Below are 144,179 nucleotides of genomic sequence, written 5' to 3'. Positions count from 1 at the left end.
AAGGTAGGTTTAGGTGGCAGGCCTCTTAAATAAAGATGCCTTATTTGGGACAAATGGTTGAACTCTTCAGAAGTGAATCCAAGTGAATATAGAATTGCATCCTTTGTTTTGGTTATGTATTCACATGAAATTTACTCACCTACCTAGTACTCTCCTATTATTGTGAGATCCCCTACTATGAAAACTCATCATGCAACTCCATAACAAATCTATATGCAAGTAAGAAACAAAGTATATCAAGTTCAATATCATGTTTATGTAAATGCAAGGGTTTGTGATAACACATTACATGGGAAATAATGACTTTGTTGCAAGGAAGGCATGACTCATACATGCTAAAGAAAAAGATACAAATTAACCAAACAATAATTATCTTAACAAGAATCCACTCTAAAACATGTCTGAGTTTGATTAGCAAAGAATAATTTTAGGACTTCACAAGGTAACATTGTGTCAATGCTTCACTTTATATTTTTGTATATATATATATATATATATATATATATATATATATATATATATATATATATATATAATCCATAAACATTGATCAACAGAGCCTATAATGCAGAGTGGATTAACGTAGAATCAAAGGGATGTGTAAGGTTACCTTATTTGGGCCAAGCATCTCGACGTAATCTTGTTACCCATAGATTGATGTTACAGACTGTATTTGCTAACAGGGGTCGAGGATGGCGAAAAGTGATAAGTATGAGAGATGTGGCAAGTGTGGCACAAGACTTTATTTATAACTAGACATTAACGAATCTTGCTCACAAACTTTGTTTGTTTTCTAGGCATGATGGGCCGCAAAGGGTGGTAAGTATGAGAACAATGAGGGTGCTATGCTAAAGAAATTTGTTTTCCCATAAATGGAAATACCAAAAAAATTACAATGCTTAACACAAATGTGTATAGGGTAACGAAGAGCGCCATGCTATAGCAGTTGGGCATGCCTCATTATCCCATTTAAAATAAGTCAACGAAGTTTTATTTATGGAGGCGTTTACACAGTAAATAGTGAAGGATTGAGTATGCATAACCCCTTTATTCAAACAACTACAGGCATGTTTAAAAAAGAACATGTTCATAACATAGATTGACAATGCAGACAATGGGAAGAGTGCTCACATGATTGCACAAAATGAGACTAAAAATAATTGAATTAGGTCAACCATTCATGAATAGACCTCATATTGTATGTCAACATAGGTGATGCCAAAGTATTTGATGCAAGCTAATGAGTAGTAAAACTGGGTGACATGTACCTATAAAATTTCATGGAAATGAATGAGGAATAGTTAACAACTTGGTGGCAGAGTGACGGGTTGTCATTGTATCATGGTTTGGACAATTACCATTCACATTTTTATGAGTAAAACTTATAAATGAAGATGTTGACTTGCATCGGCGAAAACCCACCATTTTATTTTTGCATTAAGGGTAGATTGCGCCTGGAGTTTAACATAATATAGTCTATGATTCAAAAATTCATCTAGGTAGTCCTTTGAGGCATTGTTGAGTAATTGTAGTGATGGGCGTGGCGCAAATTGTATAAGAGAGGGGTGAAAATATTGTGCTTGTTAATGTTGGAGGAAAAAAACAATAATAATAAGCCTTTTAGCAAGCATGCAAAGGCATAAAACATGAACATAGGATATGTGGAAAGGAAAGATGGCAGAAGGGGGTTAATCCCATAGATTAACAATAAATAGAACTAAAATAGTGAACATACTAGTTGGTATTGATGTGAAATTTCCATACCTCAACCCCAAACACTTATATGGAAAAATTATTCAATTGAAATTGTTTTTTGTGCTAACCCATGTTTCTCTAGAGGTGCCTCGTGCTTCTTTGGTTGGTTCTTGGAATGAAAATGGAAACTTCAAACTAATTATTTCCTTGAGTTGATGTAATGGCTTGAAGCCCAACTCTTTTCTCAGCGGCACGTTGTTCATAACTTGGTGAACAAACATTGCATTAAAGTCTAATACCATCAAACCTAACATATGTTGAGATTGGTTGTTGGAGTTAAGTTCTTAATCGATGTACTAACCATATAGGCATATTATATGGCAATATTAGTGCCTTGTTTGGAGTGTTAACCCCTTAGGAAGATGGATAAGGCAACAACAAATATATATGAACCAATGATATATACCAATGCATGATAACTTTGTTTCATCTTCACAACAATCATGAGGAGATAGTGTTAAATGCAACTTTAAACCATAATCTGAGCAAAATTACATATGTACATTAAATCTTCCATATCACAATCCATTTTAATATTATTGTAGACTACAACCATGCATTAACCTATGACAGGTGGTTAATTTTTCTTATCACATGCGGGGTATGGATATCACATGAATGGAATATATGTGGGATGTCAAAAATGGTATTTAAAATAGATTTAGAATCATATGGTATGCGCCAAGGTTGATATGCAATATGTTCACTTATAATGTGGTTGGGATTTGGCTTAATTTTGGCATAACTTAGCATGTGATGTGCCATGGTCAGGGTTAGGCTGATAAATATTGATATAGAACAAATTCTAACGGTAGGGTAGGTTAATAGACCATACCTTTTATTTTCACCATTTAAAAGAAACCAAAGCGCCATAATTTATATCTTTGGAAAGTAAGATGAAGGTCCTTTTAAATCAATACAAACTTTGTACATGGGAAGACAATTGATTAGCCAACACTTATAAGAACCACTTTTAAATCACTTTATTATTGCATCATCAAGTACTTATGTCAATATTCATTTATCAATTGTTCTTGGTGAAGTATACAATGATGTCATTTTTACACAAATACCATAAAAAGTTTTCTAATGAATATGTGTCCTTGTCTCTCAAACATCCTTCATGTAGACATGCTTTTGAAAAGAAGTGATTGTAGAATTGTCATGATGTGCAAAATAATCAGAAGCACCCTTATTCCAACGTTTGAAAATATGGAACCGAATAATGTAGAAAAATGCTTATTGCATTCATGGGGGGACCCCACCTACCATCTAATTAAAGTTTTATTGTTTTGTTTTGATCCCTTATTTTTAGGAGAGAGATATCATGTACTCACAATGGCTTGTGTTCTGTGTATGTAGGTGTGTCAACGCCTAGTTTTCCAATTTTTGTTGCTATATTTTTGTTATACTTGTAAGTTCACATACCCCTGATATGCGGTCGACCAATGATATTTATAATCTTGAGGGACAAGTGAGTTAAAGGTATCTTCGCAAATTGCTTCTATCCTTCCTCTGACATATATATTCCATTTGTACTTAGAAATGTGTGATGAATTACTGACATTCTTAATATCATTTACCCATAAATTCCTCGTTTCCCTATATAATTACCAGTTGTTACTCTCTCCCTTGACTTCTGTTGGGTGGGACTAGACAATAAATTGAAACTTAGTAGATTAAGCTTGTTGTTTATGGGCGATGGTGGCAACAAACCTTGAAGTTTTAAACCCATACGTCCATTTAATTTGAAGATTGCTCGAAAGATTGTCAACATGACACATTGTCTGTAGGCAATCAATAGTGCCGAGTAGGATCAAATATTTTTATATATAAATTAAATACAAGCCCCCTCAACCCCCCAAAAAATAACCTCTTATATTTAATATATAAAAAGTTCATAACTAACATGATGAGATGGTGGTGACTAAATAGCTTCTAATAAATTTACACTTTCATAACCTAGAGGTTTGAAAACTTCTTTACTATGTTAAAATGTTTAGTATTTATCACCTATAAAAAGGTGGAATATCACATACACTTATGAGGTTATGAGGTTTGTACTTATAAAAAGGGTTAATACCATTTACACTTATGAGCTAGTGTGTAATTACTTATTTCCAAATGATGATGCCATTTAAATTGTTAAACAATAACTTTCATTTTCTGTTAGGCCCCTATACTGCTAGTGTAACCCTTTATTGTTATTATTACATCCCCCTTATTATATTGTTGTACCCATGTAGTCCCCATATTGTTATTATTGTGCCCCATAGAAGCCCACTATTGTTATTATTGTGCCCTTACATTATTATTGTTATGTTGGCTTTGATTATATTATGACCCCTTAGACTCCTATATATAGAAAAGAGGTCTTGTCATTTGCATCATCCAAGAATTGTTCATTTGTGTAAAGTAAAGGAGGTTGCCCCCTCAAAGAGGCTAAATTCTAAGGCGTTGAATTAGATGATGCCATTTAAATTATTAAACAATAACTTTCATTTTCTGTTAAGCCCCTATACTACTAGTGTAACCCCTTATTGTTATTAGTACAACCCCCTTATTATATTGTTGTACCCATGTAATACCCATATTGTTATTATTGTGCCCCATAGAAGCCAACTATTGTTATTATTGTGTCCTTACATTATTATTGTTATGTCGGCTCTGATTATATTATGACCCCTTAGACTCTTATATATAGAAAGGAGGTCTTGTCATTCGCATCATCCAAGAATTTTTCATTTGTGTAATGTAAAGGAGGTTGCCCCCTTGAAGAGTTTGAATTCTAACAGCTATGAAATCGATCAATTTCAGAGTATCTCATCAAGTGGAAGAACGTACCCACTGAAGATTCCACATGAGAGGACAAGAATTTTATACAAGAGCATCAAGAACTACTCAAGCATTGAGGACAACACTTTTTGAAGGAGAGGGGCATGTTAGGCCCCTATACTACTAGTGTAACCCCTTATTCTTATTAGTACAACCCCCTTATTATATTGTTGTACCCATGTAGTCCCCATATTTTTATTAGTGTGCCCCATAGAAGCCCACTATTGTTATTATTATTCCCTTACATTATTCTTGTTATGTCGACTCTGACTATATTATGACCCCTTAGACTAGTAGTATAGGGACCTAACATGCCCCTCTCCTTCAAAAAGTGTGGATGAACTTGCATTGAACCTCAAGTCCAAATTTCAGAGTTTGTCTCGCTATATTTTCATAGATATGATCTGAGTAAGTTAGGGTTTTTGCAACATCCCGTATTTCATCTAAAACAGGTCATCGTGGAATTTTCACTATCACTCTTTCACTATGACGTTTCAAAAGATCAAAAAAACAACAGGTAGATCAACATCGCAGTGAAAAAAGTTTTGATGTAGGTGATTGGGTATTTTTACGGCTACATCTCAAGCAAGCTATTTATGAGAAGGAAATGTTGGCAATACTACATGCACTTAAGAAATGGAAACCTTACCCAATGGGAAGACACTTCAAGGTAAAAATGGATCATGATAGTCTTAAATAATTTTTAGAACAAATATTATCTTTAGAAGAACAAAAAAAATGGGTCACAAATATGTTGGGTTATGACTTTGACATCATCTACAGAAAAGGGAAGAAAATTTTTGTTGTAGATGCACTCTCAAGAAAGGATGAGGATGTGGAAGCATTGTTTTGTGATATTTCTATTATCCAACCATATTGAATAAACGAAGCAAGGGATGAATGAAAGAAGGACAAAGAAGTGTGGCCACTCATTCAAAAGTTGCAGAATATCCCAATTCAAACAATATTGCCAAAACTTGAAGAGAAAGGAAAAATCATATTGGAACCTGGAGCAGTCACAGAAAAAAGAACTTGAAAGCTACGAAATCGATCAATTTCAGAGTATCTCATCAAGTGGAAGAACTTACCCATTGAAGATTCCACATGGGAGGACAAGAATTTTATACATAAGCTTCAAGAACTACTCAAGTGTTGAGGACAACAATTTTTGAAGGAGAGGCGCATGTTAGGCCCCTATACTACTAGTGTAACCCCTTATTGTTATTAGTACAACCCCCTTATTATATCGTTGTACCCATGTAGTCCCCATATTGTTATTATTGTGCCCCATAGAAGCCCATTATTGTTATTATTGTGCCCTTACATTATTATTGTTATGTCGGCTCTCATTATATTATGACCCCTTAGACTAGTAGTATAGGGACATAACATGCCCCTCTCCTTCAAAAAGTGTGGATGAACTCGCACTGAACCTAAAGTCCAAATTTTAGAGCTTATCTCACTATATTTTTGGAGATATGATCTAAGGAAGTTAGGGTTTTTTCAAGATCCCAAATTTTTGTTGCAGATGCACTCTCAAGAAAGGATGAGGATGTGGAATCATTGCTTTCTGCTATTTCTATTATCTAACCAGATTGGATAAACGAAACAAGGGATGAATGGAAGAAGAACAAAGAAGTGTGGCTACTCATTCAAAAGTTTCAGAATATCCCAATTCAAACAATATTGCCAGAACTTGAAGAGGAAGGTAAAATCATATTGGAACCTAGAGTAGTCACAGAAAAAAGAACCGGATAGCTACGAAATCGATCAATTTCAGAGTATCTCATCAAGTGGAAGAACGTACCTGGTGAAGATTCCACATGGGAGGACAATAATTTTATACATAAGCATGAAGAACTACTCAAGCGTTGAGGACAACACTTTTTGAAGGAGAGGGGCATGTTAGGCCCCTATACTACTAGTGTAACCCCTTAGTGATTGGGTATTTTTATAGCTACATCTCAAGCAAGCTATTTATAAGAAGGAAATGTTGGCAATACTACATGCACTTAAGAAATGGCAACCTTACCCAATGGGAAGACACTTCAAGGTAAAAATGGATCATGATAATCTTAAATACTTTTTAGAACAAATATTATCTTTAGAAGAATAGAAAAAATGGAAATATGTCGGGTTATGACTTTGACATCATCTACAGAAAAGGGAAGAAAATTTTTGTTGCAGATGCACTCTCAAGAAAGGATGAGGACATGGAAGAATTGTTTTGTGCTATTTCTATTATCCAACTAGATTGGATAAACGAAGCAATGGATGAATGGAAGAAGGACAAAGAAGTGTGGCCACTCATTCAAAAGTTGCAGAATATCCCAATTCAAACAATATTGCCAAAACTTGAAGAGGAAGGAAAAATCATATTGGAACCTGGAGCAGTCACAGAAAAAAGAACTCGACAGCTACAAAATCGATCAATTTCAGAGTATCTCATCAAGTGGAAGAACTTACCCACTGAAGATTCCACATGGGAGGACAATACTTTTATACAAAAGCATCAAGAACTACTCAAGCGTTGAGGACAACACTTTTTGAAGGAGAGGGGCATGTTAGGCCCCTATACTACTAGTGTAACCCATTATTGTTATTAGTACAACCCCCTTATTATATTGTTGTACCCATGTAGTCCCCATATTGTTAGTATTGTGCCCCATACAAGCCCACTATTGTTATTATTGTGCCCTTACATTATTATTGTTATGTCGGTTCTGATTATATTATGACCCCTTAGACTCCTATATATAGAAAGGAGGTCTTGTCATTTGTATCATCCAAGAATTGTTCATTTGTGTAATGTAAAGTAGGTTGCCCCCTCGAAGAGGTTGAATTCTAAGACGCTGATCTATCTTTTCTATCTTTTTGTGAGTTGGTTTCATAACATTTTCATGTATTTGCAAATTACCCTCGGTTGTCTTTCTAGCATATTAAATTCTCACCCTTGTTTAAAAAAAACATTAAATTGATATCATAACCATATTTGTCTTATAACCATTATATGTTTAATTTAATACATTGTCACTAACATTAATTATTTATCCCATTATGTTTACAATATTAACCAAGTCTCTAAATTAATTAAGTGTGATACCATTTAATTAACTTAAGCACTTATTAATTACCATTGTTGTAATAATTGTTTAAATAACTAATCCTCAATTATATATCCCCATTACTACACCTTAGTAATTGAAATTAAGGATAATTAATGGTATTAGTTAATAAAAATAGTAATTTATAAGTCAACATAATATATATACATATATATATATATATATATAAGAAAAGAAAACAACATTAAGATATATATGTATAATGTTTTTTTGATAGATTCCTTGCTTTGCATCATGTTATGTATATAAATTGGACTCCTTCTCAACTCTCTTGTTAGAATTAAAACCAACCCAAGCTTCTACAACATTCTCAATTATCACTAGCAAAACCTTCATCGTTTAATCTCTCTCCTTTCTATTGGATAGATTGGGATCTATTTTAGCAGAATTCCAAATAATAAGATTAAAATTGAAATAATCAGCGTAAAGTAGAACTAAAAAAAATCTGCTAAAAAAAGAAAGAAGGATCAAAATATTTTTAAAAACGCCCTATCTAAACTGGACGATTAGCCAATGAAATTGGAGGGTTAGCCAACATGTAGCCTTGCATGACGCCCACGTGCCCTCCCTCCCTTAATCTCAAATGCAAGACTTGGACAAAAACTCTCCCCACTAGGCACTTCAGTTAGTTTCTCATTTTTTTTTCATTCCAGTTTTGTGGTTCACTTTGCACATATAAAATGGAACATGGCCATGGTTGTGGCTTCAATAACCATAGATCTACCCAAAAGGAGTCAACTAGCAAAGGTTTATAGTGAGGAGGTCACCTTACAATAGCTTTCAAGCTCATTTCTCTTAAATCACTACACTTTCTACTTGTAATAGACATCATTATCCTTCTCCCCCTTAATCCCTCATCTCAACGTCCTACTCATGGTTTAAGGTTTTTTCTTCCTCAATACAAATGGAATGGTCTTGGCTCCTTGGTTAGTTGACCCTTCATTCATCTCACTTCACTTCCTTTGCAAGATAGGCACTCTCTGTTTTGTTAAAGACTATGTTAGCAAAACACCTGGATAGTGGGCTCTTGACTCCTGTAGTGCTTGCCTTGAAAAACCAAATTGATAGAGCACCTACATAGTGTATTCAACCTCCTAAAATGAATGATACATTGCAGTGAGGAGGGGCACATTACAATAGCCAACAAGCTCACTCATCTTAAATCACTACACTTTCTACTCTTAATGGACATTATCATCCTTTCTCCCCTTAATTCCTCAGCTTAGCTCAACGGTCTTGCTCATGGTTTAAGGTTGGTGCTTCCACAATACAAACAACATGGTCTTGGACCCCTAGTTGGCTGACCCTTCACTTATCTCACTTCACTTCCTTTATAGACCATGTACTCTCTATTTTATTAAATACTTTTTCAGCAAGACACCTGGATAGTGGGCTCTTCACTCCTGCAATGTTTTCCTTCAAAAACACAGTTGACAAAGCACCCTCATAGTGTATTCAACCTCCTGAAACTTAGCCTTTGGTGAATCATTGTATTTGATTATGGTTTGATACACATATATGCATAATTGTTTATGCATATTTGGTTTATGAGATATGACATTCTTTGTTGTGTTTTAGACTAATGACTGGTCCTCTATATTCAGGAATGAGTGAAGATACTTTCCCTCATTTACTAGATATATTTTAATTTTTCCTACATTTTTCATGGGCTAGAATTATTATGTGTGTGAAAGAAGATAGTATGTCCAAATGTGATTCTCATGTTTTTACTTAGCAATAATTGGAGAGGAATTTATACCTATGAGATAAACTTTTAATTTCTGGGAACAAGATTTTTTAATTCCATTAATGAAAATATCTATGTGCATATTTCAATGTCTATAGGCTTGTGTGGTAATTCCCCTGCTCAAAAAATCCGACTAAGTCTGAAACTGGTCGAACTAAGGCATGTGTGTAGGTAAGACATGTGCATAGCTAAAGTTTGTGGGAAAGCAAGGCATGTGTGGAGCTAAAGTCTGCCTTTTAACCCCACCTTGTGTAAAGCAACAGAACATGTCCTATTATCTCTACACATGCTTTACTTCTGCGCATACTTTACTTCCCCACAAACTCTATCTCTGCACATGCCTTGCTTCCACACATGTCTTACATCCACACATATCTTACTTCCACCAATTTTAGACCTAGTAATATCGTTGAACTTGGGAGACTTATCACACAGGCCTATAGACATTAATATACACACATACATATTTCCGCGAATGAAATCAATAAATCTTGTTTCATAATTCTATTATGGATCAAACTTATATATGATGATATAAAGTTTTTAACAATTTCCCAATCTTAAATGACCCAAATTGTCAAAAATTCGATGTTGAATTTTTGGGAAAAGAAAGAATTCAAAGTTGAATTCTTAATGCCACTTAGCTGTAAACTACTTGTTTCCATATATAATTACCAATCCTTACTCTCTTGCATGTTACTTTTGTTGGGAAAGACAGGTTAACAAACAAAAACTTCATAGATTAAGGACATTGTTTATGAGAGAGCTCAAAGATTTAAAACCATCTCGTCCGTTTTCATGCAATCAATAGTGTAGAGTGGCAGACCCTACGAGAAGTTACAAGTGTGAAAGAAGTGGCTGTGTGGAACAAGAGGTGTGCATATTCGGGGATGTCTTTGAAATAAAGGAGGGGGTATGTGAAGGAGATGGTTTTCCTTAAAGCTAGTTGTATATGAAATACCATCATTGATAATAAGCGCACCAAGGATTAAGAAAATACATTGTAAAAAATAAGTAGTTGTGGGGAACAAGAGATGTGCGCAGTTGGGGATGTCTTCGAAATAAAGGATGTGCAGAAAAGGGGGTATGTATGGGAGATGGTTTTCCTTAAAGAGAGTTGTCTACGCAATACCATCATTGATAGTAAATGCACCAAGGATTAAGAAAATACACTAATAAAAAAAACATAATTGACAAAGAAAATTGTAGTATTGAATCCTTTGATTCATATTAAAGTTGCTTATGTAATATTTTGTCACTACTAGGTTCATTATGGTTGTATGATGTAGTAGTAATCTTTGATCTTGTGCATCATGGCATATTTAAAACTAGGTTTTATGAAAATCATTTAAAAAACAAAATCTCAGTGGAAAGAGTCCATTTGTGAAAAATTATCAATAGTATGAAGCAAATCATTTTTTTTCCATTGAAATATAAACCTCTATAGATCCGAACATGCCAAGAGTGCCAAAGAATTGATCAACTTTCTAAGAGGCTCGCATATAGCAGGGGAGACAAGTTCGTGTTGATAAATATACATAAAACCTGAGAAATTGGTTGAGATAAAAGAACTCAATAGGCCTTACTAATTCATGTGCATTAACAATATAAATATCCACAACCTATCCTCTCTTTTCTTTGACTCTGACTAGAACCCATATATTCATATTTCTCTTCATTTCTACTAAAAAAATAGAAACCAAAATTGTCTTTTTACAATTATTGTAAATTGTCATCATCTTTATCTAAAAGTTTTCAAATTTAATTAAAGACAAATTCATCATGTAGGTAGTTCAAAATTTTAATGGAAATATTGTACTAATAATCCTTTGATTTATGAATTTGTTAAAATATTTTCACAAATAAAACATCAACTTATTCATAACTACTACTATTACTGTGCAACAAACTTGGGAATTTGAAACAAGATACCAAGAGAAATGAACACTAAAATTCGTAATCTAATGATTCTACTTTTCATATCTTTATACAATCGAAATCATATACAACCGAAATCTATCAAATTACAATTAAAACCAATGAACATATAACCAAAATAGGTCCAAAAAGTAAAACAATTAGAGAATAACCTAAAATTCAGGCATTCTAGGGTATGACTATTGAAACTTTATAAAAACTTATAAGATCAAGTAATGATACATCCAAAAAGAACAAAGAACAATCTGAAATAGAGGCCCCTGAATATGGTAATTGGCCAAAGTACGACTATCTTGCAGATGCTACATCACAAACATCAACCTTTGCTAGTAAGAAGGGATTCTCTCATTGTCTTGATTGTAGCATTCACATTATTAATGGTATCCAATATCTCCACATCCAAAGTGACGGTTTTACCTATAAGGGTATTTATAAAGATCTGCATGCATTTCCTTCTAAATATTATAGTTGGCCAAGGTCCTCTAACCATCCTTTAGCCTCTTATTAATGAACATAAGTATATCTACTGATTTTACTCTTCATATCCATGCACAACAAAAATCAATCAAGTTACGCTTAAAACCAATGATATACAACCAAAATAGGTCCAAAAATAAAAAACAATTAGGCAATTACCTAAAATTTAGGAATTCTAGGGCACCATAGAGAACGAGATTTAAATTTGACAAGTAGAATTTAACACAATAAGTTTGTCTTATCGTTTCCATGCTACATAACGCCATTTTCAAGATTTGGAGTAAATGATTTTCTTCAAATCACCTAGGAACAATACTTCATGGTGTTGTTCTTCATTCTACAACTAATTCTAATCACTATGTTTAATTTTGAAAGGTATAATAACCACCTTCATGTGTTATTTCTTGTACATATGAGTCCATGTAAGTTTGCACTATTATGTACGAGAAACAACATAAGAAGGATCACTATTGTTCTTAATGCCACTTACTCGTAAATTCCTTATTTCTGTATAATTCCCAGTTATTACTCTCTTAGTTGTGACTATTGTTGGGTACAACAACTTAATAAACACAAACTTAATATATTAATATTGTCGTTTATAGTAGATGGTGGAAATAAACCTTGAAGTTTTCAGACCATCTCATCCACTTAATTCATAGATTAATTCAGTGTTAACACCCTAGATGTTAGTACCATTGAATGATAAGGAAAGTTAATGAGGCAAGATAAATATTGTACCTCGTAATCCTGTGATCATGACAAGTGGCATATAACCAACCAATAGCGTGGAGTGGGAGAAGGTGTGAGGATTGACAAGTGCCAAAGAAATCATTGTACAAAACAAGAATTGTATGCAGAGTTAGCGATGTATGTGGAATAAAAGAGTTTTGAAGAGAGGGTATGTGCGAGAGAACCTATGTACTGAGGGAATGCATGTTTGGAGCAACCAACACAAAATTTATTCCACACACATGAAATTTGGCTAAGAAGAAAAACACTTACGAGAACAATTTTGAGAGTCAAGATGCACAAGGTGGGGCCAAAAGGAAATATTTCTTTTATAATTGTGTTGGGAAAGTGGCCCACGTATTTGAACTTGGATATAAATGATAAATAATAAAGTTGTGGTGAATTAATTAAGAAGAAGATGTAATAAATTATTATTTATCTTCTTTGCTACTGTACTGTGGCTCGGGCCTGAAGTGAAGTGTCCTTTACGCTCTGCCACTTTCTAACTAAATAAATAGTATTGCAAATAAACAATGAAATTTTATCATAAATATTCTTAAATGGCTAGAATACATTTTTTTCTAATTAAATTTTGATCTTCACTCTCAAGACTGAAGTGAAGTGCCCTTACTAACAACGTAAATCCAATTGAATTCAAGTTTTTTAAATCAAATTTTGGTTTGAACTTGCCAGGAAATGGGGAATAATTTTAAGTATCATCAACATTTTATTATGGTTAAAAATTATGTATGATGATATAATGTTTTCCAAATTTTTCCCAATCTTGAAATGACCCAAATTTTAAAAAATTCAATGTTCAATTCTTCGACAAAAAAATAATTCAAAGTTGAATTCCCATTACCATTTACTTGTAAATTCCGCATTTCCCTATATAATTGTCAGTTTTTACTCCCGCATGTGACTTTCGCTGGGCAGAACAAGCTAATAAAGAAAAACTGTTATGAAACCAGCTCACAAAAATATAGAAAAGATAGATAAACGCCTTAAAAAAAAGCCTCTTCGAGGGGGAAACCTCCTTTACATTACACAAATGAATAATTCTTGGATGATACAAATGACAAGATCTCATTTCTATATATAGGAGTCTAAGGGGTCATAATATAATCAGATCCGACATAACAATAATAATGTAAGGGCGCAATAATAACAATAGTGGGCTTCTTTGGGGCACAATAATAACAATATGGGGACTACATGGGCACAAAAATATAATAAGGGGGTTTTACTAATAACAATAAGGGGTTACACTAGTAGTATAGGGACCTAACATGACCCTCTCCTTCAAAAAGTGTTGTCCTCAATGCTTGAGTAGTTCTTGATGTTTCTGTATAAAATTATTGTCCTCCCATGTGGAATCTTCAGCGGGTAAGTTCTTCAACTCGATGAGATACTCTGAAATTGATCAATTTTGTAGCTATCGAGTTCTTGTTTCTATGACTGCTCCACGTTCCAATATGATTTTTCCTTCCTCGTCAAGTTCTAGAATATTGTTTGAACTAGGATCTTCTGCAACTTTTGAATGAGTGGCCACACTTCTTCGTCCTTCTTCCATTCATCCCTTGCTTCGTTTATCCAATCTAGTTGGATAATAGAAATAGCACAAAACAATGCTTCCACATCCTCATCCTTTCTTGAGAGTGCATCTGCAACAAAATTTTGCTTCCCTTTTTTATTTTCTTCTAAAGATAATATTTGTTCTAAAAAGTATTTAAGAGTATTATGATCCATTTTTACCTTGAAGTGTCTTTCCATTAGGTAAGGTTGCCATTTATTAAGTGCATGTAGTATTACCAACATTTCCTTCTCATAAATAGCTTGCTTGAGATGTAGCCGTAAAAATACCCAATCACCTACATCAAAACTTCTTTCACTGCGATGTTGATCTTCTTGTCGTTTCATTCAATTATGCACCAATGTGGCGTTATCCTTTAAAAGTTGGAGAACCTGTTGTTGATGATCGATGTGATCTTTCATTTCTTGAATATTTTTCTTCTTGATATGTCCTTCTATCTTGAGAGTTTGAGTGGTGATTTCTTCCAATGCATTTCAAGATATGGTCGGATTCATTTCTTGATGCTCGATGTGATCTTTCACTTCTTGAAATTTTTTCTTTTTGATATGTCCTTCTATCTTGAATCACTACACTTTCTACTTGTAATAGACATCGTTATCCTTCTCCCCCTTAATTCCTCATCTCAATTCACGTCCTGCTCATGGTTCAAGGATTTTTCTTCCACAATACAAATGGAATGGTCTTGGCTCCTTGGTTAGTTGACCTTCGTTCATCTCACTTCACTTCCTTTGCAGAATAGGTACTCTCTGTTTTGTTAAAGACTATGTTAGCAAAACACCTGGATAGTGGGCTCTTGACTCCTGTAGTGGTTTCCTTGAAAAACCAAATTGACAGAGCACCTACATAGTGTATTCAACCTCCTGAAATGAATGATACATTGCAATAAGGAGGGGCACATTACAATATCCAACAATCTCACTCATCTTAAATCACTACACTTTCTACTCTTAATGGACATTATCATCCTTTCTCCCCTTAATTCCTCAACTTAGCTCAAGGTCTTGCTCATGGTTTAAGGTTTGTGCTTCCACAATACAAACAACATGGTCTTGGATCCTTAGTCAGTTGACCCTTCACTCATCTCACTTCACTTCCTTTATAGACCATGTACTCTCTATTTTGTTAAATACTTTTTCAACAAGACACCTGGATAGTGGGCTCTTCACTCCTGCAATGTTTTCCTTGAAAAACCCAGTTGACAAAGCACCCTCATAGTGTATTCAACCTCCTGAAACTTAGCCTTTGGTGAATCATTGTATTTGATTATGGTTTGATACACATATATGCATAATTATTTATGCATATTTGGTTTATAAGCTATGACATTCTTTGTTGTGTTTTAGACTGATGACTGGTCCTCTATATTCATGAATGAGTGAAGACACTTTCCCTCATTTAATAGATATATTTTATTTTTTCCTACATTTTTGGTGGGCTACGGTTATTATGTGTGTGAAAGAAGATAGTATGTCCAAATGTGATTCTCATGTTTTTACTTGGCAATAATTGGAGAGGAATTTATACCTACGAGATAAACTTATAATTTCTAGGAACAAGATTTTTTAATTCCATTAATGATAATATCTATGTGCATATTTCAATGTCTATCAGCCTGTGTGGTAATTTCCCCCGCTCAAAAAAATTTGACTAAGTCTAAAACTGGTGGAACTAAGGCATGTGCGTAGGTAAGACATGTGCATACCTAAAGTTTGTGTGAAAGCAAGGCATGTGTGGAGCTAAAGTCTGCCTTTTGGCCCCACCTTTTGTAAAGAAATAGAACATGTCCTATTACCTCTACACATGCTTTACTTTTGCGCATACTTTACTTCCCCACAAACTTTACCTCCGCACATGCCTTGCTTCCGCACAAGTTTTAGCTCTGCACATGCCTTACATCCGCACATATCTTACTTCCACCAATTTTAGACCTAGTAATGTCGTTGAACTTGGGAGACTTATCACACAGGCCTATAGACATTAATATACACACATACATATTTTCACGAATGAAATTAATATACCTTGTTTCATGATTTTAATATGGATCAAACTTATATATGATGATATAATGTTTTTAAAAAATTTCCAAATCTTAAATGACCCAAATTGTCAAAAATTCGATGTTGAATTTTTGGGAAAAGAAAGAAGTCAAAGTTGAATTCTTAATGCCACTTAGCTGTAAACTACTCGTTTCCATATATAATTACCAATCGTTACTCTCTTGCGTGTTACTTTTGTTGGGAAAGACAAGTTAACAAACAAAAACTTAATAAATTAAGGACGTTGTTTATGAGAGAACTCAAAGATTTAAAACCATCTCGCCTGTTTGCATGCAATCATTAGTGTAGAGTGGCAGACCCTATGAGAAGTTACAAGTGTGAAAGAAGTGGTTGTGTGGAACAAGAGGTGTGCATAGTCGGGGATGTCTTCGAAATAAAGGAGGGGGAATGTGAAGGAGATGGTTTTCCTTAAAGCTAGTTGTATATGAAATACCATCATTGATAATAAGTGCACCAAGTATTAAGAAAATACACTATAAAAAATAAGTAGTTGTGGGGAACAAGAGATGTGTGCAGTTGGGGATGTCTTCGAAATAAAGGATGTGCAAAAAAGGAGGTATGTGTGGGATATGGTTTTCCTTAAAGCTAGTTGTCTATGCAATACTATCATTGATAGTAAATGCACCAAGGATTGAGAAAATACACTATTAAGAAAAAACATAGTTGACAAAAAAAATTGTAGCATTGAATCCTTTGGTTCATATTAAAGTTGCTTATGTAATATTTTGTCACTACTAGGTTCATTATGGTTGTATGATGTAGTGGTAATCTTTGATCTTGTGCATCATGGCATATTTAAAACTAGGTTTTATGAAAATCATTTGAAAAACAAAATCTCAGCGGAAAGAGTCCATTCGTGAAAAATTATCAATAGTATGAAGCAAATCAATTTTTTTCCATTGAAATATAAACCTCTATAGATCCGAACATGCCAACAGTGCCAAAGAATTGATCAACTTTCTAAGAGGCTCGCATATAGCAGGGGAGACAAGTTCGTGTTGATAAATATACATAAAACCTGAGAAATTGGTTGAGATAAAAGAACTCAATAGGCCTTACTAATTCATGTGCATTAACAATATTAATATCCACAACCTATCCTCTCTTTTCTTTGACTCTGACTAGAACCCATATATTCATATTTCTCTTCATTTCTACTAACAAAATAGAAATCAAAATTGTCTTTTTACAATTATTGTAAATTGTCGTCATATTTATCTAAAAGTTTTCAAATTTAATCAAATATAAATTCATCATGTAGGTAGTTCAAAAGTTTAATGGAAATATTGTACTAATAATCCTCTTATTTATGAATTTGTTAAAATATTTTCACAAATAAAACATCAACTTATTCACAACTGCTACTATTATCGTGCAACAAACTTGGGAATTTGAAACAAGATACCAAGAGCAATGAACACTAAAATCGTAATCTAACAATTCTACTTTTCATATATATATACAATCGAAATCATATACAACCGAAATCAATCAAATTACAATTAAAACCAATGAACATATAACCAAAATAGGTCTAAAATGTAAAACAATTAGAGAATAACCTAAAATTCAAGCATTCTAGGGTATGACTATTGAAACTTTATAAAAACTTATAAGATCAAGTAATGATACATCCCAAAAAGAACAAAGGACAATCTAAAATAGAGGCCCCTCAATATGGTAATTGGCCAAAGAACGACCATCTTGCAGCTGCTACGTCACAAACATCAAGCTTTGCTAGTAAGAAGGGTTTCTCTCCTTGTCTTGATTGTAGCATTCGCATTATCAATGGTATCCAATATCTCCACATCTAAAGTGGCAGTTTTACCTATAAGGGTATTTATAAAGATCTGCATGCCTTTCCTTCTAAATATTATAGTTAGCCAAGGTCCTCCAACCATCCTTTAGCCTCTTATTAATGAACATAAGTATATCTACTAATTTTACTTTTCATATCCATGTACAACAAAAATAAATCAAATTATGCTTAAAACCAATGAATATACAACCAAAATAGGTCCAAAAATTAAAAACAATTAGGCAATTACCTAAAATTTAGGAATTCCAGGGCACCGTAAAGAACCAAATTTAAATTTGACAAGTAGACTTTAACACAATAAGTTTTTCTTATCATTTCCATGCTACATAATGCATTTGCAAGATTTGGAGTAAATTATTTTCTTCAAATCACCTAGGAACAATACTTCATGGTGTTGTTCTTCATTCTACAACTAATTCTAATCACTACGTTTAATTTTGAAAGGTATAATAACCACCTTCATGTGTTATTTCTTGTACATATGAGTCCAAGTAAGTTTGGATTGTTATGTACGAGAAACAACATAAGAAGGATCACTATTGTTCTTAATGCCACTTACTCGTAAATTCCTTATTTATGTATAATTACCAGTTATTACTCTCTTAGTTGTGACTTTTGTTGGTACAACAATTTAATAGATACAAACTTAATATATTAACATTGTTGTTTATAGTAGATGATGGAAATAAACCTTTGAAGTTTTCAAACCATCTCATCCACTTAATTCATAGATTGATTCAGTGTTAACACCCTAGATGTTAGTACCATTGAATGATAAGGAAAGTTAATGAGGCGAGATAAATATTGTACCTCGTAATCTTGTGATCATGACAAGTGGCATATAACCAATCAATAGCGTGGAGTGGGAGAAGGTGTGAGAATTGACAAGTGCCAAAGAAATCGTTGTACAAAACAAGAATTGTGTGTGGAGTTGGCGATGTATGTGGAATAAAAGAGTTTTGAAGAGAGGGTATGTGTGAGAGAACCTGTGTACTGAGGGAATGTGTGTTTGGAGCAACCAACACAAAATTTCTTCCACACACATGAAATTTGGCTAAGTAGAAAAACACTTACGAGAACAATTTCGAGAGTCAAGATGCACAAGGTGGGGCCAAAAGGAAATATTTCTTTTATAATTGTGTTGGGAAAGTGGCCCAAGTATTTGAACTTGGATATAAATGATAAATAATAAAGTTGTGGCAAATTAATTAAGAAGATGTAATAAATTATTATTTATCTTCTTTGGTACTGTACTGTGACTCGGGCCTGAAGTGAAGTGTCCCTTACGCTCTGCCACTTTCTAACAAAATAAATAGTATTGCAAATAAACAATGAAATTATATCATAAATATTCTTAAATGGCTAGAATACATTTTTTTTCTAATTAAATTTTGATCTTCACTCTCAAGACGGAAGTGAAGTGCCCTTACTAACAACGTAAATCCAATTGAATTCAAGTTTTTTAATTAAAATTTGGTTTGAACTTGCAAGGATTTATTATGGGTAAAAATTATGTATGATGATATAATGTTTTCCAATTTTTTCCCAATCTTGAAATGACCCAAATTTTAAAAAAATCAATGTTCAATTCTTTGCCAAAAAAAAGAATTCAAAGTTGAATTCCCAATGGCATTTAGTTGTAAATTCCACATTTCCCTATATAATTGCCAGCTGTTACTCTCGTGTGTGACTTTCGTTGGGCAGAACAAGCTAATAAAAAGAAACTGTTATGAAACCATCTCACAAAAATATAGAAAAGATAGATAAATGCTTTCAAAATAAGCCTCTTCGAGGGGGCAACTTCCTTTACATTACACAAATGAATAATTCTTAGATGATACAAATGACAAGTCCTCCTTTCTATATATAGGAGTCTAAGGGTTCATAAAATAATCAGATCCGACATAACAATAATAATGTGAGGGCACAATAATAACAATAGTGGGCTTCTATGGGGCACAATAATAACAATACGGGCACTACATGGGCACAGCAATATAATAAGGCAGTTTTATTAATAACAATAAGGGGTTACAATAGTAGTATAGGGACCTAACATGCCCCTCTCCTTCAAAAAGTGTTGTCCTCAATGCTTGAGTAGTTCTTGATGCTTTTGTATTAAATTCTTGTCCTCCCATGTGGAGTCTTCAATGGGTAAGTTCTTTCACTTGATGAGATACTCTGAAATTGATCGATTTCATAGCTGTCAGGTTCTTGTTTCTGTGACTGATCTAGGTTTCAATATGATTTTTCCTTCCTCGTCAATTTCTGGAAATATTGTTTGAACTAGGGTCTTCTGCAACTTTTGAATGAGTGACCACAGTTCTTCGTCCTTCTTCACTCATCCCTTGCTTCGTTTATCCAATCTAGTTGGATAATAGAAATATCACAAAACAATGCTTCCACATCCTCATCCTTTCTTGAGAGTGCATCTGCAACAAAATTTTGCTTCCCTTTTTTGTACATGATTTCAAAGTCATAATCCAACATATTTGTGATCCATTTTTTATTTTCTTCTAAATATAATCTTTGTTCTAAAAAGTATTTAAGACTATCATGATCCATTTTTACCTTGAAGTGTCTTCCCATTAGGTAAGGTCGCCATTTCTTAAGTGCATGTAGTATTACCAACATTTCCTTCTCATAAATAGCTTTCTTGAGATGTAGCCGCAAAAATACCCAATCACCTACATCAAAACTTCTTTCACTGCGATGTTGATCTACTTGTTGTTTCATTCGATTCTGCACCAAAGTGGCGTTATCCTTCAAAAGTTGGAGAACCTGTTGTTGATGCTCGATGTGATATTTCATTGCTTGAATATTTTTCTTCTTGATGTTTCCTTCTATCTTGAGAGTTTGAGGAGTGGTAATCTCTTCCAATGCATTACAAGATATGGTCAGATTCATTTCTTGATGCTCGATGTGATCTTTCACTTCTTGAAAAATTTTCTTCTTGATAGTTTGAGGATTGGTAATTACAGACAAATTAATATAAGATATGGTCATATTCATTTCTTCTTTCTCGATATAATCTTTCACTTCTTGAACATTTTTCTTCTTGATATGTCCTTCTATCTTAAGAGTTTGAGGAGTGGTAATTCTTGCCAATGCTTTACAAGATATGGTCGGATTCATTTCTTCTTTCTCTGGGGTTGGTTCCTGGTGTATATCCTCTTCTTTTGATGTTTCTTGATCCTTTTCTTCCTTCTCTTCATAATCTATTTAAAATAATTTCTTCTTAGCACACTTATGACCTTTAGTGTATTTTCTATCACAATTGTAACAAAGCCCTTTTTCTCTTTTTTCTTCCAATTGTTGTGGTGTAAACCTTGTAAGTTGTGGAAGGCTAGGAGAAAAAACACTTCCATAATTATAGTCATGAGTGATGGGATTCCTTGTTTCCATAATTTCGCTTTCAATTTTTCTTGCCAACCTGAATGCCTTCTCCAATGAATCAAGTTCCCAAAGACGAACCTCATGATGAATGTTATCCTTTAAAGTTCCTATGAAGACATCAATCCTTTGCTTCTTTGGAATATCATTTACCCTTATATTCAATTTTTGAGAGTCCTCAATGTGCTCTTCCATTGAACCCTTTTGTTTGAGATTTATCAATTGGCTAAATAAGGTGTTACTCTTTGTATCCTCATAATGTGCTATCATTTCTTCTGTGAAAATTGACCAAGTGACAAATTCTTTATGAGAACAAAGCCGTTTGTACCATAAAAATTGATTAGGTTCTAAATATAAAGATGCAACATGTACCTTTTGTAACAGTTGCACCTCATGTAGATCAAAATATTGCTCCATCTGTAGTATCCAATTTAACAAATCCTTGCCATCAAACTTCCTCATATCGCTTTTTCTTGATTTCAGGAGATCGATCTTGAAACGACTATAACTCTATAATTTCATATCTCCAAGTTCAGAAATTGCGTCCTGCAGTAGTCTTGCGAGTCTTCTTTCTAACCTCACAAGTCTGATCAAGATTGGATTCTGCAAGGAAGAGTTATGTAAAATCTCCCATGATGGCCTGATTATAGACTGGTTCAGTAGAGAGTACTTGTACAAAGTTCCATGTGTCACTATTTTAACATTAGGACCTAAAACCGATACACAAAAAACTTTAGTCCGTCCTCTTTCTGTAACTCACGAAATTTCAATTTGATTCTCAAAGAGAACATTATGACGATTTTCCCAAGGTCTCTGTTTGGGATGTAATTCGAGAGTCTGCAGAAACCTTAAATGTCTTGGACTGTATCTTCCAAAATATAGCGAAACAAGATCTGAAATTTGGGCCCGAGCTTGACCAAGTTTGCGACTCAAATGGGTTTTAATTTCAGAGTTTGAAACTTCGTAGAAAAACAATTATAGCGAAAATTCCATGATGACCTGTTTGAGATGGAATTCTGGATCCTGCAAAAACCCTAACTTCCTGAGATCATATCTCTGAAAATATAGTGAGACAAGATCTGAAATTCAGACCCAAGGTACAAAGAGATTTCTTCTCAAATGGATTTTTTTGTTAGCTTCTGAAACTTCGTAGAAAAGAAATTAGAGAGAAAATTCCATGATGACCTGTTTGGAGCATTGAAACCCTAGAATCCAAAGCTCTGATACCAAATGTTATGAAACCAGCTCACAAAAAGATAGAAAAGATAGATAAATGCCTTCAAAATAAGCCTCTTCGAGGGGGCAACCTCCTTTACATTACACAAATGAATAATTCTTGGATGATACACATGACAAGACCTCCTTTCTATATATAGTAGTCTAAGGGGTCATAATATAATCAGAGACGACATAACAATAATAATGTAAGGGCACAATAATAACAATAGTGGGATTTTATGGGGCACAATAAAAAAAGTATGGGGACTACATGGGCACAACAATATAATAAGGGGGTTGCACTAATAACAATAAGGGGTTACTATCGGGTTGTGTTATATTCTTTCCATGACTAGCCGACCTAGTTAACCGAGGGGTTAGAGGGGTGGCAGAGCCCTCCCTTCATTGCGCTGATTGAGCAGTGGGGGGGTGGCAGCCCCCCCTATCCAGGGGGTTTGAGGGGGGCGGGTAGCCCCCCTCTACAGTGTCTAAGGTAGCACCCCGAGGATTTTTTTTTGGACCCTATATTAGGTTGGGTGGACCTACCTATGGTTTTGTGCATGGTTTTCACACGTGGTTTTGGGTGCGATGGTTTTCGGTCCATGATATTGGATGCTTCAGCATGTATATATATGTATTATAAAATTGAAAGGAATATAATGAAAAATCAATTTGGTAGTCCCACTTTTTGGATCTAGGGGAAAATCTATGTGTATATGTGTTTTATGTGTTATGCTCTCGCATTGTTTATTTTCTGTGTTTTAGAATTCGTATGCAGGTAATTTTTGCATGGGGTTAAAACCTACATTTGGTATCAAAGCCATTTTGGCTTCAAGGGGATGCCTTTGTTGCTGAGGGGTTTCACTCGAGCTTGTGGTAGACCTTGCTCACTGGGAGATCTGTGGGATCGATTCCGGTGGCGAAAGAAGATAGCGAGCAGTGGAAAGATAGAGATCGATAAATTTAATGGTCAGAGTTTTGAGTTATGGAGACTCAAGATGGAGGATATGTTGGTAGATAAATATAAGTGGATCGCGGTAGATCCAGGTATGTAACCAACGAGAGTGCCTAATGAAGAATGGAAGAAGTTGGATAAGAAGGCAAAGAGCACAATACGATTGTGTGTCTCAAGTTCAGTATTGCTGAATGTACCAAGGGAAGCTACGGCTAAGGCCTTGTGGTTCAAGTTAGGGACTTTGCACCAATCTAAGTCTCTGGTGAATAAACTGTTCCTACGAAAAAAGCTGTATAACCTGAGGATGAAAGATGGAGACTCGGTGACAGAGCATCTGAATGCATTTAATATTGTGGTTAGTCACTTATTATCTGTTGATATTAAAATTTCAGATGAAGATAAGTGCATCAGTTTGTTGTGTTCTCTACCAGATTCATGGGATAGTCTTGTTATTGCAATAGGTAGTAATGCAACTGCCTTGCAGTTTGATGAAATAGTCTCATCCTTGCTGAAGGAGGAGATGAGATGAAAAAATATGGAGAGCCAGAATGGTGATATCTTTTTTGTACGAGGAAGGTCCCAAAACATAAACAAAAATAAGTCATCGAGTGGGCGATCTAAATCTAGAGGGAGATCTAAATATCCAGGAAAAACTATAAAGGTGTGCTATAAATTCGGAAAGGAAGGGCACTAAAAAAGGAACTATAAATCTAAAGCTCCTGACAAAGGAAATGGATCTAATGATGCTCCTTCTGTATAAGCGAAAAACACCTTAGATGATGGCTTCTTCAAGTACACATGTAGATCATGAGGCGTGGTTGATTGACTCAGGTGCATCCTTTCACTTCACTCCCCATAGAGAGTGGTTTTGCGAGTATGAGAAATATGATGGTGGTGATGTCTTCTTGGGGGATGACAGGAAGGCTAGAATCGTTGGTTGCAGAAAAGTCAAGTTGAAGTTGCAAGGTGGAAGGATGAGAACACTTCCAGGTGTTCTACATATTCCTACATTAGCCAAAAATCTGATTTTTGTAAGCAAGCTGGATGATGCAAGTGTAAAAACAATGTTCGAGAAAGATACCTGCAAGATGGTTCAAGGAGCGCTGGTATTGATGCGCGGAGTTCGGATTGGAACTTTGTACAAGCTGCAAGGTAACATTGTTATTGATGGGTGCAACAATTTTGTGGTTCCTTAAAGTGGAGCAAAAAATCTAGTGGTCTCTAGAGAAAAGACCATGCTATGGCATCAAAAGGTTGAACATATTGGAGAGAAGGGCCTTCAAATACTTCATGGTAAAGGTATGGTAGAAGGTATGATTAATGGCTCTTTGGATTTTGATTTCTATGAAAATTGTGTATATCGGAAGCAGAATCAGGTGAGTTTCCCCTCTGGTGGTAAGAGGGCGAAACAGATATTAGAGCTTGTGCACAATGATGTGTTTGGACCTATGAAGGTTCCATCACTGGGTAAGTCTGTGTACTATGTATCATTTATAGATGACTTCTCAAGGAACACATGGATATATTTCCTCAAGAAGAAATCTGAAGTCTTAACAGGTTTAAAGAATTTAAGGCTCTGGTGGAAACCCAGACATAGAAGAAGATAAAGGTGTTGAGGACAGATAACAGTGGAGAGTTTTGCAGCAAGGAATTTGAAGAATTCTATAAGAAGTGTGGTATAGCACGACAGAAGACTACTCCATACACACCTGAGCAAATTGGAGTTGCAGAAAGAATGAACAAGACGTTGATGGAAAGGGTAAGAAGCATGCTCAGTGATGCTGGGTTAGGACAGGAATTTTGGGCAGAGGCGATGGAGACAACAAGTCACCTGGTCAACAGATTACCTTCATCGGCGTTGGACTGGTAAGAAACCCTCTCTTTCACATCTAAGGGTATTTGGATGCGATGCATATGTACATGTTCCAAAGGAGAAAAGAACCAAGTTGGATAGTAAATCTGAAAAAGTGCATCCTTATTGGGTATAAGGATGGTTTAAAGGGTTATAAGCTTTGGAACCCAGTAACAAGGAAGGTTGTGTACAACCGAGATGTGGTGTTCAAAGAGGTGAAAGTTGTTATTAAACATGAAGTCCCATCAAAGGAACCTAAAAATATAGAGTTTGAGCTAAAGGAGGAAGAATCAAACTCTATAATAGAAGAGGAATCAGAAGATGAAAAGCCACAAAATTTGATTGTGAGAAGATCAGTTTGAGAAAGAAGGCAGCCATAAAGGTATAGTCCATCTGCTTTCTATTTAGATTTTGCTTTATCTATTACTGATGATGATCCCATACTAATGAAGGAAGCAGTAGATTTAGAGGATGAAAAACTCTGGAAAGTGGCCATGGTTGATGTAATGGCATCTTTGCACAAAAATGAGGCTTGGGATCTGGTGGAGTTGCCGGCTGGAAGGAAACCCATTGGCAGCAAATGGGTGTTCAAGAAGAAGGCAAATGCAGAAGGAAAGGTGGAGAAATACAAAGCTCGGTTGGTAGCAAAAGGTTATTCCCAGGTGCCGAGAATTTATTTTTGTGATATTTTTTCTCCTGTTGCCAAGGTAACTTCTATTAGATTACTTTTATTTGTTGATGTTGCTTTTGATTTTGAGGTAGAACAGATGGATGTGAAGACATTGTTTCTCCATGGGGATCTGGAAGAGGAGATCTACATGAAGCAACCTTAAGGCTTTGCAGTGAAGGGTAATAAAGAACTGGTATGAAAGTTAATGAAATCTCTCTATGGGCTAAAACAGTCACCAAGGATGTGGTATCAGAAATTTGATACATTTATATGGGGACTTGGCTTCACTAAAAGCAAAGCAGATCATTGTGTGTATTTTAAATTAATTGGTGACTGTGTTATTTATCAAGGCTTATATGTCGATGACATGTTGCTAGTTGGAAATGACAAAGAAATTATCCAGGATTTGAAGACCCAATTGTCCTCCAAATTTGACATGAAAGATCTTGGTGCTGCAAACTATATTTTGGGCATGGAAATTAAAAGAGATTGGGAAAAGAGGAAGCTCTGGTTAAACCAAAGGAAGTATGTTGAGACAATATTGCAGAGGTTTAATATGCAGGATAGTAAACCGGTGAAGGTTCCTATTCCGGTAGGTGTAAAGTTATCTGTTGAACAGTGTCCCAAGACACAAGAAGAGGAAGAGAACATGTCCCGTGTTCCATAGGCAAGTGTAGTCGGTAGCCTGATGTATGCGTTGCTCTGTACTAGACCAGACATTGCACATCTAGTGGGGGTGTTGAGCAGGTTTATGTCAAAACCAGGGAAGGAGCATTGGACAATAGTGACGCGGGTTTTCAGGTATTTGCATGGCACTAGTGATTATGGTTTGTGCTACCAAGGAAGACCGGGATTTGACAGAGTTTTGTATATTCGTGGCTTTGTTGATGCAGACTGGGCTGGAGATCTGGAGGTGCAGTCAGTTGGATGAGTAAGAAACAATCTGTAGTGGCACTATCAACTACAGAGGCATAATACATGGCAGCCACTCATGCAAGCAAGGAAGCAGTTTGGTTGCATAGATTGTGTTCAAGTATGGGGTTAGTACAGGGAGCTATAAGGATAGACTGTGATAGCCAAAGTGAAATTTTCTTGACAAAGAACCTTGCTTATCATTCAAAGACAAAGCACATTGATGTTCAATATCAATTTGTGAAGGATATGATAGAATACAAAAAGGTGTTGCTAGTAAAGGTGGACACTTTGAAGAATATTGCAGATGCATTGAAAAAATCTGTGAGCTGTGAGAAGTTCTCTTGGTGTAGAGAAACAATGGGCATTGCAGGTCTGGATAAATGACTAAGCTCTCTTGTGACCCCCTGTGGAAAGAAAACAACAAGTGGGAGAATGTTAGGTTGTGTTATATTCTTTCCACGACTAGCCGAATTAGTTAACCAGGGGGTTAGAGGGGGGGCGGAGCCCCCCCTTCGTTGCGCCGATTGCACAGTGGGGGGGCAGCAGCCCCCCCCTGTCCAAGGGGTTTGAGGGGGTAGCCCCCATCTATGGGGTCCGAGGCAGTGCCCCGAGGAATTTTTTTTTTTTGGACCCTATATTAGGTTGGGTAGACCTATCTATGGTTTTTTGCATGGTTTTCACACATGGTTTTGGGCGCGATGGTTTTTGGTCCATGGTATTGGATGCTTCGGCATGTATATATATGTATTGTAGCATTGAAAGGAATATAATGAAAAATCAATCTGGTAGTCCTGGTTTTGGGATCCAAGGGAAAAGCTCTGTGTATATGTGTTTTATGTGTTATGCTCTCACATTGTTTATTTTCTGTGTTTTAGAATTCATATGCAAGTAATTTTTGTACGGGGTTAAAACCTACAGTTACACTAGTAGTATAGGGACCTAATAGATTAATGCCATCATTTAAGAGAGATGGTGGCAATAAACATTGAAATTTTAAAAGCATCTTGTCCATTTAATTCAGATTTTGTTTCACTTTTAACACCCTTGATATCAATACCATTCAATGACAGAAAAAGTTAATGAGGCAAGATAATATCATGCCTTAAAATCTTGTGATCATGACAAGTGATGTGCAGGCAATCAATAGTGCGAACTGATAAAACATGTGAGAATTGACAAATGCAGACGAAGTAGTTGTGCAAAACATGTATCACAAGTTGAGGATGTGTGCACTATAAAGGACGTGTATAAGAGTGGGTATTTGTGGGAGAATAGTTGCGCAGAGACAATGTGTGTGCGGAGCAATGAACACAAACTTTCTTCCGCACACATGAAATTTGGCTAAGTATAAAAATACTTAAGAGAGCAATTTCGAGAGCCAACAAGCATAAGGTGGAGACAAAATGAAATATTTAATTTATAATCATGTTGAGAAAGCAACCCAAGTATTTAGACTTGATGTTAAATGAAAATAATAAAGTTGTGTCGAATAAATTAAGAAGTAACAAATGATTTATTTTCTCCTTACCAAAAAAAGAAAAATGATGCTTTAGAGAATATATAACAAATTAGGTAAATTTCTAGCTAGCTCATTGTATTATGTAGTCTTTGTTTGTGCAATGTGATTTTTTGCATTGGTTTACTCTTCTGTCAAATTTTTAATAAAGGTTAGTCGTGAAAATACCTTTCGGGTGAAATTTCAGTTATTTTTCGTTCATTTTGAAGTGGCTAAATAATTGTGGAAATCTAGTCTCTTTAGTGGGCATCTGCATATATAAAAGGGTAAGTATCATTTGACTTCGTTTGCAATATCGCAGAAGCATATATATCTATCTATCTATATATATATATATATATATATATATATATATATATATATATGACTTGATTTGGTCTTATGCCTAATATATTGGATGACGTTAACGCATATTATGACTTTGATACATGCAAGACAAACATAGAGGCAAAAATAGTAAATTCATTTAAAATTTACATTAATTATTTAATTGGAAGAATTTATTAAATTTAATATATTCCACTCAAAAAGAATTCCAATGATCTTTATACAAAAATTAAGCATAAAGTCAGTAATGACAGTCTCCCTCATTTAGAAATGTGTATAGGCTTGAGTTATAAGTCTTCTTGATTGAAAAACCTTACTAACTCTAAAACTTGTGGAAGTAATGGATGTGTGGAGGTAAGACATGTGTAGAGTTAAAGACTGTGAAAGAAAGGCATTTGCGATGCTAAAATTTGTCCAGAAGTAACATACGTGTCGACGTAAAGCATGTGTGGAGCTAAAGTCTGTGCAAAAGTAATGCATGTGCGGATGTAAAGCATGTGCAGAGCTAAAAGGGTAAATTTCACTTCTTTGCACAAGGTGGGACCAAAATGGAAATATTCAATTTACAATCGTGTTGGAAAAGAGACCCAACTCTTTAGACTTAGGTATAAATGTTAAATAATAAAGTTGTGATGAATAAATTAAGAAAATGTAATAGATAATTTATTTATCTTCTTTGAAATTTAATCATCATTAAAATCAATACTACACATGGAACACACATGTGAGATCCAAAACTCTTATTGAACCTTTATATTCATATTAATCAACAACAAACAATTAGACATAATATATGAGTTGAGAGCAAGACTTGGAAAAATCATGCTCAATTAATACTTATGGCCAACACCACAGACTTAGAATATATAACATAGGACAAACTATATTCGAACAAATTAATTAGATAACAAAACAACATATTAGGATTCCCACCAACGCACTAGAACTAGAGTTGAATATAGACTTCAGAACCCTTAATTTATGACGATCAACCTTTTTATCGTGAAGATTGCTTAGATCCGACACTGAGAATCTTTTGGTAGCTCAACCTACCAGCTCACCCACTATGTTGTTCTCACACGTTCCCTCCTCAACTGTCTACCACTCCATTCCAAGAAATGCCTGCAAAGCAAAAGTTGTAAAACATAGTTTCAAATATTCCATGATGTCCGAGATCAAAGTAAATGATAAACTTGGATGTAAATGATAAGTAATAAAGTTGTGATGAATAAGTTAAGAAGACATAATAAATGATTATTTACCTTTGGAGGGAAGGCATGTATGGAAGAGAAGGAATGCACAAAAGGGACAAAAGTGAAGGCATGTATGGATAATTAATGAAAAAAGTAAATGTATTCATCCAAAGGGGGACCGGGATTAGGCTTCCATGAACTGTAATATAATAAGGTACCTAGAACAAAAATGAGTTCATAGTGGTAGTTTATGATGAAATGAAACAAAAAATCTGCACAAAGAGAAGAAAAACAGATTACTAGCAACAAAGTGTGCAAAGTGAAAAATAAAAAAACAAAATCACGTTTATTTCTTTTATTATTATTATGATGGTTAAGTGCATAATTTAAGTGAACCTACATTTATATATGAAATTATGTCAAAAAAAAATGGTATCAACAATGATATTGTCCATTGAAATTGTAAAAGTCCCAATGATTGAGAACCCACATAATCACTTTGTGCAATAAAGCATGTTACATACTGGACGCTCCATTGTCCATTGTTTTAATAATTTGTTTACACTAATTGCAAAATGGCTTGTGGGGGGGGGGGTGGCGCAAAACATATCAATTGCCTTGAACACTCCAGTAATCTACAATAGTATGTTTGTTGATAGACATATATTTTTGTTAAATTTATGGTGGATAAAGAATCTAAAAAAGCAAAGCAGGGGAAGGATCAAATAATTGGAAAAAACAAATAAAAGAAAGTTATAAAAAGTTAAAACATAATTAAAAACTTGTCTGGACATTTATTCTTGCAAGAGTTTGTAAATAAGATTTTATTGATTCATCATTAAGTGTCCCAAAGAAACTCGATAGACATGTATGTATACTATATGACACTTTTGGGCCACTTTCAACCATGTTTTTGAATAGAAGCATGATTGTATTTCCGCTTGCTATATCTTTTTAAATTCTATGCATTTTTTTTACTACTCAGCCAAATGGACTTGGTAAAAAATGAAGGGAAAATGCAATTAGTTGCAACAAAGAGAGCATGGAAGTATGAATGATTTTAAGAAGAAATGAAAAAAGAGAGGGAAGAACAAACATGTAAAAAGCAAAAGAAAAAGAAAAAGAAAAATGCAAAAACTCTAGAGAATACCGTGGATCTTCTCAAGTCACAAAGCCTCAATACAGGGAAGTTTCACCATCCCAAGGACAAAAACCTGACTATTACTGTGAAACCTGATCAATAATCCATAAAGATCAGCTAGACATTTCACCTGAACTTCTAACTAAAATGCATAGATCTCACAGAAAAGACGTTTTAGAGAACAAAAAATTATATTCTAAAACAACTAAAAAAGTCAAATTAGCAAGCTATGATCTTGGGCATCATGGAATATTCGAAACTAGGTTTTATGAATATCATTTAAAAAGACAAAATCTCAATGGAAAGAGTCCCTTGGTGGAAAATTATCAACAATATGAAGCAAATAATTTTTTTTTCCACTGAATTATAAACCTCTACAAATTCAAACATGTCAAGGATGCCAAACAAATGATCAACTTGCGAAGAGGCTCACATATAATAGGGGAGACAAATTCATGTTGATAAATATACACAAAACCTGGAAAATTAGTTGAGGTAAAAGAAATCAACAGACCTTACTAATTCCAATGCATTAACAATATTAACATCCACAACCTCTCCTCTCTTTTCTTTGACTTTGACCACGAACCCATATATTTATATATCTCTTCCTTTCTACTAACAAAATAGAAAAAAGAATTGTCGTTTTACAACTATTGTAAATTGACATCATCATTATGTAAGAGATACAAAATTTAATCAAAGGCAAATTCATCATGTCGGTAGTTCATAAGTTTACAACTCTTACTATTAACCTACAACAAACTTGGGGATTTGAGACAAGATACTAAGAAAAATGAATACTAAAATTCATAATCTAAGCAAAATAGGTCCAAAAAGTAAAACTATTAAACAATTACTTAAAATTTAGGAATTCCAAGTTTTGACCACTAAAACTTTACAAAAAACTACAACATCAACTAATGATACATCTCAAAAAGAACAAAGAACATTCTCAAACATTTCCAAAATAATAGAACAATGATAATTTCCATCTTTGAACTCCATCAACATTCACGTGAATACAAAGAATTAGAATAAGCAATTCAAATTTTTATACCGACTAACTCTTAATATTAAATAAAAACATGAGAGTCGTGTTCTAATATCTAGTTCAATAGTCTTGCATTGTGTACCAATTTTTGAATGCAAATGAGTAAATTTGAATAATGGTTATGTTTTGATATACATATAAATAGAATTACTACATGTTTTTAACACTACTTTTTTTTCCAAAGGAAATATCTAGGCAGATACACCAAAAGGGATCACATCTTGCCTGTTTATTAGCAAAGCCTAACCTCGAGGGCGTCGAGGAGAATTCACCCAGTGACCTCCCATTAGCAAGGTGCTTTAGCAACGAGAACTCGATCAATTGAGCTAACCCTCAGAGCTTACATGTTTTTAATTCTACATATGCATGACTTAAGTAGATTAGTGAGATATGTTTCAATTACACAATCATAGTTTAAAAAAATTTAAGTCCTTATATATATTTTCCATATTTGACATGCAATATATTTAATAAATGACCTTGTTTCTACAGATGGAACAATGAGAAACATGCCAGCTCGCAAAACATATAATGCAACAATTAGCAATGAATATGTTTATCTAAATGTGTTCCACTTACGCCCAAACTGACAGTAAGGCTTAAACATAGTAAACTTGTCTCATCAACTCATGTTTTAACTCTGTATCAGAATGCACATTTCATTTGCCAAATTGAAACGGGCTTTAACACAGTGAGTTTGTCTAGTTAGGTTCATGGTACATAATGACATTTACATGATTTCAAGCAAATGTTTTTCTTCAAATCACCTAGGAACAATACGTCATGTTATTGCTCTCCATTTTACAAGCAATGTTAATCACTTCGTTTAAATTTGAAAGGTACTATAACCATCCTCTTGTGTTATTTCCAATACATAGCAGTCCATGTAAGCTTGAATGGCTTCAAGCAATTACGAAAATGTTGCTTACATTTGGAATTGGAAAACAAAAATACCTATGAATTTCCAAGAAAGAATAACTGAACATTGAAATTACATGTTCCACCAAATTTGAGAATAAGCATAGGAAGACATGCTTCTAAACACAAAGGACTTAGACATTACCCTCTCTATAGAGAGTCAACATGCCCAATACCCATCACCAACTTGTGGGAATGTGTAGACTAACAAAGTTTGCAAAGCATACCTAATCCACTATACAGAGTTTGCATATAACCTCATATCACTTAATATAGACATGCAAAGTTTTTTGAGTGATACACTCTTGAGTCTTAACATAACCACATGCAGAGGTTTAGAATATCTACCAATCTGATAATCAAATCTGATAAACCTGATACCCTTTCCAGAGTAGATCTTTGCACCATTGAAACAACAAATTTATGTCTTGCAAATATTGGAGGGAGACAGAATAAAGAAAAAGAATTAGATAAATAGGCATGATCCATGAGATCACAACATCGTTTGTGTATAAAGATGATATAAATATTGGATGAAAGAGAAAAAGTTCCTCAAATTTTCACAAATGACAAAATCATGTGATAAGTCTAAAAAAAGGTACATCAAAAAAAATGGCAATGTAGGAATGCCAAAGGCATTTCCTAAAAAGGATAGGGAAAAATCTAGACTCATAGAAAAGCAAATAACAAAGGGAAAAAACATAGACAAGACAATAGTACACTACAACTCTTGAAATTATATTATCTTAAAGTGGATGAAAATAGGGCCAAAAAACATACCACATAATGTTTTTAGAAACAACGAGGGCCAAACATTAAAAATCATCAGCAAAACCCCAATAAAGCCTTCATAAATCAACATTTTTTACTATAAACCCCTAAACATAGTGTTCTCCCACCATAAAACACTATGATAACGGGAAACTTACTTCATGAGCATGCCAGTTGAATAGATTTCTCTACTCCTATAACTTTATCCACATCTCAGATATACCTAAAAATCATCACAATGCAATTTAGTTGTCAAAGCGCACACTAGCGAGAACAAAAGAGACATCATATAAAAACTAAAATTATATACGACATAAAGAAATGAACAATATGAAATTCTACTAGAAAATGATTTAAAATGTATGGCTCAAACACAGGTAATGCCAACAACTTGGGAGGAAGAGTTAGAAGATATGATAAATGCTTGAAAGAAAAAAACAAAATACTTATACAAAGAAACAAGAAAACCCTACACACCCTAACAACTTTGATGGGTGCAGAGTCAATATTCAATACCATTAATCAATCCAGAGATTATATATTATTCTTAAAATTTTATTTTATTTACAAAAGTACCAAAACCTAAGAAAAGTAAATAAATCAAAAACTCTCTCCAAAACTCTAATTTGTCTTCCTAATTTGATGAGTGTTTGATCAATATTCAACGCAGAATTGTGTTATTATTAAAATTATTTCATTTAAAAAAAAACATGAAAGCTTAAAAAAAAAAAACTCTCCAAAACCCTAATTTATCTTCAGAATTTGATAGAGCCATCTATCAACATAAAAATGATATATAATTTAAATTTTTTTACTAATTTGTTACTTTTAAAAACTGTAAAAACTATTTTTAAATTAAAAAATATATCTAATAAAAATATCCTATAAAACATTTGAAAACATTACAATTGAACATAAAACAAAAGTGAAAACCTATCCATATATGACATGCACATATTAATGTTATTATGAAATATGCAGAATCCTTAAATATTTACAGGAATGAAGAACATATTTTAATTGGCAGGAATCTGTTAACTGAAATCAAGCGCTGATACACCTTTAAGGTCTACAACGAAATGCTTATCCTCCTTACTTAATGTTGTTGTGAAATATGTAGAATCCTTAAATATTTACAGGATTCAAGAACATATTTTAATTGCCAGGAATCTGTTAATTTAAATCAAGTGCTGATACACCTGTAAGGTCTACAACGAAATGCTTATCCTGTGTAAACTGGTGTAGGAATGAGCTGAATTCCACTACGCAAGTCTCGCAGAGTACAATGTTTAGAACTGGGCGTGGAGCTGGAGGACAAAATCTGGGTTGGGTGGCGAGGAAGAGGTCGCTTGAAGATAGTTCGGTTTTGAACAAAAATAGTAAAGGAGAGGTCAGTGCTGAAGGTAGGTGGTTTTCCCATTTTCTTCACTGAACATCTCTGCTTCAATACACGGCGCCATACTTCGCTTTGCAGAAATTGAATTAAAGGTCTCTGCTTGTGCTGAGAACTTGGACAATGTTAATCTTGATTCTGATATTACCAGAGAGTTTTGAGCTGTGCTGAAAATGGGGTTCTATCCATTTTTTGCATTTGCGTGGTTATCTGATGCAGAGGATTAGAATATTTTGGTTAGTTTAGGTGACATTCAGCCTATTATTTACTATGCAAGATTAAGAGAGATATAGTTCAGCCTCGTTCCATCGTAAGAGCACGGATTCCATTATCATGAACCCAATCCAATAAAATTGCCTATTTCACAACTAGAGGAGTGCGTTTGATTCGTGGAGTTGAATGCTGTTATGTGGGAATTGGACCTATTGCTGTCAAGGAGGCGGCGGCACACTGCTTGGATTTTGCCAAGATACTGAACCCACTTTGTTTTGGTAGTACTAAATAGTCTAAATATCAAGTGGACTGCGAGTAAAATACTGAAAATTTTTAAATGGAATTTCGTCTATTTTCTCCGGTAGTTTTCATTCTGTTTGCGAGAGACTGGATGGAAATTATTTGTGTTTTTCTCTATATTGATGTTGCAGAAATATAATGGGAACTGCTGTTGTTGCAAGCTGTAACCTGGTTGGTGCATTCAAGGGGCTCTCAATCTCATCTGGCTCTTCCTCATCTTCCTATCTGAAAGGGGATTTGAAACTTGTTACAGTAGGTCAGATATCCACAATTTCATTTTCCTTGAAGGCCCCTTTGATAATTGAAGCTGCTCACAAGAAAGGGTCTGGTAGTACCAAGAACGGACGAGATTCCATAGGTAAGAGGTTAGGTGTAAAAATATATGGAGACCAAGTTGCAAAACCTGGATCAATAATTGTCAGGCAGAGGGGAACCAAGGTGAATGCATGTTGCTTTTACCATATTTGTTTTGATTTGTTTGTATGTACGTGCTTATGTATATATCACCTATATGTATGTGCTTGTATGTATGCATGTATACATCATCTCTCTTATCTTGACTTTACATGCAGAGATTAGCTCCTAGCATTTATTTTAAAATTTTACAATTTGTCTTTCAATTTATTTTCTCCACATATTATCATACTAATATTGTATCTAAAAAATATTGGTATATATGTAAAAATTTAATGACCTGCACCCTTGACCGGTTTACAATTTTGCATATGTTTGTTTAGGGCCAACCCATAAGTTTTGTCATGCTGATATAAAATTCAGATTGCATTAATTGCAAAAATAAAGAGTGTTTCTCTTTTTTTTTCTCTTTCCTAACAGCTGATAATTAAATGCAAGCATTTACAACACATGAGACACTTATTTTTTGGCCAATCTGACCCTGGAAAAACCCCAAGCCTCTTGTGGAAAACCAGTCTTCAAAAGAGGATTTTATTGCTTGAGTAAATAAATACATAAAATACACAATACTTATCTCCCTTTTGCTGTAGCATTAAATGCACACATTCTGGAAATTTGTGCCCACTGAAATATCAGATTTACACAGAAATTTGTGCCCAAAAATTTAGCATTTCTTCTCTGCCCATCTCCCCGAAATTTATGCCCAAAAACAACCTAGAAACAGTGCTCAGATCTGCCTCGAACTGCATGCCCAAAGCTGACTGCACCTCAAATTTCGTGCAGAAAACAGCAGAAATCTCCACTGATTTTCATGCTACCTGTAGCAGCTTCATCCTGGTCATGGATAGATCACCCAGGTTCGGGTCCATAAGCAGTGACAATTGCCCCATGAAGACTCGCTCTCGCTACGGCTCCGGTGGGTTCCCTTAACCAAGCCACTGCCTATAAGTCGCCGACTCATTCTTCAACAGGCACGCGGTCAGAGATCTAATTTTCCTCCAACTGCTTGGGAGCTTACGGTTTCATGTTCTATTTCACTCCCCGACCTGAAATTCGTGCCTCAAATTTCAGTCCAGAACAACACTGGAACTTCCTTGAAATTCATGCCCTAACTGCCTCAAATTTTGTGCTGAATAAATGCTGTTGTCCTCCTTGAAAACCGTGCTGCATCTCCTTGAAACTCACAGTTCTCCTCCTTGGGATTTGAGTCCCCCTCTTATTGCTGCAAATTTCCCACCTCTCCTTGAAGTTTTCTCCACTCTTCTCTTCTCCTCATGCTCTCTCAAATGTGAAGTGAAGAATGAGCTTCCCTTTTCCTCTTTTGTCTCCTTGGAAAAGATTGAATCCCTAAATCTAGGATCCAATGGTTGAGATTTCATCATCAAATCTCAAGATGTGTGGTTGAGATCATTTCTCCCAAATGACCCCCCTCATACATTGACCTCATCACTTAAAAGTCTCCTAGTACTTTTTTAATTTTTCTCATAAAGTGATTTTTCTCCTCACTTTAATATTAGAAAAGTATACTTAGTACTTTTAACAGATAACCACTTTATATTGTACAAGTGACTTTAATATTAGAAAAAGTACATGGTACAAGACTTCTAAGTACCTTTTCCCATATTAATATAACTCATAAATGCCATCAAGACAAAAACCATTAATGTGCTCACTAGGCTAAAGTGGATAAAAGCCTAGTAACACCTCTCCTTGGTACTATTTTCAACACTCCCTCTTACTGAGGAAGGTGTTTCTCACCACTCTCATCATGTTTTTGAAAAAAACATGCTTGTCCCTTGGCAATGATTTGGTGAGAATGTTTGCTACATGTTCATTAGTGGATATATACTCAAGCTTCATTGCCCCTCGCTGAACCTAGTGTCTAATAAAGTGATACTTGATCTCTGTTAGAAAGAAAAAAACACACAAGTGACACTGTTCTTTTTGGACAAATGTCCCTGGAAAAATCCAATGCGGGAAATCCGGTGCAACTATTCTAAGGGTTTATTACAAGGTTGCACGAAACGGGGAAACGGGTATGAGTTTCCAAAACGGGCACGAGTACGAAACGTGACCCCCTCAAATTTTGGAAACGGGGAAACACGAATATATATATATATATATATATATATATATATATATTAGGACATTTAATAAATATGTGCAATCATAAAGCATATATGATACATTCTAATTTATTACATTATGATAAAATTGTCAATTGTCAATGCATAAACTATAAGTCTCTAAATTTACATCACATTTACTCATGAATGATCACATAATGAAAATAGAACTATCCAAAATCAGCCACGAGAAATTTCTAATTTCTTGTCTCGTGCTTGATTGGGAGTCTCCTCCTACATAGTCGAACGACCTTAGTGCTCTTAATTAAATATAAGTTTCATACCCTAGTACCCTACATGCTCTTGATTATTGGGAGTCTCCCCTGCATAGAGGGCTTGGTTCTCTTGATTAAACACAAGTTCCATACCCTAATACATGATAAAATCCAATGGAAACATTGCAATCCCCCCAATCCTGAAATCATGAAAAACAAATAAGTCTGTTGGGTTTTGAGTGAGATCTAAAATAAAACTTTCTCCATATGAAATCCAATGAGGGCGAAACCACTCTCAAAAATCTTGAGTCATTTCATGGTAATGTTAAAAATTTAAGTAAAATAATGAAAATGAAAAATAAAGGAGAATATCACTTTTACTTTAAGAATTTAAAATTACCATGAACTGCATATGCCTCAAACTTCCTTATGAACTGCATATCAACACTAGGGCAAAAGTTCACTTTTATAACTTTAGACAGGCATCTAGAAGCAAAAGGCATTAGAAAAACCTAATTAAAAATTAGAAGACAAATTAGTAAATTTTTTTTTTTTAAAAAGTCAAGTTGCATGTGGAAATGATGTCATACGGCCGAAAAACACGTTTCCGGCCGTCCTGGCCACGTTTCCACCTCGAGAAACATGCCAGTACGTCCAAAAACGCGTTTCTGGGCTGTACCGTACGCGTTTTCGCGTTTTGTTTCCATTTCCGTACAGAAAATCCTCCCCTGCCAGCGTTTCCTGCAACTTAGGTTTATTATTATGTAGTATTTCCTTGAGTACAATTGGGTTCCAAACTAGCTCACCTGACAGAGATACAAAATTCGGCAACCTCTTTTCGGAAACAGGTATTTAGAAAACCTGTCCCACGAAACCCTCTCCAGCGACCCTGAAGCACTGTGTTGGCCCTTCTGGCCTCTGCGTTAGCCCTCTGAGGCACTGCGCAACCTCTAGGACCCTCTGCGTCACTCTAGCTACCCTTTGCATCACTCTAGTTGCCCTCTGTGTGGATGACGCAGTCCCTTTGGTCTCTGCGCTGTCTCTGCTGGGATTTGTGTGGCCTGCTCTGGCTACTGCTCCTCGCTCTCTGCCTCTGCGCTGGTCTCTCGACACTGTCTCTGCCTTTCTGTCCAGTACTCACTGCCTCTCGCTGCTGATCACTGATTCAACTTTGCTTAGCAACCCTGCTCTAACAAAACGAATGACTAATCACTCTGGTGTGTTTTCCAACCGACCCTCAAGCCTCTTCTTATATTTTTCTTGTTGGTCCTTCAACGACCAAGATTAAATCTCTAATCAATGGCTAAGATTAGATTTGACTTGATCCATGACTTTTGGAACCTTCTAACCCAGTTTTATATTAATACCCATTAATATTTTATTTTTCCTAAGTTTAGACTTAGGAACTCTATTAAAAATATTAATTATTTTAATATCTCCCAAATCGGGTACAATCTGTCCAAACCATTTTTGGGTCTTGGAGATCTCATGTGCTTTAGACTCTCCACCAATTTTCATGGCTAGAGCACATCCGATGCTACCCCAAATCAACACTCCCTCTTAGTGAGGACTGTGCTCTAGTAATACTCCTCACTGAGCATCGCTTTGATTATCTGGCACCGGTACTTGTGCTGATGCTAGGTATCCCCGCCCAACATCCTCTGCACTGTTGCATCCAGTACTGCAGCCCATGGCTCTGCCACTGCCACTGTTGCATCCGTACGACAACTCCCTCTGCATCTGTGTTGATGCTGGTCTATCCTCCCAACATTGCATCCCCCTCTCATCATGCTACATCGTGCTACTGTATACTACTACTGCACTGCAACTCAGTAACTAAGAAGTAAGTAACTGATCCACCCAACTTCTGACATCCTTGTCAGGCTATAAACACTCCCGATGCTGAAGCTCCCTCTACCGCTAACAAATGCTCCCTCTACTCACCTTTGCGTTGTTGCACAACTCCTTGCATGTCGCATCGTTGCACACCTCTCTGTGCCATCCTGCACCGTTGCAACACTCCCGTGCTTCTCCCATTGTTACAGCCTGCTAGCCTCGCGCTGCTCGGGGACTCCTGCACTGTAGCACTCTTCGCCGCTTCATCCGCATCCGTCTCTACGACATCCGCCAGTCTTGCTACTCTCTCTTCAGGGTTCTCGTAGCAAGGTATAATCCAAGAGGTTGGGTACCTCAAGGATCTTGCCCCTCATCACCTAAGTCCTCCTGGATACAACTCGATGTCTCTCCACCTCTTCTCTAGAGGTACATGAACACTTATGGCACACAAAACAGACAGGATCCTGGACTTCTAGATGACAAAGTTGGAGGCTCCGTCCAACCTACCCTGATCCCTCAGCCCATTCACGACCATCTCTCTGCTCTTTTGTCGACTCCTCCGTTTCTCTATACTTCCCTCTGGAAGTTCTCCTTTCAACTCCTGCTGAGTCTCTCTACTTCCCGCCTAAAAGTTCTCTGCTAGACTCCCTCTGAGTCCCGATTTCCCTTCTAGAAATCCTCTTGCCAATCGTCAAGTTGCACCTCTCCGATCTTCTGTGCACCCGCAACACTGATCCAGATTCTTTGGCTAGAAATCTGCCTCGGCAACAACTCCCTCTACCTTGGTTTTGCCTTGTTAGGTATTGTTCTGACCACAATACCCCACCAGCTTCGCTCCCGCAAACTGCCCACAGCGTCCTATGCCCCAACAACTAAAGGAATGAGCCTCTAGGTTCTGCGCAATCCCGGCACTGGAAAAAACAGCTCCCTCAGCCTCTGCGTCAACCCTCCTGGTCTCTGCGTGGTTCTGCATGAGCGTCTCTTTGCCCTCCTTAGCCTCTGCACTGGCCTTTTTCTGGCTCGGACTGATGACGCAATCCCTCTGCATCAATCCTTCCTCTGTCGCTTCTACAAGGATCAACTTTCTGTCACTTGGGATAGTTGATTCCGCTGCAAATGCTCTGCTTTGCTGATGCCTTCAACGTTCCTGTGATCTGCAACCACGCTCTGATACCATGTTGAAATTTTCTAAGTCTATCTGTTAGAAAATTAATCTGTATTTTGTTGGGTTATTTCTTCTACTTGTAAATTCTGAACAAGTTATTTAAAACATATAAATAATGAAATAAACACAATACAGTTTCAACATCTACAGATCATCAGCTAAAAGAAAACAAACACACAAGTGACACTGCTATTTTTGGACAAATGTCTCCGGAAAAACCCAATGCGGGAAACCGATGCAACTATTATGAGGGTTTATTATTATGCAGTATTTCCTTGAGTACAATTGAGTTCCAAATTAGCTCACCCGATAGAGATACAAAATCTGGCAACAATGCCGCTCTTAGGAAACAGGTATTCAAAAAACTTGTCCCATGAAACCCTCTCCAGTGACTCTGAAACACTGTGTTGGCCCTTCTGGCCTCTGCGTTAGCCCCAAACCCTTTTGCGTTAGCCCTCTGAGGCACTGCGCAACCTTTGGGACCCTTTGCGTCACTCCAACTGCCCTCTACGTCACTGCAGCTGCCCTCTGCGTGGATGACGCAGTCCCTCTGGCCTCTGCGTTGTCTCTGCTGGGCTCTGCGTGGCCTGCTCTGGCTACTGATCCTCGCTCTCTGCCTTTGCACTGGTCTCTCGGCACTGTCTCTGCCTCTCTGTCCAGTACTCACTGCCCCTCACTGTTGATCATTGATTCGACTTTGCTTAGCAACCTCGCTATAGCAACACGAATGACTAATCACTCTGGTGTGTTCTCCAACCGACCCTGAAGCCTCCTCTTATACTTTTCATGTTGGTCTTTCTACGACCAAGATTAAATCTCTAATCAATTGCTGAGATTAGATTTGGCTTGATCCATGACTTTTGGAACCTTCTAACCCAGTTTTATATTAATACCCATTAATATTTTATTTTTCCTAAGTTTAGACTTAGGAACTCCATTAAAAATATTAATTATTTTAATATCTCCCAAACCGAGTACAATTTGTCCAAACCATTTCTGGGTCTTGGAGATCTGATGTGCTTTAGTCTCTCCACTAATTTTCATGGCTAGAGCACATCCGATGCTACCCAAAATCAACACTCGCTCTTAGCGAGGAATGTGCTCTAGCAATATTCCCATCTCAGCTGCTATAGATATCACTGCTCTAATGGAAGTATAAAGAGAAACCAGTGCAAAGGTCTCCTCATAGTCAATTCCCTCTACCTGTGAGAACCCCTGCGCCACAAATCGAGCTTTGAACTTCTCCACACTGCCATTCGCAACATGTTTGATCTTGTAGAGCCACTTGGAAGTCACCATTGACTTCCCCTCAGGACGTGGCACTAACTCCCAAACGTCATTCTTCATGATAGAGGCATACTCCTCCACCATGGCATCCCTCCAGATTCGCTAACTGGTGGCCTCCTCAAAACTAGTTGGCTTTGTCTCCACAACATTTGCCACAAAGCCACCCAATCTCTTTGATGGTCTGCTCTCCCTCACTAACAACTTGGGTCTCCCCACTGCCTCCTGAACCTCCTTCAGGGTCTCCCAAAGCCATTTTGGCTTTCCCTTCCCTGTAGTAGTCTCCTGTGGTGGACTGGGAAAATTCTCAACTGGTGCCTCTCCTCCTGATGAGGAAGGGTCTGCTATAACCAATGGAGATCCTAGACTCTGAGATACTGTGTTTGATGGGCCTGCACTAGGTGATCCTGAACCAGGGGAAATTGTACTCTGTGAACCTCTCACCCCTGAAGAAGGTGGACCTCCTAATCTTGATGCACCACCTTATGCTCCTGAAACCTGTAGTGTGCTCCCCTGTTGAGAAGTCTACTACTCTACCTGATCAACATCCCGAGACCTCCTCAAAGCCCTCTCCTCCTCAAATCTCACATCCCGCCTCAGAACAATATTCCTTTGTGCAGGAAGACATATACGGCAAGCTCTGTTGGTCTCACTGTAACCCACTCGGATACCCTTCTCTACAGTGGGTTTCAACTTCGTCCTCTTCTCCTTAGGGACGTGAGAATAAGTAAGGCACCCAAATATCTTAATGTGCCCAACTTCTATCTTCTTGCTGGTAGACACCTCCTCAGGAGTCTTGCTTCCCAAGACTTTATGTGGGCTCCTGTTCTGCAAATATACATCAGTGTTACACGCCTCGACCCACAAGAAGAAAGGTAAACTATGATCATCCAACATCGCTCTAGCTGCACCCACAATGGTCTTGTTCTTCCTCTCTGCCACCCCATTCTACTGGGGCTTGTAAGATACAATGTACTCCCTCTTAATGCCAACACTCCCACAAAACTCCTTCATCTCTGTGGAGGTATACTCGCCCCCATTGTCTAATCTCAACACCCTGATTTTCCTCCCTGTTTGGTTCTCCACAAGAGCCTTAAACTCTTGGAACCTCTAGAAGACCTCATCCTTGGTCTTTAGGAAGTAAATCCAAGTCTTACTGGAGTGGTTATCAATGAAAGTCACATAATACTCATATCCACTCAATGGAACATGGGACATGGGACCACATATGTCAGAATGAATCAAATTAAGGATACCTGCAACTTTGTTGTCACTGCTTGGGAAAGGTGTCTTGGTGTACTTTCCCAAAGCACACCCCCTGCACACATCATGATGCTTTGTGCTGAAGTCAGGCAAACCTGTAACCATCTCCCTCAACATCTTGAAAGCTCCATGGTGCAAGTGGGCCATCCTCTTGTGCCATAGCTCACACAACTCACTGCTACTGGTCTGCACTACCATAGCTCTAAGGGGCTGAAACATAAGTCTGTAGAGTCTCCAACTACGAGCTCCAATCACATGAGCAGACTTGATACTGGATCCTCTAGGATATATCAACACTTGTCCCTTTTGGAACAGTACCTCAAACCCCTTGTCTCCAAGCTAGAGACTGATATCAAACCCTTTTTCAACCCTAGAACATAAAGAACATTTGTTACCTTCAGAGGAGGTAATGACTCCCTTTGAAATGAGACTATCCACACTCCTGTCGCTTTGACTTTGGAGTTGTCTCCAAGCACAACCTCCAAGTCTAAATCATCCTCTAAAAGGCTCGTGAAGTGCTCTCCCACTCTAGTCATATGGCAGGATGCTCCACTATCAATGAACCGTGCACATGAAGATGTAACATGAGTGGCTAATTTCACCACCAATACACACTCTGAATCAAATGTAGCCACAAAATCATACACCTTAGTTGAAGCTGCAACTCCCTGTTTCTTCTTACCCTTCTTGTTGGGACACTGTACAACATACTGACCCATCTTTCCACAAACAAAGCATTTCACTTTGCTCATGTCCTTCTCCTTAGCCTTTTGCTTCCCCTTCTCCTGCTTTGCTCCACTAGAAGACCCCTTCTTGGCCTTCTTCTTCTTGCCCTTTGCCGCAAGAGCAACATTCTCCTCTTCACCTCCCCCACCACTCTTGCTGCCCCCTTTTGCACTCCTCCTGGTTTCCTCATAGATGAAATCGTCCCACATCCTCCTCCAACCAGGAAAATTCTCTTCGGCTACCAAGACATGGATAAAACCATCCCACTTCTCCTGGAACCCATCCAAAGCAATCCTAACCAACTGTTCATCTAGAAAAGCCTCTCCATTGGTAGCGAACTCATCCTTCACCTTTGTGATCCTGGTGAGATATGAGGTCACACTGTCGATCTTGGTCATCTTTGTGTTGTGTAACTTTTGTCTCGACACCAACTTCATGTTCACATTAGAACTTTGGTTTAAAGAGACCAAGGACTCTCACATCTGATAGGCAAATCTCATCCCGGACACATGAGGGAATAAATGGTCCTTGATGGCATCTAGAAGGATCCTTTTGCCTTCACGTTCTTCTTGTTGAACTCCACCAACTGAGCTGGATCAATGGGTGGTTGCACAACTGCTTCAACAACATCCCACACTTTAGCGTCCTCTAGTAAAAGCATGATTCTCTCCTTACATGGGCCAAAATTTTCAGACCCTGCCAATCTGTCCTCTACTCTCAACCATGTTGCCATGACCCCACAACCAACAATTTGGAGCAAATCTGTGAGCTAAAACCTTCCTCCCTCTAAACTGCTGAAGTCTTTGGGTTTCTGACAAAGTTTCAAAAGGTTTTGGTTCACTATTAACATAATTTAATGCTTGTTGTCCTCTTTGTCAGTGGTATGAAATTTTTAGATCTGAGCCTTCACCTTGCTCTGATACCATGTAGAAATTTAATGACTTGCTCTCTTGACCCCATTTACAATTTTGCATATGTTTGTTTAGGCCTTGTTATCCATCACTTCGTGGGTGATATCCCAGGAGAAAATTTTCTCCATGATGAACCTCAACCGACAGCCAGCAGCCTCTTGTAGCATCCTACTAGCTCGTTGTGCCATTTCTCTACCACCTGAGCCAACCATGTGATCCCTCACCAACTTGTATTGATCGTATGTTTGAAGGTGGGCCTCCCGAATCTAGATGTATATCTTGTCATTTTGTAATTGAGTATTGGGTTTACTTATCATGGATACTTCTGGGTATGGATAGATGGGGGGATTTGGCGGAAAGGGTGGGCTTAGTTTGTGCTCTTGTTCCCTTGGTCTCTTTTGGATGTTACCCTTAGATCTTAGTCCCATTGGATCTTCTTTATTGACCATTTGGTTCTAGGGTGGTACTACTTGGGAAACCCTGACTTTGGGTGCATGTTCCTGCTCCTTTATCCGCATATATTACTCCTTTTCCACTCACTATACCCCATTCATCATTTCTCCCACTTGGGTCCACATTTCCATTATGGGTCCACATAAGGGCCAACTCCCTATCCCCTTGCCCCCACCTTGGGTCATACCTGGAATGATGCCCCGGAGGTTGAAGCAGCTAAAATAAAAAGAAAAATGCATAATTAGCCACATTTAACAGGAAATTGTACCATAAAACGCAAAAGATGGCCAGGACAAAATAATAAGCACATGGGCAAAAGCCAATACATGAGCTATACCCCAATCCATGGTCATCACCCTGGTTCCATAGACCCTAGATGAGCCTCCTTTATCATTCAAGAACCCATGATTGTCCCAACCTCTGGATGACAATGAACCACCCTACCTAAAAAGGGGTAATCACTGCTATATCTTACACACCATGCTCTTTTCCTTTAAGCCCCAAGTAGTTAATTAAAGAAAATTCATAGAAGGCAAGGCCAGGGCACCTCCTGTACCATGATTGCTCCCACTTACACATTACAAACCTAGGTGTGGGCTTCCCCTTATGTAGCTACCCATATGCCCCAATATGTGGCCCAGGATTGACCCTCTCACTCTCTATTCCATTAAACTTATTTATCACTTGCCACCCCCATTAGAGGGATGTATGTTGGACATACTATCCCTTTTAAGGGATGAAACCACCTAATAAGGTACTTGGTTAACCCCCTTTGGAGCTTGGAGACGCTAGCACATGCCAAATCCCACTACAGAAGGGCATGCCATTATGAAGTGCCCACTTCGTTATCCATGGTTTGTAATTTACTCGATTATTTTAGTGACTGGTTGTACTGGAAGCCTAGGGGACGCGCTAGATCTTATGCAGGATTACAGATGGTTTCCATTTAGGTTTGGTCTCCCTATATGAGATCCTAACACCCAGAGGTCTACATTGGCACATACAGGGTGTGCATAAAGATCTATTGGCTTCCACAACAACAGACAACACTCCACGGATCTTCATCGATGCTCAAATATTACTAGCGATCCACTTTTGGGATGATGGTGATATGCTTGGTACATTATGCCCAACAGCCCCCCACAGGAGCCCCACACTCTTGGCAGGTGTCTCAGGACTTGTATGATCTCATGGCGACATTCATTCCACCACTCGGACCCTTGCAAAGGATCTACAGGCATCTCCGATTCATATGGAGACCCATGGGGTCATTTATGTGCCCTTAGATCCACTGGGAGCACCACAGGTCTACTACTTGGAGAACAAGGCAATAAGGGGCCACCCACTTGTCCATCATATTCTGAGGAATTTATTCCTCAGTATGGCACTTCAGGACATTATTAGGCCTTTGGAGGGCCCCATGACATGTACATATTATTATTTGGCCCCTTGTGAGGCTTTTTTTTCCACTTGTGAGCTAGTTTGGTGGGCTTGTCACTAGTAAGGGTTTATTTGCACATTATTTTATCATTGGGGCTAATGGTGACCCATAGGCTAATTCGAACTCCTTAGGAGAATACATATTGATGTTAGATACATTCATTCAGATCATCACTTGTCTTGGGATCTCTTTAATCATAGAGAAATTCACAGTTTTTCCTTGGAAGATATTTTTTGGAGATGATGAATTTTGACGTATGGCTTTGGGTTATTTTTCTTGTCTTGGAGATTTGTCTTGCAAACGAAATGCTGGTTGGATATTTTCTATAATGTTGTAAGTAAATTTTGACGTTGTTATTCTTGTTGTTGCATACTGCTAAAATTAGGGCTAGTTGCTGCATAATTGAAATGTGGAATTAAGCATGTTTTAGCTAATTTAATGTATGGGTCAATGTTATATGAATGAAATGTCCTAGAGATTATTTGTCTCAATAAGCTTGCATCATTTTCTTTGAAGTATAAATGTTTCAAGGTTTCGTTTTTTTTCTTTCTCTCAACATTGGATGAAGCTGACTTTCCGAGCCTCCTTGATCAAGAAACCAAGTTCTTACTCATCATCATCCTTGAATCCATATCCCCAAGTGAATTAGGCATTGATCCCTCAAAAAGGGTGATCATTTTAACCCTCCTTTACCCTTTTCCCCTTTTTCCCTAGGTCTAGCCTCATTAGGTCACCTAGGGCATCAATTTCCCCGGAATTGACCCAAGGAAAATATTCGATCTCCTACAAGCTACTGTGCTATTGCGTCCCCTTCCTCTCCTCCATGTTTGAGGCAATTCTAACAGTGGAATCTCCGGAATCCCAAGCCCTAGCTCTAGGATCGAATTTTTCCTGGGCATCCCCAAGGCCCTCAACATGATCAATTCAACCTTTTGAAGTAAATATTCTTGTTTGGTCCTTTCCTTTCACCTTGTCCAGGATGGGAACATCATTGGTTGCTACATTCCATCCTTGAACCTAGACTGGGTCCACTTGGTCCCATGTGGTTCCACTTTTCAATAAATATTATTTGTCAAGGACCATTTGGGAATCCAAGTTTCCCAAGGATTATAGGGATTGAGAACCTCGTCTATAAGCCTATTTCTTCTCCCTCAATCCTCCAATCCTGACCCCTTACCCCTGGAGGCCCAAGTCCCTTGCTTTAAAAGCAAGCAAGTTCCATTCTTCACTCCATCCTTGGGTAAGGGTTTTCAGGGCCACTTTCCACCTATCCATTGACATATACTTTACAAGTGATCCCTACACTACTGGGACTCCTCCCATCGGTGAAAGTCTGTAAAGAGCAGGGTGACTTAGTTGTGGTGACAGTGGGCCAAACCTCCACCATTGCCCTTAACCTAGCAGTTGCCCTCTTAGGAACCCCTTTTAGGTCCCCTACTGGTTTGAGTGGTAACAGGCCCAACCCACATGTTTTGTCATGCTGATATAAATTCAAAATGCATTAATTGCAAGCATAAAGAGTGCTTCTATTCTTTTTCTCTTTCCTAACAGCTAATAATTAAAAGCACATTAAATTCAAGCATTCACGACACACGAGACACTTATTTTTTGTCAATTTGACCTTGGAAAAACCCCATGGCCTCTTGGGAAAAACCAATCTTCAAAGGAGGATTTTATTGTTTGAGTAATTATAAATAAGTACATAAAATACTAGTACTTATCTCCCTTTTGTTGTAGCATTAAATGCACACATTCTGGGAATTTGTGCCCACTAAAAAATTAGATTTACACAAAAATTTGTGCCTAGAAATTTAGCATTTCTTCTCTGCCCAACTCCTTGAAATTTGTGCCTAGAAACAACTTAGAAATAGTGCTCAGATCTGCCTCGAACTGCTTGCCCAAAGTTGATTGTACCTCGAATTTCATGCCATAAAACAACATAAATCTTCCTCGATTTTTGTGTTGCCTGTAGCAGACAGAATTTCAAAGTTTGTGCCCTGATTGCCTCGAATTTCATGTTGATTAAATGTTGTTGTCCTCCTTGAAAATCGTGATGCCTCTCCTTGGAACTCGTGCTGCTATATGGTCCTCCTCCTTGGGATTCGATCCCCTCTCTTACGGCTACAATTTATCTTCGTCTCCTTAAAGTTTTCTCCTCTCTTCTCTTCTCCTCATGCTCTCTCAAGTGTGAAGTGAAGAATGAACTTCTCTTTTCCTCTTTTGTCTCCTTGGAAAAGATTGAATCCCTTAACCTAGAATCCAGTGGCTGAGATTTCGTCCTCAAATTTCAAGATGTGTGCTTGAGATCATTTCTCCCAAATGATCCCCTCATACATTGGCCTTATCACTTAAAAATCTCCTAGTACTTTTTTTTTAAAGTTATGTACCATTTTAATTTCTCTCATAAAGTGATTTTTCTCCTCACTTTAATATTATAAAAGTACACTTGGTATTTTTAACATAAAGTCACTTTATAAAGTACAAGTGACTTTAATATTGGAAAAAATACATGGTACAAGACTTTTAAGTACCTTTCCCACCATGACATTAATATAACTCATAAATGTCATCAAGACAAAAACCATTAATATGCTCACTAGGCTAAAAGGGATAAAAGCCTAGTAATACCTCTCCTTGGTACCCTTTTCAATAGTATATTTCCCTATATTTATTATTGGTTAGCATATCTGTTATTTGACAAATATTTGTGCATTGATTGGAGGCTTGACTAAACTACTCGTTGCCAATTAATGTTACCATTGTCAAAAATCACCAACAATACATTCGAGACTTTCAATTGTATTTTACAATTAATTGCAAACCTAAGTTGCACGGTATGGGGAAACAAGAATGTGTATCCGAAACAAAAACGTGCTGGAAACGTGACCCCCCCCCCCCCCCCCCAACGCCCTCAAGGTCGAAGAAGTTAGAACATTTAAATGAGAAACATAAAATAAATTGGACAAGTGATACATCATACATGTAACATAATGCAAGCAATAAACTCCAAAAACAACCTTTATTATGTTGAGAAATCAATGCTAGTAGTAATTAGGGTTTGATTCCTCTTCTTTGATAATTACTTGTGAATTATGTTGGCTTCTTTTACTTCTTTATTATATTATGTTTCATCAAGCAATTACCAATTTATGTGTATATGAAGATCACAAGAACAAGAGACACAAGATGTAGGCAAACAACCAAGGAAAAACCCCTATAAGGGGAAAACCCAGTAAGAACTCTTCCTTCAGTAGATTCAAAGACAAAATGAGATAGTCCAAGACTCTTTTGACCTAGACACGAACTTCCCCCAATCACCAAGTCAGCCATTCCTTCTTCTTCAAGTGATCATCTCCCAGTAGCAATTTCGACCTAGAATTTCAACCCGGCAGCAGCAGAATTTCGGCCTCCCTAGCAACAGAACTTGGACCCTAGCAATAGAACTTCAACCTGCAATAGATTTCAGAATTTCAGCCCCAACAATAGCCCAGTGACTTCGCACGTGTGAGAGAAAGATAGCCCAAAACTTTGACTTTGTCTTCTTCTTCAATCTTCTTCTCTTGTAATTTCACACCTTTTTCTACTTCTCTTTCTTGTGTATTGAACTTGTTGAGTGAGTGAGCAAATTGATCGAACTACTTGTCTATATATAGCCTCTTCTGTGGGTCGAATTGCCCTAATGTAGGCCAACTTCATTGTCATAGGGCCGACTTGGTGTGGAGGTGTCAAATGACCTATTTGACTAAAAAATAATTCTTTTTACATGATACAAAATCCCAAGAAGGGTCTAACAAAATTAACAATGACTCTATTGACTCAATATAAAACCTAGAAGCCTACAATGGAGGCTTTGACCTCTAAACATGATGACCCAAACATGAAACCCATGTTTTAGTAAGTCATTATAAAATTTCTTTTGACAAATAAAATACATTATACAACTATGAAGACCGAACCTAGTTACATTCTTCAACACTCCCTCTCAACTAGGGAGGTATTCATATAAATATATAAGTACTTGGAAGATCTCAAAAACATATGAACTACGAAGAGTTCAGGCACACTTAGTGCCACGGACTAGATACCTGACCAGGGCTATGTATCCGGGTGGGACTAAGATGGACTAAAGTTTTCAGCGAGTCTAGGTACCATCAAGCTTATTAACTAACCATCAACCTAGGGATCTAGGTGCGTATCCAAGGTTAGAGCTCCAAGACCAACGTCACCCTCCCTCTTCAGGATCAGGACATCAAACACACATAGGCCGGCCAAATGTCCTCCCAAGCATCTGCCATTAGATGATTCATCTCTCTTTATCAACCAAACCTGCAATGTCAACCAAACCAAGCATGCTTCTAAAATACTCAAACTTTTGATTTGGAAGAGACTTTGTCAGCACATCAACTACCTGTTCATCTGTTGGAATATACTGTAGCTTTACGACCCCATATTGTACCAAACTTCTAATATAGTGGTACTTGTTGTTGATATGCTTCATCCTTGCATGGAATACAGGGTCTTCAGACATCTTGATGCTGCTTTGATTATCACAATTTATTATAGTAGGATCCAAAGGCTTTCCAAACAAATCTGACAAGAGTTTTCTTAACCAAACAACTTCCTTTCCTACTTCACATGCAACAACATATTCAACTTCGACACTACTTAATGCAACAAGATCTTGTTTTCTACTCATCCATGAGATCATTGCAACTCCCAAACTAAAACATCCACTAGTAGTGCTTCTGCCATCAGTCTCACTGCCACCCCAATCTAAATCTGTGAAACCTGTCAACTTAACTTCCTTTCCATCATATTTTAGGCAATGATGTATAGTGCCATGAAAATATCTAAGAATATGCTTAGCAGCTATCCAATGGTCATGACAAGGCTCCAACTAAAATTGACTAAGAATATTTACAACAAAACATATATCAGGTCTTGTATTTACCAGATACATTAGAGAGCCCACCAACTTACGATAGCTAGTAGGATCGACGAGACTAGAGTCAGAGCTTCTCAACTTCTTGAGATTAGTGATCATGGGAGTAGTCATAGGCTTGGAATCCATCATACCAAATTTCTGTAAAATCTTGATTATGTATTTACCTTGACCCAAATATATTTCTCCAGGTTTCTGCCAAACTTCCAAACCCAAGTAATAGTGCATAAGTCCCAGATCTTTCATTTCGAATTCAGCTGCCAGCATCTTCTTGCATTCTATGCTCCACACTTGTAATAAGCAAATCATCTACATAAAGTGGTATACCTAGCAGTAGGTGCAAAGGTTTCTTCATAGTCTATACCTTCCTTTTGAGAGAAACCCCTTGCAACAAATAGAGCTTTGTATTTATCTGTATGTCCATTGATCACATGTTTGATTTTGTAAATCCGTTTTGAAGTGACATCTGATTTGTCCTTTGGCCTAGGAACAATTTCCTAGACTCCATTCTTCATGATGGATTGATATTCTTCTTGCATCGCCTTCTTCCATTCTTCTTGATGAGCAACTTCTTCAAATGTAGTTGGTTCAGCTTCTATCAATTTTGTCATGTATGTTGCATATCCTGAATATCTTTTTGGTCTTTTGCTTTCTCTAAAAGTTCCTTTAGCAGCTCCATGTCCTTTGACATCTTCAAGAGTAGCTTTCAACCAATTTGGCCTCTTCCTTGTTTCGGGTATGATCATAGGTTGAATTGGTTCACTTGGTCCTTCATCTTCTTCTTCTTGGTTAGGAGTTGTCTCATCATGATGTTTTTCTTCTTCAAATAGTGGTGTATCTTCATCATCAGAATCAATTGGAATATCCTTGGATCTCTTGTAGGCATGATTCTCATCGAATATAACATCCCTGCTTACTTCAATTTGTCTTCCTTCCTTAATGTAGATTTTATATGCCTTTGAAGAAAGACTGTAGCCAACGAAGATCCCTTTGATGCTTGTAGAATCTAGTTTCTTTCGCTTGTCCTTTGGAACATGGATGTATGCGGGACACCTAAGGATTTGAAGATGGTCCACACATGGCTTCTTCCCTATGAATGCTTATTCAATTGTCATATTCTCAAGAATTCTATGAGGACTTCTATTTTGTATATATACTGCTGTCATAGTTGCTTCACCCCATAGAAACTTTGGAAGGTCTTGATCAAATATCATAGTTCGTATGCATTCTTCAATTGTTCTATTTTTCCTTTCTGCAACTCCATTTTGTTCGAGATTATAGGGAATAATGAGCTCCCTCTTAATACCTGCTTCTTTACAATATGCAACCAATTCTTTTGAAGTGTATTCCCCACCATTGTCGGATCTCAAGGTTTTTATCTTTCTTTCGTTTAAGATCTCTAGTTTGGATCTAAACTCCTTGAATTTTCAAATACTTCATCTTTTGTCTTGAGAAGGTGGAGCCATGTCTTTCTAGAGTGATCATCAATGAAAGTCACATAATAAAGATGGCCTCCAAGTGATTTGTTAGACATAGGCCCACACACATTAGAATGAATGAGGTCTAATATTTCGTTAGACCTTGTATCACTGCTTGTGAAGGCTTCCTTATATTCTTTCCCAAAGCACATCCCTTACATACTCCTCCACGATTTTCTTTGATGTTAGGGATGCCATTTACCATTTGATTAAGAGAGGGAATGATCTTCTAATGTATATGCCCATATCTTCTATGCCATAGTTCGATGGGATTGATTTCCATGTGATTTAGAGCTTGAGGAGATGCTGTTATAACTCTATATAGTTTTCCTACACGTACTCCAATAAGTTTTGCTTTTTCAATGCTTGAATCCTTTCACCAAACCAAGACTTTACCATCTACAAAAGCAACCCTATCTCCTTTATCTTCTAAACAAGAAATTGAAGGTAAATTCTTTTTCAAACTTGGAACATAGAGTATATTGTTGAGGTGTAGCTTTGCTCCATTCTCCGACTTCAAAGATGTATATCCAAGTCCCTTGACTGCATAATTGTTATTGTCTCCTAGCTCCATTGCATGAGATGATTGTTCCTTTGACAGAGTATAAAATTGTCAGATTTCTCCTGTCATATGTCTTGATGCTCCAATATCAATGATCCATGCATTGTCATCATCAAGAGTAACTGTAAGTGTAGCCAAGAATCCTTCGCTTTTGATCTTCTTAGATAGGTTGTAGAAGATCCTTCCAATCCAACTTCCTGCAATTCTTATGATATTGAATCCCATCTTCAAGTAACTTGCCATACGGGGAGTATTCTTTCCTTTTAAAACAATGTAAACTTTGAAACGGGACCATAAACTCAAAACGGGAACTCTAGCAAAAAAACTCCGAAAAACATTAAAAACAGTGCTAAAAACGAAAAGTGTGTATACTGGAACGATGATTTTTCTTTTAGGGTCAATTTTGAATATGTTTTAAAAATGGTAGTGAAAACAATTTTTTTGTGCAAAAAACACCCTGAAAATGAAAAGTGTTGACACTGGAACGATGACTTTTTTTTAGGGTCAATTTTCAACATTTTTGAAAAATGCGAGTAAAACTGAGTTTTTATGTGCAAAAATTGTGCAAAAAACACCTTCAAAACGAAAAGCGTTGATGCTGGAATAACACTTTTTTTTTCTAGGGTAAATTTTCAACATTTTGAAATAATGGTGTAGAAGATTTTATCATGACCCTTAAAAACATTAAAATTTCAAAAGAATAATGAAAACATAAAATTAAAAATAAAAACGAAAATAAAAACAATGATAAAAAACAAAACAAAAAAAGTTAAAAAAAATAGCAAAATGTAAATAAAAATATATATTAAAAACAAAACATAAAAAAAAAAATCAATCATAAAAAAAAAGAAGAAGAAGAAAAAGAAATTACAAAATTAAAAAAATTATAAAGAAATAAATAATAAGAAAAACATATTTAAAAAAAAATAGTATTTTTTTCAATCTTGTAAACCATAAAAAAATTGGAAATATATATATATTTAAAAAACTATAAAATTAAGTAAATAAAAATAGGGAATTTTTCAAAAGCATTAACAAAAGAAGAAAAAAAATTAGATTTAAAAAAAGAAGAAAATTAACCAAAAAAAAATTAAAACACTACTAAAATTAAGATTAAAAACATTTAAAAAAAAACCTAAAAAACAAAAATATGCTGAAATTAAAAAAAAAACACACAAAAAACAATTAAAATTTAAAAGAATATACATATTTTTAATTTAAAAAAAAAAAAAAAAACATTTAAAATTTTAAATATATATATATTTTATTTAAAAATAAAGAAAACATTTCAAATTTTATATTAAAAAATTTAAAATCTGGATTTGACATTGATTTAAAATAAAAAAAAATAAAAAAAACATTTAAAATTAAAAAAACTAAATCTATTTTTTATTTTTTATTTTTAAATAACATTTAAAATATTTAAATATATATATATATATATATATATATATTTTACAAATATATATAAAATTGAAAAAAACATTTAATTTTTTTTAAAATACAATTAACATATTTAACAAAATTTATTTTTTATTTAAAAATAAAAACAATTTTATTGGTCCCCCATGGGCGGCGAAGCTGTGTGCACCTTCGCCGCCTAGGGTCGTGCCCCCACAGGCGGTTGAGTGGTGGTTATCCGATTTCAAGAATCGAATAGCCACCCCCACGCACGATCGGGCGGTGGCTAGGCGGTGGTTATCCGATTCCGAGAATCGGATAGCCACCGCCTGGCCGCCCATGGGGGAGCGACCTTGGGTGGCGCCCCCACGGGCAGTCGAGCAGTGGTTGTCCGATTCTCGGAATCGGATAGCCACCGCCCGACCGCCGTGGTTGCGCGGCCCTGGGTAGCGGAGCTGCGTGCATATATGTTTTTAAAATTTTAATCATAAATATATGTTTTTTAAAGTTTTAAATGTTTTTTATTTTTTAAAAATAAAAAATATATGGTTTTTTTTTTAAATGTTATTTAAAAAAAAATACAAAATATATATATATTTTAAAATTTAAAATGTTTTTTGTTTGTTTGTTTGTTTTTTTAATTTGAGTATTATTATTATTTTTTTTTTAATCTTGGTTTTAGTAGTGTTTTAGATTTTTATTGGCTTTTTATTTTATTCTTCTATTTCTTTTTTTAATCCATTTTGTTTTCAATTTTAATATTTTTTTTGTTAATGCTTTTTTAAATTTTTCTATTTTTAATTACTTAATTTTATAGTTTTTAATTTTTTTTTTTTTTTTTTTTTCCAAATTATTTTATGGTTTACGAGATAATTTTTTTTTACATTTTTTATGTTTTTTTTTTTTTTTTTATATATATAAATTTTTATATTTGCTTTTACTATGTTAAAAAAAAATTGACAATTTTTTTTTAAAGTGTAAAAAAATGTAACATTTAAAAAAAAAATCCACTTAATACATTAAAAAAATTTAAAGTGTCAAAAATTGTTAAATTTAGAAAATAATTATTTACATTTTATATTATTTAATTTAAAGTTCTATTTTGAAGGCAACATTCTCGGAGAAGTTGCGGATTACAAATACTTCGGGATTGACTTCAACAAAATTCTAAGCTGGAATGGTTGTAGAAAGAAAAGAATTGGGGGTTGGAAAGCATTTTATGCTTTCCAAAATAAGTGTAGGGAGGCAGAGTTATGGGACTGGAAGACCACTCAAACTCTTTTTGGGCTCCGAGTGATTCCGGTGATTCCCTATGGTTGTGAACTGTGGGCTAGCAGTAACTACGACATGCAGTGGAAACAAATTGAGAAAATTCAGAAGCGTTTGATTACAAACAAATTTAAGATTAAAAGTGCAGTTCCTTATGATTTATTGTTAAGTGAAACAGGGACTGCTCCTATTGAAGCAATTACTATGGTGCGAGTCATAAGGTATTTAAAACAAATTGAGCAAATGGAAGAGGGTAGATGGCCTAAGGTTGTCTTTAATGATAGATTGTGCAAGAGCAAAAAAACTTGGATGCAGCAAAATAACAAATGGTTTAGTAAATGGGGTAATTGCTTGAACGCGTGTCCCATAAACAGCAAAGAGATAAAAGCTTTTGTTATGGAAAAGTTCCACAAACGTACTTGGGATAAGGATCTAGGAAGAAAGAAAAATTACTATATTGAAGTGTTTAATCCCACTCATAATCATCAACCAAAAGCATACATAGAGGCCAATCTCTCCTGGAGAGCCAAATTCTTATTGCTCAGTTAAGGATTAATTCTCATCAACTCCATTGTGAAACAGGGCACTGGAAAAGGCCAAAGGAAGTGTGGGAGGAAAGGGTATGCATTTTTTGTTCTTCCAGAAAAGTGGAAACAGAAAAACATTTCATTTTAGAATGTGAGGCCTTCAAAGACAACAGGGAAAGTTATGCAGATATGCTAGTAGCTAGCTCTTGGGATAATCTATTTAGCGAGGAGTTTTTCGAGAAGCTGAGAGCATTTATTGTGAAGCTTCACAGAAAAGGGCTGAATACATCAAGCAGATGCAGAAGCAATCTGTCCCATAGGCTATCTTTAGCCTCGTGGACGTTAAAATAATTTCTTTCTTTCTTTCTTTCTACATTAGAAAATTTAAAGTAAAAAAAATGGTCTTTTAAAAAAAGGGCTTGATGCAGAATCACCACTTTTTAAAATTAGCATGCAAATCACTAACAGTCTAAAATGTAATGTACATAAAAAAATTTGAAGTGCCAAAAACCAAGCTCTAAAAAAAATATGTGTGTTCTGCATCACCCCTTTTCAAAATCGGGTCACTTTTTTGTTATCTCTACGAAACGGGTAATGGTATCAGTTCCCGTTTCAAAGTTTACATTGTTTTAATTCAACAAAGTGATCGCGAACCTTCTTTGACCTTAGCTCTAATACCATGTTGAGAAATCAATGCTAGTAGTAATTAAGGTTTGATTCCTCTTCTTTGATAATTACTTGTGAATTATGTTGGCTTCTTTTACTTCTTTATTATATTATGTTTCATCAAGCAATTACCAATTTATGTGTATATGAAGATCACAAGAACAAGAGACACAAGATGTAGGCAGACAACTAGGGAAAAACCCCTATAAGGGGAAAACCCAGTCAAAACTCTTCCTTCAGTAGATTCAAAGACAAGATGAGATAGTCCAAGACTCTTTTGACCTAGACACAAACTTCCCTCAATCACCAAGTCAACCCTTCCTTCTTCTTCAAGTGATGATCTCCCGATAGCAACTTCGACCTAGCAGTAGCAAAATTTTGGCCTCCCCAACACTAAAGCTTCGATCTGCAGTAGATTTCAGAATTTCGGCCCCAACAATAGCCTAGTAATTTCACACCTGTCAGAGAATATAACCCAAAACTTCGACTTTGTCTTCTTCTTCAATCTTCTTCCTTCTCTTGGAATTTCGCACCTTTTTCTGTGTCTCTTTCTTGTGCATCGAACTTGTTGAGTGAGTGAGCAAATGGATTGAACTACTTGTCTATATATAGCTTCTTCTATGGGTTGAATTTCCCTAATGTAGGCCAACTTCATCATCATAGGGTCGACTTGGTGTGGAGATGTAAAATGACCTATTTGACTAAAAAATAGTTCTTTTTACATGATACAAAAGTACAAGAAGGGTCTAATAAAATTGACAATGGCTCTATTGACTCAATATAAAACCTAGAAGCCTACAATGGAGGCTTTGACGTATAAACATGATGACCCAAACATGAAACCCATGCTTTAATAAGTCATTATAAAATTTATTTTGACAAATAAAATACATTATACAATTATTAAGACTGAGCCTAGTTACATTCTTCAACATATTATTTATAAATGAGGTTATATTAGTCTCTACATATGAGCCTTAAAGGCGACAATGTTGCATGTATGAACTATGAACAATGGACATAGAAGCTAGTGAAGCCTAAAGGGCCAAGGCTAATAGTCATCATCCTCTTCTTCATAATCATGATGGAAAATAGAAGAAGAGGCACGTTCAACAATGGAATGTGTGTAATATCCCTTCTAATTTTGTTGGTTAAGTTTTATAGAAAATTTAAAGAAATAGACCATGAATATTTACCAGAGACACAATAAATTTGTATGATAGAAGTTGACAATACTTAAATAAATTTTGCATTTGCAAACCCAGAAAATTGGAGAGAGAATAATGCAAAATCCCAACTCATTTATTAGTAAGCATTCTGGAGGAAATTTACATGGATATTGGTTGGAAACTTGATGCAATGACTTCTTGAACCCTTGTTTATAATTTGGCCCTCTTAATATTATTAGCCTTAGAACTCCTGACTGAAGTAATTTGGCCCTCAATTCAGCACCCCTACAATTGGCAATTTTGAATCTCCAAAAATTAGTGGCTTTGACCTCTCAGTAGTTTGCAACTTTTCCTCCAATAATTTGGTAGTATGCTCCCCGAAGCATAGTGAAATTGACCAATCTATTATTTCCAATTTATTCTCCCTAAAAGTGGAACAATTTACCCTCAGATATAGCAAGTTGAACCCCTGTAATTTATCTAGGGTTAACAAAATCGGCCCTCAGAAATGTTGACTTCGGCCTCCCAATAATTTTGCAACTTGTCCCTCTAGAGCACAAGAATAGGTCTATGTATTATTAATAAATTTGCCTCTCTTGAATAAAACACTTTGACCCATAAAATAAGCACCTCAACCTCCTTCAATGGTGATTTGGCCCATGTGACAATTCCTGCAATACACCAATTAATATGGCCCTAGATAAAGATGAGATCCGACCCTGGAAGATAGCTAATTCGACCACACTAGAAAAATACCCAACTCATCTTGAGCTAGCTACGAACTTGACTTCAATTCGATATGCAAATCAACCTCTACAACATAATACATTTGGTCACTGAAGGAAGATAATCTCGTTTAGTGCAAACAATGAATTCTACCCACTGGAAATATGAAATTCAACCTTCCTTCAAGACTGGAATTTGGCCTCCCTAGTTCACTATTCAACACTCTAGTCAACACAATAATTTCAGCTTGTTTAGAGAGTATAATTTCAACCCTGCAAAACAAACAATTCAGCCACAATGATATATGCAATTCGACCCTCTCTGGGAGTAGAAATTCAACTTCTCTGAAATGCAATAATTTGGCCCTTCCAATACTGAGTTTAAAACTCCAAATTATAGCAAACCAATCTTGCCAATCAATATATTTCAATGAGAATTTCGGAGTGATTCCTCCTTCGATCAGCTAAAGTGCTAATGAGAGATTTGAGATGATCTCTCCTTCACTAGTTAGGGTGTATTGTCGCAACACCGAAACTAGAGTTGATCCACCAAAGTAGATCCAAACTTGTTAAAATTGGCAACTAGGGCCAAACTCCATGTGGGTCATCTTATTAATGGCAGTTGATATTTTTCTTGGATCCCTCTCATCGAGAGGTGTAGGATTGATCTAAAGATCATCCGATTCCGATAAGTATTCATGGAGATATGAATTTATTTGTGTTATGGGACAATTCGTCAAGGTCGGCCAACAACCAAATAAACCCCACTTGTGCTCAACGTTTTAGTATAAATAGAGGTGCCTTGAAAGTCATTTGGACACACATCCTCTTGGTGATCTCTTCCTCTCCACTTGTCTTTGGGTTTTGGTGGGAGGAGAGATCTAAAGAGGATATGCTGCCCTAGATCCTAATGCTATCATGGAGGAGGTTTTAACGCAGTGAAGAAAGGGTTCTACGCAGTAAGTCAAGGTGCCCTAGATGCAATTGTAGGGAGGAACACCTAGCCACAATTGAAGGGGATCTAGCCATGCCCTAGCCGCAACAAAAGAGGGTCTAATGCACCCCTATATTCGCAGTTAAAGGAGGCTCCTATACATAGTAAGCTGCAGTCAAGGGGAAGCTATACACTATATAAAGGAGGCTCCACCGAGATCTAGAAGAAGACGCTAATCTGCAGTTAGGAAAGGTCCTAATACGCTTTCCAAGAGATACTAATACACAGTCATAAAGGAGCCCTAATTCACTGTCAAGAGAGCCCTAAATCCGTAGTAATAAAGAAGCCTAAAGCCGCAGTCTATGGAGGCCTAATACGCAACAAAGGAAGAAGGCTTAGCAGCGGATTTGAGGAGCCATAATCTGCAACCATTTTCTGACCCTAGGCCGCAGCAAAAGTGTCTTAAACGCAACAAGAATAATTCTGTTAACAACATGAAAGAAGATTGTTCCTAGGCATGGGTTTAGGCATCATTTTGTCTGCGTTTTCTTCTTGTAGAAGGGCCGAGTTAGAGCAGCTCTAGATCATGTTTGTTGGACGAACAAATATAATGTTTATGCTGCCTAGAAGCTACAAGAAGACTGTGTGTTAGGTTGCAGGCCATAACACCACAGTCAAGGTTTGTTTATGAATGTTTGAGGGCTTATTTATATGCCCAGATCAGTAGTATATCCCAGGAGCTATCCTAGGCTGTTTTGATCACTGTTGGAGGACTGCTTGGTGCCCTAACCAGTCATCATGATGAAAACTGCAAACTATTATTGACTGAGTCCAATTTCATGAAGCAGAGATAGCTAGTGCAACAACATGATGATATGGTGCAGTAGTATGATGTGTGCAGCATGCATTTGGATGTAGCATAATGCAAGCTCATCATGGTGCAACATGAGGAGTGCAGATCAGTGATGAGTGCAACATTGAGTGCAGATCAGTGATGAGTGCAACATTGGGTGCAGATCCATGAGGAAAGCAGCTCAGTGATTGGAGCAACACAGTGACAGGAGCAACAACATGAAGTGCATAACATGGTCATTAGGTCCAGCATTGTGATGATGAGTGCAGCATGGTGCAGTATAGTGAGGTGCTGCATGCATAGTTTTTAAAACCGGAACCGGTGACCGGACCGGTCCACCTAATGAACCGGTTTACCGACCGGAACCGGTCTAACCGGGACTGGTTTGGTCTAAACGAACCGGTTTTAGAAAAATACATTAAATAATTATTTTTTAATGAAAAAAACTATTTTTAAGATTTAAAACCATGATTCCAAGCCAATAGAGACAAAATATGCAAAGATTGCTCATTGATATACCATGTAAAGCCTTAAAGGTGAATATATCAAAATGGCACCGAGTGCAATACATATCATCGACAAAATACATAAGCAATGAGGCTCTAAATGGCCACTAGAGTGCAAAAATAAAGCCTACAAACTATGGGGCCAGTGGCCTACTACAAGACTTCAGTCTAGACTCTACATATACGATAATAGTAATACTATAATAGTGATCAACATTATCACTTGAAGTTGAAACTTCTCATGAGTCTCAGTTATCATGATCAAACTCAGTTGGTTGAGTCTCGACTGCCAAACTGTGTAGCCACAAACTTCTCTATTGGTTCAGTGACTTGAGTCTCAAACTTCTGAAGGTATTCTGCCCTAATATGCCCTATTATTTCATTTGGTGCTCCACATGGCTTTACATGGCCTCCTATCCCAGCCAAGTGTTGCTTGAACCTGTTAATACCCCCTCCTTGAATGGATTTTTGGCAATATTTGCAGATCATTTTGCCATCAATCATATCACAATGAGCCCATGCAGTATCTTCAGCTTTTGGAGGCATGATGACTCCCTGGATGGTAGATCATAGAAGTGAGAAGTTTATAACACAAATAAAAAATTCATGGACAGCAGACTCAAATGAGGAATTATCAAGTGCAAATCCTTACCTGGAAATGCAAACTAGCTCCCTTAGCCTCCTCTTGAAGATGGCAACTCCACTGACAGCTACACACTATCTCCAAAATAGCTCCAACTCCAACTCCAAGATGACTACTTCAGCAAAAACTCCACACTGTCCAAGCTCACAAACAAACTCACAAACACTCACAAACACTCCAAATCAGTTGTGTGAGACAAATAAGAGTGAGAGGGGTCTCTTATAGCAAGTGTGAGGTTGTTTTTGGAGGGAAAATACCTTTCCCTCACCCCCAAAACCCCTAAACCACAAAACCGCTGCACTTTTTGTCATAATTCGGTGGGCTGTCCATAAACCGGCCGGTTTTGACCGGTTAGGGCCAGATTTCGGGCACATGAAGTATCGAACCAGGTTTTTTAGGCCGGTTCGGACCGGCCAGGCCTCTAACCGGCCGGTTAGACTGGTTACCGGTTTTTGTGGCCGGTTTTTAAAACTATGGCTGCATGTGGACGAGATGTAGCACAATGATAGGTGAAGGAGTCACCTTGAAGAATTAATTGAAGCAGCATGTCTTCAATTGATCTCATGTAGAGATGAATCTAGAAAGTCGAGTGTTGACTTCTGTTGTAAATGTACTATATCTCTCTCTCTCTCTGCTGAACTATTGAAGAACATATAAGAAGAATTGATCAAGGGTTTCCCCACATTGGGGTTTGTCCCTGGCTAGCGCCACATCTCGTGTCCTCTTGTCTTGGCTTGTCTTCTCGATTTATGTTTATGTTCTATCTGCAGTTTACTTTAATGCTGATGTGATTGCTAATCTGGAAAAGGTATTGAGCTAACTGTGAAAATTGAAATAAATTGTTCTAAGCATAGAACATACCTAAACTTAACATGGGATTAGAGCTGAGATGAAGATAATGCCCAAGCAAGAGTGAAAGAGCAATCACCGAAGACAGTTGGGAAAGGACAAAAATATCAATGGATTCCCCATCCCTCTTCAAATTCACAAAGGGTGAAGTCGAAGCAGAGAATATTATCAAAATGGCGATGCGGAAGTTTCTGATGACCTACCTAAAGATCACTCCAATGGAAAATCTAGATCTAAGGGTGGAAGGAAAGGCAGATGTCTTGGTTGTAATAAGTTCGGCCATTATGTGAACGAGTGTCCGAGGTAGGGACACATCACTTGATGATGATAACAATCATTCCAGGGACATCTTCAATGATTAGAGGAATGATAGGTAATGCAGGCCATCAAGGAAACGGTTGACTCTTCAGAGAAAGCAAGGAACTCTAGGTATGAAGAATCAAATGTCGTTTCTGATAAGATAAAGAAGCATTATCTTGTATTGGCCCTCTCCTTCAGATTCTTTGGGAATCTGGCTTATTGATTGTAGTGCTTCAAGGCACGCCATCGGATAGAAGGGTGCTCTCTCTAATTTAGCTGAAATGGAAACAGTTGTGGGATTATACTTGGAGCCAATGCCACCTATCCCAAAAAGGATGTAGGAAATGTTACCCCTCAATTAAATGAGGGTAACTTGATTCATTTACATAATCTCTTTTATGTACCTGATCGTAAGAAGAACCTGGTGTCCATTTTGGCAATGGAAGTCAAAGGTTTCAGGGTGGCATTCATCGATGAAAAGGTACGTGTTTAAAAATAAAATTTTCTAAGATGCTTTTGAGTTCAGGGTTGGCAATTTGTATCAAGTTGCAGGATGGTCCATTGAGCGACCATATCAGTTGACACCATCTACTTATGGGCCCCTACCCAATGTGAGTTAGATGGTGACTCAGATGCTTGAATTCAAGAAAAGCATGAAGGTACATGACTGAGATGTACCAAAGAAAAATCTTACATGGGGACCATTCCCCTCATGTAGTAGGTCCACAGGTTTGGAACAACCCGTGGAGTTTGGGATTCATGATCGGGAATCTCATGTATACAGGTGGAAGAAATCCCTCTATGGCTTGAAGCAAAACACCCCGGGCATAGTATGAGAGGATTGATAGCTGTCTAATGAAGCTGAGATTCACTTGGAGTGAAACAGATCCAAACCATTGCTCGAAGGTTGTGGATGCTAGACCTCTCATACCGATACCTTCTAAGGACGACCTATTTCTAATAGCTGTAGACCCTCTCATTTGCAGAAGTAAGAGGGAGTTGGATTCCGGATGTGGAATGGTAAATTGCAAGTCCGTGACCACCTCGAGGATCTTAACTTTCAGAAGTTATATGGTGATGATGCCGAACCAGACTTGGGAAATGCCTCTGAGCTTCATAAACTCATTTGCATTGATGTTCTTGGTGAACTTCTGTCTAGACATATGTTTTGCAGTTGGCATGGTGAGCTCATATTTGATTGAGCCTCACTGGGTTGGTGCCAAGAATCTTCTGAGATATCTTCGTGCACAATCTCTCATGGATTAAGATACACTACCAGAAATATGAAGCTGCATGATTATTCGAATGCTGACTGGGCAAGCAGTGTGGAGGATCACTAGAGCACTTCTCAGTGTTGGTTCTCTTTGGGTTCTGCTTCAATATCATGGATGAGCAGGAAGCAGAAGTCGGTTGCTATAAGCACCACCAAGACCGAATACATAGCTACGAGTATGATCTCGTATGAAGTTGCCTGGTTGTGGAAGCTCTTCAATGAGTTGTTTGTACATATGATGAATACCACCGTGATCCTCTGTGACAACCAGGGGGAGGATTCGATTGTTGAGGAATCTCGTATTCGATGATTGCTCCAACAGATAGACATCAGATACTACCTTATCTAGGATATGGTAAGTCGATGAGCGAGGAGGCTCCATCGCATTGAGACTGATGTACAGGTCACAGACATTTTGTCAAAGCCCTGGGGAAAGGTCAAATATGTGACTTTCCCGAACGACTTGGAGTTGTTGAGAGACCTTCTTATAAGGGTCCTGCATATTGCATGCATTGAGATCTGAGAGCTTTGGGGGGCTTGGGGTACTTACTGGAGAGACATACGACCACAGGGCAACCCTCCCCTGGTCGTGCACTATGTACAGGGTGAAAGGTTCAACCTTCCCCTATGATACCCTGAGGCGACTTTGGGACAGGATGATTCGTTCTCTTGTGAGCCAGGATGATTCGTTCTCCTGTAGGACAAGATGATTAGTTCTCCTGTCGAGGCATCCTACCCATGTAGTCTGGGACTCATGAGAAGTACCTCTCATCTGATCAATGAGCAGGGAAATGGGGTTAGGGACCATAGTAGTACTATCGATGGACGCATCGTTGTATCTACGGTACTCCCTATGCTAGGATGATCTCCAACTGATCTGGGATCAGTATGAGTGGTTTGAGACACTCTCTTGTGATATTGATCTGAGATCAATAAAACTGACTTCGGGTCAGTAAGAGTGATATGACACACTCTCTTCAAATGAAACTAACTTCGGGTCAGTAGAGAATGGTATGAGACATTCTTGATCAATTCTTCTTCTTCATGGTTCAACAGAGAAAAGCAGAATTGAGCAGAGCAGAGCTCAGCAAAGCCCTGTAGAGCAGAGCAGTGTAGGGCATTGATGGTAGAGATAGTACAGTCGGACATATGGATCAGCGGATGGAGTTCTCCCTAGTTGAGAGGAAGTGTTAAAATTGGAAACTAGGGCCAAACTCCATGTGGGTCATCTTATTAATGGCAGTTGATATTTTTCTTGGATTCCTCTCATCGAGAGGTGTAGGATTGTTCTAAATATCATCTGATTCCGATAAGTATTCATGGAGATATGAATTTATTTGTGTTATGGGACACTTTGTCAAGGTCGGCCAGCAACCAAATAAACCCCACTTGTGCTCAACGTTTTAGTATAAATAGAGGTGCCTTGAAAGTCATTTGGACACACATCCTCTTGGTGATCTCTTCCTCTCCACTTGTCTTTGGGTTTTGGTGGGAGGAGAGATCTAAAGAAGATACACTGCCCTAGAGGATGCCCTAGATCCTAACGCTATCATGGAGGAGATTTTAGCGCAGTGAAGAAAGGGTTCTACGCAGTAAGTCAGGGTGCCCTAGACACAGTTGTAGGGAGGAACACCTAGCCGCAATTGAAGGGGATCTAGCCATGCCCTAGCCGTAGCAAAAGAGGGTCTAATGCACCCCTATATTCGCAATTAAAGGAGGCTCCTATACACAGTAAGCCACAATCAAGGGGAAGCTACATACGCTGTATAAAGGAGGCTCAACCGAGATCTAGAAGAAGACCCTAATCTACAGTTAGGAAAGGTCCTAATACGCTGTCCAAGAGATACTAAGAAGCAGTCATAAAGGAGCCCTAATTCACTGTCAAGAGAGCCCTAAATCCGTAGTAATAAAGAAGCCTAAAGCCGCAGTCTATGGAGGCCTAATACGCAGCAAAGGAAGAAGGCTTAGCAATAGATTTGAGTAGCCATAATCTGCAGCCATTTTCTAACCCTAGGCCGCAGCAAAAGTTCATAAACGTAGCAAGAATAATTCTGTTAATAGCATGAAAGAAGGCTGTTCCTAGGCATGGGTTTAGGCATCGTTTTGTCTGCGTTTTCTTCTTGTAGGAGGGTCGAGTTAGAGCAGCTCTAGATCAGGTCTGTTGGAGGAACAAATATAACATTTTCGCTGCCTGGAAGCTACAGGAAGACTGTGTGTTAGGTTGCAGGCCATAACACCACAGTCAAGGTTTGTTTATGAATGTTTGAGGGCTTATTTATATGCCCAAATCGGCGGGATATCCCAGGAGCTGTCCTAGGCTGTTTTGATGACTGTTGGAGGACTACTTGGTGCCCTAACCAGTCATCATGATGACAGCTGCAAACTATTATTGACTGAGTTCAATTTCATGAAGCAGAGACAGCTAGTGCAGCAGCATGATGATATGGTGCAACAACATGACGTGTGCAGCATGCATTTGGATGCAGCGTAGTGCAAGCTCAGCATGGTGCAGCATGAGGAGTGCAGATTAGTGATGAGTGCAGCATTGAGTGCAGATCAGTGATGAGTGCAGCATTGGGTGCAGATCCGTGATGAAAGCAGCTCAGTGATTGGAGCAGCATAGTGACAGGAGCAACAACATGAAGTGCATAGCATGGTCATTAGGTCCAGTACTGTGATGATGAGTGCAGCATGGTGCAGCATGGTGAGGTACTGCATGTGGATGAGATGCAGCACAATGATAGGTGAAGGAGTCACCTTGAAGAATCAGTTGAAGTAGCATGTCTTGAATTGATCTCATGTAGAGATGAATCTAGAAAGTCAAAGTGTTGACTTCTATTGTAAATATACTCTCTCCGTTGAAATATTGAAGAACATATAAGAAGAATTGATTAAGGGTTTCCCCACATTGGGGTTTATCCCTGGCTAGCGCCACATCTTGTGTCCTCTTGTCTTGGCTTGTCTTCTGCGATTTATGTTTATGTTTTATCTGCAGTTTACTTTAATGCTGATGTGATTGCTAATCTGGAAAAGATATTGAGCTAACTGTGAAAATTGAAATAAATTGCTCTAAGCATAGAACATACCTAAACTTAACAAAACTCAAGGTTATAAACCCTTATGCAAAGTTGTAAGAGCCACAAGGAAACAATTCATCAAATATCTTGACATCCCTCGAATGAGCTTCTCCTTTCTTTTTATTGAGATGTCTACTAGAATACCGTTGGTCAATACCGTGGGTTGTTTTAACATTTATCCTCTTTTAATAAAGTGACCTTATGGTTTTCCTTTTTCCTTAGTCACTTTTTAATTAATTATTCCTTGATAGCCACCAGTTATAGACTGTAGCCCAGGGGAATTGGCTAGGCTACTGAGATGGTTTCCAATCCAATGCTCGATAAAAGAAACTTACAATCCTCCCTTCTCGAAATTGCTTGACCCCAAGCGATCCAAACATCAATATCAAGATCCCATGCTAGTCTGTAGGATGCTTCCTTATGCGATTGCTGCATCATCCCATTCCTACCACAATCTACCATACCATAGCGATGTAGGTCCCCAAAATTTCCTGATAAGATTAAAGAGCATAACTTCTTATGATCCCTTACTCCAACATATTCTGCATCATCTCCTTGAACTAAGCATGGATGCTCTCATATCTCCATTACAACGAGAAGTCCTCTTGTGATGAGGCACCAAGTATTAGTGAGATCACCATGCAAAGTACTTATGTGCTGCCATGTGTTGTCACCTGCTCCATCCGATCCAACCTAGAGAGAGCTCCAACCATGTTCCTTGACTCCTAAAGCATCATTGTGGCCTAGATTTCTTCCCTTTTTGCTACCCATGATTGGATCCTATTGGTCCATTTGTTGTTGCATGATTATTCTGAGATTGCATTTAGGAGATGAAATCATGGAAAAGGATCTCACCCATTTAAAATACTAATGGATAATGTGACGATGAACGAGATAACTCCTTGCTCTGTCTACTACCTGATCCTGTTCTGTGTTCGACCTCTAATATTTATCTTTCCTCACTTAATATTTGTTGTTTAATCATATCGCCACACTGCAAGTAGTCTCCTTATTTCTCTTCACACAACATCCCTAACAAAACTACTGCTATCAGTCTTCCAACAAGGTTGAAGCAACTTTGAATCAATTTTCCCATGCTGAGTTGCTTATTGCTCCCTTGGCTTGATACTATGTTTGTCATCATGTGACGAAGCCCTGTACTCCAATGGAATCGTGAGGGGAGGCGTAGGCTTTGTCCTCTAGTCAACCATTCTGAAACTACAATAGATGCCCTGCACTATCAGTCGACTTGCTACCAGATCCATGATCACACTTTTCTGAAGCTTCTGTTGCTCTACTCTAATAAAATTACAGGGAAAATTCCTACTGTTAGGAACTTGAGCTTTAATGCTCCTACCTTTCCTTCTGCCACTGCCTTCATTGCTCAGTCCCACAAGCTCTTGTCCTCTAGTACCCACAGACATCCTGTTCTCATAATATTCCCCCAACAATTGGAATATCCAAACAAGAATCCCTGTAAGAATGTATACTCCTAGTCTCTTGGAAAGAGTTTTTGCCATACTACCTTCTCACCCTTCCAGTTGTGCTCCCCTGCTTGGTCAATCCTTTCCATATGAGGGGATAATCCACTTGGACCCATTACCAAATAGGGAATCTGTCATCCCCAACTAATTGCCTTGTACCCTTGGCTAGAAGTATTCTCCCATAATTTCCCCATTTGATAGGGTACCAACTCATAATCTCCCTCTAATCTAACTATTAGGGACCTTTGTCATAGTAGATGTCAACTACCACTATAACACCTCTGGAGTCCATGACTTCCCAGAAAGTGTCTCTCCCACTAATCATCAACAATCCCTGAAACAAACCACCACGCTGACACTTTACTCTGATTAGGAATGAGGTCTCCAAGTGCAACGAAGAAGGAAGGAATTAAAGCGAGATTTTGGGAATTGTTCTAGGGCTAATTGCATTCACATGTGCGAAGGCAAGAAGGCTATTCTACTGTCATATCAAGCTCTCCTATCGCAGTTATAAAGGAGAAGTGTTTGGGCTAGAAAAGAGTGCCTAAAAGGCCTCTCTTTCAAGCGAGAAATAAGGCGACACAAGCGAAGGAAGAAGAAGGAATCTGACATAGTTTTTGTGAAGGTATCCCTTACACGTGTGAAGAATTAGTGTTGTATTACTGCTGCTCTAAGTCTGCAATCTTCATGAAGAAAAGAAGGCCCAGTTGGGAGGTGACAAGTTTATATTCTTAAGTTAGAAAGGCTCCATCTCAAGCGAAGGAAGAAAAAGGACAAGGATCACCCTAGGGCATAACATCTAGGATTTCTACAGTTGCCGAAAGAAGAAGAACAAAGTGTCGGAAGAAGTAAGACGAAGTGCCAGAAGAGGAAGGACAAAGTGTTGCAAGAGGGAGTGATCTTGAAAGGGCTTGACTTGTGCTTGGAGGATCTTCTTGTCAAGGGTCTAGGGTTTGGCATTGATCAATAGAAGCTTCAATAAGAGAAATTTACAGAAGGGTTTTCCTCTCTAAGGGAGAGAGGTTTTGCCCTGGCAGAGAGCCAACATCTTGTGTTCTTGTTTCTTGTGTTTTGGTAGCAATTTGATGAAGTAAATACGCACACTAATAATAATAAGAAGAATATCAACTAACAAAGATAAATTGGAAAAGTGCTTCACAAATTGTTATTAAGTCTAAAAGAATCCTACTATACATAACTGCCCTTGATTCTTCAACATGGTATCAGAGCTAAGGTGACACATCAAGGAAAGGGCATCTCAAGAACACTCATCAAGGAAGAACATCTCAAGGACAACTACAAGGTTGAAGCATCAAGTCAAGAAGTCTCAATCACATCAAGAACAAGAAAGGACTACAAGAAGACTACAAAGCAAGAGGAGAAGCCTTTTGTATAAAGGCACCTACAAGAAGAGCAAATCAAAGAGGGACCTACATCAAGCTACACCATCTTCAAAAAGGAAAAGCACTACAAGCCAAGTCATCAAGCAAATCTCATCATCAAACAAGTCCATTTGAAGAAAGCAACTTGAAGAACATCAAGATCTAAGGAAGGCAAGCCATCAAGTCTTCAAGAAGAAAGCAAGTCCACTACATCTCAAACTCTATCAAGTAAGTATATGTCCCCTTCTGAATATACCTCAATGTCTTTTTGCAAAGAAAGCAACAAATTGGTTGGGACCACTAACTTCCTTGCATGGAAGAAGAGGACTGATTTACTTCTCAAAGAGAATGAACTTCTAGATCACATCAAAGGGAATATCACTATCCCTGCTAAGGAACAAACTCAAGCCTTAGCCAAGTACAATAAGGATGAGACAAGAGCTCAAAGGATTCTAATAGAATCCATCAAAGACTCTCTCATTCCTTATGTCTCCAAATTTGAAACATCAAAAGAAATCTATGACAAGCTAATAGAGCTATTCTCGGTAAGCACAACTGGAGAAGTGATATCTCTACGAAATGATTTGTACAAGATGAAGATATCAAAGGAAGGAATAGCTCCATACTTCATGAAGATCTCTGAGATGAGGGATCAACTTCAAGAGCTAGGAGAAGTCATGTCTGACAGAGAAATGACAATTGTAGTACTCAATGCTCTACCTGAGGATTGGGGCAACTTCACATCAAGCATATATGCCAAGAAGGAAGCTACCCCACTAAGTGAATTATGGTCTCTACAAAATAGAGGAAATTAGACTCAAAGCAAAAGATGATGTGGGATCAAAGGAGCAAGCATTTGCAACCATGGCCAAGAGAAAGGGAAAATTTGGCAAATTTGGTCCACGAAGAACAAACAATAGAGATATGTCCAAAGTCCAATGCTTTGGATGCCAAGAATATGGACACTACAAAAGGAATTGTCCTAAACTTAAGAGGGACAACAACAACAAAAGAAAAAGGGAAGAAGCTCATATAACTCAAGAGGTGAAAGAAGAAGACAAGAAGCAGAAGAAGGAAGATCCTCCAGATCTCTACTATGACTAAGTCTACTTCTTTACTTAAAATCTTCTTTCAAAGTTTTGAGTAGTATAGGAGCATGTAGAAATAGAACAAAATGCATGGTTAGAAATATCTTCTAGAATGTAGGAGCATGGTGTACATATAGCTCAAAATATTCATGTAGAAGGAGCATACCTATTATAGGACATCATCCATGATAAAAGAATAATTGATCATGATTAAAAAATCATGGAAGGCCTCCATCATCAAAAGGAAGAAACATTTGCAGGATGAGGGTCTTCAAGATCCTATGACAAGAATCTTCAAAAGAAGGTTCATAAATAAGAGCAGATGTATCAATGGGAATTCCATTCATGGAATACAAGGAAGGATGATATGCAGGCAAGAAAAGATGAAGCAAGAAAGGCTACACCAATCAAAAAGGACCATCAAATGAAGCCGAGATGATCAAGGAAAAATCAAGATGAGGTATGTATGCATCAAAGTTTAAGTCATGTCATCATATATGTTATTGAGTCATGGGTATAGTTCTAAAAACATGATCAAGTACAAAAGGATCTCTTTCACTGAAGACATAGTCAAGAGCATGTACTACATCTAATAAAGGTCAACAAAAAGAAATGCTCACATAAGGAGTATAATGTTGTTGACTAGTCCAAGAAGCAAGTGAAGAAGAAATGTTGACTAGTCCAAGAAGTAGGTAATGAAGAAAGTGCTCTCATGAGGAAGTATAAGGTTGTTATCTAAACAATTCAAGAAGAAGCAAATGAAGAAAGAGATCAAGCATGTGAAGAACACCATGGTCATAAAGAATCACTATCTGACAAGATCCATTAAAGACATCTCCCGAAAGAAGGCATGACAACTCTGACAAAGGAAGAAAAAGATCAAAGGACCCTTGACACCTATGAAGGCCTTGGAGATATTAAGGTGCAGATAACTGATTCAACTCTACAAAGATGTCATGATGAAGAAACCATCCAACAAAAGCACTATTTAATGTTGGAACAATGTCAGGATGAAGTCATGAAGGGCTACTAAATCGAAGAATGGGAGCAAGCAGGTACAACTAAGCATCTACGTGATAATTATTTTGAAGCATAAACAAATGACAAAGGAGTAGTCAGATGATGAAAGAACCTGACATACATCAAGAAGGCCACTTTCCACTGTTGATTTGGGGTAGCCTCGGATGTGCTCTAGCCACAAAATTTGGTGCAGAGGTTGGGGCACATGAGATCTCCAATACCCAGAAAGGGTTTGGGAAAATTCTAAACAGATCAGGAGATATTAAAATAATTAATATATTTAATGGAGTCCCTAAGTTTAAACTAGGGAAAATAAAATATTAATGAGTATTAATATGAATCTGTGTTAGAATGGTCCACAAGACATGGATCAAGCCAGATCTAATCTTAGCCGTTGATTAGGGACTTAATCTCAGCCGTTGAATCGTCAACAGGAAAAGTATAAGAGGAGGCTTGAGGGTCACTTGGAGGGTACACCAGATGATCAGTCATTCTATTCTCTAGAGCGGTGTTTGCTAAGAGAGATAGAATCAGTGATCGGGAGAGTAACTGAGGGGCATTGAGTACAGAGAAACAGAGAAGGCAGATATTATGTTAGGAGAGAAGCATAATAGCCAAGGAGGGTGACGCAGAGCCAACAAAGGCTTACGCAGGGCCACGCAAAGGTAGCCAAGTGCTGCGCAGAGCACCAGAGGGGTCAGCGTAGCTGATGCAGAGGCTCCCAGAGTTGACGTAGGGCCTCCTGGGGCTGACACAGGCCAAGAAAGGCTAACGCAGGGCTAGCGTGAGACAAAAAGGGGCTGACGTAGTCCAGATTGGGTAGACGCTGGGGTTGCAGGAGCAGTTTTGTGCTGAGGAGCTGCTGGAAGGGTTTTCCGGGGTTTCAGCCAGGAGATTTCTCTCAAACTGTGAAGTACAGCTGCTAAGGAAATTCTCTGTTGGGTAGGCCAGTTATGGTGCCCAGATTGTATTCTGATATTGCTTAATAAGAAAACCCTCAGATAACTGCATCTGTTTTCCCGCATTGGGTTTTTCCAGGGACATTGGTCCAAAAATAATGGTGTCATGTGGTGTGTTTGTTCTTGTTTCTTTTAGTTGTTGATCTGTAATATGTTGAGCATGCACTGGTGTTTATTTTCAGTGTTTACTTTGTAAATAACTTGTTAAAGAAAAATTAACAAGTAGGTAGGAATAAATCAGAAAAAGTGCATGAAGGGTTTTTAAATCAAGTAAACTTAGAAACTTCAACATGGTATCAGAGCGAGGTTGCAGATCACAGGAGGACTAAAAGACATCAGTCGAGCGGAGCAATAGCAACAGAAAACAACTGTCCCGAGGTGACAGGTGTTGTTTCTAGCAAGGAAGTGTGACATAGAGCCAGCCAGAGCCATGTAGAAGAAGTTGGGAACTGCGCAGAGCCTCAGAGAGGCCAACATTGCTAATGCAGAGAGCCATAGGGCTGATGCAGACCCATATGGGGTGACACAGAGCCAACGTGAGGCAAAGAGGGGTCGACGCAGTTCACAGAGAGGTAGTTGCTAGGGTCTAGAAGGCTGCAAGAATATTGCAGAGTGGAGTTGGCGAGGTACTGTAGTCAAAACAGTACCTGACAGAGCAGGGACAGAGGAGTTGTTACCGAGGGTTTCTAGCCGAGGAACCTGGATCAGTAGTGCAGTTGCACAAGACGATCAGAGTAGGGGGCATCTCGACAAGCGGCAAAAGGATTTCCAGAAGAGAACTTCTAGACGGGAAGTATAGACTCAGAGGAGTCGAGCAGAGAACTTCCAGGAGGGAAGTAGAGGAGTGTCAAGGCACTTCACGGAGTAAGAGACCAGGATAGATTGGATAGAGCATCGAACTTCGCAGTCTAGAAGGCCAGAATCTTATCAGTGCTTGACAGGAATCATGTCAAGAACTTCGCCTTGAAGGTTATAGCTATCCCAGTTGATCCCAATGATAACGACAAGTACGAGGAGGTGATGGCGAGGGCCAAGTGCATTATCCTTGACGGGGTCAAAGATCATGTAGTACCACATATAGCCGAGAAGGAAAGGACAGTTGAGATGTGTTGGGAGGCTCTCAAGAACCTATACCAGCATACTTCTGTGCAGAGAAGAATGTTGCTCGAGAACTAGATGAGGTCGTATCAGATGAAGAAGGGTCAATCAATTGACTCCTTCCTCGGAGGACTGAATGAGATCCGAGATCAATTGACTGCTATAGGAGCGACACCGGATCAAGAGCTTATGGTGAGGATAGTCCTGAATGTTATCTCAGAAGAGTGGGAAGTGTTTTTCCAGAGCATCCTGGGCAGAGGGACTCTCCTGCCTTGGGACAAGATGTGGGCAGCTCTTTGCCAGGAATAGATCAGACGACAGGTAGCAACAGCAAAGGGATCAAGGTCAAGTAGGAGGAGGAGGATGCGACCCTAGCATCTGAGAGAAAGCAGGAGAAGTGGAGGAAGAAAGATCTCTCTAAGATCAAGTCCTTCCACTGTGGGGAGATGGGTCATTATGCGACCCAGTGCCCAAGGAAGAAGAGTAAGGGAGAGTCTTCCGAGACTAAGGCAGCGCCAGCACAGGTAGAGAAGGATATTTTGACAGACAATGATTGTGCCATGAGTGCACACACGCCACTTGAGCAGAAGTGGGGAGACATCAAGCTATAGTCAGGTGGACTACAAGGGATGAGGGGCAGGATCCTCAAGGTACCCAGCCTCTTGGGTTAGACCTTGCTACGGGGGCCCCGACGAGGAGTAGCAAGACTGGCTGAGTGGGTAGAGACGGATGCGGATGGAGCGGTAGAGAGAGCTACAGTGCAGGAGTCCCGAGACATCGCAAAGCTAGCAAGCTGCAACAGTGCGAGAGGCACAGGAGTGTTGCACTAGTGCAGGAAGGCACAGCGAGGTGTGCAACGGTGCGAGATGCAGGGAGTTGCTGCAGCAGTGCAGAGGTCAGAGAGAGGGATCACTTGTCAGCGGCAGAGGGAGCTTCAGCATCAGTGGGTGTTTCTAGCCCAATAGGGAGGTCAATTAGGAGATCAGTTACTTACTTCTTAGTAACTGAGTTGTAGTGTAGCAGTGGGCAACTCGATGCAGCATGATGAGAGGAGGTGCAGTGCGGATGCAGTGCTGGGAGAAAGGACTAGCAACAACACGGATGCAGAGGGAGTTGTTATACAGATGCAGCAGTGGCAGTGGCAGAACCATGGGCAGTAGTACAGGAGGCATCAGTGCAGAGGTTGTTGGGCAGGAAGGCCTAGCATCAGCACAGGTACTGATGCCGGATGATTAGAGTAATACTCAGTAAGGAGTATTGCTAGAGCACAATCCTCACTAAGAGGGAGTGTTGATTTGGGGTAGCATCAGATGTGCTTTAGCCACGAAATTTGGTGGAGAAGTTGGGGCACATGAGATCTTCAATACCTAGAAAGGGTTTGGGCAAATTCTAAACAGATTAGGAGATATTAAAATAATTAATTTTTTTTAATGGAGTCCCTAAGTTTAAGCTCAGGGAAAATAAAATATTAATGAGTATTAATATGAATCTGTGTTAGAGTGGTTCAAAAGACATGGATCAAGCCAAATCTAATCTTAGTCGTTGATTAGGGACTTAATCTCGATCGTTGAATCGTCAACAGGAAAAGTATAAGAGGAGGCTTGAGGGTCACTTGGAGGGTACACCAGATGATCAGTCATTCTATTCTCTATAGCGGGGTTTACTAAGAGAGATATAATCAGTGATCGGGAGAGCAACTAACGGGCATTGAGTACAGAGAAATAGAGAAAGCAAAGATTGTGCTGAAAGAGAAGCGCAGCAGCCAAGGAGGGTGACACACAACTAGCAAAGGCTCACGTAGGGCCATGCAGAGGTAGCCAAGTGCTGCGCAGAGCACCAAAGGGGCTAGCGTAGCTGACGCAGAGGCTCCCAGAGCTGACACAGGGCCTCCTGGGGCTGCACAGGCCAAGAAAGTCTGATGTAGGGCCAGCGTGAGATAGAAAGGGGCTGACGCAGTCTAGATTGGGCAGACACTGGGGTTGCAGGAGCATTTTTGTGCTGAGGAGCTGCCGAAAGGGTTTTCCGAGGTTTCAGCTAGGAGACTTCTCTCAAACTGTGAGGTACAGCTGCTAAGGAAATTCTTTGTTGGGTAGGCCAGTTATGACACTCAAATTGTACTCTGATATTGCTTAATAAGAAAACCCTCAGATAGCTGCACCGGTTTTCCTACATTGGGTTTTTCCGGGGACATTGGTCCAAAAATAATGGTGTCATGTGGTGTGTTTGTTCTTGTTTCTTTTAGTTGCTGATCTGTAATATGTTGAGCATGCACTGGTGTTTATTTTCAGTATTTACTTTGTAAATACTCTGTTAAAGAAAAATTTACAAGTAGGTAGGAATAAATCAGAAAAAGTGCATGAAGGGTTTCTAAATTAAGTAAACTTAGAAACTTAAACACCCACGAAGGAGCAATGCCATGACAGATCAGGAAGGAAAGTGATTGATTGCCTGTGCCCTACCAAGGAGAAGTTCAAATAAAGACTTCATGACATCAAAGAAAAGAAGGAGATCAAGCAACAAAAGGACCCACGAAGAAGTTGTTGATGAATGGACAAGTCCCTAGCTAAGAGGGAGTTATAACAAATTCCCAATTACAAAGGAGCTTGGACAAATTCCTTGTCAGGGGAAACTTTTGCATGTCTTCCTCAATTAAGAGGAAGAGATAGACACAACATTCTTGTCTTCACTTGGGAATAAAGAATGGGAGGATTGGGTAATCATCTGCCATCTGATACTCTTTGAGGATGTGTAGGGCATCCAAGACAAAAGTAGGCAAGAGGACCGATATTCTTTGAGGGCTGGGAATCCAAGACAAGAATAATCCTAGACGGTCATACTGTTAATTTTAGGTACGTTTGATGCTGATAGCAAATTTACTTCAATTTTCCATATTAGCTTAATATTAATTCCAAATTAGCAATGACATTTAGCATGATAGTAAAATGCAGATAGAACATAAACATAAATCGCAAAAGACAAGCCAAGACAAGAGGACACAAGATGTGCTGCTAGCCAAGGACAAACCCTAATGTGGAGAAACCCTTGATCAATTCTTCTTATATGTTCTTCAATAGTTCAGCAAAGAGAGAGAGATAGTACATATACATCAAAAGTCAACCTTTTGACTCATCTCAATAAGAGCAGAGATCTTCTCTAAGAAGATATTATATGAAGTAGTTGATCTGAGCTGAGTTGAAGGCATACTGCTTCCATTGATCCAAGGTGACTCCATCACCATGTTGCACCTCATTGTGCTGCACCTCACTGTGCTACACCCAATCATCATGCTAGACCTCATTACCATGCTGCACACATCATATTGTTGCACCTTATCATCATGTTGCACACATCATACTGCTGCACCATATCATCATGCTACACCTCCTTGTGTTGCATCATCACAATGTACCTTACTGTGCCCATCATGTTGCATCTCATTGCAACATTCATTATCACAGTGCTGCACTTTGATACACTTGTGTTGCACACCCTTGACTGCCCTTAGCAACCCTTGCTATGGTGCTATGGCTTGTGACCTAGCACATAGCAACCCTTGTAGCAAACGTATCCCAGATAGTGTCCAATCATCATTAACGTAGCAACATTTAGCCTATAGAAATGTCAACTCTTGAACTTGTTGCAATTCTGGGACTGGTTAGGTACTAACAACAGTCCCTAACAACCCATAAAAATTGGCCTAGAATTGCTCCTAATGACTGCGGTTGTCCTCCAATGAGATGCTGCCCTCCATGCTACATCATAACAGTCCTCCTTGATATAGCAGACCTCCTAAACAATCCTCCTAATGGACTGCGTCAAGGGCACCTGTAACCTTCTCTTTTCCTGTGGCTAGGGCAGTCATGAGACTGCATATAAGGAACCATTCAGATCCCTTCTCACAACAGTTTAGGGCACATGAAACCCTCCACAAAGTGCGGCCTAGAACAACGTTAAGGTGACTGCATTTAGGTCTGCGTTTAGGTCTCTATCTTGTTTGCGTTCAACTATGTATAGACTACGACTAGGGCATGGTTTACATCAGCTATGGCTCCTCCAAAGCTAGGCTATAACCTTTCCTTTAAGATTATGTTTAGGGCAACGTTAGCCCTTCCTTGATTGCGGATTAGTGCACAACTTAGACAGCGGCTTCAACTCCTAGACTGGATTGCGGTTAGGGCATCATACTTCTATTTAGGACAGGATATATACCCCTTCTTGATTGTGGCTAAAGCATCTCCTTTCCTCCTGCATCTAGGGCTTCATCATCTTAGATTTCTCTTGCCACTAAAACCCAAAACAAGCGGACAGAATCAAGAGTGAAGTGTGTCTAAATGACAATCAAGCCACCGCCTTTTATACTAAAACGTTGAGCACAAGTGGGGGTTATTTGGTTGCTGGCCGACCTTGACGAATTGTCCCATAACACAAATAAATTCATATCTCCATGAATACTTATCAGAATCGGATGATCTTTAGATCAATCCTACACCTCTCGATGAGAGGAATCCAAGAAAAATATCATCTGCCATAAATAAGATGACCCACATGGAGTTTGGCCCTAGTTGCCAATTTTAACACTCCCTCTCAACTAGGGAGAACTCCATCCGTTGATCCATCTACCAGACTGTGCTATCTCTGCCATCAGTGCCCTGCTCTGCTGAACCATGAAGAAGAAGAATTGATCGAGAATGTCTCATACCATTCTCTACTGACCCAAATTCAGTCCCATATGAAGAGAATGTCTCGTACCACTCTTACTGATCCAAAATCAATTCCAACAAAGAGAGTGTATCATACCACTCTTACTGATCCGAAATCAGTTCTAAAAGAGAATGTCTCAATCCACTCATACTGACCCGAAGTTAGTTCCAAAAGAGAGTGTCTCAAACCACTCATACTAACCCGAAGTCAGTTTCATTGATCTCAGATCAATATCATCCTATCATAGGGAGTAGGGTAGTAACACGATGCGTCCATCGGTACTACTATGGTCCCTATCCTCATTTCCCTACTCATTGGCCAGATGAGAGGCACTTCCCATGAGTCCCAGACTGCATGGGTAGGATGTCTCAGCAAGAGAAGGATGAACCACTCATCCTGCCTACATGTCGCAAGGGGTACCCCAGGGGAACGCTGAACCACTCACCCTGTACACAACAAATCACTAGGGGAAGGTTGAACCACTCACCCTATGATTGTGTCTTGACAGGAGAAGGATGAACCACTCATCCTGCCTACATAGAAAACCACTAGGGGAAGGTTAAACCACTCACCCTATGGTTACTCATCGCTCCACATGTACCCCCAAGACCCCTGGAGCTCCCAGAGCTCAATGTCCATATCATATAGGACCCTTAGGAGAGAGTCTCTCCACGACTCCTAGTCGTTCTCAGAAAGTCACAAATTTGACCTTTCCCAGGGGCTTCGACAAAATGTCGACGACCTGCACATCAATCCCAATGCGATGGAGCCTTCTTGCTCATTGATGTACCATATCCCAGATAAGGTGGTACCTGATGTCTATATGCTTTGAGCGATCATAGAATACGAGATTCCTCAACAATTGAATCCCCCTCTGGTTGTCACAGAAGATCACGGTGGTATCCATCATGTGTCCAAATAGCTCACTGAAGAGCTTCCTCAACCAGGCAGTTTCACACGAGGTCATACTCGTAGCTATGTATTCGGTCTCAGCAGTGTTCAAAGCAACTAACTTCTGCTTCCTGCTCATCCAGGATACGTAGGAGAAACCCAAAGAGAAACAACACCCAAAAGTTCTCTTGCAATCCTCCACACTGCCTACCCAGTCAACATTCGAATAATCATGTAGCTTCACATTTCTGGCAGTGTATCTCAATCCATGAGAGATTGTGCCCCAAAGATATCTCAGAAGACTCTTAGCACCAATCTAGTGAGTCTCAACCATATATGATCTCAACATGCTAATTGCAAAACATATATCTGGACAGGAGTTCACCAAGATCATCAATGCTAGTATGAGTTTATGAAACTCCGAGGCATTTCCCAAATCAGGTCCGGTAATACTACCGCATAACTTCTTAAAGTTAAGCTTCATCGAGGTAGTCACGGGCTTGCAATTTACCATTCCAAATCTGGAATCCAACTCCCTCTTACTTTTGCAAATGAAAGGGTCTGCACCTGTCACAAAGAGGTCATCCTCATAAGGTGCCAGTATGATAGGTCTATCATCCACAACCTTCAAGTAATGGTTTGGATCGGCTTCACTCGTAGTGAATCTTAGCTTCATCAGACAACTATCAATCCTCTCATATCAAGCCTGAGGTGTTAGCTTTAAGTCTAGAGAGCTTTCTTCAACTTGCATACATGAGATTCCTGATCATGAATCTCAAACCCCTCAAGTTGTTCCAAACCTGTGGACTTGCTACATGAGGGGAATGGTCCCCTTGTAAGATCTTCCTTCGGTACATCTCGAACATGTACCTCCATGTTCTTCTTGAATTCAGGCATCCCTGTCACCATCTGACTCACATCGGGTAGGGCCTCATAATAAGAAGACCTTTGGTGCTGAGATGTGTCAACTGACATGGTCCCCAATGGACTTCCTGCAACTTGATACAAATTGCCAATCCTGAACTCAAACATCTTGAAAATTCTATTTTAAAACACGTACCTTTCCATTGATGAATGCCACCTTGAAACCTTTGACTTCCACTGCTGAAATTGACACCAGGTTCTTCTTCAGATCAGGTACATAAAGAGCTTCTTGTAAATGAATCGTGTTACCCTCATTCAATTGAGGGGTAACATTCCCTACACCCTTTTTAGGATAGGTGGCATTGACTCCAAGTATAATCCCAGGGTTGTTTCCATCTCTACCAAATTAGAGAGAGCACCCTTCTATTCGATGAAGTGCCTTGAAGCACTACAATCAATAAGCCAGATTCCCAAAGAGTTTGGAGGAGAAGTAGTGGAGAGGGCCAATATAGGATAACACTCTTTTAGCTTATCAGAAACAACATTTGATTCTTCATACCTGGGGTTCCTTGCTTTCTTTGAAGAGTCGCCATTTCCTTGATGACCTGCATTACCTGTCATTCCTCTGATCATTGAAGATGTCCCTCGAATGATTGTTATCATCATTAAGTGATGTGTCCCTACAATTTGGACACTCCTTCGCATAATAGCCGAACTTATTGCAAGCAAGGCATATGCCTTTCCTTCCACCCTTAGATCTGGACTTCGCATTGAAGTGATCTTTAGGTAGGCCATCAGATGCTTCCGCTGCTCTTACTCAGATAATATTCTCTGCTTCGACTTCACCCTTGGTGAATTTGAAGAGGGATGAGGAACCCATTGAGCCTTTTGTCCTTTTCAACTGTCTTCAATGATTTCTCTTTCACTCTTACTTGGGCTTTGTCTTTGTCGTAGCTCTGATACCATGTTAATTTTAGGTATGTTCTATGCTGATAGCAATTTTACTTCAATTTTCCATATTAGCTCAATATCAATTCTAGATTAGCAATCACATTTAGCATGATAGTAAAATGCAGATAGAACATAAACATAAATCGCAGAAGACAAGCCAAGACAAGAGGACACAAGATGTGGTTCTAGCCAGGGACAAACCCCAATGTGGGGAAACCCTTGATCAATTCTTCTTATATGTTTTTCAATAGTTCAACAGAGAGAGAGAGATAGTACATATACATCAGAAGTAAACCTTTTGATTTATCTAAATAAGAGCAGAGATCTTCTCTAAGAAGATAGTATATGAAGTAGCTGATCTAAGTGAGTTGAAGGCATACTGCTTCCATTGATCCATGGTGATTCCATCACCATGCTGCACCTCACTGTGCTACACCCAATCATCATGTTGGACCTCATTAGCATGCTTCACACATCATACTACTGCACCTTATCATCATGCTGCATACATCATACTGCTGCACCATATCATCATGCTGCACCTCCTTGTGTTGCATCATCACATTGTACCTTACTGTGCCCATCATGCTGCATCTCATTACAACATTCATTATCACAGTGTTGCGCTTTGATACACTTGTGTTGTACACTCTTGACTGCCCTTAACAGCCCTTGCTATGGTGCTATGGCCTGCGGCGTAGCACATAGCAACCCTTGTAGCAAACGTATCCCAAATAGTGTCCAATCATCATTAACGCAACAACATTTAGCCTATAGAAATGTCAAATCTTGAACTTGTTGCAATGCTGCAATTCTGGGACTGGTTAGGGTACTAACCACAGTCCCTAACAACCCATCAAAACTGGCCTAGAATTTCTCCTAATGACTGTGGTTGTCCTCCAATGAGATGTTGCCCTCCACGCTGCATCATAACAGTCCTCCTTGATATAGCAAACCTCCTAAACAGTCCTTCTAACAATCCTCCTAATGGACTGTGTCAAGGGCACCTATAACCTTCTCTTTTCCTGTGGCTAGGGCAGTCATGAGACTGCATATAAGGAACCATTCAGATCCCTTCTCACAGCAGTTTAGGGCACATGAAACCCTCCACAAAATGTGGCCTACAACAGCGTCAAGGTGACTACGTTTAGGTCTCTATTTGTCTATCTTGCCTGCGTTCAACTATGTATACACTGCGGCTAGGGCACGTTTTACATCAGCTATGGCTCCTCCAAAGCTGGGCTATAACCTTTCCTTTAAGACAACGTTTAGGGCAGCGTTAGCCCTTCCTTGATTGCAGATTAGTGCACAACTTAGACAACGACTTCAACTCCTAAACTGGACTGTGGTTAGGGCATCATACTTCTATTCAAGACAACATATATACCCCTTCTTGACTGCGGCCAAAACATCTCCTTTCCTCCCGCGTCTAGGGCTTCATCATCTTATATTTCTCTTGCCACTAAAACCCAAAACAAGTGGAGAGAAATCAAGAGTGAGTGTGTCTAAATGATTATCAAGCCACCTCCTTTTATACTAAAACGTTGAGCACAAGTTGGGGTTATTTGGTTGCTAGCCGACCTTGACGAATTGTCCCATAACACAAATAAATTCATATCTCCATGAATACTTATTGGAATCGGATGATCTTTAGATCAATCCTACACCTCTCGATGAGAGGAATCCAAGAAAAATATCAGTTTCCATAAATAAGGTGACCCACATAAAGTTTGGCCCTAGTTGCCAATTTTAGCACATATTCAGTGAACACTCGGGTGGGTATGTACCTTGAGAGACAATGACTAAGGTGTCTATAAGTCATTGGTCTTGCCAACATTGTGCTTTGATCTTATGAGAGATAGAGCTGTTAGTCAAGGCCTTGCTATGAACAATGTTGGTTACTATGATGCTACAACAAATGGATTGCCAATCCGGTTTCTCTTATGTGAATTCTTCAAGATTGAAAAATAGCCAAACACCTTGTAATGATTTATGAATACCTCCCTAGTTAAGAGGGAGTGTTGAAGAAAGTGTAACTAGGTTCGGTCTTCATAAATGTAATTTTGATCTTTGTACTTGTAAAGAAAAAGAAATATTATTTTTGTTATTTATAACAATGAGTTTCTTGCTCATTGATTAGGTCAAGCACATATTTAAGTGCTTCTAGGAAGTCAAAGAGTCAATGTATTTATTAAAGACCCTTATGGGCTTGTTACACTATGTAATAATATGTATTAGAGTCATAAGAAGACCTCCAAGCAAAGTCATAAGCCTCCTCCAAGCATTGACACCATCAAAAGAAGCAATCTGAATTATATAGAGCAAGTCGGCTTCAAGTCTTCATGTCGGCCTCAAGTTGGCCTAAAAGAAGGAGACAAACTCCTATATAAGGAGCCATTCGACCTCCTCAAAGTATTATCATATCATCTCTGAAATCAACGAGAAAGAGGACGAGTAAAGGGTACAAAGAAGTCAAGGAAAGAGGTCTCCAAGTGCAGCGAAGAAGGAAGGAAGTAAAGCGAGTTTTTGGGAACTGTTCTAGGGCTAATTGCAGTCACACGTGCGAAGGAAAGAAGGCTATTATGTTGTCATATCAAGCTCTCCTATTGCAGTCATAAAGGAGAAGTGTTTGGGCTAGAAAAGAGTGCCTATAAGGCCTCTCATTCAAGCGAGAAAAAAGGCTACACAAGCGAAGGAAGAAGAAGGAATCTAACATAGTTTTTGTGAAGGTATCCCCTCACACGTGCGAAGAATTAGGGCTGTATTATTGCTGCTCTAAGTCTGCAATCTTCATGAAGAAAAGAAGGCCCGGTTGGGAGGTGACAAGTTCATCTTCTTAAGTTAGAAAGGCTCCATCTCAAGCGAAGGAAGAAAAAGGACAAGGATCACTCTAGGGCATACCATCTAGGGTTTCTACAGTTGTCGGAAGAAGAAGAACAAAGTGTCGGAAGGAGGAAGATGAAGTGCTGGAAGAGGGAGGACGAAGTGTTGCAAGAGGAAGTGATCTTGAAAGGGCTTGACTTGTGCTTGGAGGATCTTCTTGTCAAGGGTCTAGGGTTTGGCATTGATCAATAGAAGCTTCAATAAGAGAAATTTATGAAAGGGTTTTCCTCTCTAAGAGAGAGAGGTTTTTCCCTGGTAGAGAGCCAACATCTTGTGTTCTTGTTTCTTGTGTTTTGGTAGCAGTTTGATGAAGTAAACACACACACTAATAAGAAGAAGAAGAAGATCAAGCTAACAAAGATAAATTGGAAAAGTGCTTCACAAATTGTTATCAAGTCTAGAAGAATCCTACTATACATAACTGCCCTTGATTCTTCAACACTTATTTGGTTCTTACTTTTGTTGCCATACCTTGTGACCTGCAACCCCATTGAACTTAGTTCTTTTTCAGACAGCTTCTTTTGAACCCTTTTAGGCTATGCTCAATCAATCTTCTTGATAATTCCTGAGGAACAGGTGAAACATCCTGCTCCTTTCTCTAAATAGCTAACACCTCTAATCGCAGCCGCTTGCAAATGGCATCATCTTCACCTAAAATTAAATATAAAATATTTTGCATGCTAGTTTTAACAATGTCATGATGATATTCTTTGATGTTGGTGAAAAATGAATGGAATATTTGAAGAATCAAGCCATTGCATTCTAGATCAAGCATAATGGCACACAATTTGGTTCTTGCCATAATTTCTAAGACCTTGAGCTTCTTACCAAAGGTATGGTTCTTGATATCATGCAAAGCATGAAAACCATTTCCACAATTAGTTGTAGAACACTTCTTAAAATGGCATCATTGTAGGGGAGAACAAGAGCAGTCATTCTTATGATCTCACGGAGGAAAGAAGCAATTGCAAGTCTTACATCCTTAGAAGGGTGTTTCGTAAACTTGTGCTGGATCAAGGCAAGCATTGATGGCTTCAAGGCCCAACTTAATACCCTCTAATTGGATTGGGCTATCTCGGACAAACATGTGTCTAACTCCTCCAATTTAGAGAGGACACCCTTTGTCTTCGTAAACTCATATTTGACCATAGTACAAATAACCAATTTCCCAATTCCTTTTCTTTTGTGAATCCCTCAGTTGTTGGTGTTGAAGAGTAGCATGGACTCCCTTTGAGAAAGATTTGTTGATTTGCTCTGTTCCTTTCTCCATTAAAACATTATTGTCGTTGGCCCAACTTGTGTACTGCTGTACCCATTTAGGTGGAGTGTTGAATGCTTGATAAAACTCCATCGTTACTATCAATCTCATTAGGTTGATAGTATGAGTGAATCGATGGACCGAGATCCCATTACCAACTGGAAAGCCTTAGGCTGGAGAGACGCACAACTTTGATACCAATTTTATACCCCTTTTAATATTATTGGTTAAATTTTCAAAAAAAAAAATCAAAGAAATCTGCCATGAAAATTTCCTAGAAACACAATAAATTTGTACGATAAAAATTGCTAGCACTTAAATAAATCTTGCAATTATAAACCCAGAGAATTGGAGAGAAAACAATGGAAAACCCCAATTCATTTATTAGCAAGCATCATGGAGGAAATTACATGGATATTGGTCAGAAACCCGATGCAATGACTTTTTTTATAATTCGACCCTCTTAATATTTTATCCCTAGAACTCCTGGCTAAAGTAATTCAGCACCCCTGAAACTAGCAATTTTGAACCTCCAAAAATTAGTGGCTTCGATCTCTCAATATTGTGCAACTCGTCCTCCAATAATTTGGTAGTCTACTCTCCAAAGCACAGTGAAATTGACCATTGTATTATTGCCAATTCAACCTCCTTGAAAGCGGAATAATTTAGCCTCAGATATAGCAAGTCGACCCCTTATAATTTATTTAGGGTTACCCAAATCAACCCTCAGAAATGTTGACTTTGACCTCCCAATAATTTTGCTGCTCGTCTCTATGGAGCACAAGAAGAATCAACCTCTTTATTATTTATATATTGGCTCCTCTGGAATAGAACACTTTGATCCATAAAATAAATAGCTTGGCCTCCTTTAATGGTCATTCAGCCCAAGTGACAACTCCTGCAATACACCATTTATTTCGGCCCTAGATGAAGATGAGATTTGGACTTGGAAGATAGCCAATTCAACCACACTAGGAAAATATCCAACTGATACTCAGCTAGCGACGAACTTGGTTTCAATTCAATATGCAACTCAACCTTTGCAACATAATACATTTGGTCACCAAAGGAAGATAATCTCATCCACTGCAAACAATGAATTCGACCCACAAGAAATATGAAACTAGGCCTTCCTTCAAGATTGGAATTTGGCCTCTGCGGTTCACAATTCAATACTTTGGTCAACATACTAATTTTGACTTGTTTGGAGACTATAATTTCGGCCCTGCAAAACAAACAATTCGGCCACAACGATATATGCAATTTAGCCCTCTTTAGGAGTAGAAATTGGCTTCTTTGGAATGCAATAATTCAACCCTTCCAATATTGGGTTTAAAGTCCCAAATTATGGCAAACCAATCTTGCCAATCAATATGCTCTAATGAGAAATCCGCAGTGATTCCTCCTTTGATTAGCTGAAGTGCTAATGAGAGATCTGAGATGGTCTCTCCTTCACTGGGTAGGGTGTATTGTCGCAACACCGAAACCAGAGTAAATCCATCGAAGTAGATCTAAGCTCAAGGTTACAAACCCTTATGCAAAGTTGTAAGAGCCACAAGGAAACAATTCACTAAATATCCAGACATCCCACAAATGAGCTACTCCCTTTTTATTGAGATGGCTATCGAAATACCATGGGTCATTTTTTATTGTTTTAATAAAGTGACTTTATGGTTTTCCTTTTTTCTTAGACAATTTTTAATTAATTATTCTCTGATATTTGGATGCTAGTTATGAAATTTTGCCTAGGGGAATTGGTGAGGCTACTGAGATGGTTTTTGATCTAATGCTCGAAAGAAGGGACATTACAATGTGGATTTGTAGAAGTATTTCCAATTCTATTTAATGCAGCAAGAGAGATGTCCAAGTCATGACATTCAGGATCTATATCCCATTCTTTACAAGGTCCACTTCTATACTTTGGAGTCTTAAGAGATGCGAGGTGAAGGTTAGAATGTACATAAACAAGATCCTCGGCCTTTTGCAAACTCAACCTATTACACTTCATTGAATCTTGAATAAAACCATAGGTGCTCCAATTTCTTTCTTTTGATGAAGTGCTTGCTACCTGTGAAAAAATATGTATGGCAATGCTTTTCAAATGTACACAACTTGCTATATGACAAATCCACTATCAAACTAGACTCATGGTGCTCCTCTCATCCAAAGCTGAAATATCTGAATACTCATCCAAACCAACAACAAAACTAGCGAATTCTTCCTTCACCTCCCTATGTAGATGAGCTGGAAATATTCTCATAAGAGCTCTTTTCACTCCATTTGCCACTTCCCTATCCTTATGTGGTGCCTTTCTCTTCCCATTGCTTTGAGCAATAAGGTCTTCATCATAAAATCTTGGGTTTATGGCATGCGCTAAAGTGTGCAATGGAGTGTTAAACTGGTTCCATCTCTCAACCATGATTTTCTTCATTGTATCCCCAAAATGAGCATCAACAAATAGAAGTTGAGGAGATTTCTGTGCAATAATTTCTATAGTTTTCTCAACCATGGTATCCATACCATCATAAATCTCTCCCAAGAAAGGCTTGTGTGTCAGCATTTCAAAGAACCTTAAATGCAGGGGATGTGAACTTGAAAGCAAGAATTTTATTTGGTCCACCAATCCTCATCGAGACATAATTTGTGCATCGTAACCCCCTGCTCTGAATCTTCCTAACTCCTCTTAGCCCAAAGTTGACTCACCACCATAGAAACTAGTGGTTTCTTTACCTCAACAAGGCAGCTCAACATCATGAAATTTGAGGCATATCTCGTTTAGTAACTTTCAACAACTCTAACCTAGAGTATTCACAAAATATTGCTAGAGACTGGTGGTGGTAGTGATGAATTTAATCATCTCCCTTGCTTGTTCTGTAAGTTCCTTAATCCATGGAACTTTATTTTCAATATCCTCTAAGATCAAATTTAGATTATGGACAATGCAAGGAGTCCAGAAAATGTGATCATATCTGCTCTCAATAATCAACCTTACGACTTTGAAAATTGGTGCATTGTTCGGGATAACTTGAACCACCCTAGCAGGTCTTAGTTGCTCAATAACTTTGAATAATACATCAACAATGAATGGAGCATCCTTTACCTCCCCTAAACAATCTTCAGCCTTCAAAAACATTGCTCCTTTTGTTGAATAGCAATGATATTAATTAATGGCCTACGCCTAGTATCTATCCATCCATCTGAGATAATGCTAACCCCAGAGCTACTCCATGAAGCACAAATAGGTGCCAAAACATCCTCAAGAAGTTCTTTCTCCTTTTTGAGCAGTTTAATTCAGACCTTTTCATAGTTAGGTCCCTTGTACCCTTGAGGAGCTATGTTAATTGCCCTCACCAGGTCTTGCCAATAAGGAGACCAAACGACATTGAAAGGGATACCACAAGCATAGATGGCCCTTGCCACTCTTGAATTAGCTTCCTCTCTCCCTTGAGCATTGATCATTTTAGCTAGTCTACTCTCTTGAATTGATGGGCTCCTAGCAGTTTTTGATGTTGGTTGTTCATGTTGTTGCTGAGTTGCTCTCCTCTTCCTTGCTTCAAGCACAATCCTTGGCTCAATGTTTGGAGCCTGATGAGTAGCATTGACAAGCTGATCATGTCTTTTCTTAAGTCCATCAACCTCTTCTTGCTCAATCTCATACTTCCTCCTTTCTTTTGGGTCAGTTGTCTTTGGGAAAACATCCACACCCTTTCCCTTTTCCTGCAAAAAATGTGCCCTCACTCTTGGGTAAGAGCCCTTGTAAGGTTTTTGACACAGGTTGCATATCCATTCCCATGCACCACCACCTCCCATCTTGGAAACCTTTGTTACGTACTTCCAAAGAGGATAGAAGTCAGTCCTTGTGTTGCTCTTGGCCCCTGTAGCAGTATCACCTTGACCAGAAGCCATTGTTGCTGCAAAAAACATACAAAAACAAATCTTACAATAAATAAAATGAAAAGAAAAAAATAACACATTTATATATTTCTTTAAGGGCCAAGGCTTGGAAAATTCAAAACCCTTAGAAATCTGAAATACATTCTTAGAAAATCTAAAAACTAAATAAACTAAAAAGTGTTATCTTCTTACCATAAGAAGTTTGTTGTAGTTGAAACTGCTCAAAAAAACACCACAAAACAGAATGCAATGATGACTGTAGCTGTCCAAAAACACCACAAAACAGCCAAAAACTATGGTTGTAGCTCCCAAAACACCAAAAGATAGCAACAAGGATGGCTATAGCTGTCCAAAAACACAAAAAATAAACAGTAAGTTAGCAACAAGGATGGCTATAGCTGTCTAAAAACATTACAAAACAGCCAAAAACTATGATTGTAGCTAGGGAAAAGTTGAAAACACTATAAAACAACAAAAACCTATGGATGTAGCTGTCTGAAACACCACAAAATGACAACAGTATGGCCATATCAACCTATTAATGCAAAATCCTCTCTTGCTGACATTGTCCTCAATAAAATCACCCTTGTTGTAATCATCCTTGCTAAATTTCCTTTGCTAAGTGTTCAATTCTCCCTTTGCTCAAGCTTCAAATAGTATGAGGAGAAATAAAAGGGACAGCCGCTTTTATAAGAATTTTTTTATCCCTAGAGGTTTCTAGAAATCTCGAAAAAAAATATTATTAACAACAATTTACTGTATTAAATTAATGTGTAAGTGATTGAAAAACCATTTTGTGGGTCCCAGGCAAAATTAGGGCCTTTATGTCTCAGTTAATGCACTGAAATGCGTTGTACGATACCTGAAACGCGTTTCCATGGGGGTGAAGCATGATTCAACATCACGACATGCGTTTCACCCTAGCAGAACACGTTTCAGGTGTGTTTCTATGCGTTTCAGCGTTCCCATGCTGAAATGCGTGTGGAACATGGGGGTGGTGACGCATTACCTGCAACATAGTTGCAAATCCCCACTGGTCGAAACATGTATACCCATCACAGTTGTTTGCATCCTCAACTGTGACATGAGATGCAGATCTAGGCTTGTTAGGGTAAACATCAAAAGGTCTAATAGATTGGTTTTTAGATTAGGTAAACATAATCTGATAAGCAAATGATGTCAATGGGACAAAACCCTTAAAATGTGCTACTTTAGAGCAAATCGCAATCATTACTATAAAAGTATACCAAACATAATCAGAGTAAACCACATGGATTATCCTTTTGTGGTTGGAACCCTCATATTATTGATTTTCATTGCATTAACTTGTGGTATGTACAGTTTCATGCAGGTAAAAATGTTGGACTTGGTAGAGACTACACTATTTTTTCCTTAATTGATGGCCTTGTGAAGTTTGAGAAATATGGACCGGACAAGAAGAAGGTAATTCTTTTGGGGTATGCCAGTTGGTTGTTGTTGTTCCCATTGAATGAGTGTTGTATAATTATTAATTTCAACACCAAAAAGTAACATTTTCAAGATGTTGCAATTGCAAATAACATGGAATCTTTAACACGTCTTTGTTGTGATTTCCTAGGTGAGTGTTTATCCGTACATACCGCAACCTGAGAATCCAAACAGTTATAGGGCAAAGAGGCGTGAGTTTCACCGCCTCCGGCGTGAGAAGCGCAAAGCTAGAGAAGCTGGCATTTCTTCTCCAGCACTGGTTTTAGCTTCGACAGAATCCCAATTGCCAGCCAAAGAGAAGATAATCTGCTAGATACAAGTGTAAAGTTGGGGTGGGTAAACTTCATGCATGTTTTCATATCTGTTGAAGCAAAACTAAGATCTTACAGAACCAACCTCCCAGTTTCAACACTTTAGCTTCTAACTAGATGCTGTTTGGATGTTTGTTGCCCTGTTTGAGCAATATTCCACCTCATGTTGTGCACTCAGACTCCAAAGATTTATGCTGAGATAATTTAACTGAATATGGAACTGTTCTTGTAAGATTACCAGAGTTGATAACTAAGAACTGTGTGCTTCATGACTTTCTTATGAATGCTTGATTTTATTTGTGAGATGTCACAAATCTATCTCCTTCTGATGTGAGGAGTATCTGGAGCAAAAGGTTATGTAAAATGTTTTTAGAATCTATTCAGAAACGACGTATATGCCCTTCAAAATATATATCAAAAGATGATGATGCAGACAATCTACTAGGCACAAGTATAAAGTTGGGGTTGGTGAACTTTCTTATATATTGAAGCAGACTTGAGACCCTACGGAACTGACCTTCTAGTTTCATCACAAATTTATCCCAAGCCTGATACATTTTAGCAAAATGATTTTTTGGATTTTGAATGGCCTATTTGAAGATTATTCCGTCTCATGTTGTGCACTCAAACTCCAAGTTAGATGCATGTTGATAGTTGAGATGGTTAATTGAATATGGAACTGTTTGCTTAAGATCATCACAGTTGATATGTTAAAATTGGCAACTAGGTCCAAATTCCACCTTAGGACAGCTCACATGACGGAGATGATTATTGCATTGGATTCCTCTTTTCAAGAGGTCCAATTTTGATATAAAGATCATCTCATTTGGACAAGCAGAAGTGGAATTTTGAATTTATTCTCTCTCATGCACAAATTGTCAAGGTCAACCCCAGTCAAATGTAGGTTCAAGAAGCCCAATGGATGTGTCTCCTCACCCCCAACGAATTGTATAAATAGAAGTGACCTCTCTCCTCATTTGGACATCACACCATCACATCATTCTTCTCTCTCTTCTCTTGATTTGTTCATACAACTTGGGTAGCCTCTCTCTCTCCCATGTGTGGCATAGGAGGATGAAAGTTTCAGAAGTGCATGCTGAAATTTCAGAGAAACAGACAAGCATTGACTAGGGCTCATTTGACCATCTTTGACTTCAGTTTTTAGGGCAGAATTTCAATTTTCCTAGGCTGAGTTGTTGGGCACAGAAACCGAGGTGTTTTGGGCAGTTTGACTAGCACTGACCTCAGCATTGACTTCAGATTTGACTGCAGAAAATTACAGCAGTATTTCTCTCTCCTTTGACCGATCTGTTTTGGGCTGACTTTGACTTCCTGTTCAGGCCGAGTTTGACTTGGGTTGACCGAGCTGCATTATGGATGTGTTGCTGCTATTTTGACCAACCTTCACTTTCTGGTTAGGGCTGAAGTTTGACTGCAGATTTGTCAGGGTTGTTTTTGGCAAGAAAATTTGATATTTGTACTCTCTCTCTGTTGAACTATTGAAGAATAATAAGAAGATTTGATCAAAGGATTTTTCCCATATTGGGGTTTTTCCCTAGCATCCGCCGAATCTTGTGTCCTCTTGTCTTGGCTTGTCTTCTGCACTTGTTTTTATGTTCTATCTGCATTCATTGTCAATGTGATTAAGTTAATGTGATTGCTACTAGAAATAATTGGAAATTGTCATTGGGCTGATAAGGAACATTGAAGTAAATTGTGCTAACGCATAGAACATACCGTTGTTATAAAAAATTAACATGGTATCGGAGCTCAGGGGAAGACAAATCCCAAGCAAGAGTGAGGAAAAACAATCACTAAGAGACGTTGTTGGAAGAGATTTGGAACTAGTCCCAATGACGACTACATCTTACTTCAAATCCAAGGACAAGCTTAAGGACAAATCCGACTATCATGCATGGAAGATGTCTCTAGATTTGACTTTGGAAGAAAATGATGCCATGGACTATGTCAAAGGAAGAGTAGTGGAGCCTCCTTCAAATGCATCTACAACTGCACAAAGTACAAGAAAGGCGAGGTTAAAGCTAAGAAAATTATTGTTGATTCTATTCACAAGCCTTTGGTTGCCTATATTTTTGATTTGGAAACATCTAAGGAGATGTATGACAAGCTGGTTGGGATGTTCAAAGTAAATAATGCAAATCAAGTTCTCTTTCTCAAGAACAAGTTGAAAGACACCAAGATGGATAAAAGGAGAATCTATTCAATCCTACTTCATGAGGATTACCGAAATCAAGAATGATCTCCTATCTATTGGAGAAGTCATTGGTGATAAGGAGCTAACTCTTATTGCACTTGGAGGCCTTACAAAAGAATGGGATGTGTTTAACACTACCATCCTCAATAATGACAAGATTCTGGGATTTGATGAATTATTGGCGAGATGCACTCAAGAGGAAATAAGGATGATGGAAAGAGACAAGCCCTCAAATGGAAAAAATCCTACCGCCTTCTCCGCTCATGCTAAGAGGAAGAACAATGCAGGTCCAAGAAGACAAGGTCAAGGGTTCAAGCTAGGATTCAAAGAAGGAAGAAAAGGAATATGTTTCAATTGTAATAGGTTTGGCCACTTTGCTAGAGAGTGTCCTCACAAGAAGAATACTCCAAGAGATGATGACAATAATAACAACTACAAAGGCAATGGCAATCAAAGGAACAACAGGTACAACAACAAAGGAAAGAGGAATGCTCCCGGTGCTCAAAATGGAAATGGTCATCCTCCCAAAAAGTTGAGAAACTCCAAGTATGAAGAAGTTAATGTTGTAGGAAAGAAAAAAGAATATTATCTTATTTCTGCCCTCACCACCGCCTCTCCTCCGGATACATTGGATCATTGGTTGATTGATAGTGGTGCCTCAAGGCACTTCATTGGGTACAAAGAGGCTCTCTCAAACTTGATTGAAAAGAAGACAAATATGAAGATTATACTTGGGGATAATGCCACTTATCCCGTGAAAGGAATTGGGATTGTTACTCTTCACTTAAATCAAGGTCAAATCCTTCATTTACAAGAGGTGTTGTATGTACCTGATCTGAAAAAGAACCTTCTCTCTCTTTCTGCGATGGAAGATAAAGGTTTCAAAGTGATATTCATTGATTGGAAGGTTCGTGTTTGGCAAAGGAACCCAAGAGATGCATTCACTCTTAGATTCAGGGTTGAAGGTCTCTATCAGGTTGGAGAAAGTCCGTTGGGAGCCATGACTTGTGAAACTTCTCTTCAATCTAAATTATGGCACTGAAGATTTGCTCACCTTCATTACAAAGCCTTACTTGATGTAAGGAAGATGGTCACAAGTATGCCCGAATTCAACTTAGATCATGAAGGAGTGTGTCAGGGTTGTGCAACTAGAAAACATACAAGGGGACCATTCCCCTCGAGTCAAAGTCAAACTACCGATATTCTTCAATTGGTCCATTCTGATCTATCAGGTATGTTGCCCGTAACATCTTTGGGTGGATATTTGTAGCGTATTATGGAATTTGTGTGGATGACTTCTCTCACAAAACATGGATCTATTTCTTAAAGAAGAAGGACGAAGTGTTCAAATGGTTTTGCTCTTTCAAAGCCTTGGTCGAGAATTAAACAGGGAAGAAGATCAAAATATTAAGGACCGATAATGGAACCGAATATGAGTCAAATGAATTCAATGACTATTGTAGAGAAGTTGGCATTAAGAGGGAGATCACTACTACATATACTCCTAAACAAAATGGTGTTGCCGAAAGGAAGAATCGAACTATCATAGAAGCCACCCGTGTCATGCTTCATGACCAAGGTCTACCGAATTTCTTATGGGGAGACGCTGCCAACACCACCATGTATGTTCAAAATAGATGCCCACATCAAGCATTGGAGTTCAAGACACCCGAAGAAGTTTTCACGGGTAAGAAACTTGATGTTTCTCATTTTAGAATTTTTGGTTGTCTCATATATTTTCATGTGCTGAAAGAGAAAAGAAACAAGCTAGATGCATCTGGGAAGAAAGGAATGTTTGTGGGCTATAATGAAACTTCGAAGGCATATATAATCTATGTGCCTAGCCAAAGGGAAATGGAAATAAGTTATGATGTCACTTTCGATGAAGATTTTTCCCTTAGGAAAGTCCAAGATCTTCCTATCCCTTGGAAGGACAATGATAATGATAATGCAAGAAAGCAGGATGAACCTCCATCTGATGACCCAATGACCGATGTGGAAGGTCCGATGGATCCCATTGATCCACCTCCTAGTGAGCTTTCTACTTCAAGAAAAAGATCGTTGTGGCTCAAAGATACTCTTGAAGATGCTGAGAAACACATTGCACCGAGGGGTACATTTTGTGAAAGCAAGAAGTCGAACAGGTATCAAGTGTACTTAGCTGCCATGAGTACCATTGTACAATTTGAGCCTTGTACATTTGAAGAAGCTGTGAAACACCAAATTTGGAAGGATGCGATGAACGAGGAATATGTGTCAATCATGAAGAATGATGTCTGGGATGTGGTTCTAGACCCAAGGACAAGTCACTGGTCACTTCAAAATGGCTCTACAAGATCAAACATGGAACTAATGGGAGTGTTGAAAAGTTCAAGGCTAGATTCGTTGCTCGAGGCTTCTCTCAAAAGGAAAGAGTTGAAATGATGAGATATTTGCATCGGTAGCCCGATATACCACCATCCATTTGATCATAGCCCTTGCTGCCTCGCAAGGTTGGAGCCTACACCAGATGGATGTCAACATTGCTTTCTTGCATGGCTTGCTTAAAGAGGAAGTCTATGTAGAACAACTCGAGGGGTTCGAAGTTCAAGATCGTAAGGCACATGTATGCAGGTTGAAGAAAACCCTTTATGGGTTGAAGCAAGCCCCTAGGGCTTGGTATGAGAGGATTGATAGCTATCTTAAGAAGCTGGGATATACACAGAGCGATGCTGACCCGAACCTATACTTCAAGGTTGAAAAGGACATGCCTCTCATCTAGTCCTTTATGTGGATGATCTCTTTCTAACAGGCGATGACTCTCTCATTCATCAATGCAAGAGGGAGTTGGCTTCCGAGTTCGAGATGAAGGACCTAGGACTGATGCACTACTTCATAAGACTGGAGGTCTACCAAAAGCCAGGTGAGATTTTCCTTTCTTGAGGAAAATACATTGTGAAGCTACTTGAGAGATGTGGGATGGTGGACTACAAGTCTATATCTACTTCGATGGAACTCAACTTCAAGGAGCTATGTGGAAGTGCTGCTGGGCCCGAATTAGCGAACCCTTCTGAGTATCATCAACTTGTGGGGGTCCTGATGTTCTTGGTGAACTCCCATCCTAACATATGCTTCGTTGTGAACACATGGAGTCAATTTATGGTCGAGCCTCATCACATTCATTGGATTGCTGCTAAGAATCTCTTGAGATATCTTCGGGGCACAATCTGCTATGGACTGAGATATAGTACCGGGAACTTGAGGTTACATGGATATTCAAATGCTGACTGGGCTGGCAGTGTGGTGGATCGTAAGAGCACGTTTGGGTGTTGCTTCTCTTTGGTCCCTGCTTCAATATCTTGGATGAGCAGGAAGTAGAAATCGGTTGCTTTGAGAACCGCTGAGGTCGAATACGTTGCTGCGAGTATGGCCTATTGTGAAGCTATTTGGTTAAGGAAGCTCTTCAGTGAGCTATTTGAGCATGTGCTATATACCACCGCGATCTTCTGCGACAACCAAAGTGGGATTTGCCAATCAGATAATCCCGTGTTCCACGATTGCTCCAAGCACATAGATATCAGGTACCGCTTTAACCGGGATATGGTACAATGGGGAGCAATAAGGCTCTAACACATCAAGATGAATGAGCAAGTTACAGAGATTCTCACGAAGCCTTTAAGGAAGGTCAAATTCTTAACCTTCCGAGAGAGACTTGGATTCGTGGAAAGACCCTCCTATGAGGGTCCTGTATGAGTTGGACACTGAGCTCTGGGAGCCCCTGGGGGCTTGGGGTACTTCTTGGTTCACCTTCCCTTAGCGGTGCGCTAGATACAGGGTGAGTGGTTTACCTTCCCTTAGCGGTGTGCTAGATATAGGGTGAGTGGTTCACCTTCCTCTATTGGTGCGCTAGATACAGGGGAGTGGTTCAACTTCCCCTGTGATACGTCATGATGGTTGGTATGTGTGTAGGGTGAGTGGTTCACCTTCCCCTACGATTGTGGACACATGTATGTAGGGTGAGTGATTCACCTTCCCCTACGATTGTCATATGCATAGGATGAGTGGTTCACCTTCTCCTATGGCATATGAGCAGGATGAGTGGTTCACCTTCTCCTGTCGATGCCCCAACACACATCCTACCCATGGAGTCCAGGACTCATGGGAAGTACCTCTCATCTGGCCAATGAGTTGGGAAAAGTGGTTAGGGACCATAGCACTACCGATGGACGCATTGTGTACTGTTGTACTCCCTATGACTAGGATGCATGGTGTTCAACAACTTGATCTGGGATCAAGGACTAACTTTTGTCAGTGGAGAGTGGTAAGGTCTTGTGACTCACTCTCGATCACTTCTTCATTATTACTTCATGGTTCAATAGAAGTGATGATAGAGACCGTACATGATGACAGATGGATAGGCAGGTGGAATTCTCCCTAGTTGAGAGGGAGTGTTAAAATTGGAAACTAGGGCCAAATTCCACCTTAGGATAACTCATATGATGGAGATGATTATTGCATTGGATTCCTCTTTTCGAGAGGTTCAATTTTGATATAAATATCATCTCATTCGGACAAACAGAAGTGAAATTTTGAATTTATTCTCTCTCATGCACAAATTGTCAAGGTCGGCCTCAGTGAAATGTAGGCTCAAGAAGCCCAATGGATGTGTCTCCTCACCCCCAACGAATCGTATAAATATGAGTGACCTCTCTCATTTGGACAACACATCATCACATCATTTTTCTCTCTTTTCTCTTGATTGGTTTGTATAGCTTGGGTAGCCTCTCCCTCTCTCCCACGTGCGGCATAGAAGGAGGACGAAAATTTCAAAAGTGCAGGCCGAAATTTCATAGAAAAAGAACGACGTTGACCAGGGCTCCTTTGACCATCTTTGATTTCGGTTTTTAGGGCAGAATTTCAATTTTCGTAGGCTGAGTTGCTGGGCACAGAAACTGAGGTGTTTTGGGCAGTTTGACTAGCATTGACCTCAGCATTGACTTCAGATTTGACCGCAGAAAATTACAGCAGTATTTCTCTCCTTTCACCGAGTTTGACCGATCTGTTTTGGGCTGACTTTGACCTCCTGTTCAGGCCAAGTTTGACTTGGGTTGACCGAGCTGCATTAAGGATGTGTTGCTGCTATTTTTACTAGCGTTGACTTTCTGGTTAGGGCTGAAGTTTGACTGCAGATTTGTCAAGGCTGTTTTTGGCAAGTAAATTTGATATTTGTACTCTCTCTCTCTGCTGAACTATTGAATAATAATAAGAAGATTTGATCAAAGGGTTTTCTCACATTGGGTTTTTCCCTGACATCCGCCAAATCTTGTGTCCTCTTGTCTTGGCTTGTCTTCTGCACTTGTTTTTATGTTCTATCTGTATTTACTGTCAATGTGATTAAGTTAATGTGATTGCTACTGGAAATAATTGGAAATTGTCATTGCGTCGATAAAGAACATTGAAATAAATTGTGCTAAAGCATAGAACATACCATTGTTATAAAAAATTAACATGATAACTCTGAAATATGTGCTTCATGATCTATGATATGAATGCTTGATATATTTGAATTTTGCATTATCTCATAATTTTATGTCCTTCAGATGGAGTGTTATATCTTGAACAAAAGGTTGTGCAAATTACATTTAGGATCTATTCAGAGATAATGTATATGCCTTTAAAAATCCTGATTAAAATAGTTTTAGGGAGTGTTATAATGATGTAATATCCCAGTTTTACACCCCTCTGGCATATGTTGGTACTTTGTCATGTGTTGTATTCGGCTTAACCTTAGTATTCTATACTTCTGTATTATAATTTATACGACATCCCACTTTTGAAATGGAGGCTCTAATGCAAAGATCCCATCATGGGATGGTTTGAAAAACAAAAACATGAGAATAAATAATATGATATGCAAGATAGGATAAGAGTAAGACATTAAAAAATATGCTAAGATGTTCATTTACTAAATATGGGTTGATTGCTTTGGGACATATACGAGATGGGGGGCTTGTGTAGTGACAAGTGAATGACTACCAATGCTTATTTATTGTACATGCCTTTTGTAGTTGGCTACCAACTTCCATGCATCTTACACTTGACATAGTTGCCCATGCTAATTGAATCGCATATACCTGTTGGATATCACCTACCTTGCACGTTTGCTTGAGAAACCTATATATATACCTCACTTAGTGACTTAGAGGAGGGGGGCATAGAATCTAGAATTCTATTCTTGTATTGTTCTTTGGCTTACTCTTGAGCTTTTTTCCGACAACATATTGTGCATTTATCATGAAGACTTCACCACTATTTTGGGCATGACTTTTGGTTTATGTGTGGGGTGTGCAGTAGGCGAATTGTCTCAGGCTATGCCTAGGAGCATAAAGTGGGGCAGGTCCCTTGTATTATAGGTGGGAGGATTGTTTACCATTATAGAGGCCAAGCTTTTCTCCTTGCCCATTGTTTGTCCAAGGTGGTGCTGGAATGTTTTTGAGTAGATGGCCCTTTCTATGGGCAGGATTGGTGTCTATATCATTGGTTTGGCTCTATTGCCATATTCTGTTGTCGATTTAGCATTGGTTGCCATATTTCTGTTGATATTCTTGTGAGAACACATTTCTTTTCTTTTTCCTCATCTTTTGCTCTCTAATTAATTCAATATAATTGGTTAGGAAGGAAATTCGTTTTTGACTCAAACAAGCTGATTCTTGAGATACAAGCTCTTAAAAGTACTCTACATTCGTGAGAGTTTAGACCTCGTTTTGGATTTGAACAAGCTGATTCTGGAGATACAAGCTCTTAGAGAGTATTCAACATTTGTAAGACCTTTAGATGTAGAGTCTGATGTTTGAAACCCATTTCAAATAGCAGATTTCTAAACCCATTTGCAGAAACCCCTGCTTTTAGATACCCACCTCCAGATGTCTGGATTGGAGTAAGCTGTGCACTCGGAACTTGATTCAAACTCTGTGGCGACTGAGCACCTGCAACATCTTTGATTTTTACAAAGGTGTCCAGCTCTAACAAGCAGAGGCCAAATCCAGTGTATGACTACACACTTCTGCAAATAAAGGCATGGAGGGCATGCTGAGGGGCCTCAAGGAAACACCCACATTCTGCTGGGCCATAAAATGCAACAATGCATATGCATATGCTACCCCATAACCATTTTTTTTCAGTGTGATCTTGAAAGAAAAATCTCCTTTGTAATCAGAGTCTCTTCCTATAATGCTCAACAAAACATAGGCTTTTTCATTTTCTTGCATTGCCATTATCAGCCAACCCAACATGAAGTTACGGGGTGCTAGCATGCATTGCTAATGACTAAAATGAAGATTGTTGTGCGACAGCATTATGAATACTCTGACTGAACGCTCTTGGATTATCAGATTGCACTGCACACCGTTTCCAGTGCTTGGCAAGAATACCAAGCAATAAGGATTGTAGCATTTGCATCTAGGAGAACCCTCGTTTCCTCAAAATTGGCTTCAATTTTATGTAGGATCATGTAGGACTCTTATATGTAGACTCTTATAATAAAAGAGTGACAGATTGTACAGGCTGTTAATAATGGTGTATCTTGTGAGTCTGTTTTCTTTCTTGCTTCCACGTGGTCATTGCTTCTCCATGTTCCAGAGGTAAACACACTATCATACAAGTACATTAATTTCTCTTATAAATACATAATTTGGAAAAGGTCAGTTGGGTGCTTATTAAAAGCAAATACATAGAACTTATACTGAGTAGCAGATTTGGCCTGGTGGGCTAGTTTGAGTGCTTTGAGCTTCATGTTGGAGGTCTCAGGATTGATCCCCCAGGGTGGCTGCCTCTGTTGCTTGCCGCAGTTGATGCTCCTGCCTCTGTTGCATGCCTCACTTGATGCCCCTACTGGGTTAGGCGCCATAATCAGCACTGGCAGGTTTGCGCTGGATACCACCTTTCAAATGCAGAAAAGTGCATGGGGGTTTCTCTGTGAGATTTTCCTTGGAAAAAGATATTAAGGCATCTATGTACATGTAGGAAAAAAGATTAGACCCATCATGTTCAGCAATGTTTTTGAAATATTTTACCAAATAGATCTCAGGATATACAAAGATCAATATCCTACTCATTTGATCACAACCAGAATCAATGACTGGAAATGTACCTTGGCATTCCAACATATCACAAATGAGTAGGCTGCATTGCAAGTAGTTGAATGATAAATGCCACGTAAAATTTCAAAATGAGAAATTGAGAATCATACAATTAGCAACTTATTCTTGATACCAAAAAGATTTCAAAACTTCAAAACATGACACTAGTGCACCAGTTCATTGTTATGGTTAAGAAGAATATAAAATAAATTCATATACAAACTGGATAAATGCCTCTTCCATCACATTGATCAGAACCTAAAAGATATCTGTAAAATACCACCAACTCTTTTATCAACATTCTACTTGTGAAGTATGGACATACATCCAAACTGCCTGACCAAAAATCCAAAAACCAAATTAAAAAGATGCAAACAAATTTAGTGGACAAAATTAACAAAGCACTATTGCAGCCAGAATAGAAGGCAGAACCAGAATCAAAAAGTTCAAATGAATTCGATATCTCCACAATCAATGGACTTTATTTGCTAGTGCTTGAAAGTTGAAACAAACCAGAACTGGTTTGGCCCTTTTCAGTGAATTTCTGCCATGAGAATTCAGATTCATAATGGTGAAGGCAACAGGAAAAAACTGGGCAACAGCCATCGAAGAGAATAAATTATCAACTTCTCGATTTAGAAAGTAATCAACAGCTCACAATCACTTGCACAAGAGACCACAGGTAAAAAGAGGTACATCAATACAGTCCTGATAGCTTTCCATGGAACTTCGATACAGTCATGATAGCTTTCCATGGAAAAGGTTTCATTGTCTGGATGAGTACGAAGATACTTCCTGAGTATAGGATCTCCAATATTAAACATGCAAGGGCAGCTTAAGTATTTGTATACATAATAAGTTTTCATCCTTCCAAAGAAGAGATCGGAAAGTTAATCTGCTTCTGAACTATAAACTCTCTGATACCTTCTCACAGTTTCTTAATTTTCATATTTCATTAAGAGATTTTATTGTAAAAAGCAAGATGCCAAAAAAATTATCCTTAAAAAATCACTACCCTTTATTAAGCCCAACTTGACACAGATAAATCAAGCTCAACCCTGATAATCCTTTGATCATGTAGAACCTACGACATAATTAGAAAAATGAATGTTTGACAATATCGAAGCGCAACAAAAGTAGAGGAGATTAAACTCTGCCACTAGGAGTCTGGTTGAATAATATACTATTAGCGTTTGGGTTGCTTAAAAAGTGTTTTCATCAAAGCTCGGAGAGCGCTTTTTTGTCTCGTAGGCTCGTAGCACGTTGTTCATTCTCAATGTCACATGGGTTGGTGAACGGTTCAACAAGTATAAAATTTTATTTGAATTTGAATTTTTTCAAAAAGGTTTGGATGTTAGGTTTATGTGTGTTATTTTGTATTTAGAGGAATTGACAATTGGGTCGGTTTCATACTTGCATGACACACGGTTGATTTTGATTACTAACACTATAACTTCTAGGTGCTTACATATGCCCATTTTAAAGACACGGTTAATCAAGTGGATTTGAACCTCTGATCTCATATTTTACATAATGCTTCATAACTTAGTCATCACCAATTGAGCTGCCCCCAGGGGCTATAATGTCTATTATTCACAACCTAACTGATACACTAATATATAATAAAAAGCGTATATATGTATATATACACTATTGAAGTGTATATAATAATAAATAATATATAATATAAAAAGAAAATCATAAATAATTGTAGCTAATTGTGGATGGTAGTCTATGAGCGGTAACTTGTAAGTAACGATGGTTTGGCCATGGTCAGTAGTGACTCTCAGTTGCAATTGCCTTCCCCGTTACCACACATATGAAGTCACATTCACTATTGTAGCAAATCCACAGTTCAACATTGTAGATATGAGGCTTGAGTGTTAGTATTGGTCTGATCAGTATGGAGAGGATGCATAGAACTTACAATAGCACGAGGAAAACTCTAGTTAGAACTAACAACAAAAAACCTTAATGAACCTTTAGCCAAAACGAATCACACTTTAAATTTCTTTTGAGTTCGTCGAATTTTGAGCCGAGTCAACCTACAAGTTCAGCGAACATTGTGACTTAATTTATGTTTGATTGGAATTTTGAGAGATTTGATTAGGCATGTGCATTCCTTGGGGCTAATGCTAGAGGAGGCACACTTCTAAAGGAGGTAATTATCTTATGTGGCATTGCCATTCTCTACATGGTGCATGTGTTGAGGAGGATGTGACCTTGACATAGTGTATGGAGCTATCTTATTGAGTAGTCGTAGCCACTTGGAGGAAGAGCACAAAGCTCTAGGAGCAATTAACTACCTTGGCACACATATTGAGTAGCATTAAAAGCATAGGACCATGTGGTGCATAGTTAGAGGCTATGTCACAAGTTCGTCGAACTTTAACCTTGAGGTTCGAATTTTGGCGAACCTTAAAAAAATTTTGAGGTTCGGCAAACCTAATCGAACCTCATAGCCATTGACCAAGTTCATAGATCAAAACTCATAACCTCATGTCACAACTCGAGCTTGTAATTTATCCTTGCAGTTTCCATGTCCGTGATAACTTTTTTGATGTTTACTGATGTTGATTTCTTACTATTTTATCCTATAATTCATTATATATATATATATATATATATATATATAGATAGATAGATATATAGATATATATGAACCTAATGGTGAATCTCATTCGAACCTCATCAAAAAATTCGAACTCAAACTGAACCTAATCATTGTCGATCCCTAACTCGAATGTGAACCATGTGACATTGGTTAGAGGAGTGCTTAACATAATGACATTTTGCATGGAGAATACCACACCTTGGAAGAGGTGCTTTAGGTTTAACACATAGCTTGAGGGTGCATATCTAGGAGCATTAGGCCCAAGGATATCATGCTTAAAGAGTGCATCATCTTAGGGGTTAGATAAACCTTATGTTGATTTGGGGTAGCATCGGATGTGCTCTAGCCACGAAATTTGGTGGAGAGGTTGGGGCACATGAGATATCCAATACCCAGAAAGAGTTTGGGCATATTCTAAATAGACCAGAAGATATTAAAGTAATTAATATTTTTAATGGAGTCCCTAAGTCTAAACTTAGGGAAAATAAAATATTAATGTGTATTAATATGACTTTGTGTTAGAATGGTCCAAAAAGACATGGATCAAGCCAGATCTATTCTTAGCCATTGATTAGGGACTTAATCTCGACCATTGAGATGTCAACAGAAAAAGTATAAGAGGAGGCTTGAGAGGCACTTGGAGAACACACTTAGGGAGACCAATCAGTTCAATTTCTGGAGTGGGGTTTGCTGGGAAATTGAACCAGTGGTCTGGAGAGCAGTCATGAGGCAACAAGTACGGAACAAAGAGACGGGAGATCAACATAGAAGAGGCAGATGCAGAGCCAGAGGAAGCCACGCAGAGGCAGCAGAGACTGCGCAGAGCCAAAAGGGCCTGCGTCATCCACGTAGAGGCTACAGGAGTCATGCAGAAGCTCAGAGAGGCTGCGCAGAGCCTCAGTGGGCTAACAAAAAGGGTTTCAAGCTGTAGCAGAGGTCAGTAGGGCCTACGCTGGGTTTAGGAAAGTGCTGGAAGCTTGTCTATCTATGGGTAAGCCAATTTGGCACCCTATTGTACAAGACACTTGATGAATAATAAAATCCTCCCTTGCTGCACCGGTTTTCCCACATTGGATTTTTCTGGGGACGTTAGTCCAAAATAACTATGTCAATGTGTGCATATTTTGTTTCTGTATTATGATGTGATATTTGCAACAATATTTATTTTAATGTTTGTTGAAGTAATCTCATGAATAACATGATGAAATAAGTAGGAAAAGAAAATCAGTTGTTGTAGTGATAGAATTTTCACATGGTACCAGAGCAAGTAATGAGAGGCAGAAAGGGAAAATCAGTTATGGGTCAAGACCATGATGCAGAGGCATCCACCTCAGGGGACTCACGCAGATTTTCAAAAGATTGCACAAGAGAGAGAGATTTCTATTTCTCTATGTTGGCTTCCAGGTTGGAAGAAGAAGTGGCATGCATGACTAGTGTTGCATCATCAAAAGTATGGTATATAGACAGTGGAGCCTCGTGGCATATGACGGGAATTAGGGAGTGTTTCTCAGAATATCGAGAAGAGAAGATGAATTTTCAAATCACCATGGGGAACAAGGCAAAGTGTACTCCAATAGGAAAGGGTGCCATAGTTTTTCAAACAGAATCAAGAGAGTGGTTTCGTGCCACAAATGTGTTGCATGTGCCAGGATTGGGGATGAACTTACTTTCCGTGTCACAACTACAAGGCAAGGGCTATGATGTCTACTTCATCAAGGAAAAGGTATACGTCAAACACTCAAGCTGGAAAAAGAAAGTGTAGATCGGGATCAAAAGTAATAGGTTATACAAATTACAACTAGAATCTCGAATGGCACTAATAGGTAGTCATGGGGACAAAGACTTGAACGAACTATGGCACAGAAGGATGGGTCACTTGCAACATGAGCTCTGAGAATTCTCAGGAGCACTGTAACAGGAGTTCCGGATCTGAGTATGGAACGAGATGATGTATGCAGGGGGTGCGCTCTAGGAAAGTATGCCAAGGCGGCATTTCCTAGGAGCAACCACAGGGCCAAGAGTGTACTAGAATTGATACACTCAGATATCTGCGGACCTATGTCCGTCAAAGCTCTCAGCGGTGCTGAGTATTTCCTTACTCTCATTGATGACCACTCGAGGAAAACTTGGATCTATTTTTTAAAAAACAAGGATGAGGTTTTTAGTCGATTCAAGGAGTTCAAGGCTCTAGTGGAGAATCTGACAAGTAAGAAAATAAAAGTCTTGCGCTCAGATAATGGTGGAGAATATGCCGATAAGGACTTCATTGATTTTTGCGCTAAGGAGGGCATCAGAAGAGAGTGGATAGCTCCCTACAATCCGGAGAAAAATGGGGTGGCAAAAAGGAAAAACAAGACTATTGTAGAAGCAGCTAGGGCCATACTATATGATCAGGATATGCCAAAATTCCTGTAGGCAGAAGCATGCAACACAATTGTCAATGTTCAAAACAGGACTCCTCATCGGGCATTGGGCAAGATTACTCCAGAGAAAGTCTTCACTAGGAAGACACCTGAAGTTAGTCATTTCAGGATATTTGGGAGTTTGGCATATTGTCACATACCCGAAGAAAAGAAGAAGAAGTTGGATCAGACTGCAGAAAAGGGGTATCTAGCAGGATATAGCGAGAACGCTAAGGCATACAGGATCTATCTTCCAGGGAGCAGGAAGGTAGTAGTACGACGAGATGTAAAGTTCATGGAGGACAGAGCTTTCAGAAGATCTTGCGAAATGCCTTCCAAGGAGTAGTTGAAATAGGATCCATTCGTCATGCCTCTTCAATTAACGGAATTGAAGAATCCTTCCTCAGATCAAGAAGATTCTCAGGATGAGGAAGAGGAGCAAACAAAAGCACCTGTTGGCAGAGGAAGAACCAGCGGGGAACTTCGTTAGATTCTGCGTGATGCAGAGAACTTCATCGGAGAGACAAGGAACAGTAAAAGGGAGCGAAAACAACCAGAAAGGTATCAGGCGTTAGTAACTCAGGATGGAGAGCCTTCCAGCTTCAAGGAGGCAGCTCAACATCAGGTCTGGCTAGATGCGATGGTGGAGGAGTATAACTCCATAATGGTAAACGATGTCTGGGAGGTGGTGTCAAGGCCTCAAGACAGATCTGTGGTAGGTTCAAGATGGATCTACAAGATCAAATATGTTGCAGACGACAGTATTGAAAAATACAAGGCTAGGTTTGTGGCTAAGGGGTATGCTCAAAAGGAAGGGATTGACTATCAGGAAACCTTCACCCCGATAGTCAGGTATACATATATTAGGACCGTGATATCTCTTGCAGCTCAGATGGGATGGGAGATCCATCAAATGGATGTCAAGACGACATTTTTAAATGGGGTAATAGAAGAAGAAGTATACATTGAACAACCAGAGGGCTTTGAAACTCATGAGAAGAAGTCTCATGTATGCAGATTGAAGAAAGCCTTGTATGGGCTGAGGCAGGCACCAAGAGCGTGGCATGGTCGAATAGATGGCTACTTGCAGAAGATGGGGTTTGTCAAGACTGACGCAGATCTAAATCTCTACTATCTGGTCGTAGAGAGTGAGCCACTTATCTTAGTATTATATGTGGATGATCTCTTCCTGACAGGATCATCCAGACTCATTGAAGACTGCAAGAAGAATCTAGCCACAGAGTTCAATATGAAGGATCTGGGGCGAATGCACTATTTTCTAGGGTTGGAAGTTTGGCAGTAGAAAGGAGAAATCTTCCTTGGGCAAGGAAGGTATGCTACAAAAATTCTGAAAGGGTTAGGGATGGGAGACTATCAACCTATGGCTACGCCAATGATCACTAGCTGGAAGAAGATTGATGCATCAGAAGACAAGGATGTCGATCCCACCCTATACTGACAGCTCATAGGGTCCTTGATGTATCTAGTCAATACCAGGCCAAATATTTGCTACGCTGTCAACACACTTAGTCAGTTCATGGTGGAACCAAAGAGGGCTCACTAGGCAGCAGCCAAACACATTCTCAGGTACTTACAGGGAAAAATTGATTACAGGCTCTTGTACAACAAGCGGAAGGATATCAGGGTGAGTGGATTTACTGATGCAGATTGGGCAGGAAGTTCAGTGGATCGGAAAAGTACCTCGGGTACTGTTTCAACATTGGATCAGGAATAACCTCCTGGTGCAGTAGGAAACAGAACTCTGTGGCTCTGAGCTTGTCTGAGGCAGAATATATGGCAACAAGCACAACTTCATGTGAGGCCATATGGTTTGGAAAACTGTTGGTAAACCTATTCAGAAGAAATATGGAGGCGAACAAGATCATGTGTGATAATCAGAGTTGCATCAAAATCTCTGAGAATTGAGTATTTCATGATAGGTCAAAGCATATTGATATCCGGTGTCACTTTGTCAGAGATTGTGTCCAACGTGGAGCTGTACAGTTGAGCTACACTCATACAAGGGAACAAGTGGCATATATCCTCACCAAGGCCCTTGGAAAGTCAAAATTTGACTACTTCAGGGAAAAGATGGGGATGGTAAAGAACCCCTTTCAGAAGTAGTGTGTTAGCAACATGAATGAAGAGGGATTTGCAGTGCAGATGCAGTTTTAGGAGAAAGGACCAACAACAACACCAATGCAGAGGGAGTTGCAGTGCAAATGCAGTGTTGGGAGAAAAGACCAACAACAACATAGATACAGAGGAAGGTGCAGTGAGGATGCAATGCTGGGAGAAAGGACCAGCAGCAGCACGGATGCAGAGGGAGTTGTCGTACATATGCAACAGTGGCAGTGGCAGAACCATGGGCAGCAGTACATGATGCAGCAGTGCAGAGGATGTTAGGCAAGGAGGCCTAGCATCAGCACAGGTGTCGATGTCGCATGATCAGAGTAATACTTAGTGAGGAGTATTGCTAGAGCACAGTCCTCGCTAAGAGGGAGTGTTGATTTGGGGTAGTATCAAATGTGCTCTAGCCACAAAATTTGGTGGAGAGGTTGGGGCACATGAGATCTCCAATACCTAGAAAGGGTTTGGGTAGATTCTAAATAGATCAGGAGATATTAAAATAATTAATATTTTTAATGGAGTCCCTAAGTCTAAACTTAGGGAAAATAAAATATTAATGTGTATTAATATGAATCTGTGTTAGAATGGTCCAAAAAGACATGGATCAAGCCAGATTTAATCTTAGTCGTTGATTAGGGACTTAATCTCGGCCGTTGAGATGTCAACAGAAAAAGTATAAGGGGAGGCTTGAGGGGCACTTGGAGAACACACTGAGGGAGACCAGTGAGTTCAATTTCTGGAGCAGGGTTTGCTGAGAAAATGAACCAGTGGTCTGAGAGCAGTCAAGAGGCAGCAAGTACGGAATAGAAAGATGGGAGATTAGCACAGAAGAGGCAAACACAAAGCCAGAGGAAGCCACGCAGAGGCAGCAAAGACTGCGCAAAGCCAAAAGGGCATGTGTCATCCACGCAGAGGCTGCAGGAGTGATGCAGAAGCCCAGAGAGGCTCCGCAAAGCCTCAGTAGGCTGACGCAGAGGGTTTCAGACCGTAGCAGAGTTAGTAGGGCCTACGCTGGGTTTAGGAAAGTGTTGGAAGTTTGTCTATCTGTGGGTAAGCCAGTTTGGCACCTTGTTGTACAAGAAACTTGCTGAATAATAAAATCCTCCCTTACTGCACCGGTTTTCCCACATTGGGTTTTTCCGGGGACATTAGTCCAAAATAACTGTGTCAATGTGTGCATATTTTTGTTTTTGTATTACGATGTGATATCTGCAACAGTATTTATTTTAATGTTTGTTGAAGTAATTTCATGAATAACTTATGATGAAATAAGTAGGAAAAGTAAATTAGTTGCTGCAGTGATAGAATTTTCACACCTTAGTGTGACATTTGTACATCTTTTTTGGTGGAGTGTTCTATGTGGACTTGCCTTGTAGACTTAGTCTAGGGTCACTTATGGAATAAAACCCTGTTTTATATTGGCCATCTCACCTAATCTATATAAAGGGAGGAGAGTGGCTTTGTATGGATTATACTCATTATTCTATCTTTGTAATGCAAGATAAGAAAACTTAGGGTTTTTGAAGTAAACCTAGGAGAAGACATAAAGAAGGATACTTGTGCTAGGGATGATCTTGATTCTTAGCACTTGTGCAGTGCAAGAGAAGAAGACTTAGGGTTTGTGTGATGTAAGTCTATTGCCGCAAAATCTAGCAGGCCTTGGAGAGGGGTACCTTGCAAAGCTATCACTGGACCAAGTGGCAACAATGAGTTAGTAACTCACTTTCACCATAGCTACCACCCCCTACTCTTTATGGAGTTTAACCAATGGGAGGAGTCCCGATATCTAGGTTACCTAAGATATATTCTAGTTTTAAAGGTGCAAGGTGACCAACAAACCTTTTAAGGGAAAGACACAATTTAGGTTCAAGGCTCCAATTATAAAGAGGAGGCAATTCACTTTCATTGTAGAGGCCACAAATGGGCAATATGAGACCTAGGGTTTGATTGATGAGTTGTGATTTGGGATGACCCAAGGTCAAAATGCCAAGAAAGGGTTTCTAACAATGTATTTCAAAAAGGCTATTACACATGAAATGTTCAAGAAGCCCACAAGTTGAAGCTAAAACCAAACTATAATTTTATCCTAGGACAAGATAAATTATGGATGAAAATGGAATGAATGCCCACCAAAGGGAGTGATTTTGAGGCAACCACTACAACCTTCGATGTTTAAACATGAGATAACCAAGGGGATTGTCATTCACGTGTCATACAATGATTACTGCATGCAATAATATGACCTAGTTTCCATAAAATTGATTTTCAACAAACTTAGTGCACAATATATAATCTAGATCACTAATTTATTTCATACATTAGACATGAAATCAGAAGGTTTCAATAAAAAAGGCACTTACAAGACAATCTAGGTTTCTCTTTAATTTATGAAACTTTGATAAGGAGAAATGGTAAGACAAGAGGTAAGAACATGTGCATCACATTCTGAGGTTTATCCTAATATTAGTTATTGAATTGCATCTCATTTTTAGCTACATAAGTTTAATTTCATTCATTTTATAGTGCATTCTATAGGTAGAGGAAAAACTTCAAGAAATTTAATTTCACCATCACCTATCATTCCCACTATATCATGTGGTGCAATGAGAACCACATCACCATACGCATCATAATTTTCTGCTTTTGCAGGTAGAAGAAGATTTCCACCTGCAGGTGGTAGAGGAGGTAGAAGAAATGGATGGAAATGACGAAAATGAAGGAGATCCCTTTGGATTTCCCATTCATGACACTGATATAAATGTTAAAATGAAAAACATATCTCTATTTGTAAAAACCTCCATGGTATGAGATCAGAAGATCTAGAAATGTTTCTTTTTGAATTTAAAATACTTTGTAGATCTTATGGTTACTTATTAAACACTCAATAAAATGAAATTATTTCCAGCTACATTGAAGGATAGAGCTCTTAGATGATTCATGTGTTTAGGGACTAATTCAATAAGATCATGGGGTGATATGAAAAAAAAAAATCTAGAAAAATATAAATACTATTGTATACATCATGATCTTAATGAGAAAATCTTTAAAATGACTCATAAAGAATATGATAGCCTTGAGAATCTGGTAGAGAAATTTATGTATAATGTTAAGAGGGAAAAATTGCATAATTTTGGATTTGATACGTTAAAAACCCTCTTACTTACAACAATTAGAGACGAGTGGATTGGTATTATTAATCTCATGGGTAAAGAAGATGTTTCTCTATTATCTTTTGAAGAGATTTGTGAAATATGTAAGCACATATCAATACAAAAAGTAAAGTATGGTAGATCCCCTCAAGATTCAGTAAGCATGTAAGCATCAGAGTTGGTAAGTCAAGCTGAAATTGGAAATTTGTTTGATAATTTTAAAACATAAATTCTTGGTAATTTAAATGAACAGATTGATATGATAAGAATGCAAAATAAGCAAAAAAATAAGAATGTTTCTTTATCTATAATTTGCCCTAAATGTATAAAGAAACATGTTTTTCTTGAATGTTGAAATGATAAGATTGAAATTTGTGTCATATGTGAAAAATCACAGCTACTAAGGAATGACCATCATTACCACGGTTGAAGGTAGTTTACCAAAATGTTAGTGGAGAAAATCAAGCACCATAGTAACTCTATTATGTAGCTCCAAGAATATTTTGGCAGCCTTGTCAAATCGATATGATGCAAGATACTAGTTCACAATTTCAAGCTTATGCACAATAATCTCAATGTAATTGGAACACATCCTTTCTTTGGAAACCTTGGCCATCTCAATTCCAACCTCAAAACTGAGCTTCGAAATAAGGTTGGCAAGGGCCTTTTGGAAGAAATCCACCACATTCTCAATCTTATCCTCCCTATCCTCAATACTAATCTCAATATTATCCATACCATTCACCTCCACCACAATCTCATTTTCAAACTTAGTTGACCTCAATTCAACATTTACCATTACCAACTATGCAAGTACCCCAAAGACCCATTCCCACTCAACTACCTATAACCATTTTTTATCCACAACAATAAAAAACCTCAGTCCACTTACAATTTTGACGTACAAAATATTCAAACAACTGCTCTTGATCTAAATGATATTCATCATAGATCAGGAAAAATATTGCAAAAAAAAATATTCTCCAACTTGTTGAAGAATCTAGGGCATACATAATTAAGTTGATTCTTCTTATCATGATAACAATTTGTGAAGTATTTAAACAATTAAACTTATCTTGATTTTCCATTCATTATTAGAGTGTTTGTTTACTTCATCAAATTGTTACCAAAAACAAAAGAGACACAAACACAAATGATTGGCTTATTACCAGGGCCAAAACCTCTTCCTCTTGGAGAGGAAAACCCACGCAAAATTATTTTTATAGAGATTCCATTGACGAATACCAAGACCATGACCCTTGACACACACTGCCTCTCCAAGACCAAGAAATCAATCATCTTGCTTGAACACTGTTGAGATCTTCATGACTGTTGCATTATTGAAGCCATTACTGTTGCATCTCTGAGATCTTCCTTACTGCTTCCTTCTTCATTGATAACATCATGAATGCTCCTTGAGATTTCTACTGAGGTGATCTCTACACCATCATCGATACCATGATCTTTAAGATCAAGACTTGTGATTGTACCTCACCGTAGATGAGATCATGATCCTTGTTACTACTAGCCGAGACTAGTCACAATTTCTCTCATTGGACCAAGACTGTAACAATCATTGTCATCTTCTATCAAACTTCGACTGTAGTTCACTGCTCCTTGTTAATCCTAGACTGCAATGATTATCAAATTAATAATGTCGAGAGTGTATTCCTATACAGTGACAGAGATAACAAAAATGTATATGTTTGTCGAGACTACCATTTCAGCTATAGGATTACTGTGTTGCTACACCTCATTATTATATCAATATTGTACCTTCAGAAGAGCAGAAATATCTATGTGCTGAGATTACATATCTATCCGAGATTCCTTATACTCTATCAACCGTGACATAGCACCTACAGGTATGCCAAGAATATACCTTTGTTTCATTCATTTGAGATCCATGCATCTACGGGTATGCCAAAAATATGTTGTGTCCTCATTCATCAAGTGATAATCAAGTAGGTGACTGTGTTTGCAATGAATGTCGAGGCTGTGATTTCAGAGTCATTAGTGTTCCTTCCCATTATGCCAAGACTACAGAGATGTGAGGGCTTCACTGTGCCATACGAAGTCTAGTCTGCCTACACCCATATGATATAATAGACCTAAACCACATCACTGAGGTCTTGCACCTATCCAAGGTCTGTACCATCCTTCCTAAAGTCCGGATCTACTCCTATACCCACGCAAAAATTTAGAGAAGAATGCGAGATACATGCCTGCCTTTTGCGGATACCCTAGCCATCTATTTATAGTGGTTACGTCCATATATTTGAGCCGACATGTCTTTAGCCCAAACCGAGATTAATTCTATTTATGTATTTAATTCATTTTTGGAGCCGACATGATGAGATTCTCCTTGTTTTCGCTTGCAGACTTCTTAGAGGATTTTGATTGGTCTTTGGAGGGCTGCTACACATCTTGTAGGCTAGAATACATTGCACATAGGCTCATACAAGCTCCTTAATATGACATGACTCTTTGACATACAAATAAAAAACCTAAAGACATCAAGAAGAAGTCTTTGACCTAATTACACTTCTTGCTCATGAAACCCATGAAACAATATATACACAAATAATTTATTACATCAGTTACAAAGATCATGTCATTATGAAGACCAAACCTAGTTACACTTTCTTCAACACTCCCTCTTAACTAGGGAGGTATAATGGTACTTGGTCATTCTCAATCTGAAGAATTTCTCATAAGAAGAATTGGATTTGTAATCCATCTGATATAGCATCATTTCAACCAACATTGTTTCCATATAGCAAGGCCTTGACTAACAACTCCATCTCTTACTTAGATTAGAGCACAATGTTGGCGAGACCAATGACTGATAGACACACATCATCATTGTCTCTCTTAGGTTCATACCCACCCAGGTGTTCTTCGAGTATGCCCTACGAGGACTATTCTCATCTTGGGTTCCCAGCCCTCAAGAATATTGGTCCTCTTGCCCACTATTATCTTGGATTCTCTACCACATCCTCAAAGAGTGTCGAATGCTAGATGATTACACGATCCTCCATTCTCTCTTCCAAATTGAAGACAAGAATGTCGTGTCTAACTCTCCCTCTTATCCAGGGACAAGTTCCAATTTTCTCTTTCTTCATAAACTTAGTTGAGTTCCTTAAATAATAGGAACCTCCTAGAGCTCCCTCTTACCCAGGGACTCTATCATTAGTGCTTTATAGGGTCTTCTAGTTGAATGATGATCCGAGATATCGATGTCATCAATTCCTTCATAGGTAGGGTTCAGTCATCCATCACTTTCCTTTGTCATGTTGTTCCTTCTTTCCCAGAAAGTATCCTCCTTGGCTTTACATCTGAGGCTTCATTCATAAGGCCATTTATCTTCACCTTTCCTTCAACGATGATTGCTCCAAATCACGAGGTACATAGTTGTGACATCCTTCACAACTCTTCTTACCATGGCCTTGCACACATACCCAGACTTTCTCGAAGAGGTCAGACACCAAAAAACAATCATATATTACCTTTTTGGTGATGGACTTCTTCTAGTGACATCTTTCTTGTAGGTATCAACATCCTGCACACATGTAGAAATATCTCCCAATGATATCTGTTGTCAAGGGTCTTCATCTTTTCAGACTTCCATCAAAGTCTTCACATCATTTCAGGAGGTTTTCTGGTCAAGTCGTCCTGATCCTCTAGATGTTGATTGCCTTCAACATGGTTGCATAATTCACGATCTCTTCCATCCTCACATCTTTCATTACTAGGAGCTCTCAGAGTTCCTCAAGTGTAGTCAACTACCTCATACTTCATATGAGGACATATTATGTTGATTTCATTTAGTTTACTTATGTATTTCTGCATCCTTTCAGAGGAGGATATCCTTTCCCTTTTAATCATGCTCGGTCAATTTTACCTGCAACCATGACATTACAATATCAAATACAAATACACATACAAGTATACATACCTCATTTTTCCTTCAGGATACTTTCAGCAATTTTCTTGATTGAATGGATCTTCAATCCCTTGATCTTCTTCATCATGTCATCAGTCCTTCATCTGATGATTTCCATTAGTTGGAATTCCTGATGAAGCACTTTCTTCCTTCCCAGTCTTAGGGGATCCTCCGTTGAGATTTCCATCAGAGAATCTTCAAGATCTGGTATATCCCTATCTGACAAATGCTTCCTTTGTCTTGAATGAATTCTTCCTTTCCTTTAATGTACAATGTTATTCCCAAGAGCTATGTCCTTCAAGATTCTCATACGAGCTCTTGGTTCCATGATACCATGATGCATCTTCTTACCATAGTCATATCTGCAAGGACTTATGATAGGATCCTTTTGAGAGGGATGTCATTTCACTCATACTGGAGATCTATTACTCCCTCTTCCGTTTAGCTTCCTCTATCCTTCAGATGATATGAACCCTTTTCCATAATCTTTTCATAGTGATGTTCTATCTTGTTAATCTTTCCTTTACACTTAGTTGAGTCCTTTAAACTTACCTTTCTCTATTTGGTATAGAGACCAAAAACTGTGACCTTCTTGTTCATAGACCTTTTCCACCTTGTTTATCAATGATGATTATCTATTCATAATTTTCCCAGATCTGTCAATTGAGATCTCATGAATATATTTCTTCATTCTTTGGCACCTTCTGCACTACACTTCAGAGAGTATATCCTCTAGTATTTCATGTATCCTTCTGATGACTCCTTTCTTACTTTATAGATCCTTAAGAGTTATCATGTTTTCAAAGGAGACCTTGATGTACTGACTTCTCATATTCACAAGGATTATGGCAATCCTTCTTTATCCTTATAAGAACCTTGATGACCTATCCAATATGTAGGTCTTCTTGCAATCATGAAGTCATAGAACCAAACTTGATTATAAAATGAATAGGTACTTACTTGATATGTGAATATGTAATCTTCACCTTGATCATGAAGGTTATTATTGACGCATTGATGCTTCCTCTAATTGAGATCCTTGATAGGAAGATTGCCTTCTTTGTCTTCGAGCTGATGTATTCAATAAATTGTTGATATATAATGAGTTGAAGTTGCTTGCTATGATGTATAGCAATCCATTAGATAGTGCAACTTCTGATTTGAGTATTGTCCATATCCACTATATATATATATATATATATATATATATATATATATATATATATATATATATATATATATATATATATATATATATATATATATATGCCCTTGAATCCGGTTCAGAGAATTTGATACCTTAAGGCTTTTGAAAAGTATTCAAACTGAAATAGTGACCATTTCTGAGACATTGAAGAAGTGACTAAGGGAGGCCTTTGTTGTCATGTACCTTGAGATCTGAAAACTGTTGTCATTCAAAAATCCTTATTGTTGCAGACTATTGTTGTAAACTATTTCCTTGATCTAGGATTTGATGAAGATAATTATTTAATGTATTTCTTGCTACTCCTGAGTTTTCTTTGATGCTTGAATCTTGATTCTTGCATGTCTCTTTTTTGCCCTTTCCTTGACTATTGAACCTCTCGCTATGATACCATGTTGAAGAATCTAGGGCATAAAAAATTAAGTTGATTCTTCTTATCATGATAAAAATTTGTGAAGTATTTAAAAAATTAAATTTATCTTGATCTTCCATTCATTATTAGAGTGTGTTTACTTTATCAAACTGTTACCAAAAACAAAAGAGACAGGAACACAAATAATTGGCTTACTACCAGGGCCAAAACCTCTCCCTCTTGGAGAGAAAAACTCATGCAAAATTATTCTTATAGAGATTCCATTAACGAATACCAAGACCATAACCCTTGACACACTCTACCCCTCCCAGACCAAGACATCAATCTTCTTGCTTGAACACTACTGAGATCTTCATAACCGCTGCATTATTGAAGCCATTAATACTACATCACTAAGATCTTCCTTATTGCTTTCTTCTTCATTGATAACATCATGAATGCTCCTTGAGATTGCTACTAAGGTGATCTCTACACCATCATCGAGATCATGATCTTTAATATCAATACTTGTGACTGTACCTCACTGTAGATGAGATCATGAACCTTGTTACTGCTAGCCGAGACTAGACATAGCTTCTCTCATTGGACCGATACTGTAACAATCATTTTCATCTTCTATCAAAGTCCAATTGTAGTTAATGACATTACTTTGTCACTGCTCCTTGTTAATCCTAGATTGAAATGATTACTGAATTAATAATGTCAAGAGTGTATGACTAGACAGTGACAGAGATAACATAAATGTATATGTTTGTTGAGACTATCATTTCAGTTGTAGGATTACCGTGTTGCTACACCTCATTATTATATCAATATTGTACCTTCACAAGAACATAAATATCTATGTGTTGAGATTACATATCTATCTGTTAGAAAATTATATATTACGGAGCAATGGAACACATAAAATATTGCAAAAATATAAACATAGAAAACATACAAAACAAGAGAGACACAGATATATGTGGTTCACCCAGTTTGGGCTATGTCCACCCCGAACAGCGAGTCCTTCCTTTCTATTATCCAGCAAAATGAAGAGACACACCTACAGCAAATCCGCTGTAATATCCTCTGTTTTCTCTCACAGTCTCACCTCTCTGTTTCTCGCTCACAGATACACATCTATTTCACCGCCTCAAATACAATACCCTCATACAAAGAGAGGGGTTGCCTTCTAGGGCAAAAAACCCTAAACTAAACATAAGTTCTACCGTCAGATCATCCGCCTAATGAACGGCCCAGATTGACTAGAAATTACTATACTTTTACAAGGCAATTTTACATTTGTTTTTAGCTTCGGGGGCGCTGCCCCCGAGCCCCCTCCGGGGGACCACTGGCCCCCGGACCCCCCAGCCGGGGGGGATCGGTCCCCCCGGACCCCCGTGGGGGGGACAAGTCTCCCCCGCACCCCCCCCCCCCCGCGTGGAGGGGTGTACAAGACTTCCTAGGGTATACATCCGGCTGAAACAAAGACCTTTGAACAATCATGCTCCACACACAACACTATCCAATATTCCTTCTATCTATCAACCGTGATATAGCACCTTTAGGTATGCCGAGAATATACCTTTGTTTCATTCATCCAAGATCCATGCATCTACATGTATGCCAAAAATATGTTGCGTCCTCATTCATCAAGTGATCATCAAGTAGGTGACTGTGTTTGCAATGAATGTCGAGGTTGTGATTTCACAGCCATTAGTGCTCCTTCCCATTATGTCGAGACTACAGAGATGCAAGGGCTTCATTGTGCCATACGAAGTCTGGTCTGGCTGCACCCATATGATATTATAGACCTGCACCACGTCACCGAGGTCCTGCACCTATCCAAGGTTTGTACCATCCTTCCTGTAGTGCGGATCTGCTACTGTACCCACACGAAAATTCAGAGGAGAATGCGAGATAAATGTCTGCCTTTTGTGGATACCCTAGCCACCTATTTATAGTGGTTACGTCCATATATTTGAGCTGACATGATCCATGAACCAACATGTCTTTAACCCAAGCCAACATGATTTATGTATTAATTCATTTTTGGAGCCAACATGATGAGATTCTTCTTGTTTTCTCTTGCACACTTCTTGGAGGATTATGTGTGGTCTTTGGAGAGATGCTACACATCTTGTAGGCTAGAATACATTTCACATAGGCTCATACAGATCTCCTTAATATATGATATGACTCTTTGACATACAAACAAAAATCCTAAAGACATCAAGAAGAAGTATTTGACTTAATTACACTTCTTCCTCATGAAACCCATGAAGCAAGATATACACAAATAATTTATTACATCAGTTACAAAGATCATGTCATTATGAAGACCGAGCCTAGTTACACTTTCTTCAACACAACTATCATTGAAGAACAACATTGAGAAAAGGAAGATTCAGATGAGATCCATGAATCATGGATGCCCTTTGATGAAGAGTAGTTATTGGAACCTAAGATTGAGGAGTTTCTTGCATGCCTATCACATGATTCTATGAACGGGGATCACATATCTGAAGACTTGCATGGAATGATAGCAAGAAGCCAAGGAAGACATGATTATATTGAATCTTCGTTCAAGATAGTCAGTGGATCCCAGTTCTGAATTCTTCAATATTTTTATGGCATCATCTCAATCAAGGCATATAGTTTCTCATACACTGGTATATATCAAAATGTATATTTCAAACCTTCATATGAGTTTATTTTTCATCATGTTACGCACATTGTGTAACGCCCTCCTCCCACATCTACATAAGTAACCAACCAACCCAGGTAAACATGTGATGATAGGTTACTATGATATGATTCGACCTCCTAAGTCATGTTAAGGAAGTGGAACCAACGGAAACACACCATATAAACGTTCAACATCAGCAATAGGACTCCTAAGAACCATCCCAACCTTTCTGCTAACCAACCCCTGGGTCCCACTGCGTATTTAATCTATTAAACCTTTGAACGCTCCCATGATATGGGCATGCCAATGTCTAGAGAGCTTTGGACGCTCCCACAAGCCTCATGCCTGCATCTAAGGACTATTTCCAGCAGACCTGTGTTAGAGTCCAAGGAATTTAAGGCACTTTTCAAGCCTAGAATTCTGGCCATTGCCCAGAACTTACTGTAACTTCTGAAATCCATTAACACATGATGACAATACTAATAAGCCAAAAACCAACTCCAAGACTAAGCCTGACCATCCCCAACCGGGACTGAAATTCTCTCAAACACTTGGCATCAATGTAATCTATAGGTGTAAACAACAAATCTAAGCATATGGGTTTCATACTTATCTAATATTCGCTATGAAGCATTGTTTCCTTACCACATTAGCTACAATTTCATCCATTAGGCCATAGATACATTGTTCATTCATATACAAGTAAAAACGTGATGGGAGCCATACATAGCCACTGTCATAATACACATTCATAACTAGCATGATAACCACAAAAATAGCAAGGAAGAAACGGCCATATAGTCCACATATAAACCAATATAATACTCATGAGATAACAAGGAGAAATAACCTCATAATAATGATGCAAAAGCCAACCTGGTATGAAACTACCATGTTCCACCCGGCCGTAGAATGGTTGAGCCAAATCTCTCTTCATCCATTCACCCCCATGCCATATTCCAAGCATGAATGTGGGATCTCATATAACACATCAATCAAGGACCATCCATGGATTCCAGAGGTTTTCCACCTCAACCCATCAAACAGTGATTGCACCTCATGGTCAGACATCACAAAAACATCATCAGATTGGTCTCTATCCAGGGCTTCCATAGTGTTTGTCCAACCAAGGCTTCCAGGACTAGTAACTCAACCCACAGATTTTACTGGGCTTCCATAGCATTTGTCCAACCAAGGATTCCAGGACTAGTAACTCAACCCACAAAGGGATTCCAGAGTGTTTTTCCAACCAAGGATTGCAGGACTAGTAACTCAACCCAAGTTGTTACAGGGCTTCCAGGACTAATAACTCAACCCAAGTTAAGGAAACATGAGAACCAACAAAAAAAAATGAAATAAACCCACAATCTTCATGGTTATCCAAGAAATGGAAAGGCTAGGAAAATCCATTGTCAATCACACCCATCCTCCATGTCAATGACAGATCATGACCAATAAACCACATGCATGTGCCATGCATGCCAAAACTAATGAGGAAAACATACATGCAACTTGGTATCTGCAAAAAAAACACGTTGTAGTTGTTGATACCGATGTCCTCTTGCGCTTTCCTTTTCTTTCTTTGCCTTCTTGCTCCAAAAATCCAAGTATGCCACTCTCTCCAAGAGTGCTCCAAGAAAACTCTAAGTGTCCAAGAGTGAGAGAAAGAGAGAATAGAAGTGAATGCCACCAAAACTGAATTGACCAAGCTTACCCACTGATCCTCAGAAGCCTTTTTATTAACGAGGCCTCTATTTTCTTCATTTTCCTCATCACATGCAACCTGTGACCTTTCACCTCCCTTTTCTCCTGATTTCCATTATTTTCATAAATTAATGTGCCAAAATGCCATTTTACCTTTCCAAATGCCCTTGCCATTTCCTTTGTCAGTTTCCTTAGCCACAATAAATCGAATGAACACCCACTAGGATGTTTTTCCCACCATTCAGCTTGGAATGCGCGTCCCATGAGCATGGTATTATATATTTTTATGTGATTTTTTAACTAGGTTTGTTACAGAAGCCTCCCCCTTAGGGGAACACTGTCCTTGGTGTTCAATGACACTTATAACTGACAAGACTGTTGAAAGCAAAACATATTGCCCATGGAGATTTATAACATAGCTCGTTGCAGTGTTTACAATAATCATCTGCTAAAACATGACAAACATATTGTTTACTAGAGATTTATAACATAGCTCATTATAATATTTACAATAATTACATATACACATACACACTTGCTTCACACAACAAATAACCATATTGTATATGGAGCTTTATAAACCAGCTCAATACAGTATTTACAATAATATACACATATATACATATGCTCAACTAGAAAATAAAAGGATACTATGTGTGCAACAATCAATAAGGGAATCACACCTCCACCCTCAAAATAATACCAGGATTTACCTCCTTCTCAGGAAGTCCAAAATCCACTCTAAAATTAGAATTTGCATCCAATGTCTAGCGCTATAATCCTACGCCACTTGTCTTCTCAATGAACAGTTATTGGCTCAATGTTCTAGGGTACATTCCCAATGTGCATTTGATTCCATTTGGTAATGCTAATGAAAAAAACCAATATATCCTTGGCCTTCCCTTATTTGCTACATAGTCCCTCAGGCAATCCAGTCACCTCCTTTTGTGCAATCACTTACCTTACAAGTTCCACTGGCACCTCCATCTCGAGCAATCCATCCCTTCGCAAGGCTTCCTCGCATTGGAAGATACAAAAACCAAGGCATATCCATGCCTTAAAACCATCATACCAGTCATAGCATGCTCCTGGAAATCAATAGACACTATTGGGTACCACTATCCCACAATGGCCCTACTCTTGAATACTTTACCAGCACACTGCTGCATTTTCCAATTCCTTTTGTTGTTGCAACTTCTTGTAGTCTATTTCAACCACACAACTGGGAATGTCCATGCATTCCTATACCAAGCACATAATTTCCATTAGATTTAAATAAATTGAAATAAATTCACATCATACTTCATTGGTAGCTCAACAATAAGTTACACTTACAATCTTGTTTACTTCCTGTCACAACAATTCAAACTAACATCTTTGACCAAATCATCATTTATAAAAATATCACATCAGGTTAGCTCAAAACACAACCATCATAGATCAAAAACATGAATCAAATGCAATCATCATAAACCAAAATCATAGATCGCATGTAATTAGCATAGACTAGAATCATATATCACATGCATAATATAAATGAAATAAAATGTTGATACTTATCCTTTAATCAATCCTTAGCTTCCACCTTTGTCTTTATTCCGTACACACTCTGGATCGGTTGCCACACCTGACAAACACCCAGTGCCTTCTCCTCAACCATGTGCATGTATACATAGTGTGTATCACACACATACAACCACAAACGACATACAACACCATGCAATACATGCACCTACACCTGACATACCACTCATACACCTATACCTAGTGTACAACACAACACAATATATATGCCTACATACAATATACACCATAACACAATACATACACCTACATCTAGTGTACACCACAACACAATACATGCACCTACATTTGATGTACAACACAATACATATACGTACAAAAAGTACAACACAACGGATATACATGTCACGATATCACAACTACATAATGTACATACATAGTACCGCATCTACACAACACAACATGTAAGACATGCACATAATACAAAATGTACACCAGTAACACATGTACAACATGTAAACAGTACCACCTATACACAACACCACCTGCATAATGTGTACACGGCACCACCTACACAATTTGTACATAGTGCAACATGTACATCATACCACCTGTACAACGTTTACACAATGTCATATGTAAACAACACTACATGGACGACATGTACATGACACCACATGTATACAACACCATATGCATGACATGTACACAACACCGCCTGCACACAACACCATATGTACAACATGTACACGGCACCACATGCTCACAACACCACTTGTACAATCATGCACACAACACTATATGTACATAGCACCCTGTGTGCACAAAACTGCATATACAACATGCGTACAACATCATATTCACACAACATTGCATATCTATCATGCACACATCACAATATGTGCACAACATATCCAACATGTACATAGCACCATCTATAACTAGCACTGCATACACAATATTCTCACAACACTATCTATACCACCCTGTACATAACATTGCATAAACAACATGTACACACACTATATATACACAACACCGCATGTGCTCAACATCACATATGCAACATGTACAACATATACAACATATGCACAACCGTAGTACCACACATCCAAAACCACACTATCTCTACCAAGCAACCTTTCTTTCAGTGTCTCTCTTCCATCCATGCTTATCCTAGCATGCCACAGATCTCGTTGCTTTCATTTAACTAATGTATCCCTCAGAGTTACTTGTCATAACATAAACATAGGCATAATACAAGCATACAATATCAATTCATATTTGCATGATATTGACCTCATAAATTTGTCGAGGCTACTCTTCCCACTTTATTCCCCATAATACCAAGAACCTCTTTTATGCCCTTCACCTACATAAACAATCATTCCTCCACATAATGATCCCTGACAACCCTATCATATAATGGTATGCATATATATATATATATAAACATCAACATAAAACAATCATGATCATATCAGACAACGACATACATACATGTATACATAAATAGACATAAGCACAATCATGATCACAACATAATTACTAGATATCATAAGGTCCTGGTTAAGAGAACTCCCTTATGCGTGCAACACATGCACAACATCAAGAACAATAGTTCCTAACATAGCCAAAGCATATGACATCTCAAATCCATTCACCTTACCTTTCTTGATTATCTTTCCCATGATTGTCCTGCCACCGCCCATTATCCCAATCGACCCAAACCAATCCAACTAGTTGTCATACACTTTCCTTCTAAGCTTCATCTAGGCCTTAGATCACCCATTGGGTACCACAAAAATCTCCCCAAAATCCATTGTCCTCTTTCCCAAAGAATCAAAACATAAAATGCAAGACATGAAGCAAACAAAGAGAAAACCAATAGCAATACGACACTATAAACAAGGTGGCATGATCATGCACAAGACGCAAACAAAACCGCAATCAAGCACAACAAATCACCAAAAGACCAAAATCACAAGACTGAAAACAAACACCATGACTCAATCCCCATGGTTCCCAGGAAAAGCTCCACTTGAGCTTTCTTCAGAATTCATGGTAGTCTCTTTTCCATGCAACTACCTACATCATACTACCGTAAATACATAATTGTCAGTGTATAAATAAACATAACAACATACTAGTTACCTTACCTTGTTGTGCCAAGCACATTGCCTTGTAATTGAACATGTCCATGCCATCTCTCAAGGGACTCCAATCCTTTGAAGAATCTAGCCATAACTAGAAACTAGTTGATGTACTTGTCAAACACATGTTCATAACTATAGCACATATCCACACAATTTCAGATAAAATCAAGGCTAAGAAGACTTCATGTATACAAAGAACTCATTCATTTGGAACTATGGTTTCCAAACATAGCCAAAGGAATTCTTTCCCAATTCTTTTCTTTCACCCTTTACCTTGTTGCAACCAAGCCTTACTATGTATTGTCACATCACCCAATTGTTATTTATATAAACACATCAATTGTTACCTTGTCACGCTAATACCAAGCATGTTTCATGCAACTGTTTACACATTTCAACTACATGTTCCAAATATCATGACATCATGTATATTAATTTGAAATCAACCTTTACCAAGTCTAACAACCATGTCATACTCAACAATCAACTCACATTCATCAGTCGTAATACATAGTGCTACAACTATCACCTACTTATACTCAAGTACATATCAAATGTGTCAACACATATGTGTTAATACAACCATCTTAAAGCAAGATCATTTGAACGCATACTCATGTTATGCAATTCATCAAACATCCAACCAACTTTCAAACATACCATGTTAAATTAATCAACTATACGACATAACCAAATAGTCAAGCACCAAATATATTGCATAAGCAAACTCATACCTTAATGTATCTCAGGGGAGGCTATCTTGTCTGCACAATCAAGCTAGATTAGCATGATATAACTTCGCAACATATCAACTCAAACATAACTAAGGTCATGATATCTATAATAGTCACTAGCTAACATTTTCACATCATAAACTCATAAATATTTGTCGTTCATGCATAACAATCACATATGTACGATCAGTCTAGATTAGTACAATAAGTCGACTCGTACCTGAATGTAATAACCCTAACCATTTGCATTGACCAATCCAACTTAGTATAATACATATAACATCAATATATTAATGTTATAACCCTAGTCATCAAGTTAACTAACATATAACAACAATAAGTAAACATATAACATATTCATCAACAACATTAACATAATCATCGAGCAATCTACAAGTTAACATATAACATATTCATCAATGACATATAACATAATCATCAAGTTAACTATCATATAACAACAACAAGTTGGCCTATAAAATACCCATCACCAACATATAACATTATCCTCAAGTTATCTAACATAAAACAACAATAGCAATGCATAAAACCACATGTTACTATCATTTATGACTATTTGACCCATGTGCATATGACTACACTAATCAACTGGCATCTATCATGAATGTAACCATAACATCAATAGAATGAAAGGAATACACATAACCATCATGCATATAAAAATCCTTAAGCTACACACTTGCATTCCTAACATATAAACATGTATGACGACATGCCCTTGTCTCGAGGTCCAATGTTGCAACTTCACTTTGATGGTCTGCATCTCCTGCTCTATCTCAGTCAAAACATTAGAATCATAACATAACAACTACATCATGATGACCTAATTGCATACAATGACCTAATGCACAACAACCTCCACCATGGAACAACATATAGAAACCTACATGGATAAAAAATTCATATACAACCATACACTCATGATGACACATCCCATACAACACCATCAACCTTCACATGGCGACATCACTACAACCATGATCAACACCATGCAAATGAAAAATCACATGGACTACAAGCATAAGGAACACCTATGCAATCGACATGAATGCATGACCAACGCACATCACATCTAGTATGAGGGGTGAATCATGCTCTGATACCACTATGTGATATCATATATGACCCAAAGAGAGAACAACCCACTTTGATACCACTCTATAATTCCCTCCTCCCACATCTACCCAAGTAACCAACCAACCAGGGTAAACATGTGACAAGAAGTTAATATGATATGATTCGACCTCCTAAGTCACGTTAAGGAAGTGGAACCGATAGAAACACACCATACAGACCTTCAACATCAGCAATAGGACTCCTAAGAATCATCCCAACTTTTCTGCTAACCAGCCCCTGGTTCCCACTGAGCCTTTAAGTTATTAAAGCTTTGGATGCTCCCATGCTATGGGCATGCTAGCATCTAGATAGATTTGGACACTCCCACAAGCCTGCATGCTTGCATCTAGGGACTATTTCCAGCAGACCTGTGCCAAAGTCCTAGGAATTTAAGGCACTTTTAAAGCCTAGAATTCTGGCCACTACCCAGAACTTGTTATAACTTCCGGAATCCATTAAACACATGATGACAAGACTAATAAACCAAAAACAAACTCCAGGACTAAGCCTGACCATCCCCAACCGAGACTGACATTCTTTCAAACACTTGGCATCAATGAAATCTACAGGTGTAAACAACATATCCAAGCATAGGGGTTTCATACTTATCTGAGATTCGCTATGAAGGATTGTTTCCTTACCACATTACCTGCAATTTCATCCATTAGGCCATAAATACATTGTTAATTCATATTCAAGTAAAAACATGATAGGAGCCATACATAGCCATTGTCATAATACACATTCATACCAACCTAATAACAACATAAATACGAAGGAAACAATAGCCATATAATCCACATATAAACCAATATAATACACATGAGATAACAAGGAGAAATAACCTCATATTAATGATGAAAAATCCAACCCGGTATGGGATTACCACGTTCCACCTGACTGTTGAATAGATGATCCAAATCTCTCTTCAAACATTCACCCCCGTGCCATATTCCAAGCATGAATGTGGGATCTCGTAGAACACATCAAGCAAAAACCATCCAGGGCTTCCAGAGGTCGTCCACCTCAACCCATCGAACATTGATTCCACCTCACAGTCATACATCACAAAATCATCATCAGATTGGTCTCTATCCAAGCCTTCCAGGGCTTCTAGAGCATTTGTCCAACTAAGGCTTCCAGGACTAGTAACTCAACCCACAACTTTTACTGGGTTTCTTGAGTACTTTTGCAACCAAGGTTTCTAGGACTAGTAACTCAACCCACCAAGGGCTTCTAGAGCATTTTTTCAACCAAGGCTTCGAGGACTAGTAACTCAACCCAAGTTGTTACAAGGCTTCTAGAATGTTTGTCCAACCAGGGCTTCCAGGACAAATAACTCAACCTAATCTAAGATAACATAATGACCAACCAAAACAAAACAATGAAATAAACCCACAATCTTCATGGCTATCCAGGAAATGGCAAGGCTAGGCAAATCCACTTTCAATCCCAACCATCCTCCATGCTAGTGCAGATCATGACCAATAAACCAAATGCATGCCAAAAATATTGAGGAAAACATACATGCAACTCGGTACTTGCAAGAAAAACTCATTGTAGTTGTTGACCTCGATGTCCTCTTGTGCTTTCCTGCTCTTTCTTTTCCTTCTTGCTCCAAAACTCCAAGTATGCCACTCTCTCCAACAATGCTCCAAGAAAACTCTTAAGTGTCTAAGAGTGAGAGAGAAATAATAGAAGTGAATGCCACCAAAACTAAACTAACCAAGCTTACCCAATGATCCTCATAAGCCTTTTTATTAATGAGGCCTTTGTTTTCTTCATTTTCCATTATTTTCCTTCATTTTCCTCCTCACATGCAATCTGTGACTTTTCACCTCCCTTTTCTCCTAATTTCCATTATTTTCATAAATAAATGTTCCAAAATACCATTTTACCTTTCTAAATTCCCTTGTCATTGCCTTTTCCAATTTTCTTAGCCATAATAAACCGAATGAACACCCATTGAGATGTTTTTCCCACCATTCAACTTGGAATATGTGTCCCATGAATGTGGTCTTATATATTTTTATATGAATTTTTAACTAGGGTTGTTACACATGGTTCCATTGGAAGTATTCCTATTCTTGAAAGAGATATTTTTTTTTCAAAGTAGAGTAGGATAGAATAAAAATAAATAAAAAGTAAAGAGAACAGAAGAAAATAAAGAAAAAAATAAAGTCTTGGACACAAGCTTTGTTGAAAACCAAAGAAATGATGAGCAAAGTTCCCAATAAGTTATGTAACTTCATGTTGGGTTCAATCTTTCATTATGGTTCTTCAAATTATTTTTGGTTCTATGCTCGAGTTGGTTGATGTGGGATTCCTTAAGGCCCAACTTCCAACAAATCTTGTCCCATCAACTTCAATGCTTTATCTGGGACCAGATCAAAGATTCTTTTAAGTGCCTTGGAGCTTGCATACATCAATGGAAATCCTTTTCACTGACAACAATGGGAATACAACAATTTCTCTCGATTGTTATATCTTTTTGGTGACTCAACTTCAACACATTTATTCGTACTTGTTAAGATGCACTCTTGTACCTTGACACTCATTTACATTATTGGTGAGTTGTCTCGCATTGGTTAATGATTGACATTAATGGTCGTTAATCCAATGAATTCTTTCTATGCTCGACTTCAACTAAATGGATTCACATAGATTGAATTGTACTAATCAGGATTATATGTGAAGTCTATATGGTTTATGATATCAACAACACCTTACAACAATGTTCCAATAAATAAAGGTCCAGTTCCTAGTTATAGTAATAAGATGGCACAAAGGCTCTAATTTCATATTTCATCCTTTATTATACAACCCATAGAAAAGAAGAAGCATATCATATTCTTTCACTTCACATTCCATGATCAGTAGTAACAGTCAAGTTCTCCCAGATGAATAGCCTATGGACACTAATGTCATCTGGTCCCATGGCCAAGAGGAGTTGGATCTCTTCTTCAATCACCTCAACTGTCAGTCCTCTGCCATTAAGTTCACTATGGAAAAAGAGGTCAATGGTTGCCTCCCTTTCTTGGATATTCTTATATCGAAGAATAAGGATGGTTCTCTCTCCCACTCAGTGTTTCGGAAGAAAACGCATACTGAGCAGTATCTTCATGCCGATTCCCATCATTTCCCTGCTCAAAAGTTGGGTGTTCTTAACACCCTCGCTACTCGTGCCCTGAGGATTTCTGATAGGGAGAGCTTCGATAAGGAGAAATCCCATCTCCTTAATGTCTTTGTGGAGAATGGCTATAGTAGGCGCCTAGGTCAGAAGGCTTTCCTTAAAGCCTCTAAAAACTCGTTAAGCAAAAAAGAACCTAAAGAGCGTTAGCCAGGGGTCCATCTTCCCTATGTACAGGGAACCACGGACAAGATTGCTCAGATTCTTAAGAAGTATGATATTCCCTCAACCTTTAGGCCCCTCAGCACTATTCACAAATTCCTCCGATTGTTGAAAGATCCCATTGACCCGAAAGACATGAAGGGTGTCTACTTGATCCCTTGTTCTTGTGGGACCCCTTATATCGAGGAAATAGGGTGCTCCATCCATCAAAGGATCATCGAACATGCAACTGACCTAAGACATGGGAGAACCAAGTTTTCAGCGTTAGCAGAGCATGCGGAAAAGACCAAGCATCAGGTGTGTATTGAGGAGGCCAAGGTTATTGCCAAGGTTGCGCAGTTCCATCACTGTAAATTTAGGGAAGCTATTGAAATTGAAAGAAGGCTGAACAATCTCAATAGAGATGACGGCTGGAAGATCAGTAGTTGTTGGATCCCTGCCCTTTCTTCCTAGTCTTGCTTTTTCTAGCTTTCGTTGTTTCCCTTATTTTCGCGGTTCTTTTTCCTTGGAGCCGTGTCTTTCCTTCCTCCTAGGGTTTCTCCTTTCGGCTATGTAGTTTTTGATCCTGTTCTTGTCCTTCTTCTTTGTAGAATGTGTCGCTCGCTTGATTTATTTATTTTTATTTGTATTACTTTTTATTTCTTTTTTTCTCGTTATTTATTTATTTATTTTTTTATACGAATTTTTATAATGTATTTATTTATTTTTTCTTCGATATTAGTACCTTCTACTTTCTTAATTAAACTGTATATATTATTATTATTATTATTATTATTATTTATTTTTTTAGTCATTTATTTATTTTATTATTATTATTATTATTATTATTGGTTAAGTTAACTTAATTTTCTCGTTCCAATGTTTTGATTATTTGTAACTAACTTTTATGAATATTACTTTATATTTGTATATATATATACATATATTTTATACATATATTATAAGAAAAGGTTCTTTATATAATTAATTCCCATCTAAATATTAAACAACTTATAATTTTTAATTATCAAACATAACTTTTTAACTTACCATTAACACCATTTAAATTATTTTTTATATATTTATATATTTTTATTGGTTACCTAATCTAACTAATTTCCATTAAATTATAATAATTTTTATAACCCTAGTCCTAAAGTCAAAATTAGCTGTTGGTCAAGTTAGCCGTTGGAGACTCTGCTCGGACTATCATGTTAAGTTGGATCTATTTCTTCAACTTGTCCTGACGATGAACCACACTAGTTGGTTCGAAACGCGTCGACAAAGGTTTTCTTAATGTGTTTTACGCTGAAATCTCTTCTTAAAAAAGGTGAAGGAATGTTGTTTTCTAAACTTTAATCAATAATTCCTTGAATTATAAAAGACATTTGTTTGGAAAAGTTCTCATATGACATTTCTTCCCCCGATTTTCAAAGATAGAAAACACCTTTATTTGGGTGGGGGGGGGAATATTCATTACCATTTTTCAATTCCATATTCCATAACCTCATATATTGTTGACCAACATGTTTCACCCAACTAATCATTGTTTCTCTTCAATTCAAATATGGATATGTTTTGGAATGATTCAGATTATGAGCAAAGATCAATTGATATGTATGTAAATGGGTTTTCATTTTGAATGTATTTTCAAGTATTATTTGTTGCAACAAGAAGAAAAGTAAAACAAAAGTGTTGCTACACAAGAACCAACACTCAAAATACTTATGGTTGTCACACAAGAGCCAGCCATGAGAGTTGAAATTTAGATATCTTTCAAAGAAGGCTCCACAATAGGAAGCTCTAGAGAAAAAGAAAGAATTGAAGAAGACTCTGCAAAAGATGCAAATCTTGGAAAGGTATCTCAAGTCACAAAAGGACTTGTGGATAAAACATAATCTTTCACTCCAAAAGGCTACATAAAATTATATGAATTTAGTTCATGAGAATCAATGCAAGGTTGCATGAAGACATGCAACATCTTCAGTTGGGGGGAAATGTTGGGTCTCCAAAATGTCATATTTTTCACCATCTTTTCATCCACTTTTAACCATATTCCACTATATTATAACTTTACACTAAGACCATTTTCATGATCATATATGGGTTTATCATTGTTATTTTCCAAAAGCATTATTTCAGTGTTTTGAGTGAATTTATGATTAAATATTAGAAAAATAACATGTATTCACTTATATATAAAAGTTCGAAGAGTTTTGTGAAGTGTGTAGGCATATTTAAAGATTCCAACAAAGTTAGATTTGAATCTAAATCTTAAATTCAGATTTCCTCTTCAAACTCTTAACGACTTGAGGAATATTTGAGATAATCATTCAAGCATATTTGATGGAGAAAAATCATGAAAGTTTTGATAAGATTTCTTATCAAATATTTTAGATATTTGGGAGAGTATATATAGAGATGTTACTTGTTAGATGTTAACACATGGTTGTAACCACATGAGATATTTGTGGATCTAGGAGAGATTTGTCGATGTACATTTATTAATTAGTTATCTTAGTTTTTGTATAAATAGAAGTGTCTTCTCCATTCAAAAGGACAAAATCTTGGAGCATAATTCCAAACTATGATGGAGTAAAATACATTTGGTCAGTTCTTGTGTTATTTATTTTAGAGTTTTATATTCTTATTTTGTTATAAGATGTAGTTTTATAATTCATGTAGTTTCATAATATATGTAGTTTATATTAGTTTTCTTATGTTTTAAATTAGTTTTTTTGCAGATCAGTAGTAGCACTTTGTTTAGTGTTGTAAGTGTGAGCCTTCAACACTTGATTGAAGATGGTGATCTAGATTATTAGCAATTTTCAATGAGTCAAATTATAATGTAGTTTTTAGGCAAAATAAATCAGATCTCAAAAAACTAAAACATATGTTTTGTGCAGAATGAGCCAATTTAGTCGCAACACGGAAATTTCTTCAAAATGGTGCATGGTTTTATAAGTATTTGTGGATATTTCAAATGTAATTTTTCAGATTTTGTGTTGCGGGTAGCAAATATATCAATAGAAAAGAAATTTTGAATTGTCCATGAAATTAATAAAGACATCACTCGTTTTGAATCTAAATCAATATAGCTTTTGTAGTCATCACAATTATCTAGCAATTCTCTAATCCTTTTAATTAAGAAATAATTTTCATTTCAATGGTCACTTAGTAAAAAATATTAAAAATGGCTTAAATTCTCCTTTTGATTAGAGTTGTTTTTTTTCATAGAAATAGATTTCAAATGCATTCTAGATTAAAGTTACAAGATTTCATGGATTAAATTTACTCACTTTTATAGATTATAGATGACCATGCTCTCATAGATTAAGTTTATATGTTTTCCAAAATTAATTTCTCAATGCTTTCCTAGATTAATTCTTTAATGGTTTTCTAGATTAATATTTCATTCCATGTCATTTTATTTGTTTTTATAAGGTAGAAATTTCTTTCATTGCAATTTATTTCTTTTAAAATTGAAAGATAAACTCCTAGCATATACTGTGTGATATACTTCACAAGTTTACAATCTTGGATTGACAATATCATGTAAAGTAATAAGCATAATTAAATTACCAAACATTTTGGCAACGTTTCTATTGTGAATAAAATAATATATATATATATATATAGTTTTCATTAATTATGAATGACACTAATGTCAAAAGGCATGTTCTTTAACCCTTATGCCCAGTCAGCCCCTATAAAGGAGAACTGCCCAAGGAATTGCAAACCATCATCTGAATATTGAATAATAAAATGCATATTATGAACATAAATGTGTCTGCAATTGGTAAAATCCAGTGAAGAAGGTTTAATTGTTCCATTGGAATCATAGCCATCGAATCCTCCTTGTGTTGGTTTCACTCACATGGGAAGCTCCATTTTTTTCACTCACCCATCCATTCCTCTCGTCAATCAACCCCCTGTCCAACACTCGAACCCTATCTGCTACGTAAAACCTTGTCCATGTCCATCCCCGGTTCGTGCTCCGGATCTACAACCCTCCGCTATCGATCCAAGCTATCGACACTTTGGTCCTGACCACGACAGACAACAATCCTCCTTCGACCCAGTCACGCTCTATTCCCGCTACCAAACAAAGATTGACACAACAACCTTTGACCGCATCATATCTGCAGTCACCATGGTTTCCTTCTCTTCCACTGTCACCTTTATGACACCCTTCCGACAAGAATTTCTTTCCGCCCCGACGTTTTTTACCGTTGCCACAGTCTCCTCTGCCAAGTGTTGTACCCGACCGTTGCCATGACACGACCATCCGACATATCTGAAACCATCGTTTATGTCCATTACCCGATTGGCTCATGATCATAAGACTTGGTCCAAACAAAAAGGCACCAATACATGTCGGTTCATTATTTCATTTATCAACTTAATTATTATCAACTTGGTCCAATTCGATTAAGCTTTAATTTCATTATCAATTTGAATTATTATATATAGTTATAATATATAACTAATTATATTATTTAAAATAATAATATTATTATTTAATTTTTTAAAATGGGTCTACTAGGAAAAGAAAAACAAAATGGGAAGTAGCAATGAAAATGCGAATTCAAGGGAATTTCAGGAGGAAATTGATAGAATGCGCCAACTTGAAAAGAAGAAGGATGAACTTGGAAAAGGCCAAGATAGGATAATTAGTAATCAAGATCAAACGCAAATAATATAAAAAAATAGAGAACATGATGAGCCAGTTAATGGGAGTCAATCCATATTTTAATCCCTTAATCACTCAAAAATCTCCACAAAGTCCCAAGACCCCAGAAGGCGAAGTTTTTACTAGTCATGAATTTATGTCAATGCACGAAGTCCCAAAATTACCGCATATACAGTTCTGAGGAATTCAGTAGTACACAAACTTTCCAAAAATAGACTACCAAAAAAATAAAAGGGAATTACCTAAGTATGATGGTAACGACCATAGAAGTGGGTAAATAAAATCGATGCCATTTTTGGGGCAAACCCACCAATAGGAGAATAAGAGAAAGTCATGACTGCATCCAACAACTTGGAAGTTGAAGCATACGATTGATTCCTATGGTGGTCCAATAGATGTGAGGCTCATTTTGTCAATTGGAAAAAAATTGTGGAAGCCCTGCTCAAAAGGTTCCTGTTGAGTTCCAAAACTTCCTCTCTCTTAAGCAACTTTCTCATCCTTCTTCTTTTGCTTTTCCATGAAAAATGCATCCTTAATCATCAAAATCCATTGCACATTGCCTCAAGGAGTATATTTCAGTGATTTACAAGTTATATTGTTATGTTTTTTATTTGAATAGGTTTTTGTCTTTCAGCTACGGAACGCAGCCACATTCCGCAGCTAATCAGTTGTTCCGCAACCATTTCCATGCTTTTGTAGGTTACAGGTGTCAAGAGAGGAAACGGACCACATGGGTACCTTGGAAAACGTCAGAGCATGGATTGTATCCTATCCATTTGGTCTAGATCAATGAGGAGGACTTTGGTCAAATGGAAGTCAACTGTAGGAGACCTATGGCAAGTAGGACTCTGTTTTCACACGATTCTCAGTGATGGATCCAAGGCAGTCTCTTGAAGCCAAGGACTTCATCTGCCACCTGCACAAACAAAATCCAATAGCCACTATTAGAATATTTATGTTTCAAGGAAACTGAAGACAAGAATTCTGCATACACTACCTGTCTACGTGTTTTGCTATAGCTGATTTCTCTCCTCAAAACAGTTGTATATTTTTCCTATAAATACCAGTGTGTAGAACACAGAACAAGTTCAAGTTTTTGCTTATGTAATAGTGCAAATTTCCGCTTTGTAGTGTGAAGAACTCATTTCTCTATTTTAATACAAAAACTCTGTTTTCAATGGATACCTGAAGCGCTTGTGAAGTGTTGATTTCGTGTTGATAATCCGAGACCTTGCAGAGGGCCCCTGCGTGGTCAAGGGTACATTTTATTTCTGTTTTGTATTTGATATTTTAGTTGTACATTCACTGTGTTTTTCATTATGTTCATAATCGTTTTCTAACTCTGTGTATCATGCAGTTTATGTCATTTTTCACTAACTTAGAGTAGTTGTATTCCAGCGTAGAATAATCCTTTGGTTTTCATTGCTTTTTAGTTCTTAACTGTAGTTTTAAGTTGATGTCAGTAGCATAAATAGATTTATTTCATATGTTGTTCCTTAGTTTCTAGATTTTAAATTAAGTTGTTCAAATGCCATTTTCTTATTAGTGTAGTTACTCATGATATAAATGAATGTTTCCAAAATCCTTTCAGTTGAAGGTTAATTCTAAAACTAAGTAGTGAAATTTTACATTTATGAATGATTCTTTCATTACAATTGTTGTTCATTAGTTTTTGAGTTAAGCTGTTCAATGCCATTTTCTTATTAGTGTAGTCACTCATGATATAAATGAATGTTTCCAAAAGCCTTTCAGTTGAAGGTTAATCCTAAAACTAAGTGGTGAAATGTTACATTTATGAATGAGTCTTTCATTACAATTGTTGTTCATTAGTTTTTGAGTTAAGCAGTTCAATGCCATTTTCTTATCAGTTTAGTAACTCATGATATAAATGGATATTTCCAAAAACCCTTTCAGTTGAAGGTTAATCCTAAAACTAAGTGGTGAAATGTTTTATTTATGAATGAGACTTTCCTTGCATTTTCATGTTTACTTTTTTTAAAATGATGAAGAATGAAATCTCTCAAATTGCTATCATAAGGAGGTAGTTCTCCCTGAATTATGTAGCACAGTGACAACAATACTTCATTTAGCCTTGCTTTCATAATAGAATAATTGCAATTTCATTTTTTAGTTTTTCACTTAGTTTAGATGCAGTTCCATCTTCAGTTGTTCATTAAGCTTTAATTCTGCAATAGATTATAAAGTAGAGGTAATCTTATTCCCAGTATTTCATTTTTGGGTTATCATAGATAGTTGCAATCTCATTTTCTCATTCAAGCTTTGGTTTTGTAATTGGGTACATAGTATTTTTAAGTCCTTTCAGTTCATGTTTTAGAAACAATCATAATAGCAAGAAAAGAAGCTCTGTTTTCATTTTCTTGTTTACAAACTTTACTTACAAATTTGGCCTAAAAGCACTTTTAGATCTCATTTCATTCTTAGCAGCAGTAAATTAAGATTTTTTACTTTAGGAATCAAAAGAACAAAACCCCAAAACAAACATAAAACTCAAAAAAAGTGAGGTAAGAGGGTCATCTAGCACATATAGTGCACTACACTTCATCAGTTTACGATACCCGGATTGATAATTTATGTAGCAATTTAGAACACTAAATTGACTGAACATTTTGGCGCCGTTGCTGGGGAAGTGTAACTAGGTAGCCTTATCTCTTATATTAATAAAAAATAAAAATAAAAATAAAATAAAAAATAAAAATAAAAAACAATAAAAACAACAAAACAAAACAATGACATGCATAGAGAAAGAGACTCTAGGGGTAGATTTATAGCTAGGGGCAGAAGTTCGATTTCCACAACTCCACCTACTCCACCAAGAGTTAGGAAAGATACACCTCCATCCCAGACTCATACTCCTAGCCGTAGGATTCCTGGATTCAAGGGGCAGCGACTCAGTTAGAAGATTCTCCCACTTCATCTACTAAAACAGACCTAGGAGAGAAGACCTTTTCACTTCTACAGGGGAGCCTATTGTAACTGAGAAATTAGGAATACCTAGTGAGGAGGAAGAAGTAGAAACTCTCTCCCACAATCCATTAATAGAAGAACCAGAGGACTCTGAAGAAACTATAATGGCAGAAGAAGAACAAGATGGATAATTCTCACTATTTGGAGGAGGGGGTAGAGGGAGAGGTAGAGGAAACAATGGAAGAGGTAGAGGTAATAATGGAGGAGGCAGAGGAAATAGGGAAATAAATAACTCATTTGGATTCCCTATAGTAGATGAGGAAACACATACCACAATGAAAAACATCTCACCATCTGTCCTCCTAAACTTTTATGGGTTGAGAAATGAGGACCCTGAAACATTTTTGTTTGAGTTTGAAGTCTTGTGTAGAACCTATGACTATCTAGAAGACTCTCAAAAACTCAAATTGTTCCCTTAAACACTAAAAGGGGCTACTTTGAAATGGTTTATGGGGTTAGTCACTCAATCCATTAGACCTTGGAATGACATGAAATAGGCATTTTTGGATAGATACTTAGATTATTGTATGCCTACTAATCTTAAGGATGAGGTATTCAAAATGATGCAAAAGGAAGATGAAAACTTAGAGGATTTGGCTGAGAGATTCAACTATAATTTGAAAAGAGCAAAAATGAACAATTTAGATGAAGAAACTTTGAAAGCTCTTTTGTTAAAGGCCATTAGAGATGAATGGAAAGATATTCTTAATATGATGGGGAAGGGAGACATCTCTCAACTTCCATTGAGTGACATAGCAGAACTATGTGTCCATCTCTCAAGGGGGGAATCTAAAACTGGGAAAGGACCAAGAGATCCTTCTCTTGTTAGAGTAAACAAATCTACAATCAGATCTGTAAGTAGGGCAGAAATTGGCAATATTCTTGATGAGTTTAAAACTGATATTTTAGGGAGCCTTAGTGAGCAACTAGACATCCTCAAAATCCAAGACAAGCAGAAAACAGAGGCTGATGCCTTAACCATCTTTTGTCCAAAATCCAGAAAGAAACATGCTCTAAGGGAATGCCCTTTAGATGCAAAAATTGTAGAAACTTGTATGATTTGTCTAGAAAGTTGTGAGACCAAGGGTTGTCCTTCAATCCCAGGTCTTAAGGTTGTCTTTCAAGAAGAAACAGTCCCAAATTCTATAGAACCTCTTTATTTTGTGGCAAGAAGACCGTGGTAAGGGCAACAAAATCAAGGATTTAAAAATCCAATGTATTTTCAGCCCCCACCAAACTAGAATTCTTGGCAACAATCTTAGCCTAAACCTCAAACTCAGTATCAATCTCAACCATGGGAACAAGGGGTACAAAACCCTTATGGGAGATTTGCTCAATATTATCAATATCCTCCATCTTATCAAAGTTATCCTCCCCCACAAAATCAGCAGCAAAATCAGCAACCACAACTTCCAAATCAAAGCCCTCACCTTTCATTGCCATTTCCACAACAACTTCCACAACAAAGTCAAAATTCTCAACTCTTACTTCCATTTCAACAAAAAAAAATCAACTACCATCCCAACCATTGCCAAACCCCAATGATAAAAACCCTCAGAATGCTTATATGGTAGAAGGACAACAATTTCCTACTTATATGATTGCTCCTCTAGATCTTAATGATGTTCAACTTAGATCTGGTAGGATATTAGAAAAGGAAAAGCCTTCTATAGATATTCAAGAACAAGATGCTTCTGAGGAGGATTCTCTAAAAGTCAATAAAATTTTTGAGGGAACATCCCTCCAAAACCAAGACATTCAAAAAGAAAAACAAAAAGAGTCAATAAACACAACTCCTATAATTGAGCAACCAGCATCTACTTCTACACCTCCTTTTCCTGAGAGATTACAAATTGATAGAGGAGTAGAAAAATAGATCTTGTTTCCCAATTATGACTTCCTAGATGAATTGAAGAATGTTTATATCAAGATTCCTTTGTTACAAGCCATTAGAGAAATTCCTATTCTAGCTAAGACAATAAAGGAGTTGAGCATCAAAAGACCAGGAAGAAAACCAAGAGAAACAAAAAGAATTCACCTGGTAGGAAAGATAGCAGATATCATGATGGGAAAGATTTCCATGCAGAAATATGTGGATCTAGGAAGTCCAATTGTCAAGACACACATAAATGGGATTGAAATTCCAAAAAAATTGATTGACTTAGGGGCAGCAATAAACATTATGAGTAGACAAACTATGGAGTAGCTTAAACTTCCTAACCTTCTTTACACACCTACCTTACTGCAACTTGTAGGTAGATCAGTGATCAAACTAGATGGTTGCTAGAAGACATTTCAGTCTCCTCAGATTCATGGGAATATCCTGTTGATTTCATGATTTTAACTCCCAAGAATAATTTAGGAGGACACCCACTCATCTTAGGAAGACCTTGGCTAGCCACAGCTGATGCTTTTATTAGTTGTATATCTGGTGACATGTACATTTCTGATGGTAATTCAACAAAGAAATTTACTTTGTATCCTCCAGCAAAATCAATCACATAAATAGATGACAAGGAATGGATCGATGATGAAGATGTTATTCAGCCTATCTTTACTATATCAGAAATTAGTGAAGATAGTCACATTTGAACATATTGGAAAATTTTGAAACATCTTCAGAATATGATCATGCACAATTCCAGGAAAAATATAATGTTGAATACTTGTCATCTAGGCAGTTGTCTCTCTATTCTATGGAAGAGTTTGGTAGTTCTACAATTGAAATTTTTCCAGGTAGAACATTGAACATAAACAAAAACTTGGAGAAACTACAACAAGAAGAGCTAACCAAGATATTACAAAAACATTCTACTGCATTTGCATGGGAGTATACTGACATGAAAGGTATTGATCCTAAAACTTGTATCCATCATATTTATATTGAGGAAAACAGTAGACCAATCAGACAACATCAAAGAAGAATGAATCCAAAGTAAACATGAAAATACAATTAGATATTTGATGAATATCAAATAAGACTCTCCAGTTGAGGATAAGTTTCCTGATGAATATCTATTTGCGGGAACTACTCAAACTCCTTGGTTTGCAGATGTTGCTAACTACTTGGTTACAGGGAAGTTACCTTCACATTTATTTCTTAGAGAGAAAATAAATATTATTCAAAATAGTGCAAGATATTCATGGATCACTAACGAATTGTATAAAACAGGGCCAGATCTTATGATCAGATGGTGTGTCAGGGAAAACGAAATGCCTGATATTCTCAAAGCATGTCATGACGAGCCGTGTGGTGGTCACTTTTCTGACAAAAGGACAGCCTATAAAATCCTTTCTTTAGGATATTATTGGCCATCCATCTTTAGAGATGCTAAAGAATATGTTAGAAGGTGCGACAGCTATCAAAGGGTAGGGAGACCTGCCCCCTCAAATGAAATGCCATTACAACCTCAGGTACTTATCGAACCTTTTCAAAAATGGGCTTTAGACTTTATTGGACCTATTAATCCTCCATCCAAGCAAAAAAAAAATATATTGGTATGCACTGATTATGTCACCAAATGGGTAGAAGCTAGAGCATTACTTTTTGCTAACAAAAAATCTGTAGTTAGTTTTCTTTTTTAGGATATTTTTACTCGCTTTGGTGTTCCAAGAGAAATTGTGACAGATCAGGGAACTCAATTCACATCCAAAATGATGGAGAGGCTTATGGAAGAGTACAAGATCAAGCATAGGAAATCAACTCCCTATCATCCACAAGAAAATGGTCAAGTGGAGTCTACAAATACAGTGATCGAAGGAATCCTCACCAAGGTTGTGCATCTACATAGAAGAGATTGGGCAGAAAGGCTTCCTGAAGCCTTGTGGGCCTATAGAAATACATGGAGGAACACAACAGGACATACACCCTATGAACTTGTTTATGGGAAGGAAGTCATGTTCCCCATAGAGTTCCAAGTCAAA

At 37.9% G+C, this 144,179-nt stretch overlaps 1 protein-coding gene across 2 annotated transcripts; it reads left to right on the top strand.

Moving 5' to 3' along the window:
• Nucleotides 1-34,941: 34,941 nt before the first annotated feature.
• LOC149180394 (large ribosomal subunit protein bL27c-like) lies at nt 34,942-93,653 on the top strand. 2 transcript variants are annotated; one of them, XM_089418171.1, is made up of 5 exons: nt 34,942-35,072; nt 35,251-35,412; nt 36,043-36,349; nt 92,734-92,835; nt 92,990-93,653. In XM_089418171.1, the coding sequence occupies exons 2-5, from the start codon at nt 35,291-35,293 to the stop codon at nt 93,170-93,172; spliced, it is 714 nt and encodes a 237-aa protein (XP_089274297.1). In that variant the 5' UTR covers nt 34,942-35,072; nt 35,251-35,290; the 3' UTR covers nt 93,173-93,653. The 2 variants fall into 2 exon arrangements, with proteins under 2 accessions (XP_089274297.1, XP_089274298.1); XM_089418172.1 differs by lacking the exon at nt 34,942-35,072 and having other exon boundaries at nt 35,271-35,408; nt 92,990-93,636.
• The last annotated feature ends 50,526 nt before the right edge of the window (nt 93,654-144,179 follow it).

Source organism: Pinus tabuliformis, chromosome 3_2 (genome assembly GCF_031772625.1).
Source record: "Pinus tabuliformis cultivar Carrire ecotype Pingquan chromosome 3_2, CPIR1, whole genome shotgun sequence".
Lineage (NCBI taxonomy): Eukaryota > Viridiplantae > Streptophyta > Pinopsida > Pinales > Pinaceae > Pinus > Pinus tabuliformis.
This window is presented reverse-complemented; position numbering and strand designations above follow the sequence as displayed.

Excerpts from the sequence above, each read along its gene's own strand:
- LOC149180394 (XM_089418171.1), top strand. The coding sequence starts at position 35,291 with ATGTTTAGAACTGGGCGTGGAGCTGGAGGACAAAATCTGGGTTGGGTG. Across the intron at positions 36,350-92,733 it reads TCAGGCAGAGGGGAACCAAG|TTTCATGCAGGTAAAAATGT; the intron begins GTGAATGCATGT and ends TGGTATGTACAG. Across the intron at positions 92,836-92,989 it reads ATGGACCGGACAAGAAGAAG|GTGAGTGTTTATCCGTACAT; the intron begins GTAATTCTTTTG and ends GTGATTTCCTAG.